Raw genomic sequence first — 121,896 nt, forward strand, 5'->3', positions numbered from 1 at the left:
TTGGCACCTGAGGCACCCCTTCAGCCTAGTAGTGCCACATTAAAGTTATATTCGGGGGAACTGATGGAGTCACTAGGCTTATTTTATACAGAGTGTAACATACGTGGGGTTACTCACAAATTGGAATTTGAAATTGTGGATGTAGATCAAAAGCCGTTACTGTCAGGCTCAACGTGTGAGCGTTTGGGACTGATGCGATTTACCATTCCAAGGGAGTTGCATAATGTTGAAACCTATTCCTCCAAAGCCTTGGGGACACCATTGATAAAGCATTAAGTCCTCCAAGTTTATAGGGAGGTGTTTGAGGGCCCTATTGCATCCGTTCCCGGAGAGGTTTACTTTCAACTTGAGCCTGCTGTCCTTCCAGTACAAAGTGCCCCACGCAATGTCCCTATAGCCATTAAGGCACAGGTTAAAGCACAGTTGGATAAATATGAAGCAGAGGGACATATTGTTTCAGTAGCCGAGCCAACCGACTGGATAAGTAATATGGTGGTGATTAGGAAGTTGGAAAAGATCCGAATTTGCATCGATCCCAAGTTTTTGAATATGGCTTTGAAACTATCGCATTACCCAATGCCAACGTTAGAGGATGTTTTGCACAAGCTGCCTAAGGCACGGGTTTTTACACTTGTTGATGCCAGGGATGCCTTCCTACAGTGTAAACTGGACGAAGAGAGCAGTTATATGACTACGTTTTGGACTCCTTGGGGCAGAAAGAGGTGGCTTAAACTGCCCTTTGGTGTATCCGTAGCACCAGAGACCTATCAAAGGAAGCAGTAGGAATTATTGAGTGGCCTCAGCGGAATTGAGCCTATAGCTGACGATATCCTTATAGTTGGGTGTGGCGACACTGATGATGAAGCGGAGCATGATCATGACAGGAAATTGATGGCACTATTGGAGCGGTGTAAGCAGGTGAAGCTGAGGCTCAGTATAAAGAAGCTGCAGTTTAAGGTGCGAGAAGTCCGCTTTCATGGACATATTTTAACATCACAAGGGTTAAAAGCAGACCCAGACAAGATCAGAGCTATTGTGAACATGCCACCGCCTACTGATGCTAAAGCAGTGCATTGGCTTTGTTACATATCTAGCAAAATTCTTGCCACACTTATCTGAGGTGTGCCAGCCATTGAGACGTCTGTTGGATAAAGATGCAGTTTGGCACTGGCTCCCTAAACATGACCAGGCAGTGCAAGAGATAAAACGCTTGGTTACTACTGCTCCAGTATTAAAATACTATGATGTCACAAAGATGGTTACGATTCAAAGCGATTCAAGTAAGAACAGTCTGGGATGCTGTCTGTTACAAGAAGGTCAGCCAGTTGCATACGCGTCCAGAGCGCTTTCGCCAGCAGAGTTAAACTATGCTCAGATCGAGAAAGAATGTTTAAGTATCGTATTTGCTTGCCAGCATTTCCATTATTACCTTTATGGTAGAGATATAATTACAGTTGAAACTGATCACAAACCATTAATAGCTATATTCAAAAAGCCTCTTCTGTGTGCCCTGAAGCGCTTGCAAAGCATGATGCTCAGTTTACAGCGTTATAATCTTGATGTCGTTTTTAAGCCAGGACGTGAAATGTGTATCAGCGATACTCTGAGTAGAGCCACAGTAGATCAGACAGCTACGGGAGGAGAACATGAATATCAGACGGTTTGTTGGCTGCGACAGGAACAAATATGTTTTGCTGAAATTAACCAAGCAGATTATCTTAATGTTATGAATCAGCGGTTACAGCAGTTGAGGCAACATATGGACGCTGACGTGGCCCTACAGACACTAAAGAATATCATGCTGAGTGGGTGGCCGGATGTGAAAGAGGCAGTTCCCATGATTGTAAGGGAATACTGGTCCTTAAGAGATGAGATCGCTGTACAAGATGGCATTCTGTATAAGGGTCCAAGAGTTATAGTGCCAAAGTTATTGAGACCGGAGATGTTATTGCGCATCCATTCAAGCCATATTGGTGGGGAGGCATGCTATAGACAAGCCCGTGACACATTGTACTGGCCGAATATGCGAGGCGAAATTGAGGATTCTCTCAGTAATTGTACCATCTGTAATGAATATGCATATCAGCAACAGAAAGAAACTATGATGTCACACGAGATACCATCCCGACCCTGGCAGATCATTAGTATGGACTTGTTTAATTATGCAGGGAAAGAGCACTTGATAATAGTGGACCATTATTCAGATTATTGGGAAATTGACCTCCTTCCAGACCTTTCATCTGAGACCACCATCAAGAGATGTAAGTCTCAGTTTGCACGTTACGGGCAACCAAATGTAGTGATTACAGATAATGGTCCTCAATTTGTAAGTCTGCAATTCAAGAAATTTGCTGCTGAGTGGGAGTTTGATCATATTACTTCATCGCCACGTTATTCGCAAGCGAATGGAAAAGCCGAATCAGCTGTAAAGATTGCTAAGAACTTATGTAGGAAAGCACATGGCAAATGTAGCAATCCGTGGAAGGCTATTTTACATTGGAGGAATACTCCAACCGAAGGTATGGACAGTAGCCCAGCACAAAGATTAATGTCACGGAGATTAAAGACGTCCTTACCCGTGGCAAATAAGTTGCTTGAGCCCGTGGTGATACAAGGGGTCCCGGAAAGGCTACGGCAGAGGAGGCAAGTGGCGAAGGCCAAATATGATAGATCTGCAAGAGACTTGCCAGAGTTAAAGGTGGGAGAACGAATTCGGATGAGACCGCTGCCTGGAGATCGGACTGGCCGTTGGGAAAGGGGTACCTGTTTACAACAAGTGGCACCTTGCTCCTATTTGGTGGAGGTTGGAGGAACCCCATATCAGTGGAACCGTGCGGACTTGCATGTGGCTGAGCAACTAGACTCCTCATATCCAGTGGGTGGGTCAGAGCCAGTTGCCAATCCAAACCTACTTAAGGATAATAATGAATGCTCGTCTGACATTGATGACAGTCCTGAGCAAGTTGGTGCGTCTGGTGATAGCCAAACATCCGAGGCTTCAGAAAATGGTGAGCGAAGAGATCCGCCCTGCATGAGAGAGTCAGGTGTGAGAGAGCCGGTCGTTACTCGGAGTGGTAGATGCTCACGCCCCCCTGATAGACTCAATTTGTAGAAAGTGTTGCTGTTATTAGAAAAGGGGAGATGTTATGGGGTTGTGTTGCTTTTAATCTTTATCTCTATGTGCCTCTATGAGGTGTTTCCGGTTCCTGGGTGTTGTCTTTGAAGATGCTTTATAAGCGTTGTTTGTTAGTTTTACTTTGTTAATAAAAGCTTATCCGAAACACAAAGCTGGAAAACCAATTTGGCTAAATAAAGGTACTTAAAAGAAAAGGGATATATATATATATATATAGGAACATTGATCTCCCCCCTCTTTCTGTCTTTTATGCAACCATGTAATATGTTTGTTAAGATTTGTGCCTTCCCGACTTCCGGGTTTGTCTGCCACCGGCGAAGATGGTCGTTTTTGAAGGACCGCCAGCCCCGCCGCCTGTAGAGCCGCTCCGAGTGAGGGGAGCGGCTTGAAAACTCCTAAATCCTGAGGATTCGAGGAGAAGAGTGAAGCAAGAGGCAGGTCGAGCCCCTGTGAACCCCCAGAAGTTTGCTACTGGGGAGGAAACGGGCGCGGCTCCCTTTCAACTTGCGGAGACTCCGGACGGCGTGGGACGACTCTGCTTGTCAGAGCAAGCCGGCTGCAGCAAACATTTAAATTGATGGAAAAATAACTTTGCTATAAAACAACCTCAACCCCCAAACCAAGAAACTGCAAGTAACTCTTTGTTTTTGAACTTTTGATTTGGGAAAAGGCTAGAGTGAGCGGAAACGGCTTGAAAAAAATGGCGCCGTTCCAGCGTTAACGAGCTGAAAGGGAGAGTGATCTTGCAAAGTTATTTCAATAAGCTACATTGTAGCACTGCTTGTAGCAAGTGAACAGAGAAGAGTGGAAGAAAAAATTCCTTTTAAAATAAACCTGAGCTTGCTTCAGCTTACTTAATTTCTAATTTGATTAAATCTGGGGGACTTTTTCAAAGGACTTTGTGGAGGTGCAAAGGAAAAAAGACTTCCTTTTTTCAGAAAAGTTAATTTACGTGGCAGAATGGCTTCAAAGAAACAGGAAGGAAAGGCTGCAGGGGAGGGATCTCCCACTCATAAACCGGAACAGCAGCCCCCTCCCAGCCAGCAGGGTGAGGGAAAGGACTTTGATGTTCAAAGTTTGAAGGACTTTATTACCCAGGCTCTGGATGATAAATTTCAAAAATCACAACAGGAAATGAAGAAAGAAATTAATGAATTTAAAGAGGCAATGAAAGAGAATTATGATAAGGTGTCTGACAAATTGACAAATGTGGTTTCTGATTTGGCAGAAACCATTAGCAAAGTGGATTCCAAACTGGAAGAATTTAAATCAGAAGTTAATGTTAAAATGAAGGATACTGATTCTAAAATTGTTGATGTGGATAATAAAGTGCAGAGAGTTGAAAATGAAATTACAATGATACAGTTTCGATCCATGGAATTCGCTATTAGGCTTCGAGGAATAAAAGAGAATGACAGGCAAGATTTGAGACAGATTTGTTCTGATGCCTTGGCTGTATTGTTAAAAATTGATCCAGCAGACGTGGTCTATAAAATAGATAAAATTTATAGAGTAAATTCATGGGTGGCTAGACAAAGAAAATTACCCAGAGATGTGGTGATATATTTTACAGATAGAAGAATAAGAAATGATATTTTGCAAAGATCCTTTCTTTCCTCTGTGCAAGTGGAGGGAGCTCAAATTGGAGTTTACAAGGAATTACCACCTAAGATGTTAAAAGATCGAAAAGAATATAGGTTTCTAGTGAATGAATTGCAAAAGCAAGAAATACCATTCCGGTGGGATGCCCCAACTGGTATAATTTTGAAATATAATGGAGAAGGACACCGATTGAATACTTTTCAGAAGGCGGAATATTTTTACTACAATATTCTTAAAGAAAGATCATCATCCCCACGTACATCTACAATGTTGGAGATAAAAAGTGATAAGGAAAAGCAATTTCAGCATGAGAGGGAACAACAGTCCAAGCAGATGGAATTAGTGGAAATGCAGGGAGCTGTAGGAGGAGGAGGCCTTATGGAGGAATCCCTGCTAGAATCTTCACCAATTTTGTCAACAAGAGATGCTGCTTTGGATTTAGCTCGGATACCTGAAGTTAAGGACCAGCGTATAACTCGTGCAGTCTCCAAGCAAATAAAAGAAAAACAACAACAAGTAAGTCAACATAAAGGGGGAGCTAAAAGCACCACACAAAGTGAAGCTATGGGGGGAGCAAGGCCGAAGACCTCAGAAGAAGCGAGGCAAGGCAGCTCATCGCTTCAGAAAGGTCAAGATGACAATTAGGCTCTTATCTTGGAATGTTAACGGATTAAACTCACCACAAAAAAGGAACAAGTTATTTACATATCTGAGACAATTTAATAATGACATAATTTGTCTACAAGAAACTCATATTCGAACTCAAGATCACAAATACCTGATAAACCCTAAATTAGGAACACATTTTATAGCTTCAAACTCGGAAAAAAAGAATGGTGTGGTTATTTATGTAAATAAAAGATTGTCTGCTAAAATTATAGAAGCAGATGAAGGTGGTAGGTTTATTGCAATTGAATTGCATACAGCAAATGGCCAAATTCTTCTGATTGGAATTTATGCTCCGAACCAACAACAGGATCATTTTTATAAGACTTTACATAATAAAATATTGCAATGGGATTATAGATCTATTTTAATAATGGGAGATTGGAATGGAGTAATTGATTCTAAACTAGATAAAAAGAGTTTAGCGAAAGTAAGGATCAGACTACCACAGACTTTTTTTGATATGAAAGAAGATCTGGAATTAAAAGATATCTGGAGAATTTATAACCCAAAAGAATTGGACTATACTTTTTTCTCTGATAGACATAGATCTTTTTCCAGGATTGACTTTATCTTGCTATCAGATGATTTACTTGTTAAAACAAAAAGAACAAAGATATTTCCAAGAACTTTAACTGATCATAGTTCTGTATGGATAGAAATTGAGATGGGAAAAACTGAGAGAAGGTCATGGAGATTAAATGAAAATTTGTTTAGATATGAAAAAAATATAACAGAACTTAAAAAACAGATGAAAGAATTTTTTGAGATGAACTTGAATAAGGGCACCCCAATTGAAATTGTATGGGATGCGAGTAAAGCGTATATGAGAGGGGTACTCATTTATATGAACTCTAAACACAAACAGAATCGACAAAAGAAAAGACTCGAATTGGAAGTAGAAATAAAGAATAAGGAACAGCTACTCATTAAAAACCCAACAGATGAAAGAATATCTGGTGCTATAAAACTTTTGAAAGATCAATTTCAAATGCTCTTGGCGGAGCAAGCTGCAACAAACTTACAATATGCGAAGCATAATACGTTTTGTAATGCTAATAAACCGGGAAGATGGTTGGCCTACACCTTAAGGAAGAAGCAGAGTATACGGACTATTGAGAGTATTGATATTGGAGGGAAAGAAATTTCTCAACAAAAATTGATTAAAGAAGTCTTTGTAGACTACTACACTAAATTATATGCTAAAGATGATATACAGAATGGACTTATAGAAAAATATCTAGAAGAGAAAAGAGTCTCAAAAATTACTAGTCAACAAAAAGAAAGAATGAACTACCCTATAACAGTTGAGGAAATAATTGCAGCAATTAAACAATTGAAAACAGCTAAAGCTCCTGGAACAGATGGATTGACTGCAGTGTATTATAAAACTTTACAAGCAGAAATGGTGGAACAACTTAGAGACTTATTTTGCAATATACAACAAGGGGGTAAAATACCCCAATCATGGAAATCAGCATATATTACTTTGATACCAAAAGAACAAGTAGGTCCTAAAAAACCGGAAAATTATAGACCAATATCTCTTTTAAATAATGACTATAAAATTTATGCAAAAGTATTAGCCAACAGATTGATGCCAGTAATTCAAGAGGTGATTCATGATGATCAAGCGGGATTTATCGAGGGCAGATATATGAAGGACAATGTAAGGCAAGTAATAAATTTATTGGAATATCTTGAGAAGAATAAACAGATCCCTGCAGTGCTGGTTTTTTTGGATGCAGAGAAGGCCTTTGATAGAGTGGATTGGAATTTTCTATTAAAGACTTTGAAAAAGATGGACTTTGGGGATCAATTTATACAGGCGATTTCGGCAATTTATCAAGAGCAAAAGGCACAGATTATTATTAATGGAAGTTTGACAACAGAGTTTAAAATTGAAAAAGGAACAAGACAGGGATGCCCGTTGTCCCCACTTTTATTTATTTTAACACTAGAAGTCTTGTTAAATACAATACGGGACTCTAATATCTTGAAAGGTATAAAGATTAGGCAAGAGGATTACAGAATAAAGGCATTTGCAGATGATCTGGTTGTTACCCTATCACAACCAATGGAATCAATAATCTTGATGAAGGACATTATACAAGATTATGGTAAAGTTTCAGGTTTCAGATTGAATCCAAAAAAGACTAAAATGATAGTTAAAAACATGACACAAGATCGCAAACATGAGCTTGAAAGGAGGGCAGGTTTTGAGACTGTACCTAAGGTAAAATATCTAGGAGTTCAGGTTGCAGAATCAAACATGAAATTGTTTCAAAATAACTATGAGGTGTTGTGGCGAGAGGTGCAGAAAGATATGGAGACTTGGAAAAAACTGCAGCTGTCTCTACTTGGAAGAATAGCAGCAGTTAAGATGAATATTTTGCCAAGATTTCTTTTTTTGTTTCAAATGATTCCGGTGCTTAAAAGTGATAAACAATTGAAAGTTTGGCAATCTGGAGTGAATAAGTTTGTCTGGAACGAGAAGAAGCCGAGAGTGAAATTGAAAATTATGCAAGATGTTCCAGAAAGAGGAGGTCTTAAACTTCCAAACCTACAGCTATATTATGATGCAGCAGCTTTAACCTTAACAAGTGATTGGTTTGGAAGTAAAAAGGCTGGAATATTGAATGCAGAAAGTTTTGACCTTGAATTTGGATGGCACGCTTACTTATTTTATGATGACAAAGTTGATAAAGTATTTAAAAGTCATATACTTAGAGACTCTTTGATGAGAGTTTGGAAGAAGCACCGACTCAAATGGGATTATAAAATACCGCTATGGCTGGATCTTGGTCATACTTTGTGGAATACAAATATAATGTCACTCGGGGGGTTTTTATACAAAGAGGTTCTTTTTACAGATACGGGCAGATGGCAGCTGAATACTTTGCAGACACTGTTGGACGAAGGGATTAATTTAACTTGGTTACAATATAATCAATTACAATTGAGATGGAAAGAGGACCAAAAAACTGGTATTATGTTGCATGAGGAAGAATTGGTTAGACATATAAGAGAGAAAGGTCCAATGCATATCAAAAGGCTTTATAATGTTTTGCTAGAAAGGGACTCAGAAACTGAATTAGTTAAAGACTGTATGATTAAGTGGGCACAAAATTTTGAAGAACCAGTGATGTTGGAAACATGGGAAAAAATTTGGGTCCAGAATGTTAAATTTACACAGTCGCAGAATTTGAGGGAAAATTTTTACAAAATGTTTTATAGATGGCATCTAGACCCTAAGAAACTGTCGTGTATGTACCCTAATGTTCAGCCAAAATGTTGGAGGTGTGATTGTACAGATGCTACATATTATCATATTTGGTGGACCTGTAAGAAAGTTAAGGCTTTTTGGATAAAAATTTGGTGGGTCATGCAGAATGTTTTGAAGAAAAAAATTCAATTTTCTCCACAATTGTTTCTATTGGGTATAGCTAAGGGTTTTACAGTGGATGAAACAAAGTTGATTTTGTATATGATTACAGCAGCGAGATTGTTGATAGGTAAATATTGGAAAAATGAAGCTTTGCCTACCGTTCAAGAATGGATTTTGAAGATGGCCAGTTTCGCTGAGATGGCGAAGATTTCAGCATATTTAAAAGACCGCTCACAAGAGACTTATGAATGTGAATGGAAAAAATGGATAGATTATGTGCAGAACAAATATCAAACTAGGAAGTATCAAATAGCTTTTTATTGATAGTATTATATTACATTAAGATAGAAATATTTGAACTATGTGAAGATGAAAAATGATATGGGGGATGGGGGGGTTTAAAGTTCAAGGTTTTTTTATATATAAAGGGGACAATGATGGGGTATACTCTATGGAAGTCCGGGGGGGAGGGGAGGGTTAGGGGGGGTTAGGGAGTTTGGGGAGTTTGGGGTGGGTTAGGGGGGTGAAAATGGGGTGAAAATGTAATTGTAAAACTTTTACAATAAAAAAAAAAAAGATTTGTGCCTTCCCTAATTTAACTGAGATTTATGGTGGGAATGACCAGGGTGTAAACCTGAGAGTTCTGTTTTCTTCTCCTTTTCTCTTTTCCTTGTCTTTGTATATATGTGTCAAAGTCTTTGTGTGCCCTCAAGGTAATTGCAACTGTTAAATGTCTCTGATCACTAGAAAAAAAATAAATTGTTAAAAATAATATTACATTAAGTAATGAAAAGGAAAATACCTGTCAGGGTTCCAAGTAACACCCCCAACAGAAGTAAAACTCCAAGGCAGGCATTTTCCTCAAAGTTCAATTTTATTAGACATATATGCCTGTATATATATATACTGTATATACACACACATACAGACACACACACACATATATACATATACATACCTACATACATACATATACACACACACACACACACACACACACACACATGTAAAAAGTTAAAATCTCGGGTGTTTTCCTGCATCATTAAAAGTCTGTTAGTTGGTAAAACAAATTAGAGATCAAGGTCAATCGCATATATAAAGGTTATATAATGCATTGATAGAAATAGATTCAGAAACTGAATTAGTTAAAGATTGTATGATAAAATGGGCACAGAATATCCAGGAACCAATAATGATGGAAACTTATGTAAAAAGTTAAAATCTCGGGTGTTTTCCTGCATCATTAAAAGTCTGTTAGTTGGTAAAACAAATTAGAGATCAAGGTCAATCGCATATATAAAGGTTATATAATGCATTGATAGAAATAGATTCAGAAACTGAATTAGTTAAAGATTGTATGATAAAATGGGCACAGAATATCCAGGAACCAATAATGATGGAAACTTGGGAAAAATTGGGTTAGAAATGTGAAATTTACACAAGCACAAAACTTGAGAGAAAATTTTTATAAAATGCTTTATAGATGGCATCTAGATCCTAAAAAATTAGCATGTATGTATCCGAACCAACAACCTAAGTGTTGGAGATGTGATTGCGATGATGCAATTTATTATCATATATGGTGGACGTGTAAAAAAGTTAAAGCTTTCTGGATAAAAATATGGTGGATTATTCAGAAGATTTTTAAGAAAAAGATAAGTTTCACCCCACAGTTATTTTTGCTGGGTATTATCTCAGACTGTACTGTTATTGAAACTAATCTGATGTTAAATTTAATAATGGCAGCAAGACTGTTAGTGGCGCAATATTGGAAGAAAGAAGATCTACCTACTATAGAAGAATGGACATTAAAAGTATCGAACTTAGCAGAAATGGCAAAAATCTCAGCATATTTGAAAGACCAATCACAAGAAAGATATATTGTAGATTGGAGAAGATGGATTGATTATATTCAAAACAAATATGGGACTAAAAAGTTTCAAATAGTATATGAATGAATATTTGGATTTAAGAAGATATGTTATTACTTAGCTACGTAAATAGTTAAAGTGAAAAAGGGATGAAAAGAGTTTATAGATAGTTAGCATATGTTAGATTAAGATTGCTAAATGAAATACCCTGTATCTTGCTCTGGGAAGTCGGGGGGGGGGGGAGAAGGGGGAGGGGAGGGAGGGGTAATGGGGAGGGAGGTGGGGCTCAAAACTTGGTTAAAATGTTTGTAAAAACTTTTCAATAAAAAAAAAGTCTGTTAGTTGAAATGCTTTAAATCCTGGCTAAAATCCCAGTTTAAGATCCTCCAAAATCCCAACAAAACACTTTGTAAGGTCTTTTGAAACTCTGGTTAAAATCCTAGCCAACACTTTAAAAGTTTTCTTTTTGGCAATGTTTCGACAAGCTCTCTAACTTGTCATCATCGGGTCCCTACTTTCAGTTTAGAAGCGGTGGGTATGCTGCAAGATCGGAGTTGTCGCTTTTCTATGTTCGCTGCTGCTGACGTATGCTGGTTAGCCTGCAGCTCTGTGTCCTGATTGGAGGGCAGCAGTTTTTTCTTCTGCTTCATTATCCTAGCTGCAGTCTGCGTGTTAAAGGCCCAGCTTTCTCTGGTTCCCTATTACTAATTGTCAACTGCAAAGAAGGAAGTTTCAAAAGGGAGTTTCAAAAGACCTTACAAAGTGTTTTGTTGGGATTTTGGAGGATCTTAAACTGGGATTTTAGCCAGGATTTTAAGCATTTCAACTAACAGACTTTTAATGACATGGGAAAACACCCGAGATTTTAACTTTTTACATACACACACCCGCGAAAACTTGAGAAGACATACACACATATATATATGCACCTCTGGAAAAACCCGAAAACCAGGGAAAGCCCCTTGGTTTTCCGTACCCAAAGGAAAGTCAAAGTCCTTTCCCCTGTAACCACATGTCCATCACATGTCAAATCAGGTCACTGTCCCAACTGGAGTTGTTTCCCAGTCACGCCTCTCCAGGTGCAGGCTGAACGTCCTTGACTCCCAGGGAAAAGAACGTTGTTATAGCTATACATCTCACCCTGTCTCCATCCACCACCCCCTCCTGTTTCCCACAGCATGCCCATCCACAGAGTGTGGCAGCCCTGAAGATCCAAAGTTAAAGATGGCCTCCAGGGCCGACAGTACCTTCACCCTAGGTTGCCTGGCCAGTAAAACAGGGTGAAGAGAACTGTATTCCTTTTTCCCCTTCCGTCTCTGTACCTTTAAGAACAGCCCAAGGTTATGAAGGAATGTTTTAAGTTCATTTACAGGAAAAGTTTCATTCTTGCATTTACTATATGCATTTAAGTAGTTTTAGCTATCTATTTAACATCTGTAATGTTAACATTAATGTGTTTTTTTTTATTGCAAAAGTTTTACAATTACATTTTCTCCCCATTTCCACCCCCCCAACCCTCCCTAACCTCCCTAACCACCCTAACCCTCCCTAACCCTCCCCATCCCCCCCCTAACCCACCCCTCCCCCCCGGACTTCCACAGAATATAATCCAATCAAAATCCCCTTTTTATAAAACTTGAACCCCTCCATCCCCAATATAGTTTTTCATCTTCACAAAAATCAAATCTTTCTATCTTTATATAACATTTTCAGTTAAAAGCTATTTGATACTTCCTAGTTTGATATTTATTCTGCACATAGTCTATCCACTTTTTCCACTCCCATTCGTAGGTCTCTTGTGAGTGATCTTTTAGATATGCTGAGATCTTCGCCATCTCTGCAAAACTGGCCATCTTCAAAGTCCATTCCTCAATGGTGGGCACAGCTTCATTTTTCCAATAATGACCTATCAGTAATCTTGCTGCTGTTATCATATACAATATCAACTTTGTTTCACCCATTGTAAAACCCTTAACTATACCCAATAAGAACAATTGTGGAGAAAACTGAATTTTTTTCTTTAAAACATTCTGCATAACCCACCAAATTTTTATCCAAAAAGCCTTCGCTTTCTTACAAGTCCACCAAATATGATAATATGTAGCATCTAAGCAATCACATCTCCAACACTTTGGTTGAACGTTAGGGTACATGCGTGACAATTTCTTAGGGTCTAAATGCCATCTATAAAACATTTTATAAAAATTTTCCCTCAGATTCTGCGACTGTGTGAATTTAACATTCTGAATCCAAATTTTTTCCCATGTTTCCAACATCACTGGTTCTGCAAAATTTTGTGCCCACTTAATCATGCAATCTTTAACCAGTTCAGTTTCAGAATCCTTTCTAACAAAACATTATAAAGCCTTTTAATATGCACTGGACCTTTCTCTTTTATATGTCTAACCAATTCTTCCTCATGCAACATAATACCAATTTTTTGGTCCTCTTTCCAACTCAGTTGAAGTTGATTATACTGTAACCAAGTTAGATTAATCCCTTCGTCCAACAATGTCTCTAATGTCTTCAATTTCCATCTGCCCGCATCTGTAAAAAGAACTTCTTTATATAAAAACCCCCCGAGTGACATTATATTTATATTCCACATGATATGACCAACATCCAGCCATAGCGGTATTTTGTAATCCCATTTGAATCGGTGCTTCCTCCAAACTCTCATCAAAGAACCTCTAAGTGTATGGCATTTAAATACTTTATCCACTTCGTCTTCATAAAATAAGTAAGCATGCCAACCAAATTCAAGATCAAAACTTTCTATATTCAATATTCCAGTCTTTTTCCTTCCAAACCAATCACTTACTTGAGTCAGAGCTGCTGCTTCATAATATAATTGTAGGTTTGGAAGTTTAAGACCTCCCCTTTCTGCAACATCTTGCATAATTTTCAATTTCACTCTCGGTTTTTTCTCGTTCCAGACAAACTTATTCAATCCAGTTTGCCATTCTTTCAAAGTGTTTATCACTTTTAAGCACCGGAATCATTTGAAACAAAAAAAGAAATCTTGGCAAAATGTTCATCTTAACTGCTGCTATTCTTCCAAGTAAAGACAGCTGCAGCTTTTTCCAAGTCTCCATATCTTTCTGTATATTTCGCCATAGCACCTCATAGTTATTTTGAAACAATTTCATTTTTTTTTTGTTTTTTTTAATTTGATTTATATGCCGCCCTTCTCCGGAGACTCAGGGCGGCTTACAATGTTTGATTCTGCAACCTGAACTCCTAGATATTTAACCTTTGGTACAATCTCAAAACCTGCCCTCCTTTCAAGTTCGTGTTTTTGATCTTGTGTCATATTTTTAACTATCATCTTAGTTTTTTCCTGGTTCAGTCTAAATCCTGATACTGTACCATAGTCTTTTATAATGTCTTTCATCTGGATTATTGATTCCATCGGCTGTGTTAGGGTAACAACCAGATCATCTGCAAATGCCCTTATTCTGTAATCCTCTTGCCTTATCACTATACCTTTCAAGATATTCGAGTCCCGTATTGTGTTCAACAAAACTTCTAGTGTTAAGATAAATAACAATGGGGATAACGGACAACCTTGTCTTGTTCCTTTTTCAATATTAAAGTCTGTTGTCAAACTTCCATTAATAATAATTTGTGCCTTTTGCTCTTGATAAATCGCTGAAACCGCCTGTATAAATTGATCCCCAATGTCCATCTTATTTAAAATCTTTAATAGAAAATTCCAGTCCACTCTATCAAAGGCCTTCTCTGCATCCAAAAAAACCAGCACTGCAGGGATCTGTTTATTCTTCTCAAGATATTCCAATAAATCTATAACTTGCCTTACATTGTCCTTCATGTATCTGCCCTCTATAAATCCTGCTTGATCATCATGAATCACCTCTTGAATAACTGGCATCAACCTGTTGGCTAATACTTTTGCATATATTTTATAATCATTATTCAGAAGAGATATTGGTCTGTAATTCTCAGGTTTTTTAGGACCTGCTTGCTCTTTTGGTATCAAAGAAATGTAAGCTGTTTTCCATGATGGGGGTATTTTACCCCCTTGTTGTATATTACAAAATAAGTCTCTAAGATGCTCAACCATTTCTGTTTGCAAAGTTTTATAATACACCGCAGTTAAACCATCCGTTCCAGGAGCTTTAGCTGTTTTCAGTTGTTTAATTGCTGCAATAATCTCCTCAACTGTTATAGGATAGTTCATTCTTTCCTTTTGTTGGTTGGTAATTTTTATGACTCTTTTATTTTCTAAATATTTTTCTATAAGTCCATTCTGTATATCATCTTTAGCATATAATTTAATGTAATAATCTACGAAGACTTCTTTAATTAATTTTTGTTGAAAGATTTCTTTCCCTCCAATATCGATGCTATCATTAGTCCGCATACTCTGCTTCTTCCTTAAAGTATAAGCCAACCATCTGCCCGGTTTATTAGTGTTATAAAATGTATTATGCTTCGCATATTGTAAATTTGTTGCAGTTTGTTCCGCCATAAGCATTTGAAATTGATCTTTCAGAAGTTTTATAGCACCACGTATTCTTTCATCTGTTGGATTTTTAATAAGTAACTGTTCTTTATTCTTCATTTCTACTTCCATTTTAGATCTTTTCTTTTGTCGATTCATTTTGTGTTTAGAATTCATATGAATGAGTACCCCTCTCATATACGCTTTACTAGCATCCCACACTATTTCAATTGGGGTACCCTTATTCAAATTCATTTCAAAAAATTCTTTCAGCTGCTTTTTAAGTTCTGTTAAATTTTTTTCATATCTAAACAAATTTTCATTTAATCTCCATGATCTTCTCTCAATCTTTCCAATCCCAATTTCTAGCCATACTGGGCTATGGTCGGTTAGAGTTCTTGGAAAAATCTTTGTTCTTTTTGTCTTAACAAGTAGATCATCTGATAATAAAATAAAGTCAATCCTGGAGAAAGATCTATGTCTATCAGAGAAAAAAGTAAAGTCCAATTCTTTTGGATTATGTATCCTCCAAATGTCTTTTAATTCCAAATCTTCTTTCATATCAAAAAAAGTCTGTGGTAGTCTGATCCTTGATTTCGCCAAACTCTTTTTATCTACTTTGGAATCTATTACTCCATTCCAATCTCCCATAATTAAAATAGATCTATAATCCCATTGCAATATTTTGGTGTGCAAAGTTTTGTAGAAGTAATCCTGTTGTTGATTAGGAGCGTAAATTCCAATCACTAGAATTTGGCCATTTACTGTGTACAGTTCAATTGCTATAAACCTGCCACCTTCATCTGCTTCTATAATTTTAGCTGACAGTCTTTTATTTATGTAAATAACCACACCATTCTTTTTTTCCAAATTTGAAGCTATAAAATGTGTTCCTAGTTTTGAGTTTATCAAGTATTTTTGATCTTGTGTTCTGACATGAGTTTCTTGTAAACAAATTATATCATTATTAAATTGTCTCAGATATGTAAATAATTTCTTCCTTTTCTGTGGTGAATTCAATCCATTCACATTCCAGGATAGAAACTTAATCGTCATGTAGACTTTTTTGAAGCAACGAGCAGAATTGCCGAATATCTTCCGAAGTCTTCGGCTTTGCTCCCCCCATGGCTTCACTTTCTTGTGTAGTACTCTTAACTCCCTTCTTGTATTGTTGTAGCTTGAGTCTTTCCTGTTGTTGCTTTTCTTTAAGTTGCTTGAAAATTGCTCGGGTCACACGTTGGTCTTTAGCTTCAGCCATCCGGGCTAGGTCCAAAGCCACATCTCTTGTAGTCAAAATTGGAGAAGATTCTAACAGGGGCTCCTCCAGAAAACCTCCTGTAGCACCCTGCATTTCCACTATCTCTGGTTCCACCTGCTTGAGCTGCTCTTCCATCTCTTGCTGAGGTTGCTTCTCTTTGTCGCTCTCCTTTATCTCCAACACAGTAGATGTACGTGGGGATGGTGATCTCTCCTTAGGAACAGTAGAGTAGAAGTGTTCCGCCTTCTCAACAGTGTTTAAACGATGTCTTTCTCCATTATACCTCAAAATTATTCCAGTTGCGGCATCCCACTGGAATGGAATTTGTTTTTTTTTTAATTCATTCACTAAGAAACCAAAATCTTTTCTGTCTTTTAACATCTTGGGTGGTAATTCTTTATAGACTTCAATCTGAGCTCCCTCCACTTGCACAGCAGAGAGAAAAGACTTTTGCAAAATATCATTTCTCATTCTTCTGTCTGTAAAATATATCACCACGTCTCTAGGTAATTCTCTTTGTCTGGCCACCCACGAATTCACTCTGTAAATTTTGTCTATTTTGTAAAAAATCTCTTCAGGATTAATTTTTAACAACACAGCCAGAGCATCAGCACAAATCTGTCTCAGGTCTTGTCGATCATTCTCTTTAATACCTCTAAGCCTTATGGCAAACTCCATGGATCTGAACTGCATCATCGTAATTTCGTTTTCAACTCTCTGCATTTTATCATCAACATCAGAAATTTTGTAATCAGTATCCTTCATTTTAACATTCATTTCTGATTTAAATTCTTCCAACTTGGAATCCGTTCTAATAATAACTTCTGACATTTGTTAATTTATTAGTCATCTTGTCATAATTCTCTTGCACCACCTCTTTAATTTCATTAATTTCCTGCTTAATTTCCTGTTGTGATTTTTGAAATTTATCATCCAGAGCCTGAGTAATAAAATCTTTTAAACTTTCAACATCAAAATCTTTTTTCTGACTCTGCTGACTGGGAGGAAGCTACTGCTCAGGTTTATGTGTGGGGGATTCCCCCCCCTGCTGCCTTTCCTTCCTGTTTCTTAGAAGCCATTCTGCCACGTAGACTAGCTTTTCTGAAAAAGGAGATCCTTTTTCCTTTTCCACCACCACAAAGTCCTCTAAAAAAATCCCTCAGGTTTAATCAAGTTGGGGATGGAATTAAACTGAAGCAAGCTCAGGCTTATTTTTTAAAAAAATTTCCTCTTCTCTTTTTCCTCCTTGTTACAAACAGCGCAACTTTGTAGCTCGTTAAAATAACATTACAAATCCACTCTCACTCTCAGCTTGTTAACGCTGAAGCCGGGTGCCATTTTTCAAGCCGCTTTCACTCGCTCGCACTTTTACTTGAATCAAAAAGTCACAAAAGCAATAATACTTGCAGTTTCAAGGTTTGAAGGTTCAAGTTGTTGTTTCCGCTAGTTATTGAAGTTAATTTCATTTAATTTGAGAGGTTGCTGCAGCCGACTTGCTCTGCGCAAAGCAGAGTCGTCCCACGCTGTCCGGAGTCTCAGCAAGTTGAAAGGGAGACGCGCCTGTTTCCTCCCCAGTAGCGATTTTCTGGGGGTTCACAGGGGCTCAACCTGCTCCTTGCTCACTCTCCTCCACCAATCCTGCAGATTTGGGAGTTTTCAAGCCGCTTCTTTGGGTCGAAGTGGCTCTACAGGTGGCGGGGCTGGCGGTCCAAAAAGAGGGACCGTCTTTCGTCGGTAGCAGACAAACCGGAAGTCCAGTTTAATGTTTTTCAATCTCTGCCTGAAAGCTATCTATCTGATCTGTCCCCGTACCCACACACACACACACAGCCAGTCGAGGGTTAAGGAAACACTTTGGAACGCACCCAGTTCTTATCTCCGACTTGGCAGCGATAGACACACCGTCTGCCAAGGGACTTTATTTGCACAAACAGACAGATAAAATATGAACGTTCAAGAAAGTCCAAACAGAAATAATATTCCTCCCAGCAGTTCCGGACGAGGCTTTAGTGACTCCAAGGTTTTGCTTTGTTCGTCACAAAAGATCCTTGACCACCACTCTCTATTATATAGTCTCTGGGGTGTGGTCTCTGGGGTGTGGTCCAGTGACTCAGTGCTAATCCCTAGCACGCCTCCTAAACTGCTGCAAACGTTTATCACGCCTTCGGAGGCGTGCGTCCAGGAATGATGTCTCATTATCACTTTGACTGGAATCAGCTGTCTCCTCTCCCTCGACCGGCACTTGAGACAATGCCAGAGGGGAGGGGCCTGGAGAGGGAGGCCTGGCTGACTCCTCTTCCTCATGCTCGGAGCTTTCTTCCTCCGATGGGACACGCTCAGAGGGCGGGGCCACAACACTATCCCCCACCGCAGGGCCCTTCCCCCGGGTCTGACGGTCGGGATGGGGTCGGGACGGGAACTGTTCGTGGAAAGCCCGCACCAGGTCAGGGGCCTGAACGGCAGACGCGTCCACCCAGGTGAAATCCTCGGGCCCGTACCCCTTCCAGGCGATGAGGTATTGGAAGCGCCCCTTCAGCCAACGGGAGTCCCGGATACTGTCCACCTCGTACGTCGAGGCGTCGTCCTCATCGGCTGCGGCTGGGGGGGCAGGCGTCGGCGGGCGGCGGAGATGGCTCGCGGGGGCCTCAGGGACCAGGAGGGACCGATGAAAAACAGGGTGGAGCCGCATGGAGCGGGGTAGAGTCAACCGGTAGGCCACCGGATTGATGACCGCCTCGATAGGGAAGGAACCGATAAAGCGTTGGGCTAGTTTCCGTACCGGCCGGTCCGTGGGGAGGTGTTTCGTGGACAACCACACCCGATCTCCTACTTCCAGCGGTGGTGTCGCCCGGCGGGCGCGATCGGCGAACCGTTTATAATCCTCTTTCGCCCGGATCAGCTGCCGCCGCACCAGTTGCTGCACCGCCTGCAGCTCTGAGAGGAAGTCCCGGGTCTCGGGAACAGGGGAATCCATGATGGTCAACGGGAAAAGCCGTGGATGGTATCCGACATTGGCATGGAACGGGGTCATCTGGGTGGAGGTGTGTTGGGAGTTATTAAAAGCGAACTCCGCCAGGGGAAGGTACTCGGCCCAGTTGTCCTGCTGCTGGTTGACAAAACAGCGGAGGTACTGCTCCAGTATGCCGATGACCTTCTCCGTGCCCCCGTCAGTCTCCGGATGATGTGACGACGACAGGCACACCTGCACCTCCAGCGCAGCCATCAGGCTTTTCCAGAAGCGGGCCGTGAACTGGGCCCCGCGGTCCGAAACCACCCGGTCCGGCAGGCCGTGGAGGCGGAAGATATGTTGCAGGAACAAGCGAGCCGTGGTGCGGGCCGAGGGCAGGCCGCGGCACGGGATGAAATGTGCCATCTTCGTGAGCGCATCCACCACCACGAGGACGGTCGTGTACGTAGCGGACAGGGGCAGGTCTGTCAGGAAGTCCATGGAGATGGCTCCCCACGGTCTCTCCGGTGTCGGCAGCGGCTGGAGGAGTCCGGGAGGGGGACCGGACGCGGCTTTGGCCTGTCGGCACGTCACACAGGACGTCACGTAGGCGTGCACGTCGTGCCGTACCCGAGGCCACCAAAAAGTCCGCGTCACCAAGTTCAAAGTCTTAAAGAAGCCGAAGTGCCCCGCCGCGGGGTTGTCATGGCACTGGTTCATGACGAGGGCTCGGAGCGGACTCGTGGGCACGTACAGCCGACCCCGGTGTCTGAGCAAGCCCTCCTCCACGGTCCATGGGGACGCGGGACCGACGTCCGCTCTCCGCTGCTGCGACCAGTCATCCTGTCGCTGCGCTTCCAGCACCTGAGCCCGCAGGTCCACCGGTTCCTGGACCGCGGCCAAGGAGTCTGCTGGCAGCACCGTCCGGGGGGGAAGGGAGTCCTTGGGGCAAAAGTATTCCGGCTTACGGGATAGCGCGTCCGCCCTCTGGTTGAGGTTGCTCGGAATGTATGTGACGTGGAAGTTGAACCGGGCGAAAAACAACGACCACCGGATCTGCCGCTGGTTCAACTTCCTGGCCGTGGTGAGGTGCTCCAGGTTCCGATGGTCCGTCCGCACCTCCACCTGGTGTCGGGCCCCCTCGAGGTGATGTCGCCAAGCCTCGAACGCGGCCTTGATGGCCAGCAACTCCTTTTCCCAGATGGTGTAGTTGCGCTCGGAAGGGTTGAGTTTCCGGGAGTAGTATGCGCAGGGAAAAAGAGTGCCGCCATCCACCGGAGCCTGTAGTAGCACCGCCCCAATCGCCACGTTGGACGCGTCCGTCTCCACCACGAACGGACGGTGTGGATTGGGGTGCCTCAGGACTGGCTCCGTGAGGAAGGCCTGCTTGAGGACCTCGAAGGCCTGCTGCTGTGGGGGCCCCCACTGGAACGGGACCTTCTTCCGAAGGAGCTGGGTCAACGGCAAGGTCAGGGTGGCGAAGCCCGGGATGAAGGTCCGATAGTAGTTGGCGAATCCCAACAGACGCTGGACGTCCTTCACCCGACGCGGGGGTTCCCAACTGCGCAAGGCCTCCACCTTGCGCGGGTCCATCGCGATGCCCTCGGGGGTGATGATGTGCCCGAGGAACTCTATGGAAGTCTGGAAGAAGTAGCATTTCTCCAACTTCGCATAGAGCTGGTGCTCCCGCAGGCGTTGCAGGACCTGGCGGACATGCTGGAGGTGACTTTCCGGGGTCCGGGAATAGATCAAAATGTCATCCAAGTAGATCACCACGAACCGATCCAGCATGTCCCGGAACACATCGTTCATCAAGTGCTGGAAGACCGCGGGGGCGTTGGTCAATCCGAACGGCATGACGGTATACTCGAAGTGTCCGTACCGAGTGCCGAACGCCGTCTTCCACTCGTCCCCCTCTCTCACGCGCACCAGGTTGTAGGCCCCTCGGAGATCAAGCTTAGTGAAGATCGAGGCCTCCCGCAACCTCTCCATAAGCTCTGGGATCAGCGGTAGGGGGTAGCGATTTCGCACTGTGATGGCGTACAAGCGCCGGTAGTCGCAACACAGGCGCAAGTCCCCCGTCTTCTTTTTAACGAAGAGGACCGGGGCCGAGAGCGGGGAGGTCGAAGGCCGGATGAACCCACGGGCCAGGTTCTTTTCCAGAAAGTCCCGTAAGGCGGCCAGCTCGGGCTCCGACATGGAGTACAGGCGTCCCGAGGGCAGGGGTGCATTGGGCATTAGGTCCACCGCACAGTCGTAGGGTCGGTGCGGGGGCAAGCGATCCGCCTCCTTCTCGCTGAACACGTCGGCGAAGGGCGTCAGCTCCGGAGGCAAGGAGGCGTTTGGGGCAGAGACGTCCTGGCCGGCGCAGGTGTGGCGAAGGTGGTCGACACACTGCAGGCTCGGGAACGAGATGGCGTTTCTTGACCACGCCACCTGAGGGTCGTGCGCCCGAAGCCAGGCCATCCCCAGGACCAAGGGAAAGTGCAGATCCGCCGTTACGTAAAACTGGATCGCCTCCTCGTGGTTTCCAATGGCGAGGCGCAAGGGCTGGGTAGCGGTTTTGATGGGTCCCGCCACGAGTTCCCGCCCATCTATAGTTTCGACCCTCAACGGAGGGTCCACTGGAACCAAGGGGACTTTGTAATGGGCCACAAAGGCCTGGTCCATAAAGTTCGTGGTGGCCCCCGAGTCCACCAGCGCGTGCGCCTGGAGCCCCTCCGACCGGTTAGCCAACAACACCCGGGTGTTCAAAATCAGGTGCCGAGGGGGCTCACAGTCCACAACCGCCGACTCCGGCGGGGCATGGTCACGTGCCTGACCCAGAGTTTCCCCTAGGCCAGGCCTGGCCCGTTTCCCGGCTGGTCGCGTCGAGACTCCGGAACAGGCTTGAGCGGTCCACTCCGCTTCCGGGGACACGAGGCGGCAAAATGTCCCGCCTCGCCGCAATAGAGGCACAACCCCCCTTGACGTCTCCGCATCCGCTCCTGGGCCGTCAGTTGAGGTCTGGCTGCTCCGAGCTCCATGGGCTCCTCAGCCGTCGCCACAAAACGCTGTGCGGTCCGGAGCGCTGTCGGTGCGAAACGCGGGGGTGCCGACGCTGTCGGTGCTTCCGGAAGAGCCCGACGGGGCCGTCGCCGTTGCAGGCGGGCGTCGATGCGCAGGCATTGGGTCACCAGCGCGTCGAGGGTCGGTGGCGCCTCCACACGAACCAGCTCGTCCTGCATCTCGTCGGAAAGGCCATCCTGGAAAGCGTCCATCAGCGCCACCTCATTCCAAGCCGAATCCTGGCCTAGCAGTCGGAACTCTGCAATATAGTCCTGCAGGGGGCGCTTGCCTTGGCGGAGGTCCTTGATGCGCCTCGCTGCCGTCTGCACCCGGAGGGGGTCCTCAAACATGGTGCGCAGGTGTTGTAAAAAGCCCTGAAAGTCCAGGAGCAAGGGGCTATCTTGCAACAACAGGGGCGTGGCCCATCGGGCGGCAGTGCCAGTGCTGATAACAAATGCCACCCGAGCCCGGTCATCCGGAAAATCCTCCGGCCTCATCGCCATAAACAGTTGGCATTGTCCCAAGAAGGCCGGAAACATCTCCTGCTGCCCAGAAAACCTATCTGGCACGTTCACTGGGCATCTCGGACGGGGAGGGGGAGGAGGTGGAGCTGCAGGAGCATTTCCCAAAGCAAGTTGGGCAGTTAGCTGTGCTACTTGCTGTTGCAGAAGCTGATTGGCCTCCAGCATCTGCTGTATCTGCTGCTGCAGCTGTTGGTCCATCGTGGGTTAACGATGGAGTATGGGGTGACGAACAAGATGATCTGTCCCCGTACCCACACACACACACACAGCCAGTCGAGGGTTAAGGAAACACTTTGGAACGCACCCAGTTCTTATCTCCGACTTGGCAGCGATAGACACACCGTCTGCCAAGGGACTTTATTTGCACAAACAGACAGATAAAATACGAACGTTCAAGAAAGTCCAAACAGAAATAATATTCCTCCCAGCAGTTCCGGACGAGGCTTTAGTGACTCCAAGGTTTTGCTTTGTTCGTCACAAAAGATCCTTGACCACCACTCTCTATTATATAGTCTCTGGGGTGTGGTCTCTGGGGTGTGGTCCAGTGACTCAGTGCTAATCCCTAGCACGCCTCCTAAACTGCTGCAAACGTTTATCACGCCTTCGGAGGCGTGCGTCCAGGAATGATGTCTCATTATCACTTTGACTGGAATCAGCTGTCTCCTCTCCCTCGACCGGCACTTGAGACAATGCCAGAGGGGAGGGGCCTGGAGAGGGAGGCCTGGCTGACTCCTCTTCCTCATGCTCGGAGCTTTCTTCCTCCGATGGGACAGGCTCAGAGGGCGGGGCCACAACACTATCCACCGCCACTCCATTTCTTATCTTCCAACAATGCCTTTCCTGGGAGGATCACGCACAAAGTGGGGAGGGGCCCCTGTTCTCATTTCTTTGAGCCCTGTACAGATGACTCTGCAACCTGTGGAAGCAGAGCACACTGACCGAGACACTGCCTCCAGAAGAGACCCTCCATCCATTTGAACCAGGGAATTGGGTTTGGATCCAGTCATCTACCAAAAAAAGTCATCACAGCAACCAGAATGGAGCAGACCTTCCCAAGCCTGACTTACCACCAAGCCAAGCCTAACACCACCCAGCAGACTTGAAAGAGAGGATCCTGAGATGGACCAGTAAAGACTAAAAGACTCTCTTCATTCCCCAGAAGACAACTGTAAAGACTATGGAAGAAGGGTGGAAATTCATTGTAAGGTTTCCTTTCTTGCTTCATTTACATTGTAACTAGATAGTTAAATGGATTCATAGAGGGATGGCATTTGGGAGTGGTTGGCACAGCAAGTCCTGAACACCTTGGATTTCTGTCTGTTGGGAGGGAAATTTGTCCAAGATGTTTGTATTGTCTGTTTTGTAGAAGTAGCTATACACACACCCACACCATTCAGAATCAGACTGAGGCTATCCCTTTCACCTACGTCCACACAAAGCTTCCGCTAGGCTGGTTCTTATTCTGTGCCACTAAGGCCCAAGCAATCATACCTCCCTGCCAATTCACTGAAAAGGTGGTAGAAAAAAGAACTCCAAACCCCAAGCCCTGATTGTGACTCACAAATGATGGTGCCCAGTTGTCCAGTAAGGCAGAATATGTTGCACTGTATGAGAACACTAATATGTTCTCATTAGTAGGAATCCCAGGGCTCATTGTGCACAATTTCAAAAAATATAAATAGCCTGGACTGCAGACTGGCTAACCTCAATTTGGCCTCAAAAACCCTGGATGCACTAAACTAAGAGCTAAGGCAGGTTCAAGAAGCAACCCTTGGAAATGGGCAGCCAGTAGTTATTTACCAAAACAAAACCATGGCTATGAAGAATTTTGGGGCATGTGCTTTCCTCAAACCTGACTACATGTCTATAAGGTACACAGATACAGTACAGACACAAGCATCTCTCATTTTTCATATTTCTTATCCTTTTTGCTTTATTTACTATCTACTAATGAGGAATTCTTGAGAACTTGAAAACTTGTATACTGTTTTGTATCTGTACTAAAATTGTCTCATTATGCATTTCAGAATCTTCAGGCAGATTCTCAATCACAGTAATTGAAGTGCTTTTATTTCTGTCCTTGGCATGAAGACCAGATGATCCAAAAATCAGCATCCTTACAGCTGTGTTGCAACTTTAGAGTGAGGAATGGGAAATCCAGGATCCACTCCACCATCAACCACAAAAGCTCACTGGATGACTTTGGGTCTATGAGGGTCTACCTCATAGGACTATTCTTGTGGGAGGAAATAGGAAGTGGAAGCATTATATTTGCTTCCCTGAGCTCCTAAATGAAATGTACTTACTAAAGCACAGTAATTAAACAAAATAATCTGAGTCTTATTTTGTCTTTTTCCAGAATTGAGATATCACTCTGCATCAGCTGAGAAAATATATGAGATCAATGCCTGGTATTTTTCATTTCCAGCATCTATCATTATTATAAAGGCTGCATTCCAATAAGTCTCAACAATATCTTCTTTTCAGTTAAATAAACAGAATCTGATTATGATCAGAATTCTGTTTTACTATATACTATTGGAATTCAATGATATTTACAGCCTTTAATTTTTCCAAAGAAAATTAAAGCCCTATAAACAGATTCCTAGAATATATCAATGTTATCAATTTTTGCATGCCTCATATTATCCCCAAATTACAAAAGAAGTCTATATATTAAACATTGTGCTTTAACATGAAGCACAAAAGCAAATACTGCGTCTAACCAAACCTGGTGAATCAACTTAAAGAAGACCATGCAGCATATATAGTCCAAAATCCACTCAGAATGATGCTATAAGCATAGGAATGAAATTTTACTATGTAATTTATAATCACGACCATCCATTGGAAGACAAACTCTACCATTACAGACCTTTTGGAAATTCCAAATTTATCCTGCTTATAATTTTTTACTTTTAAAAGTGAAAGTATATACAAGATAATCAGCTCCCTTTGACTCGATACTAATGAGTAGGCAACATTTATTCTACACCTACAAAGATATAGAAATAGCAGGATCTTGACTGAATAATGATGGTCTTAATTTTAAGAGAAATTAAAACTTAAATATTCATTTTAGATATCAACCATCTCAGGGCAATATTAGGTTAGATTCCTTAGCAGCAAAAACCTCACAGGAAAAGATCCCAACATGGGTACCAGATATTAAAAGCACAATTGCAAACAATTCCTGGGAAGGGAGGGAGTAGAGATCCGAGGAATTATACAAAGTTCTAAAAGAAACCATAATTTATCTGTAAACACCTTAAAAATAATGTTTGAGTTGCAAAGGGTCAACATGAATTGTGAATCACCAGTGTGATATAACTGCAGAAAAGGCAAATGCAATTTTTGGTGTCATCAACAGAAGCATAATTTCCATTTCTGATTATTTCTCTCTTTGATTAGTTTCTATCAATTGATTCTTATCTTGCCTACTGATGCTTTGGAAAATAGATTGAACACCAGGGGTGAAATGGTTCGGACCGGATCTCCCGATGGCGGCGGGTGGTTCGGAGAACCAGTAGCAAAAATCCCTGCCCCCCCCCATGCCCAGCTGAGCCACGCAATCATCAGAGGCTTTTTTTTTTTATTTTTTAAAAGCATTTTTTCTACAACCTCTTCGGCCAAAAAAATGCATTTAAAAGTTTTAAAAAAAGCCTCTGATGATTGCGCGACTCAGCTGGGATCGTCAGAGGTTTTTAAAAGCATTTTTTCTACTACCTCTTCGGCCGAAGAAGTTATAGAAAAATGTTTTTAAAAGAAAAAAAAGCTCTGACGATCAGGCAACTCAGCTGGGATCCCCTAAATATTGGAACACTGCTATCATGTCACCCCTAGTCCTTTTTTTCACTAGACTAGACATATCAATTCCTCTGATTGTTGTGCATGTTTTAGCCTTTAGCCCACTAATATTTTTTGTTGCTCTTCTCTGCACTTTTTCCAGAGTCTTAACATCCTTTTTTTTGTAAAACGTTTTTTATTTTTTAATTACAAGATAAACATTCATCTTTCCTTATGCAGTGTATCGTCTGGGTACAAACATCTCTGTCAGTGGTGGGTTCTACTTACCTTTACTACCAGTTTGCAATGGGGCCGCGCGCGCGCACTTGCTTCACTCACGCACATGCATGCTCTTCTGCGCAGAAGCATTTTCATGATGTCAGGGTCAGTGGGTGGGGCCTCCCGCCGCTTTTACTACCGTTCCACAGAACTGGTGCGAACCGGGGGCAACCCACCACTGATCTCTGTGCTACATCTTTCCTCATTTGTCACATCTTTCACATTCACGTTAACATTAATATTATAATGTATTAAACCTTTAAATATTGTAAAACTCTCCATTTTCTTCTTAGTATCTTTTAATAATACCATATTAACCTCAAATATCATTATTCTCTTCATACACATAACTAACAATTTTCAACAATCTCTATCTTAATATATTTTCTATTTATTCTTTAGTCTTCTTCATTTCTAAACTCCATTTTTATTCTCCAACCATTGATAAAATACTTCCCATATCATATAATATTGTTTGCTCTTTCTCCTTAATTTCTAATGTTAATCTGTTCATTTCTGCACATTCTAATATTTTCCATATCACCTTCTCTTCAATGGAAATCTCTCCACTTTTCCAATATTGTGGAAATACAATTCTAGCTGCAGTTAATACATGAATAATTAAATACTAATTCTCTTTATTATAAGTTTCAGGTAAAAGTCCTAGCAGAAATATTTCTGATTTCAACTCAATACGTTGTTGTATCATCTCTTCCAACCATAACTTAATTTTTGTCCAATACTTCTTTACTTTTCCACATGTCCACCACATGATAGTAAGATCCAGGTGATACTTCCAACATTTAGCTGATTTATCTTTAAACATCTTTGCCAACCTCACCGGTGCAAGATGCCATCTGTAAAACATCTTATACAAATTCTCTTTATATGCAGTTGACATTGTTAATTTATAATTCCTATCCCACAATTTCTGCCATTTATCTAATTCGTCTCAACATCTTTTATAAAGTGCAGTGACCAAAACTGGATGCAGTATTTCAAGTGTGGTCTTACCAAGGCATTATAAAGTGATACTAGCACTTCATGTGATCTTGATTCTATCCCTCTGTTAATGCATCCTAGGATTGCATTGGCCTTTTTTGCAGCTGCAGCACACTGCTAGCTATATTTAAGTGATTGTCCACTAGGACTCCAAGATCCCTCTGCAGTTACTGCTATTGAACCAGGTTTCACATAATCTGTACCTGTACAGTTGGTTTTTCTTACCTAAATGTAAAATGTTACTTTTCTCTCAGTTGAATTTCATTTTGTTAGATAGGATCCAGTGTTCAAGTCTGTTGAGATCCATTTGGATCTTGAGCCTATCTTCTGGGATATTGGCTATTCCTCTCAGCTTGGTATCATCTGCAAATCTGATGAGTTCCCCTTTTATTCCCTCATCTAAATCATTTATGAAAATGTTGAAGAATACTGGGCCTAAAACGGAACCTTGGGGTACCCCACTGCTTACTTCTATCCATAGATGTAGTTCCATTAAGGACTACACATTGAATGTGGTTTGTCAACTAGTTACATATCCATCTGGTGGTGATGCTGTCTATCTCACATTTTTTAGTTTACCAAGGAGTAGGTTGTAGTCTACTGTGTCAAATGCCTTATTGAAATCCAAATATACTATGTTCACTGCATTTTACTGATCCAGTAATTTAGTCACTTTGTCAAAAAATGAAATAAGATTTGTTTGGCATGATCTGTTTTTGATGAATCCATATTGGTTTTGGTTATAAATTTTGATGAATCCATATTGGTTTTGGTTATAAATTTGCTTTCTTCTAGATATTCGCAGATATGTTGCCTGATCATCTTTTTCAGGATTTTCCCAATGTTGATGTCAGGTTGTTTGATCTGTAGTTTCCTGGATCCATTTCTCCCCTTTTTTGAAGATAGGAAGCACATCAGCTCTTTTCCAGTCCTCAGGCAGTTCCCTGGTGCTCCAGGATCTTTGAAAGATATGCTTCAGTGATTCTGAAATCACATTGCCTGCTCCTTCAGAACTCTGGGATGTAATCTGCCAGATCCAGTGATCTGAACTTGTCTAGAGCAAACAGGTGTTCTCTTATCATTTCCTTGCTTATTTTAATTTGTATTCCTAGTCTGTCTTTTACGATTATGTTTTTGGTAGGTTGGTCTCTATTCAGTGGTGGGATTCAGCTGGTTCACACCAGTTTAGCTGAACCGGTAGCTAACTTTTTGTGCAGTTTAGCGAACTGGCTGAAAATAAAGTGCAAAAGAGGTTTTTTTTCCCTTCTCTCTCCCTTAAGTTAATAGCTCCAGGCAGACAACCAAGAACCACTTAACAGGTGAATACTTACTTGCAATAACAAAACTGAAGGAATGCAGCCAGCACACGCCTTAAATAAACAATAGAAACTGACAGGATTAAGGCAGGGAAACACCCAGGAAACCCATCAATGACTCATCTAGGGATGAGATTAACCTCTTTCCTTCAGGAAGAAGGTCAATATTACAAATATTTTTATTATAAAGGCTATTAAGTAACACTTCTGTGATCAGCTGATACTCCCTGGAGTTCCCCAAGAGGGTCTCCTGCTCGAGCAGGGAGCTGGACTAGAAGACTTGTGAGGTCCCTTCTAACTCTATTATTCTATGTTCTCTATGTTCTAAATTGGGTGCTTCACAGAAGAAGCAATACAGCTGGCTGAACCAATATACATTAAATTCAGGGCCTGTATGATCAATCTGTATCATTGTCCCATCCTGTATCTTTTTGCCCCCAGGAAGAAGCAAGAAGTAACCAACAGTGCAGCAGCTATAAATGGTTTTGGGCAGTGATGGAGATAATACATATCTCAGCTTCCTCAGTGGTGTCTATTAGGGTTAGTGGTGTTTCTATAAAAGAATAACGGTGCTCGAATTCAGTATGGAAACATAGCTGCTACCATGTTATAGGGTAACTAGGCAACACAGCCAAAATCCCCATTCCTATCCACACCTGTAGAATAACAAACATTACCACAAAAAACCCCATTATTCCTAGTGAACTAGCTCCCCCAACATCAATCAATCAAGGAGAACTTACATCCACTGGATATCAAAACATAGATTTACACCAATCAATAATATCTTTCCTCAATACAATCAAAAACACAACAAGAATTATTACCACTCCTAGCCAAATACAAATCTCTTCATAAAACTCTTCTTCCATCCATTGGTCATCAATCATCTAAAGGTTTGTCATCAAAAAGTCAATTTAAGAGGGTTTGCTGGTTCCGTAGCAACTGTCCTTCCATAAGGCAAAGCCACCAATCCCTTGACTCTGGAATAGCATACCCAAATTTGTTCCTTAGTCCTTACAGCCGATTCAGTAGTCAGCAAAACTTGGAACGGTCCCTTCCACACTAGCTGCAACTTCTTCTCAGTAATGGCTTTTATCGGACCCAATCTCCATTTTTGTATTCATATGCTTGGAAATCAAGAGGTAGATTCTGTCCTTTTTACCTTAAATGAGAAAAACACTGGGACAGTCTCTGTATATATATTTTCAGAAAAAACATCCTTCCATTCTATCCTAGGCATCTCAACTTTCCCCACATATGGCAATCCAAACATCATTTCATACATAGATATCCCCAGATCTTTCCTAGGACTAGTTCCTATTCTTAATAGAGCTAAAGGCAAACACTTCATTCAAAGTAGTTGAAACTCTAACATTAATTTTTATAACATAGATTTACTTATCTGATTAGCACATTCACAACACCCTATAGAACTTTGCATAAACAATAAATGTAATTGCCAATCAATTCCTAATTGTTCCATAACCTTCATCACCTTGGACAATGAAATGTATACCCCTATCACTATATTTGGGTATTATTCGCTCTAATATGATTTAACAATCTTCTGAGCACCTATCTTTACACAAAGAAAGGCTTCAACCTATCCAGTAAAATAATCCACTATTATTATTACATATATCAATGGTCACACCACCAGCATTTCAATGTAATCTACTTAAGATTCATTGAAAAGGCCAAATGGTCAAATCTCTACATATTTTTTTCATACACAATGTATTCATTTCCGTACCATTTATATAACTATTGTATACACACCCCTAGACACATATATGCATATACATTTAATAAAATCAATAAGTGCTTGCGTTCCCCAATAGGTTCCCTCATGCACTCATTCAATCACATTCCACATCACAACTTTAGTAAAACTTTTCACTCCATTTTAGTAATCCATTTCCCATTCACTTACACACCCCTTCATCCACTATTTATATAATATCAAGTTTAGAAGGATCCTCAGCTGCCTTTAAAACAGCTGTGATAAGTTCCACCTATCGCAATTCCTTTTACTAAATATCAACCCCCTTTCAATCCAGATTATCCCAAAAGTATGTAAGATACCATAAGCATAGTTTAAATCAGCATAAATATTCCCTACCTCATTAATTAATATGTGCAATGCTTACAATAAAGCAAAAACCTCACATATCTGCACTGACCATTCAAACGGTAACTTTCCACCTTCCAATATCTCAATAGTGTCTCCATTCACAACTGCATCTCATCCAGTCTCATCCCATTCTCAATTCATTTATTCATAACCACACAATTTTGTTCCACATCTTCCCATCTCTCTCTCCTATTGGTCAAGAGAACCAAACTCTCTTGAAACAATTTTAAAAAACCTAGCATTTGTGCACCACCTTTTAGTTCCCAGTTCACATGCAAACCAACATTCCTTTGGCTATACCATCTTCCACTACTACAGACAAGTGGAAATTTTTCCTTAAACCAGGCAAACATAACACTGGAGCAACACTATATTATTACTTTCTTCAACTCTTCAACTCTTCAACCTTTCTTCCAAACAACTTAGTTTAAAATTAACTATCAATAAATCAATAGAGTCTCAATAAATACTCAACTCTCCCCACTTCAGAGGAATCACACCACACTTCTATCAAAAATTAGCTAAACTATTTCCACAAGCTTCAAAGAAATGCAAAGCTTAATCTAAATTCACTAGTCTATACAGACTAACTTACAAGTAACTTCCTAGCTAACCAGACCAAAAGTCATCTTTACCTTCTACCAGTAATTCTTCCCTCAAGGAAACATCCTTTACCTAGACAACACTAAGCTAAAATAACATAGTCAACTATTCCGCAGACTATCCAGTATCTAGTATCTAGAAATCTCCTTCTCAGCATTCAAAATCATTTAAAATACACAGACACAAAAACATAAAAGAGGGTAATAAAAAACTTCAAAAAGCAAAAGAAAATCACCTAATAGAGGTATTCCGGATCTCTACTCCCAAAAACTTTTCAAACTTTCAATGTCACTTCTCTAAAGCAGAACAGGAAATACATCTGCACAGCTGCCAATGCAGTCAAAAACAATGCAGGATCAAATCACCCATTCGCCCCTCCTTTCTCTCAGACAAACTCAACAAAGGAAAAAAAAATGTGTAAAAGGGAAAACAAACCGTACCTTCCCTACCCCCTTTCTTACTTCTCTTATTCAGAACAAAAAGACGGGGGAAATATAGAGAAGAAAAATACTACTCCTGTCTCTAATTAACATCGCAAATACCTCTACCTAATCCTACTTCTCCATAGGATCTCTCTCATCTCTCACTTGCTCATTCACACACTTGCTATTACAACATAACAACAACTACAACAACAAACTCTTGCCACTCACTATTTCAATATACAAAAGGAAATTTCTCAGGGGTTCAATGCACAGGCATTCACAAATATCAGGATCACCTTACCACCCCCATTTAAGGGCTTACCACATACACTCATATTTATTCTGCAATCAGACCTTTTAGTGTATTCCAACGCACACATGCCTTTTCCCTACCAATACAAATACTTCAGGGAGCTTTACTATCATTCTCATTATTATTTTTTTCAAGACAATGAGCTCTATTGCCTAAACAACTCTCATTACACACATACCATTTAACAACATTTGCAAACCTGGAATAAAACCTGAAAGGTTCCATCTCTTCAGATACCCATTTCAGTTTTATCCTTGACATCTTGTAGCCCATTCCTCAAGCAGTGGAAAACTTCAGGATGCGGTTTTTAATCAAAAACTTGATTTTGGGCCCTAACCACACCTGTCCTCCACAGCTCCAGACTTAAGCCAAGAAGGTCACTTAATTAGCCGGCACACACATATCACCATCACATCACATTAATCAAAGACAAAATATTCGCATTCAACCTCAGGTAAGAAGAACAATAAACCTTCCTTACCACATTCCTACAGAGTTTTCTGCCTCATCCAAGAACAATAAAGATCTGTATACCAAGCTCACATCCCAGAAGAGACAATGCATCTCTCCCAAGCAGATTAAGACCTACTTCTAGAACAAATATCACATCCAAACGTATAATACACTTTTTGCTTTCCAATCCACCAACACTAGACTTTTTTCCACTGGAGTAATCCTCTCCCAATTCCAGGACACTGTCGCCACATCGCAATCGAAGTTTCACAAAACCTTTTCCTCTTCTACCTAACTCCTTTCCCTCTCCTGTCTGTTGCAACACAGACACCATCATTCATCATTTCTTTCCTTCCTTTTCTCTTCTAGTCTTGGCCTCGTCCCTATTCACATAGACCTTTTTAGCTTCTTTCAACAGAGCAGCAATATCAGTAATAGCTTCTGTATGTCTGGCCATGGTTTCGTCACAAATGTCATTTTCATTAAGGACTCATAAGCCGGCGTTTCAGGAGAAAGACCAGTGTGCTTATTCAAATTGTCCTTAATATTTTCCAGAAACACAGACGGTGTTTCTTCCCACAACTGTTCCACCTCAAAAACTTTTGTTTGAGTTTCTTCCTTGAGGTACAGCTGTCTTAACTCCCTCCATTTGTTCCCGATCAGCTAAATTATTATTATTCCAACCAGGATCAACTAATGGAGACTTAACATCTGCAGCAACGGGCTGAACAGCCCCCACTTGGGTTTTTATCCAAAAAAAACCATAGCTGCCTTTCGAATTTGTGACCTCTCCTCAGGGGAGAACAAACAACCCAATATATGCTGTAACTCTGCAAAAGTATACAGATTGGGTCTCAAGAACAAATCCAATGACTCAGACAACTTAATCAGATCCGCTTAGAAAGACGGCATATTTCTTTTATAATCTTCCAGATCAGAAGATGTCAAAGACTCATTCACAAAAGCCGCAATACCATTCAGCATTCCTCTTAAAGGAAACATTCCTTTAGTTTGTGAACATGTAACATGAGGAGAAGTGGATGGATTCTGTTTCACAGTTACTAACAATTCACCCAACTCCTTTTCCAGCTGCCTATATTACTGCCCTGCTGAAGTCTCTTCCTTTCCCATACAAAACTCTAGAACTTCTCGGGGAAGAGGAGTTAAACTACTGAACATGGAACTGAGGTTCAACATATAACAATTGAACTTTCAACTTCTTTTTTCACCAAAACTTTCTTCAAGGCATTGATCCAATATGGGTCTGACTCCCCAAATTTACTCCACCTATAATTAGGCTGTATCAACACAAACGTCAGCCAAACCTCCTTACAATAATTAATCATAGTCACCTTATCTTAACACCTTTGTACAAGCTTCCAACCAATCCTCTAACCACTAATGGAGATATGGGGGATGGAGGATATTTCAGTCTCAGCAGCACTTTTCCCTAGTAAAGTCCCCATACTTTCCCCAACCTGTATTACACTAATTATACACACAAATCATACAGGCCATACACACACAAACATACACAAATCCAAACCATCAAAAAGAAAACATATACTCACTCCTGGTGCACCGAAGTCTTCAGGAACGTTCCTCTCTGTCCAGGCATTCAGGTCTCTGCCTCAAGGTTCATAGAAAAGCAATTCCGGCTGGAAAGGAAATAACCCCATCTCACTGAAATCAGTGTTATGTGCGCACGCAGGGAAATCCCTTCCAGACAGAATGTTTTCAGTCCCTTCGGGCGCCAATTGTGGTCGACAGGTAAATCCCATTATCGTTTTAAAGAGACAAAGACCAAAATAATCCTGGAACAAAGTTTATTCTTTGCAAAGGGCCTTTCTCTCTAAAGTAGAGAAAGACGAAAATAAAACAATTTACACAAGTTTTTATAGTCTTCAGGACATTCAGAATACACGTCAATAAAGTACCTTGGGAATCAGTTCCAGATCTTACATAACATCTTATATAACATATGCAGTACATAATTCCACCCTGGAAATTCCCCAATTCCCAACAGAAATACCCCTCAAAAACATCAATTGCGTACTTCCTTTAATTAATAAGGGCAAGTTAACCCAGGAACGTATTTCCTGCAAGACAAACATCTTCTCAAAAACAGGAATTACACATTTCCTTTCTCATGTTCTTAAATGTCAGCTAAATTATATAATCAGGTTATACAAGGTAAAACAAAACCTTAACATGATTTCAAAATGGCGTAACTCAGGTTATGCTTTTACAGGAATAATTCCTATTTTTCTCACAAGAGATTAGATAATCATTTCTCTGAAGTGGTGTAGGGTTTCCTGCCTAAGCAGGAAACCTCCATGGTCTTTTCCAACCTTTATTTTATTCTATTCTAAATATTGGAACAGTGCTATTTTATTGTGCTATTTTATTGTGAATTGGACTAAGGAGAAATTTCCTAAGGGTGAGACCAATCAAGTTGGCCAAGCCCACTCAGTCACATAACCCATTTCCCACAGAAATCAGACGCCAGTACCGGTAGTAAAAAAAATTTAATTTCACCACTGGGCCAGCCACCTGATGATCACCACAGCCGCCGGTCTCTTTGGCTGGGGCACTCACTTTCAATCACAGATGGCACAGGGACAGTGGTCACAGGACGATCTGACAAACAATATCAACTAGTTAGAACTCAGGGCAGTCCATCTGGCCCTCATATCATTCCAGGACAAGATCTCGGGCCATCACATTCTCATTCTAATGGAAAATGTAGCTGCCAAGGCCCACATCAATTGCCAAGGGGGCACCCACTCCAGACCCCTCATGCGAGAGGCAGAGAAATTGGGTCTCTGGGCAGAGAAGCATCTTCTCTCCATCAGGGTGGAACACATCTCAGGGACAACAAATAGTCCACCCAGAACCACAATGGCTCCAACTGACCATATGGCATTTGAGCAGAGGGTTCTGAGACAGGGCAAGTTCTCTACCAGTGTGATCTAGACAATCCAGACCTGTAGGAGGCCATCAACCAACACAATCTACAATTCGACTTGGAAGACCTTCTATAGGTGGTATTCCAAGAACAACATTAATCCCATATCTGTATCTGTTGCCCAGATCCTGGAATTCCTTCAGGATGGGCTGGACAGGGGCCTATCCCCCAACACCATATGCAGACAGGTGGCAGCCCTGTCATCAGTGTTGTCATGTGGGGATCTGGAGTACCTCACACATCACCCTATTGTACGCAGCTTCATTAGGGGAGCAACCAGCTTAAAGCCTCTGGTGGTACACAAGTATCCCACCTGGGACTTGCCCAAGGTCCTTCAGGTACTCTCCTTGGCCCCCTTTGAGCCATTAAAAATGGCCAGCCTGCGGTTTTTCACCTGCAAAATAACATTCCTTGTGGCTATTACCTCAGCTAGGTGGATTTCAGAACTGGCGGCTCCCTCTGTAAGGGAGGACCTGTGTGTATTCCTTTCAAACAGGGTGGTTCTGTGGCTAGATCCCTCCTTTCTTCCCAAGGTTAATTCCTTGTTCCACAGGGCACAGGAAATCATTTTGCCAGATTTCTGTCCAAGCCTGACTCATAAACTAGAAAAGAAGTGGCATACCTTGGACGTCAGGAGGGCCCTCTGCATCTACATCAAAAGAACAGCTCCTTTCAGGAAGACAGTCATGTCATTCTTCGGCTGGGACACTCACTTTCAATCACAGATGGCACAGGGACAGTGGTCACAGGATGATCCGACAAACAACATCAACTGGTTAGATGTTGTTGGGTAACAAGGTCACGGCATCAACAGTGGGTCGGTGGATAAGGGCATGCATCACCAAAGCATATGAGCTTCAGGCTCTTCCATTGCCTCAGCGAGTGATGGCCCACTCTACCATGAGCGTGACCACTACAGCAGCACGGGCGACACAGGCTTCCCTCTAGGAAGTCTGTAGGGCAGCGATTTGGTCATCACCATCCCCGTTCATCAGACACTACAAGCTGGACACTTTCGCTTCAGCTGAAGCGGCCTTCGGCAGATGGGTTCTCCAAAAGGTACACTCAGACCTGGAGACTCAGGACCAGACCATAACCAACCCTTAGGACAAGCCAGCTTTGGTATGTCCCAATCTTTGGATTCTCGGCTCAGCACACCAGAAAAGGGGCATAATGTAGCCCCAGTTAGAATGAAGCCAAGGAGGGTCCCCTTTGCTCTCCAGCCCAAAATAGACAGCCAATTAGGTAAACTAATTGCCCAGGGAATTTTGGAGCCGGTTGATCACGCTAAATGGGAGACCCCAATAGTCACCCTAATTGACCAGATGGGTCAATCCGCATCTGCGCAGACTACAAATGTATCCTGAATAAGGCTTTACAACAGAATGCTTATCTAGTTCCGGTTGTTCAGCATCTATTGCACTTATTGGGGCAAGGCAAAATATTCACAAAACTTGACTTGGCACAAACCTACCAGTAACTGCCAGTGGATGACGACACCATAGAAACACTATTGTGACTATTGTGGCAACACCGGGGGGCGGGGACATTTAAATGCTGCCAGCTACAGTTTGGGGTAATAGAACACCTCCTACAGGGCATTCCTGGAGTTTACTTTGATGATGTCCTTGTGTCAACAAAGGGGACAACAAAGAAGAGCTAATCCACTGATTAAAAGAAACATTGAGGCAGTTCCAGGAAGGCGGACTTAAAGTTAAGAAAGAAAAATGCAAAATAGCCGTGCCACAAGTCGAATTCTTGGGATATGTAATTGATGGCTCAGGGATACACCCAGCCCAAAACAAAGTTAAAGTCATTAAAGAAGCCCCCACACCAAAAAACCAAATGGAACTTCAGGCTTTTCTTTGCCTGTTAAACTTTTACAGTATTTTTCTGCCACAGAAGGCGACAATTGCTGAACCATTACACCAGCTGCTAGATAAGAAGGCCAGTTGGACCGGGGGATGGAAGGAAGCCTCTGCCTTCTCTGCAGTCAAGAACCTGTTGTCATCCAAAAGTCTCCTTATCCAATATGAGACGTTACCCCTTATATTAAGTTGTGATGCATCCCGTTTTGGGATCAGTGCGGTCCTCAGTCATTGGTTGCTGGATGGGACTGAGGCTCTAATTGCCTTTTATTCTAAAATGCTGTCTTCCGCAGAAAGGAAGTACAGCAGGACATGGAAGCACTGGCTGCTGTAGCAGGGGTAAGCATTTCCATGAATACCTATATGGAAGGGACTTTGAACTTATCACCGATCATAAACAATTGCAATGATGGGCATCCCCCATCATTGTGGGATGGCCCTACCCCAAACACTTTATCACCCAGAATGATCAGATAGACAATTTTTCTAGCAGCATACAACTATAGACTAAGACACCAGCTGGGCAAGGACATTAGTCACGCAGACGCCTTCAGCCGGTGCCCTCTCCCAGACCTTGTTGAAGACCCCACACCTGTTGCATCTGTCCTGCTAATCAAAGACTTTGCAGCCAGCCCGGTCACTGCAGCTGAGATAGCGTGAAAATCAGCAAAGGACAAAACTTTGTCAAAAGTTCTGAACTGGGTGTGGAGAGAGTGGCCTGAGGGGCAAATGGGGGAGCAATTCAAGCATTCATAACCAAATAATGTGAATTGTCAGCCCAAAAGGGATGTCTGCTGTGGGGGTATAGAGTGGTTGTACCACACAGTTTAAGGAAACAGGTACTAGAAGCATTACATCAGTGGTGGGTTGCTCCCAGTTCGGGCAAGCCGATAGTGGTGATTTTGTGATGTCACCGAACTGGTTCTCTTTGACTGGGAGCTGGGCCCTCCTGCCCGCCCCTGCGTTACACCTACCTTTATTTCTCATTAGCCCAGCTGATAGGCAAGGCAGAGTGGATTGCCGCACCTCAGCTGGGCAGAAACCTAATGCGCTTGTGTGGAGCGATCACGCACAAAGAGATTGTGTAAAGGGAACCGGTGGTTACAACGGTTGGAACCCACCACTGCGTTACATGTGGGGCACCATGGCATTGTCCGAATGAAGGATGGGGATATAACAGAATGGATTGCCACTTGTACACCATGCCAGGAATCCAGGCCAGCACCACCCAGGGCACCCACAAAAGAATGGGAGAAATCAAAGGGGCCATGGTCAAGAGTACACATTGATTTTGCAGGACCGGTTCAGGGTCAAACATTCTTAATCATTGTAGACGCGTACTCAAAATGGCTAGAAGTAATGCTAATGTCCACCACAACAGCCAAAACTGTAATCAAGGTATTGCGAAAAGTATTTGCCACCCATGGGTTGCCAGACATTCTAGTATCCGACAATGGGGCACAATTCATCGCAAGGCAATTCGAATTATTTCTAGCAGAGCAGGGAATACGACATGCCTTGATTGCATCTTTCCATCCAGCTAGCAATGGCCAAATGGAACAAATGGTGTGATCAATCAAAGAAACTTTAGCTAGGATGGGTCTGGGAGACTGGCAGGCCAAGATAGACAAATTCCTGCTAGCCCAGCACATAATGCCCAGTGCTACCACAAATTGGAACCCAGCAGAATTATTAATAGTTGTAAGCTAAGGTCCCAACTAGACAAGCTACGCCCAAACTACAGCGCCGAGGCACCCATAGATTCGAACAGCAAACCCTGGTCTTTTAACATAGGAGACCTAGTCTATGCTCACAATTATGCAGGAGACCCCACATGGGTCCGGGCCAAAGTAATCACCCTTATTGGCCTTTGGTCATACCAAGTGGAGCTAGAAGATGGGAAAATTTGGAGGAGGCATATAGATAAACTTCGGGGTCAAATAGGGAACTCTAGCCTAAGGCGGTTTGAAAATACTCAGCCCCAAACCGCTTCCAAAACACCAGTAGAGCGAGACAGTACTCCACCCCGAACAGACTCCAAAACAACTGCAGATGCTGACCTAAACTATCACACACCAAATACACTACTCTCAAGCCTGGACAGGGAACGCATCAGGCCTCACCGCTCCCCACTATCAAAGTGGATCCTGGGCACTGCACTGCAATGGAGAAATGGGAAATGGAGTGGCCAGCACAAGGGAAAGAGGAGCAGGGAGAAGAAAGAGAGAAAGCAGCCTCCTCCTTCCCTTGCACCAGCAGCTCTGTTGCCCGTTTCTCCATTGCAGTGCAGCGCCTAGGATCCACTTTGATAGCAGGAGAGTAATTTAACAACTGGTTCACCTGAACTGGTGTAAACTCCTTCCCTTTTCTGGCAATTTTCCTTTCTATTAGAGGCACCAAAATAATCCAGATGATATAAAGTCTCCTGCTGGAGCAGGGGGTTGGACTAGATGGCCTCCAAGGTCCCTTCTAACCCTGCTATTCTATAATTCTGTAAGGATCTCCTGCTGGAGCCGGAGGGTGGACTAAAAGATGACCTCCGACATCCCTTCCAGGTTCTAGCCCTAGATTGCTGTGCTGTTTCAAAGGGTCTTCTGAAGCCAGGGTTTGTATCCTTCCTTCCTCTCCTTTTTTCTTTTCTCTCCCTCCCTCCCTCCATGTATCTATCTATCTATCTATCTATCTATCTATCTATCTATCTATCTATTAATTCATGCATCTAACTATATCTCATTTACTCCCTCCCTCCCTCCCTTTCTTTCTTTCTTTCTTTTTCTTTCCCTTCCTTCCATCCCTCCCTCCCTCTTTCTTTGTCTATCCCTTCCTTTCTTTCTTTCCCTTTTCTTTCTTTCTTTCTTATCTCTCCCTTCTGTCTCTCTTTCTCTCCCTTATCTCTCCCTTCTCTCTCTCTCTCCCTTCTCTCTCTTTCTCTCTCTTTCTCTCCCTTTCTTTCTATCCCTTCCCTTCCTCCTTCCCTCTCTCCTTCTAAAGCTAGGAGACCCACCTGAAACAAAAACTCATTTGGATGAAACTGGCCATTCCTCTCTCTCTCTCTCTCTCTCTCTCTCCCTCCCTCCCTCCCTCCCTCCCTCTCTCTCTCTCTCTCCAACGTACTTTCCAAACACCCAGCAGTGTTGCTCGCCTCCCAGGAAATTCCGGGTGATTCACTGACTGGGGTGCATGCACCATGCTGGCAACGCACTTGGATCAATGCCTCTTCTGCACAAGCAAGCGTCTCTCTTCAGAGCAGCTGTGGAGAGGAGGTGGACTTGTGGGGAGTTGGAAGGGGTGGGCGGTGTTTACACCGCACATTGGAATTCTCCGCGGCGGAGAGAAAGGTGATGAGGGTCCTTCCCGGCATTTGGGGCGAGTTTGCTCCTTACTTCTCTTCCTTCCTCCCCATTTCTTGGGTCTATCCTTTGTTTCACACTCCTTCTGCCTGCCCGGGAGACTTCCGCGGGTGGAAAGAAAAGAAAAAAATGAACAGGAGGAACAGCAGGTTGGCGGTATCTTCTCTGATAAGAAAACGATTGGGTTCCTAGTGTTGTTAGCCCAGGGGTTGGCAACCCGTGGCTTCAGAGCCATAAGTGGCTCTTTGGGCCCTCTGCTGTGGCTCCCTGTCCCATCATTGGTTCATCCTGTCCCTCTTATTTCTTTTTTGGACTCCAGCCCGAAGCAGCAGGAAGTGAAGGTAGGTACAGGGCAGCTTCGCTCCTGCACTCTCCTTCCCCCTCCTCCTGTCATAACCCCCTGGCCAGCTGTGGCTGAGCTGGGAGTGTGCGCACGCATGGAGAGACCCTCCATTTTTCCATTCATCAATAGGTAGCACCCTCAGTTTAGGTTTCAGCATTGTTTCAAATGTAACAAATTATTTAATCCAATTTTAATTCAATTTGTAGAAGCAAAGTCAATTATTCAAGTGGATAGTTCCAGCATTTTAAGATGCCTTTCCAAAACAACGCCTACCCAGTTTGGAAGTCCAATTTTCTATGTTTTAAAAAGTCTTTAGTTTTTCTATCCTTAGTTCCTTTCTTTCATGTCTAGGGTTTTTCTCTGTATAATTGTTCACCACTTTAACAAACAATTCTAAGAGCCTTGATAGTACAGTGGTCTAAGCACCCTGTTATTAACACAGCTGCCTGCAATTTCTGCTGGTTCGAATCTCTCCAAGGCTTAAGGTTGACTCAGCCTTCCATCCTTTCTAAGGTAGGTGAAATGAGGACCCAGTTTGTGGGGGCAATAAGCTGACTTTGTGTAAAATATACAAAAGTATGAAGGCTATTGCTTAACGCATTGTAAGCCGCCCTGAGTCTCCGGAGAAGGGCGGCATATAAATCAAATTAAAAAAAAAAAGAGTCTCTTTTCTTGGATTTTCTCTTTTTTTTTCTTTTTAAAGTTAGGGTCTAAATAAAAAGGGATCTTCTCCCCCAGCTCCAGTCACTGTCCATCTATACCGCTCCTGTACATTCTTTGTTGCCTTGGCTGTCCCAGCTTCATGGCAGCCATGATGGCTGCCTCTTCTCCTCATTGTGGATAAGAGGGAAGAAGCCCTGAGTTGAGTGGAAAAGTTGTGGCTCTCCGCAACCTACAGGGCACCCCTCTTTTCTTCACCACCCCTACAGGATGGCTTTAGCTCCTTTCGGAGCCCTCCAATGGGGAGAACTTGGCGCAGGAGTGTGGAGACCTGCTCCACACTCCAATCTCATGGCGATGTCAGCTGGAAGTCCAATCCAGCTGCCTTTTGAAAAAAGCACCTTCAAGACAACCATGACCTGGATGACTGAACATTTCTATAGACAGGGAGAAGCAGACTACAGGGAGAAGCAGACTAGCTGTTTGGGAGAAGCAATGTACTTGTTAGATTCATTGGCAATAAAGGTTAGGAACCTGGCAATATAGGTGAGTAATGAATTAAATACCACAAAAAAAAGTATTTTGGAAATTACTAGTTTAACAATAAAATAAAGAAAAGGGAGATTAGATATAGAACAGGGGTGTCAACTCCTGGATCTGGCCCACGGGGTGCTTAGATCTGGCCTGCAGGGCTGCCCTGGAAACAGCGAAGGACTGGCCCATGGTCAGGGCCGGATTTTCCTATAGGCTAACTAGGCTTCAGCCTAGGGCCTCAAGATCAAGAGGGGCCTACATTCCCTACATTCAAATTGTTAGCAAAATTAAAATTACACTTTCACTATAGGTGAAAGGGCCTCATAAGTGGAATAGCCTAGGGCCTCTTTGCATCTAAATCCGGCCCTGCCCATGGTGCCTCTGCCAGTGAAAACGGAGCTTGGGAGGGCCACAGGTGGCCCCCCTAGGCTCCATTTTTGGTCATGACAGCCTCCTGTAGCCCTCTGCCAGAAAAAAATGGAGCTCAGGAGGCCACATCTGGGCCCCCCAGCTCCATTTTCACTGGTAGAGGGGTGCAGGAGGCCGTTCAGGCCAAAAATGGGGCCTGGGGGGGGCTGTGTGTGGTCCCCTGAGCTCCGTTTTTGCTGGTAGAGGACTGCAGGAGGCCATCCAGGTTGAAAATGGGGCCCCCATGCCCCCTGAGCTCCGTTTTTACTGGCAGAGGGCTAGCAAAACAAACTAAAAGCAAAATAAAACAAATGTTTCTCCTTTTGCATTTGAGCATCCAAGAAGGGACAGGAAAGGAGAAAGGGAAAGAGGAAAGAGAAAAAAAAAGATGGGAAGATGGGAAGAGAGTAAGGAAAGAAAAAGAAGGGAAGAAGGGAAGGAAGAAGAAAGGAGCAGGAAGAGGCAAGGAAGGAAGGAAGGAAGGAAGGAAGGAAGGAAGGAAGGAAGGAAGGAAGGAAGGAAGGAAGGAAGGTCTTACCTTAGCACTTTGCCACCAGCAGCCCTGCTGTCCTTTCACCATCCCCTTTTCTCCTCCTCCTGACCTCTCCTGGTGTCAGATCCCTAAAGTGATACTGTCATTCAATTGGAGGGAGAGGGAGCATGGAGATAAGCTGTATTTTATAACCTTTATCCTGGTGCCTAAGCGCCCTGAGTTATTCTCACCTTTTGTGGAATGTAATAAGGAGGAAGGGCCATGTGGATTGTTTCAGTTTGCTGGAAGCGAAAGAGGACCCTGGGAACAGCTCCTTATCTGTTTCTCAGAACGGCCATTACAATAACATATTCACACCTGTGGGTTGGCTGAATCCCCATTGGACTAAAGTCCTAACTATATAGTTTGGGAGCGAATTTAGAGTCTGCTTTGCTTCTGTCCTGCTATCACTTCTTCCCAATAAAAGGTTCCTTTTGAATCACCACGTTTCAAGAGTCTTTACTTTCTTGGGAAAGGAGGAGAGGCAGGGCGTTACACCTGGTGAACTCCCATCCTATCACTGAGGATGCTTTGGTTACAAAGCTGCATCTCCTTGTGTGGAGAGGGAGCGGGCCTCCCTCTGACCCACACACTTTGCCCTCCTGCACACACCATGAGCAACCTGGCCAAGGAGAGTGAGCACAGCAGCAGCAGCCTTGAGGAGGTAAGCACAGCTGGACACCTCAGGGAAGCAGGGCTGGGCTGGGCTGTGGGGTCCCAGTGCCCTGGGAGCTCAAGGGCTGGGCTGGGTGCTTGCCTTCCGCTGCCTAGGGTTCTGGACAGCCTGTGCCACCATCCAGGGGTCCTCCACGTGGCCTGAGAGGGGGAGCAAAGCTCATCTGAAGAACAAGGGTTTGGTCCTCTCCCTGGTCTCGCCTTTCTCTACTGGAGACAATGGATTTTTGCAAAAATGGGCCCGTTTTTGCCCTCCCCCAGCCCTCAGGAGCACTCTGCAGCAGTGGTGAAATGTAAAATTTGTTACTACTGGTTCTATGGGCATGGCTTGGTGGGGGGTAATGTGACTGGGTAGGTGTGGCCAACTTTTTTTTTAACTTTTAAAAGCATTTTTTCTATAACCTCTTTGGCCAAAGAGTTTGTAAAAAAAATGCTTTTAAAAGGCTCTGACGATCCCAGCTGAGTTGCCAGATCGTCAGAGGCTTTTGTTTTCTTTTAAAAGCATTTTTTTAGCTTTTAAAATGCTTTTAAAAGTAAAAAAAAAAGCCTCACATGACTCAGCTGGGCATAGGGGGTGGGCAGGGATTTTTGCTACTGGTTCTCCGAACCACCCACCATGATTGCTACTGGATCAGGCGATCCGGTCCAAACCGGGAACATTTGACCCCTGCTCTGCAGGCCTCCCAAACCCTCTGCGCATCCCTTTTTTCACAAAAACAGGCCTTTTTTTGGTCCATTTTTTGCAAAAACGGGGGCATTTTTGCCCTCCCCCAGCCCCCAGGAGCACTCTGCAGGCCTCCCAAACCTTCTGAGCACCCTGTTTTTGCAAAAAACAGGCCCATTTTTCACAAAAATGGGACGAGCGCAGCAGGGCTTCGGGAGGCCAAAAATTGCTGTATTCAGTGTATAAAGACGCACCAACATTTCCACCCTCTTTTGGGGGGGGGGGAATGTGTCTTATACCAGGGGTGAAATCTAAAATTTTTCCCTACCGGTTCTGTGGGAATGGCTTGGTGGGGGGGGTGTCCTGTGACTGAGTGGGCGTGGCCAACTCGATGTCACTCACAGCCACGCCCACTCAGTCACAAGACCCCCTCCCACCAAGCCACGCCGACAGAACCCGGTAAGAAAACTTTTCAAATTTCTATTCTGCCACCCACTCACCACCTGCTCTCTCTTCGCTTTGGGTCGGGGGCCAGGGCCCAGAGATGTGCCCTGGAGCCACCACCTGCTCGCCGCCTGCCTCAACCAGGTCAGAGAATGCACCATTCCCTGATACCAGCCTTGCCTCGGAGCCGCTGCCCGCTCTCTTATCGCCAAGTGGCGTGTCCTTACCTTTCTCCTGCGGCTGACTGTCAGGGAAGGCAAGCGCCTGAAAGTTACCAGAGTTGCTCACTCTCCTTCTTGAATGAGCCACCACCATCGCCATCCTGGTCCACGTGCCAGCTGTGCAAGCGCACACCTAACCTGCCGCTGATGAGTGAATTAAATAAACGGTGTGCGCTTGCGCAGCTGGCGCATGGACCAGAGCGGCGATGGTGGCGACTCATTCAAGAAGGAGAGTGAGTGACTCTGATAACTTTTGGGCACTTGCCTTCCCTGACAGCCAGCCGCAGGAGAAAGGTAAGCACTAGGATACACCGCGTGGCGAAGGGTGAGCAGGCAGTGGCTCCGCGGCAAGGCCGGAGTCGGGGAATGGTGCATTCCCTGACTCCATGGAATGGGGCGGGTGGGCGGAGCCTCCAGCTGCCATTGCTACCGGTTCTCTGAACTACCGGCCATCATCGCTACTGGATCGGTTGATCCAGTCCGATCCGGTAGCATTTCACCCGTCTTATACTCTGAAAAATAAGGTACATGGTTAAGCAAGTCTGGCTTTCCCCACTAATTTTGCTTGTCCAAAACTAATCAGGAAATTATAAATGATGATCACATGAACTGATATCAACTGTCATTGATATCTGCCAGTTGGCAAGCATCTGAATTTTGATCATGTGATTGTGGGGATGTTTCTAGTGTTATAAGTATGAGGACTATTGAGGACATTTTGTGGACCATTGTAACTTTGAATGATCAATAAAAATGATTGTAAGTCAAGGACTACCTGTAAAACAAAATGATAATTAATACATCAATTTTAATATTCTATGAAAGCTATTATAAGATAAAATTATCTTCCTTTAATGACACTATGGAGGAAGTGTTGATCATGTTTTCCAGTATAGAGTAAAACCAGCCAATCTCCATAGGACAAATCTTGAGTATAAAGATTGGAGTTCAAACCCCAAATGATTGTTATTTCAGATTATGTAATGAATTATAAGCATGGAACTTGTTTTTAAAAAAATATTATTTATTAAAGTTGTGCAAAAGATAAAATATAAAAAAAATGAATTAAAAATGAAAAAAGAAGAAAGAGGAAAGTGCAAAAAATAAGGATAAAATAGAAAAAAGGTAACTTCTAACTTTTCCCAAAACTTATGAATATAAAATATATTGGCCTTTTGATGTAAAATTCAATATTACATAGTATTTCTATAAACATAAACAATTTTAATCATCAAATCCCCAAATTAATATAGCATGTCTTTCTGATCTAGCAAAACTCCAAGAGATTTCCACATAGATACAAAGTTAGACAAAGTCTTTTCTTTAATCAAGGTGACATCTCACAATTTTGGCCAGTTCTAAGAATTACTGTTCCTAATAACTCTTAACCTAAAATATGGAGCTTGTTATGCAGCTGCTAGCAGAGGGGGTTAAAATGGGGAAATTTTCAAACTTGTTAACTACATTTTTATCTCAGCATGTTGTGCAAACTCTGCCCACATGTTGCCAAAGGAGATGCCAAGAAATGATTGAGTGGGGGAGAAACATCATTTTCTGGCATTTTATAGTCATCTGTTCAGCACATGCCATGACAGCATCTTCCACCATGCATTGGTGATAGCACTGACTGCATGAGGATAATCATTCTGTGGGTGTTTTTCTGTTGCTTATGCACAGTGCCAGGCTTTCTTAGGCCAGGAGGGATGTGTCTGATGGGAGTGAGCATGACCATCTGGAAAGTACAAACTCCTCTGCTTCAGGCAATGCTAGCTATGCTGAGCCTGAGTCTGAGCCACAAAAGGCTTCTTTGAGATCAGAACAGTGGACTTCAGAATCCTGGTGGGAGGAGTGCAAGAAAGGCCCCTTGCCCCACTTCAAGCTGGAAAAATGGATGAAGCCAAGGAACTTGCCTGGCCACCAATCATGTGCTCAGCTGAGTCTTCTGCCATTGGCCCATCAGCAGAACAGACCTACTGGTCAGAATAAAGCTTGTTTCAGCTCAATATCTTGGTCCTATAGATGCACAGCCTGTGATGTCAGATTGTTCCAAGAAAGCCGCAAGTTAGCTGGCCATGAAACCAACAGTTTTTCCTGCTTTCAATAGTTAGTACTCAAAGAACAAAGATTTTATAGCCAAACCAGTTCTATTTAGTTACCTTGTATTCATTTCAAATGCATTAGGTCACATTTCTAATTTTCAAAGCGGCCTAGAAAGTATTTTTAAAAGGCTACAAAATAAAATTGTAGTAGGATGTAATACATTTTTATTACAACAGTTCTAAATTAGCATCAATACATGGATGCAAACCAGTGTCTTTCCCTCAATGGAGTATCATTAAACCACCTGGTGTTACTTTATTCTTGGAATATATTACCAGAGAAATAGTTGAGTTGTGATCATTCATGACACAATGTTTTTGCTCTGTTCAGAATTAGGGTCTGCAGATCAAAGTAGGGGAGGAAAGGCTACTTTTGGACAAAGTGTAAAAACATTGGTTATCCCTCCCTGGAAATTACCTTGTTGGGTAATCTTCTCAGCAGCAACAGCAGCAGCAGCAGCAGCCAAGACGACGGGCGCTGTGTGTTGTTCCTCGCCACGCTGTAAAAAGCAACCCTTGCCCCAAAGAGATAGCGGTCCAACGAAAATAAGAGGTGTATCCGGCATCCAGCACCAGAGATGACTGCTTCGGCATTTGTCGGAGGCTAGAGGCTCTTTTTTTCCATTCGCTCCTTGTTCCTCCTTCATGCAAAAAAAAAAAAAAAGCCTGATCTGATCTGGAGCCAAATGTCATTGGAAGCAATGCTGTCAGCCTGGAGCATTTCATTTCAGTCTTTAACTGGGCGATGAATTGAACCTCCTCCCCTAAAACAAATGCAACGTGGATTGGGTTTTTTTGGGTTTTTTTAGCAACTTGGATTGTTCCCCTAGGTCAGGGGTCTTCAACCTTGGCAACTTTAAGACTTGTGGACTTCAACTCCCAGAGTTCCTCAGCCAGCTTTGCTAGTCTAAAAGTTGCCAAGGTTGGAGACCCCTGCCCTAGATCATTTTAGGAGCAAAGTGGAGGGTTTTGCTGGTGTTTCAGGAGGAAGGTAAGGTAAGAGAGGGAGGGAGGGAGAGAGAGAGAGAGAGAGAGAAAAGAGAGAGAGAGAGAAAGAAAGAGAAAGGAAGAAAGAGAAAAGGAAAGAGGAGGGGAGAGAGAGAGAGAAAAGTAAGAAAGAAAAGAAAGACAAAGAAAGAAAGAAAAAGAGAAAGAAAGAAAGAGGGACAAGAAAGAAAGAGATAAAGAAAGAGGGAGAGAGGGAAGGAAGGGAGGGAGGGAGAGAGAGAAAAGAGAGAGAGAAAGAGAGAAAGAGAAAGAAAGAAAGAAAGAAGAAAGAGGAAGGAAGAGGAAGGAAGGACCAAAAACCCTGGCACTAGATGTGGCTTCAGAAGACGCTTTGAAAGAGGACAGAGAGAGAGCAATCTAGGGCTGGAAGGGACCTTGGAGACCATCTAGTCCAATCCCCTGCTCCAGCAGGAAACCTTATACTGTCTGGATTATTTTGGCACCGCAACCAAAGAGGAAAATTGCCAGAAACAACATTTTGGTTGCTAAGCAAGAGCGTTGTTAAGTGAGTTTCACCACATTTTACTCAATCCATGAGCTCTCCTGGCTCTAACAATCATGTGCAAACTAGGGAAGAACATTTGAAGGTGTGCGTAATGTTCTAAATGTACAGAAGTTATAGTTAAATGTGTGGCAGAAAGTGGACTCTGGGTGTGTTTTTCCAAATGTAGTAAGTGAGGCTGAATGTGTATAATTTTAGAAGAGGGAGGGAGGGTGTGTGTGTGTGTACATACACATACAGTATATATAGTAGATAATGTATCTTTTTGTGTGCCTATATCCACACTATACTATGTAACATGTATGTACACATATGGCATATATACATAGGATTATTTATTTATTTTATTTATTTTGTCGCATTTCTATGCCACCCAACTCCCAAGGGATTAAATAGTATATTTTGGATGTTAAGTAGTAGTAAATAAATAGACAGGGAAATTGTATCTCGTTGAAGCCTTTGAGGCAAGGAAAGGCCAGGCACCCTAACCCTAACCCTTGACCTGAATGACATCAAGTTGGCCTCACCCACCCAGTCACATGACCAACCAGCCATGCCTACCCAGTCACATGATCACCCAGCTACGCCCACCCAATCACATGAACACCAAGCCATGCCCACCCACTCACATGACCATTTAGCCACGCCCACAGAATCGGTAGTAAAAAATTTTGGAACCCACAACTGGTGAGATGATAGCAGTCTTCCAATATTTGAGGGGTTGTCACAGAGTAGAGGGGATCAACCCTGAGGGCAGGACATATATAAAATTTGCAAACATAGTTTGCAAACCATATTTTAGCATAACGGGTAAACTCAGCCAATTGCGAATTAGTCAAAGCAATTCTCCGATTAAATCCCCACCAGCAGTACAAAATCCAGCCCGTTTCCGCAAAAATAAACGCTCCAACTTTAATCGTGCTCCTATCAGACACTTATTTTGAGTAAACCCAGTTCGCTGGCCACCGAGGTTTTGGAATGGAACTGACCAGAAGATTCGAAAAAGAATGAAGAATTCGAGGCTGTCCCGAGACCTCATAAAACAGGGCTATGTCCCGTCCCCCCTCCCCCCCGACACGTAGCCTTTGAAACCTGTTTCTCCTTTGAGAAAGTAACCGCAGTATGTTTGAACAATTGCATGTCTAAGCGGCCGGTCCAAGCGCTGCTGTTCGTTTCCTTTCTGTTGGAGGTTTTCCATCACTCATCTGGCAATGTCTTTCCCTTTAAGACAGCCTAGCTCACCTGAAGGTGTAGCTCGCTCACCTGGCTCAGGTGGTTGCAAAACTCAGTCGAAGAGGAGGAAGTAAGTCGGCGCGATAGTATGTCGGCCTCAGCAATTTTCATCCTTGACTTGAAAGGCAAGGTAAGTCTCACTACCGTTTGCTTCTTCCTCTTTGGGGCTTTGTGGCAGTTTCAGATGTTTGTATGAGGGAGAATAATAATCCCGTTGATACAGTAGTAATGAAGGCCCAAGAATATTGGCCTTCGTGCTTGTTTGCAGATAAAGCTTTCTTTTGGTGGAGGATCGTAGTGGAGGGGCCTTACTTTCTTTTCCTCCTATGCAGAGGGGGGTGGGGTGGTGGGTGGTGGTGGTTGGGATGCAAATTAAACAAAGAGGAGTAAAAGTCCGGATTTAGGGCCTCAATGTCTTGATTGTAGCTCCTGACTTGATCATTCTTTTTCATCAGCACTGCCTGTCAAATCTGCTTCCTCCACCCATTGTCTTTTCCCTGCATTTTTCTTCGGATTAGGAAATTGAAGAAAGACAAGGAGTTCTGTAATTATGTTTTCTGCTTCTGTTTTAGAGCTGAGACCTGGGAGAGTGGTGGTATAGGGATGGGGAGTCACAAAGGAATTATCTTCCAAAGGCTGAAAAATTTAGCCTTTCCTAATAGAAATCTGTGGGCACAATTGTTTCCATCCTGCTAGAGCTTGCCTTGAAAGTTTGTTAAATAAATTGGGTTACTTTAAAATTGCATGGAGGGTCAGGTTTGTAGCAGGAAAACTGGATCTGTATTGTGCAGGAAGACAAAATGGAAGCATTTCAGTATAGTGACAGCACACTTAGCTAAACAGCTTGCATGACTGGTCTGTGGAGTTGCCTCCCACTGCCAGAAAAGAGTTTGAAGTAATACTGTCAATAAAGAATTACCGGTATGCCAATGGAGTGAAATTTTCTGTAATAGAATGGCATTATAAACGAGCACAGAACCTTTATAATCACTGGCATAAAATTATAGTATGTGGTAATTTTTGAGAGAGAAGATGAATCTTTAGAGTAAGTTTGTATGAAATGTTACCATTTAAAGCTGGTAAAGACAACACATTAACAGTATTCATTTAGTTCCTTCCTTTTCCAAGTTCTACATTGTGGCTTCATTTCAACAACATTATTAAAGTAATATATTCATGGCTTGGGACCCGGTTATCTGAGGGACCGTTCTCATGCCTGTCACATCTATCCGACCCATAGGACTGGGGAGGCAGGGAATGTTGCGGGTCCCATCCCTGAGGGAGATACATCTGGTGGGACCCAGAAAAAGGGCCTTCTCTGTGATGGCTCCCTCTCTTTGGAACATCACTCCCCCAGAGATTAGAATGGCCTCTACTCTAATACTCTTCCGGAAGGCGCTGAAGACCTGGTTCTACCAGCAGGCCTGGGGAACCCAGAAGGGAATGGAGCCCATTAAATGGCTCATGTGATCTGCTGTTGCTGGGGCAGGGATGGGTGGGAGGTGATTTTATTATATTGTACTATATTAATTTATTTGATTCTTTTTTGTTTTTATTGTTTTAAATGTCTTTTATTCTGTAAGCCGCCTTGAGTCACCATGGGCAAATAAGCGGCAATATAAATTCAATAAATAAAATAAATAAGTAAGCTGAGAATTGCTCACTACCACTATCATTACTATGATTTTCTGTATGTTAAACAAGCCCCATATTTTGTTTCACATACATGCACCCACTACCCATAGTATCTAGGTAACAAAGTTAATCCACTGTCCCTATATTGTTTTATTACTCAGATAGTGGACCTAAAACACACCAAATCTATATATACTATGTTGATTTTATTAAGCAAAGTAGTTGGAGTTATATCCTGCTGCTGCCAGTACCCTTCAAATTAAATCTGAAGCAGTGCATTCTAATCTTTTTTTTTCTTACAAGTTCACAGTGCAGTTTTTATAGTTTTTATAAGTAATACTCTGGCTCTTGACAGAAGGAGCATGTTGAAGTATGGGGCTCCTACTGTTGAAGCTTCCCCTCAAGATATCTAAGCAATGATTTTATTTTTCACCACAGATACATAGAAGCACATCTGCTCATCCATCAGTGTTGTTACTAATCGAGTACCTCTTTTTTATTTGGCCTGGACCTGCAATGTGTCTTATATATGCAATCCAACATAGCCTGGAGAATATAGTGTTAGAATTTAATTGCAGAAACTGATGTCTAAATCTCTTTGGGAAGCAGCAGGAGAAAAAGATGTGCTTTGCACTGTAGTAAAAGGAGAGACTGCTCTCCCAGTGCTTATTCCAAACCGACACATTCAATGCTTTTGAATTCTACATTGTTTAACCACTTTTCTCTACTGTAGCCACTAATCAGCCGCAACTATAAAGGAGATGTCAGCATGTCGGAGATTGATTACTTCATGCCACTCTTCATGCAAAAGGAGGAAGAGTGCGACCTGACCCCAGTCCTCTCCCATGGAAAGGTTCACTTCCTTTGGATAAAGCATAGCAACATATACTGTATCCTTTCAGAGCCTGAATGAAAAGTTATGGGATTCAGCCACCCTGCAAATTTATGTCTCAAACAAAACAAACATCTTATTTTGCTACAAAGAGCAGATCTGTAGGGGTTGAGGATATATGGCCATACTTGAGAATGGCTCCCTGCTTTGTACTTGGTTGTATGTAAATGCTTTTGTATATGCACTAGAAATTGTAATTAACCAAGGGATAGAAAGAGGTGGTATCTGGTGAAATCCAGCAGGTTCTGACAGGTTCTGGAGAACTGCCAGCAGAAATTTTGAGTAGTTCAGAGAACCGGCAAATACCACCTCTGGCTGGTCCCAGAGTGGGGTGGGAATGGAGATTTTGCAATATCCTTCCCCCAGGAGTGAGGAGGGAATGGGGATTTTGCAGTATCCTTCCCCTGCCACGCCCACCAAGCCACACCACACCATGCCCACCAAGCCACGTCCACAGAACCGGTAGTAAAAAAGTTTGGATTTCACCACTGGGTGGTATGTAAGTTTTGCTTTGCTGGATCACACCCTGTAAGTTAGTGTTTAGACTCAAAGGTACAAGTAGTACTCAAAACTATAATGGAGTCCAAAATTTCCATTGCTAAGTGAGTTAGCAAAATGAGTTGCACCTCATTTTACAACCTTTTTTGCCACTGTTAAGGAAATAATTGCAGTTAAGTGAATCATGTTGTTAAGCAAATCTGGATCCCCCCATTGACTTTGCTTGTTGGAAGCTAGCTGGGAAGGTTACAAATAGTGATCATATGACAGTTGCCAAGTGCCTGAATTTTGATCAACTGGTCATAGGTTGTCAGAGTGTGCACAGCATGACTGCTATTTTGAGACCACCCAGGAGCAAAATACAGGACACAGACAGTGGTTTATCTACAAGTCATATATATACCATATTTTTCGGAGCATAAGACGCACCTACCTTTTTTGGTGAGGAAAACAAGAAAAAGAAATCTGCCTCTGCCTCCCAGCAATTTTGCCTCGTTACAGCAAATAGCCTGCTTTACTTTCATTTTTGTTTTCAGCATAGCTTGATTAGCACAAGAAAAAAAAAATCTGCTCCAGCAATTTACCTCCTTGCAGCAAGCAGCAGAGGCCTGCGCAAAACACATGAGAGCAAAACAGCTGAGAGTCGGGAGGCCGATCCAATCAACTTGTGCTAATTAGGCTGTGCTGAAGCTGAAACGAGCTGTTTCTTCTTGCTGCTTGCTGCAAGGAGGTAACTGCTGGAAGGCAGAGGCCAAAGGGTGGGGGCCAGTGGGTGGGCGGGGCTACATTTGGTGTATAAAACGCGCCTAAATTTTCACCCCCTTTTAGTGGGGAAAAAGTTGCGTCTTATAATCTGAAAAATACGGTATATATATATATGCATACACGTGCTAAGCAAAGCCAGGCAATCAATCAGTCTTCTTCAACTCTACATGGAGAACTACAATGCAGATACATGAGGACAAGGAGACTGATACACAAGGAGAGAGATATGCCTTCTCATGGCCTCCTTTATATAGACAGCTTCTTAAAGGGCAATAAACCTGCTGACTCATCCTCAGTCTTAAAGGGCTGGTCAGCTTTAAATCATCATTACCTTGACATAAGTCAATTTTTTCAATGCTGTTGTACCTTCAAATGGTTACTAAACAAATGGTTGTGAATCAAGAATTACTTGTAGGTGTTTCAGAAAATCTTGCATACAAGATATAAGAGTTTCTGCTTGATAATTAAAGGAATACAATCTCTGAATATAAAACATATAGTAACAGTGCTAGTATGCAATGATAATTGTTTATTTGGCTTTTTGAGTCAATTAGAATATGAATTCCAGTTATGATCTTGTTTATTTATGAATTTATAACTTGAGCCATCAGTTCAAGTTGAATTTGAACAGTATAGGAAAAAACAGTAAAAGTATGGGTCAAATAAAACAAGTAGCCTTATAACAGATTAAGTCAGCAGTAATCCATTTGATAGATAATTGTTTTATTGTGTTTATTGAATTAAAATGTTTAACATTGGCGTTTTAATTTTTTTCTCCTACCTCCTAATAATAATGTGTGTGTCAAGTGGGCCTTCTTGGAGATTATTCTAAATTTTAGTAGCCCTTTTTGAAGAAGTGTATCTCCAATCTATCTCTATTTACCAACTGAAACAAAAGCTGACCTGCTTCGAGTAGGACCTCAAAATAATATGTGGATTAATGTAGTAGTTCTAGTTCATATTTCAGACAAGAACTCAATAAAGCAAGGAGGTTATATTCAGTGATGGGTTGCTACCGGTTGGCCCCGTTCGGGCGAAACGGTAGTGGTGGTGGCAGGAGGTTCCGCCCACCCACCCAGATGTCATCAAATACGCTCTGCGCATGCGCAGATGTGGCGTGTGCGCAAACGAACCGGTAGCAAAGGTAAGTGAAACCCACCCCTGGTTATATTGCTTGGGAATATCTAAAATATTTAATCACATAAAAATTGATTGTGATGAGTATATGTAAAGGAATATAATACTCAGCAGTTATATAGCAAGCCAGGATAAGTAGCCAACTTCGTAGACTTTTGTACTATTAAAATTACATTTGTCAGATTAAGCAGTCCAGATATTCATAATAATAACAAAGATTGATACAGGTCTTTCAGGCACAGATTTACTATTTCTGTGATCCTTTAAAGATGCCTAATCTCATGGCAGTGAATTCTGTAATGATGATGTGTATATCCTCTTGTCTTTCATAAGGCTGTTCTGCTGTATAGGATGACTCCCTTTAATGCAATAAAAAAGAAAAAAAATCCTATACAGGTAATCCTTTACTTATGACCACAACTGAGCCCAACATTTCCATTGCTATGCATGACAGTTTATTTTTATTTTATTTATTTGTCAGGAACATATTAGGTAATATGTAGAAGCATGAATTGAATACATAAAATACATACAAATAGAGGAAACATTAGGACAGGGACAGTAGGCATGCTGGTGCTCTTATGCACTGGTTAAGTGAGTTTTGCCCCATTTTATGACCTTTCTTGCCACAGTTGTTAAGTGAATCAAGTGTTAAATTAGTTGCAGGTTGTTAAGTGAAACTGTCTTCCCCATTGATATTATTTGTCAGCAAGGTCACAAAAGGTGAACACATGATCCCAGGATGACCCATTATGAATACATACCTGTTGCCAAGCATCCAAATTTTGATCACAAGACCGTGGGGGTGCTGTAACACTTGTAAGTCTGAAAACCAGTCATAAGTCACATTTTTCAGTTTAGCTTTGAATGGTTGTAAGTCAAGGACTAGCTGTATCAGTTTGTCCATTTATTTATTTTAAATTTATTTCTATGTATAACACATAGTAACTGCTCTAATGAGCAAATAAAAATTACAAGAATAGAATCTGGAATTTTGCATATGTAAAATGATGTCAGACCTGCCCCAATTTGATCCCTTAGGAAATAAAAACACTTGACTCCATTAATCAATCAGAATAGAGCTGGAAGGGATCTTGGAGGTCTTCTAGTCAAGCAGGAGACCGTACACCATTTCTGATAGGTGGTTGTCCAATCTTTTCTTAAAAACCTCCAGTGATGAAGCACTTACTAGTGATGGCAAACTGTTCCACTGGTTAATTGTCCTCACTGTTAGGAAGTTTCTCCTTAATTCCAAGTTGCTTCTTTCCTTGATTAGTTTCCATCCATTGTTTCTTGTCTTGCCTTCTGGTACTTTGGAAAGTAAAGTGGCATCCCCTCAAATACTGGAATACTATCATGTCACCCCTGGTCCTTCTTTTCTCTAGATTGGTCAAACCCAAATCGTTTTTCATGTTTTTATCTCCAGGCCCTTAATCATCTTAGTTCCTCTTCTTTGCACTTTTTCCAAAGCCTCAACATCTTTTTAGTAATGTGGTGACCAAAACTGGATGCAGTATTCCAGGTGTGGTCTTACTAAGGATTCATAAAGTGGTACTAATACTTCATGAGATGTTGATTCTATGCCTCTGTTTATACAACCAAGGATCCGATTAGCTCTTTTGGCTGCTGCCACACACTGCTAGCTCATGCGATCGTCCACTATAATCGTCCACTCAGTGATCGTCCACTAGGATTCCAAGGTCCCTCTCAAAGTTACACTAAACTGGCAGGAATAGCCAACATCCCAGAAGACAAACTCAGGATTCCAAAAAGATCTTTTTTTTTTGAAAATCTTTTTATTTATTTTTCACATAAAACAACATCTTTTTAGAGCAAAAGTTTGGTCCGGTGTAAAATAAGTATATGATGAAGGTTCAGATTTTTGTCTATAAATGTGTAGCTCCTCTAATTCTCTGGGGGTCATTGAATACAGTTTAGGTTTGGGTAGTTTAGCCCCTGGCAGGATTTTTATGGAGCAATCAGTGGGTTTGTGATGTGGGAGTCATCTGATGTCACTGAAAACACCCCATAGGTCCCAGTATTCTTTGGGATCCAAAGATCACCATGGGGCCATTCTTTGGTTTCAGCCGTGGGCTCCCTCAGTGTTACCCGTAGCAGTTTAGGGGTGGGTTTCTTTCAGTCCTTGTCCTGTCTCCCCTCACAAGTAGCCCACCAGATCTTTAATAGGCCCCTCCTCCACTTCCCATAAGAACACTTCAAAAGCAAAGATAATGCTAATACTAGAGGCCTCCCCATACCCGGGGACACAATAAAGTTTAGAGTCTCTGTATGCATGCCCATCCTCATTACTATTTAGTTGGTGATGAATGTCCGGGGATGCCCCCTGCCACTGAGCCATCCAGTTGGCAAAATGCTATGGGCACTCTATGTTGCCCAAGTCTCATGCCCAAATTCTCAATCATGGCTGATTTGACTAGACACCTGGTACTCCCTGAGTCCAGGAAGGTTATTAAATTCCCTTTGCAACCTGAGGATTAGACCATCATTCTATGGGGATGGTCACTGGGTTGACCAGGCAATTTACCAAGGGATCATCATTGTAGTCTGAATTGGTCTCCACTGGGCTGTCCAGCAGTTTATTTATTTAATATAACTTAAAGTTTGGTCAGTGTTCTCTTGCCATCTACGACCTCCACTCCTTTTAGAGCTATTTCACGGCCTCTCTGTGATGTCTTTCCTTTCTTTTTGGCAGCACCCAGGATTGCCTTTTTGGTTGGGCATGCAGCTCGGCAGTCCCTGTGGCCTTCTTTTCCACACCTGAAGCAGCCTGTGGACCACCAGCCTGGGCTCTGCTCATGTGGCTGTGGTTTTGTTGCCTATTTTTCTCAGGGAGGTATACCCCCTTTGGCTCAGATGATATTTGGATCACACCAGATCAATGTCCACTTCCTCTTCTAGAATGTACCAAACATGGCAGGTATGGGGGGCATCCCTGGATATGCAGGTATTATAGATCTCATCGCTCAACCCATCTCGGAAGCAGCTAATCAAGATGTCTTGGTTAGCTGGTAGGTTGTGGAATTCTCCACCCCTCTCATCCCTGGCTGATGGTTTTTATGTGATCTCTGGCTTTTCGGACGGCCAAGGGGTCCTCGAAGCACTTCCTAAGGGCAGTCATGAAGCAGTCGAAGTTTTTCAGCTCCAGGGCATTGTCATTGTGGAGGGTGACCATCCACTCAGCAGCGGGCCCCTCCAGTGTCATGGTCACACATTACCCCTTTGCCGGCTATTTCTAGACCATACTCTTTTTTTTTTTTTTTATAGTCTTTATTCAACCTTTTTTAGTTTTAAAAGCACATTTCCATTTTTACAGCTTTCAACTATCAGTAACAATTCAAATTTCATAATTCCAATCTATGGCCTATTATTTTATACATTATGTACATCTTTAAATATATAGTATCTTTTACTATATTATATTTTTGTTCTTCATTAATATCGATTTAATCCATTCTTCATATATGTAGTATATCTGTATGTATTTACATATTCCTTTTATCCTTTAATGAGTTTTATCATATTTATAAATATATATAATTTTCAATTTAACCTACTTTCTATATCATCTTTATGCATCAATTTTACATCTCATTTCAAGCCATTGATACCACATATTCCAACTCTTATAAATACTCTGATTCCTCTCTGTCTTTAAGCTCCATGGTTAATTTATCCATTTCTGCACAATTGAGGACTTTTTTTTATTATCATTACATTTGTTGGTATGTTTTCTTGTTTCCAATTCTGGGCAAATAAGATTCTTGCTGCTGTTTCTAGACCATACTCCTACATATTGTTGTGGTCCGTCAGCAGCCTGCGGAGCTGGCAACTGAGTCAGTCAGCGATGAGGCTGAGGAAGAACATGGGCCAGTCCTGGAGGCTAAGGAAGGCCCGGATGAGGGCTCTGCGTCAGAGGCAGAGATGGGGCCAGGGCCATCGGGGAGTGATGTGTGGACTTTGGAGCCTCCAGAGGCTGACAGTAGAGAGGCAGAGGAACAGGAGGAGCCTGTTCCTAGTGCACGTATAAGAAGAGATGCCAAAAGGCAGGAGCAGATAAAGCAGAGAGGACGACTCAGGAGTAGGGCCAAGAGATGATTGGCCCCTCCCATAAGGCTTAAAAGACCATCAATGGCTTTTGGCCTCTTTGCCAGAAAACAATGTTTTTATTTATTTATTTATTTATATATATATATATATATATATATATATATATATATATATATATATATATATATATATATATGCCGCCCTTCTCCGCAGACTCAGGGCGGCTTACAATGTGTTAAGCAATAGCCTTCATACTTTTGTATATTTTATACAAAGTCAGTTTATTGCCCCCACAAACCGGGTCCTCATTTTACCTATCTTAGAAAGGATGGAAGGCTGAGTCAACCTTGAGCCTGGTGAGAATTGAACTTGCAGTAATTGCAGGCAGCTGGAAGCTAAATACTACCTTTAACAGTAGCATTAGTCTGCTGTGCCACTCAGGCTCCTATGTTGAGAGAATTGGTTCTTGTTTCACTGTATTCATTTCTTGTCAGCGTCTTCTGCTTCTGAACTTTTGCCAAGAAAAGTCTTTGGCAGTTTGCCTAATTATCCCAAGGTCAGGTGATAAACTGTGGAATGGTGTTTTGAAGAATTTGCTTTAATTTAATTTGAACTACGCTGAGAATGAGTTAATTCTCAGCTGTTCTAATAAAGCCTGTATGTTTTCGAACTGTTCGTATTTAATTCTAACTACTTGGGCCTGGGTCACAACACATGTAGGTCCAGATGTATGCCAGGAAGGACCCCAGTGCTTGGGCTCTCCATTGAATTTTATGTTATGGGCAGGCATCTTGTGACCTCTCCATCGCACAGGATCTGGTTCCACAGCCGGGGCAGGTTGGGCTGCAAGGCCCAATGCAGAGGTGGTTGTTACAGCCAAGGTGCCCGTTGCTGTTGTGGTTGTGGTGGCAGAAGCGGTTGCTCCATCACTCGTCATGGCTAGAGCCAGCTGGTCAGTAAGTTTCTAAGCCCAGGTTAGTGTCTTTCATGCCTTGAGGTTGTTGAATGCACCTTTCAGGAACTTTATAGTTTGCTCCAGCATCCAGTTCTCTCAATCTGCCTCATCTGCACTCTGCTCCTCTTCCAGTCCCTCCATCTCCATGCACGCTTCTCACTGACGGCTGCCATGGCTCCCGTGGGTGAACATCACCTCCATGGACTTCTCTTCCCATTCCTCCTTTTTCCCGACCCTGAGGGATCATCGGGGTTTTGGTGGGTCATCTTCTCCCAGCCTTTTTGATAGTTCCAGCCCTCCAGCAGTGGGGTTCAAGGATGCTTCCCCCCCAGGCTTTGATCTCTTCCTGGTCATTTCCTTGAGCTGACATCATTTGCACACTCCCCACAGTAGAGGAAATTTTCTCTCCAGATTGATCCCAATTGCAGAGCTAGCCTAATGTTAGACTTGCCCTGATCTGATCTCTTAGGAAAGAAAGACCCTTGACTCCATTAGGTTGAAGCAAAAGATTCTTTTACTAAAGGAGTTGGTTGCAATAAAGTCAGGCTAGCTCTAAGGTTTTCCCATGCGAAAAAAATACAGAAAAAGTTTTCTTCTCTCCTCCCTTCTGTGACTAGTCCATGTTTTGACAATTGGTGCTTGCCAAGCTGTTATGAGAATGCTGAGATGTTGTGGGCAATTCACATTCCTTGGTGTCTCTGGTGCAAACCAGTTCCAAACTTCTCTCATCTTCATCACATTCCTATTTCCCATCACATACACACAATCATATTGCTCATTTGTCCACACCCTCCCTCCCTCCAGCCTTTGATGGTAGGAACTAGCAGGACCTGACAGATGAAGTATTATGATTATAATAAAAATATATAAATGAGGCAAACATGATTTACATATTTCACAAGAAGGGAGTAAAACTAAGCTGTGAAATAATGCAATTCGCTAGCTAGAATGTGTATTATACAACTATTTATTTCTAGAGAAAAAAAATTAGTCAAAGTGGCTAAATTATCTCCAGAAATCTTATTATTGGCATACTTTGAAACAAAAAATGTCTAAGCATAAAACACATAATAGAATGTGCTTAGTCTTCTAGCACAAATGGAGCTAAATTGTACAAGAGTTGGCTTTGGAGAAGAAGAATGCAACATCAGACATAAGCATAGATTAATTTTTGCAAAACACTATTTTAATTCTTTTGTAAGTATGGCTGGGTAAACACATTGTAGTCAACTATGGTTCACTGAATAAGATGTAATTGGCTATGCTCACATAGCATACTAACCAAGTAACCCCCTTTTTTTATTTGGAGTGTTATACGAACCTTGTATTCTTTGTTACATGATAAGAAACTAGAAGTGAATTCTAGTGCTACCCTCACACTAACCCACCTCGAAAAGAAAAAAAGGATAAAAATGATTTTAACATAAGGAATGAAGAACTTGCTCTATATCTGTGATGGCACGCGTACCAGAGGTGGCACATAGCGCCCTCTCTGATGGCACGCAAGCCGTTTGCCCCAGTTCAGCTCCGCTGTGCATGTGCATGCCTCCTGCTGGCCAGCTGGTCTTCAGGTCTCTGCTGTGCATGCGCGGGAGCGGGGTGTGTGCAGGGGGGCCATGTGCGCATGTGTGGGAGGCGTGCATGTATGCATGCGCAGGGGGGCATGTGCAGGGGGCGTGCGCACATGTGTGGGGTGCATTTGTGGGACCGCACACACATTGCATTTTGGGGGTTTGGGCGCATGTGAGCACATTTGCGCATGCACCCAGGCTTTGGGCACTCAGTCCGGAAAAGGTTAGCTATCACTGCTCTATATAATCCATGCCATTTTAAAACAAAACTTCCCTGGTTTTTCTACAAGTTTTAAAATGCCTCCACACATTGAACGTATCCGCATCACAGTAAGGGAAACATTTGAAGGGTACATAAGTGGAATTATTGATCATACTATTTGCAATAAGCATGTTTATGCACTTGATAAACAAACTCTGATTAAAACAGAAATGCATTTTTTCCACAGAAACACATCTATGCATGATGGCTATCAACTAACCACTATGTAGTATATGCAGTTTTGTCCTTTGTGTTAATATTCTTTCTAGAGTACAGGTGTCTAGTGTAATTGTTCATATATGTCTCTTATCTTTGTCCTTAATCTTTCATAAAGTGGTGGCCATCACCATGAAGAATGCCAATGCCTCACTGGTATATTCCTTTCTCTATAAAGTGGTTGAGGTACGTAGCCTTTCTCAAACATTCAGGAAACCAAGGAAAAAATATTCTCTCACACTTCAGAAGGAAAAAGGAAGTTGCCATTGCTTAACCTAAAGGTGCTTTTTCAGGAGGCAACTGGACTTTCTGGTTTTTCTTTGAAGACGTTTCACTTCTCATCCAAGAAGCTTCTTCAGCTATGACTGGATGTTAGGGAATGGAAGGATTTATACTCCTTGCAGACAGATGGTCATTTGCATTCTTTTAGCCAGTCAGAGAAGATCACTGGTTTGAAAGAAGGGTCAAAGAGGCCATCTATGTCAAAATTGAACAGCCCTCTGTCAACAGAGTGGGAGGGATAGAACATCATCTATCTCCAGTCTACAACACAGTCCTTTCAACAGCTCCAAAAAGGCTCCCATCCATTTGTACCATTCAGATAAACCTCCAGGTTTATTTGAACCTCCAGGTTTAATGACTGGCTAAAAGTATGCAAATGACCATATGTTTGCAAGGAGTATAAATCCTTCCATTCCCCAACATCCAGTCACAGCTGAAGAAGCTTCTTGGATGAGAAATGAAAAACCAGAAAGTCCAGTTGCCTTTTGAAAAAATACCTTTGGGACAACCATGACCTGGATGACTGTGAATCTCCATAGATATTTGCCATTCCTTAACTTTTTTGTTGCATTTTTCTGTTTATTCCACTTCTGAATTCTATCCAAATCTGGGAAAATAGGTTATTTACATGCACATTCAATTATTGTTTGCCTATACTCACACAAGATGATCTTATAGGAAGGTTCCTGTGTGGAGAAAGTGATCCTTCATTGATTGGGAACTGCCCACAGTTGGTTATAAAACAAACAGCTATAAATAACTAACACAGTATAAATAACAGTATAAATAACAGTATTAAATAACTAAGTAAATAAATATGTGTCAGCTATCCAACTTGATCAGTTAGAAAAGAAAGACTCAAGAATCTATTTTTATCAAAAATATAGCCAAGTGGTTACAGTGTAGCAAAGCCAGATGTAAATTTTCACACCCATGGCATCTGGTTAACTTTTCCCTTCTTCTCCCCCCCCCCCGCCCGCTCCCCCTTATCTGCGCAATTACATTCAAACAAATTATTTTGGTAACAGTCCCTGGCTTAACAGGCTGGAAGGTGTTTCATTCCATGATGTGACCTTGAATCAGCCACTGGCTCTTACAGGATCTCAAGATCTTAAGATCTTAAGGGATATCAAGATCTCAAGATGAGTAGTTTTGATTCCCCTTATGCTAGCCCGCCATCTTATCCCACCCCACAATTCCCTCCCCTGATGGCAGACTGGCATCTGATGAAGCATGGCTGGCACAGCAGCATGGCAGTCCTGACAATATTATAGAATCCATTTCAAAGATTGGCACCAAGGATCTGAATAAACTTAGATTAGCAGTCGAGCCTATAGCAAAATTTATTTATTGTTTATTTATTGGTTTGATTTATATGCCGCCCTTCTCCGGAGACTCAGGGCGGCTTACAATGCGTTAAGCAATAGCCTTCATACTTTTGTATATACCTGCTTAGTAGGGCTTTCGGGGGCCCCTAAGCGGTGTTCTTTTGTTATACAAAGTCAGCTTATTGCCCCCACAATCTGGGTCCTCATGAATGAATGAAAAGACTTTTTTTTTTTAATGAAATTTTATTGAATTAAAAGTATATTACAATTCAAACTATACGGTTCGGCAACGTGTAGTCATATTGTATATTTACAAGTGCGGTGTCTAATCAATTATCTTATTAATTATACAGTTTGTACAAAAATTCTTATATATAAAATTGATTACTGTTTAGTTAAGGTACAATAATATATAGGATTAACTAATAGTTGTGCATTATTCCTCATGAGTATTAACTTTTGCATTTAATTTCCAACCACCTATACCACAGATCCCAGATCATATAAAATTCTGAATCTTCCTTTCCGTTTAACACATACATTAATCTGCACATTTCTGCGCAGTCAAGTATCTTATTGACTATCTGTTCCTCGGTTGGACCTCTTTTCTCTTTCCAATATCTGGCATAGGAGAGTCTAGCGGCTGTGACAATATGAATGATCAAATATTTCTTGTCCTTATCGAATGTTCATTTTAGCACTCCCAGGAGATAGATTTCCGGCAAGAAATTAATATCCTCCTTTAATATTTCTTGGATCCATTTTTGTATTTTTTTCCAAAACTTCCTCGCTTCCGGACATGTCCACCACATATGATAGAAGGTACCTTGGTGGTGGCCGCATTTCCAACACTTGGGGCTTGCATTTGGGTAGATCTTAGCAATTCTAGATGGTGCTAAGTACCATCTATATAGCATCTTATACTGATTCTCCTTATAGCTTGTTGCTCTCGTCAGTTTAAGATTGCTATTCCATATTTCTTCCCAATCATCTAGATTTATCTTTGATTCGATGTTTTTCCCCCAAGCGATCATTTGGTCTTTTAATATTTCTCCTTCTCTCTTTTTTTTTTTAATTGAAAAAGTTTTTAAAATACAGATTTCCCCCCTTTCCCCCCCCTCCTCCCTAACCCCCCTCCCCCTCCCCTCCCCCTGTGACTTCTTCATAATAAAACCCAAATTCATAACAGATTATATAATACTTTACCATCCCCTTACTCCATCCCCATATGCTGACCCTTTCTTTCTAATAATACTATCATATCCCCCTTATACTATACATTTCAAAGTGACATTCTATTATAGCATTATATAATAACTCCTGATTTAGCATAATAATATTATTATATCTCCCAGTTTAGCGATTTCTGCTCATAATCTACCCTTTTTCTAACCCCCCATACATATATCTCTTAAATCAAATCTTTTATGTATATTAATATAACATTTCAAAGCCTTCCGCTATAAAACTATATAATAAATTCTAATTTAGCATTTATTCAATTAACTCAAATCTTTACATATATTCATATCTAAACATAATATCCCTTTTCTTAAACTAAATAATCAATAAATCAATAAACTAACCCGTCTCAACCCACTTTCCTACAAGACTACCATACTTAGTAATTCTTAGTATCTTTATTCTTCTGCCCACACCACTAAAAAATATTCCCTTATGTAAATAAAATCCTCTTAAAAAGATTTTTAATTTATATTTAGATTTATCCATATAATATCTTCTGTAATGTCTTTCCGCTGGATAGTAAACTCCATCACCCATGTTAGGGTAACATCACATCCTAATTCCAACAGTATGTTCGGTATCTTCCATTACCATCTGCCCCCATCAATAGCAAATATCTTCAAAAACAAAAACAAAAACAAAAACAAACAACCACCCGAGTGACTTTATATTTGTATTCCATATAGTATCTGTAGAGGTGTCTTTTATCCAAATTATTAATTCCAACCACCGTAATAGGGTAACAGCCAGATCATCTGCGTGCCCCAATTCCATAACACTCTTGCCTTGTAGCTCAAGATAAACGTAATATATTTATCAAAGAATCCAAAAAAAGATAGTTTCAATCCATTCAGTTTAAGGCCCTTTTCACTTTCCAAAAGTACAGCACTGCAGAGGTCTGTCATTCTCCTCAGGATAATATAAACCAATACTTTGCCGATTATCTTTTCATATATTCAATCATCTCATAAATAACTGGCATTACACTGTTGTTTAGTTTAAAAGTTTTTGCTTTTGTGAGACCTACTTCTTCTTTTCTTGACTTTTTGTGGGTTGGATCTCAATCCTGATTTCCTTTCTGTAAATTGTATATCAACTATTTGGTTTTCATGCTGATCTATAACTTGATCTTGTTGGTTTTGCTTTTGTGGCATAAATCTCCATTCTGGTTCTATAAATTGTATATCAACTGATTGATTTCCATGCTGGTTTGTAACTTGATAAGTCATTACATTAGAATCCAAAGCCGCCTCTCTTGTATTAAATAGTCCAGCTGAGACCTCTGAAGGAGAATCCAGAAGCGGCTCACCTATAGAGACCTCTGTAACTTGTTGTTTCTTCATTCTTCATTCTTCATTCTTCCACCTCCTTCTGCTTATCTTGAATTTCTATCTCTTGTTGATTTTGCTTTTGAGAACCTTGTAGTAAAATTCTTCCGCTTTTTCAACAGTATCTAGCTGATATCTTTCTCCTTGATATCTCAGTATTATACCAACTGGAACGTCCCACCTGAATGAGATATTTTGTTTTTTTAGCTCAGTCACCAAAAGTCCAAATTTCTTTCTATCTTTTAACATCTTAGGTGGCAATTCTTTATATATCCAGATCTTTCTTCCATACAGTTGTGGAGTAGAATTAAAGGATTTTTGCACAATATCATTTCTTATTTCTTTATCTGTGAAGTAAATCACCACATCTCTAGGCAGTTGCCTTTGCTTTGCAATCCAAGAATTTACTCTGTAGGCCTTGTCAATTTTACAAGATACCTCCTCAGGATAAACCTTTAAAATCCCAGCCAGAACTTGAGCAGATATTTTTCTTAGATCATCTCTATTATTTTCCTGTAACCCTCTCATTCTGATCGCAAATTCTGTGAGCCTGTATTGCATCATTACAACTTCTCTTTCAATCCCTTGCTTTATATCTTCTGCATTGTAGGTCTCGTGACCAGCTTCCTTTTTAGACTTTACTTCTAAACTATTGTCTTGAATATTTATCAAATCATTTTCAATTCTTTGTATTTTATTGTCCAAATTATAAATCTTATCATCAACTTCCTCCATTTTAGACTCTAATAATTTGATATTTGTATCCATCTTTATAACAACTTCCGAAAAAGCATTAGTCACTGTTACAATCTTTTGTTGCAGATTATCATATTTTAATTGTATCATTTCTTTAATTTCCTGCCTTAATTTTTCAAATTTCTGATTCACAGTCTCGTGATATTTTGCCATTTCCTCCTGAAGAAATTCTTTTAAATTAAAACCATTCTGCTTCTGTAAGCTCCAAGCTTGTTCACATAATTGCAAATGGGGGAGCACCCCCCCCCACTGCTTGTTTGTCAGGCGCTAGTTTTAATGCCATCCTGCCACACAAAAGAGCTCTTTTTTTTTTTAAGAAAACTTTTCCCCAAACAAGATCAAGTAGAAATCTCCAAGAAAAAAGAAACTTAATATGAATATTTTCCTTCTAGATTCTAGCCGGCACTGAGTATTTCGCTACTTTGTAGCTTATTACGGAAGGACTTTCACTTTCAGCTTTCTTCTCAAGCCTCAGCAGTCGCCATTTTAAACTTATTTTTTCCCGTTCAATTAGAAACACTTGTAAAATCATTAAAAATACTTGCGATTTAGGGTCCCAGGTACAAGTCTTGCTCTCTTTAACTAAACCATCTGTTATTTTATTAGTTGGTCCGGTCCCGGCGCCTAGCTCTGCGAAAAGGCAGAGTCCTCCCGAAGCCTGGAGCAGCGGCAAGGGAAAATAGGGAGCCCCGCTCTGCTCGTCCCCAAGAGTAAAAAAAAACTCTGGGGACGTCGCAGAGGGCTCTACCTGCCCTCGCCTGCTCTGGCTCACATTTCCATCAGGAAATGGAGTTTTTCGAGCCGCCTTTCAGGTGTAAAGGCGGCTCTTTACAGGCAACGGGGCTGGCGGTCACAGAGGACCATCTGGTGGCGACGGAAGCCAGACCGGAAGTCAATATTTCTCCTTCTCTGTCGTATTCGAGCAGGTAGGAGTATAATTTGGCTAATAGTTTGTTCTCACTACCTAGCCATACCTTATCCAAACTATTTGTCCCCTTCTCTATTCCCTTTTCTTGTTTATCTTTACTATATCGGGATTTAATTTGTAAATAAGGCCACCAATCTATATGGATCCCTTGCTCTTTTAATATCTCATTGGGTATAAGGTTACCACTGTTATCTAAAATATCTTGATAGGTGACCATTTTCTCCCTACTTATTGTATTTGGATGGATCAGTGCCTCCATTGTAGATATCCATTTTGGGTATTTTAAGTAATGTTTATGCCTGATTTCTTTCCATGTCTTCATTAATGTATCTCTAATTTTATGTTGGTGGAAACATATCCCTGTCCCTTTTCCTTTATCCAGAGGTAGGCATGCCAACCTCTCAATAGGTTGTGCCCTTCCAGTTGTAAAATTCTCTTGCCTCTTAATAAGGCCCACTCTCATAGCCATACTAAGTTGGCTGCTTTGTGGTATAGTTCCCAAACTGGGAGTCCGAATCCGCCCCTATTCCTTTTTTCCTGCAAGGACCGTAATGCAATTCTCGGTTTTTTCCCTCCCCAGATAAACTTCCTTACTATCCCATTTAAGTCCGAAAAATATTTTCTGTCAATACTAACAAGAGTGGTTTGAAATAAATATAGTAATTTGGGGAGAACACTCATCTTAACAGTGGCTATCCTACCAAGGAACGATATTTGCAGCTTCCCCCACCTATCCAAATCTTGCTTTATCTTTGTCAGTAAGGGTGTATAGTTATCCTCCTTTAAAGTTGAGCATCTAGCAGTAATCCAAATCCCTAAATATTTTATCATCTTAACTATTTGGATACCCAAATTATTTGCTAGTGTTTCCTGTTCTCTTATTGGAATATTTTTTGTTAACATTTTAGTTCTTGTCATATTTAATTTAAATCCTGATAGCTTCCCGTATTCATCTAATTCTTTCAATACTTTTGGCCCTGTTGTTGACGGGTCCTCCATTATCAACACTACATCGTTGGCAAAAGCTTGAATCTTAAAGGTTTCATTCCTAATTTCCAATCCCCGTATCTCATTATTTTACCCAATTTTCCTTAACAGTACCTCCAGGGCTAATATAAATAAGAGTGGAGAAAGTGGACAGCCTTGTCTCATCCCTTTACCAATCCGGAAGGTTTTAGTTACATCCCCATTCAGTATGATATTTGCGCTCTGTTTATCGTAAATTGCTTTTATCGCATTCTCGAAATACCCCCCGAAATTCATTCTTTGGATTTGCTGGATCATAAATCCCCAATTTAAATTGTCGAAAGCCTTCTGAGCATCGAGGAAGGCCATGGCCAGCTGTTTCTCGGAGTGTATTTCGTAATACTCCAGCACATCCATCACCACTCTCATATTAGACCTAATCTGTCTACCGGGGAGGAACCCGTTTTGGTCGGGGTGGATCCAGTTATTTAGTATTGTCTTCAACCTACCCGCTAAAATTCCCATAAATATTTTATAATCCGTGTTGAGCAAGGAGATCGGCCTGTACTTCCTTATTTGCTTAGGATCGGTACCTTCTTTTCCTACCAGTGTGATGAACACCTCCTTCCATGATTCTGGGATCCTAGAGCCTCTCAGGGCCTCATTACATATTATCAGAAGTTTTGGTACAAGTATTTCTGCCAGGTCCTGGTTTTTATACAGTTCTCCTGGGAGGCCGTCAGGGCCAGGAGTTTTGTTACTCTTTAATTTGGATATTACCCCCTTCAGTTCCTCTGTTGTAATTTCTCTATTTAACATTTCCCTTTCCTCCTCCTTTATCTGTGGGAGTTTCTCTTTGGCAAGGTATTGATTTATATTATCGATTGAAGTTTCCTCCTCACTATATAACGTCTCGTAATACTGTCTGACAAACTCAAGTTTCTCCTCCTCCTCCTCTAATATTCTGCCTTCCAAATTCTCCAGGCCATCTATAACACCCTTCTCTTTCTCTTTTTTTAATTCATACGATAGCCATCTCCCGGGTTTGTTTGCATTGTCAAAATAATATTGTTTGGATTGTTTGATTTTTTTCACCAATTCTTCCTGTTCCAGTAAATTTAATTTATGCCTTGCTATCATCCATTGCTCTTTTTTTTTTTAATATCATTCGGATCTTGTTGTAGTCTCTTTTCTGTTTCTTCCAGTTGGGCCAGCAGATCCTTCTGAACCTTTCTTTTCTCTTTATTATTATATATATTATGCGATATTACTAACCCTCTTAAGTAGGCTTTCATTGTATCCCAAACACATGTTAGAGGAGTTTCCTGATTCTCATTCTCCGCAAAGAAACATTGTAGGTCTCTCTGGAGTCTCTTAGTGAACTTTACTTCCCTAAGAATATGAGTATTTAATCTCCATCTCCTTCGTTTAATCCTATTTGGGCTCTTCCACTTAATCTCTAAAGGGTTGTGATCAGCCCAAACATTCGGGGTAATTTCAACCGAATGAATATCTAACCCTAAACTTCTACTGACCCAGACCATGTCAATCCTTGACCAGGACATCTGGGGGTTTGAGTAGTATGTAAATTGCTTATCGTTCGGATGTAATGTTCACCAGAGATCTACTAGATTGTGCTCATCAACCAAATCAAAAAAGGTTTGGGGGAGTTTTTCCCTTTTAGTCTTTTTCTTTATTCCACTCTTGTGGTCAACCTCTGGGTTTACTACCCTGTTGAAGTCCCCAATAATACAAATATTTGTATGTTCCAATTCATCTACTTTATTGCTTAATTTCCTGTAGAATTCTCCTAGGTTTCTGTTTGGAGCATAAATGGCTACTACTAAAATTGGGATACTACCCCTCTTAATTTCAATTGCAAGAAATCTCCCTTTATCATCTGAATATTTAAATTCAGCAGCAATTCCTTTTTTTACATATAACGCTACCCCCCCTTTTTTTTCTCTGCTAGAGAGGTAAAGCATTTGCCAAATTTCTCAAATTCCAAATATTTCCTCTCCTCTTTCTTTATATGGACTTCTTGAAGGCAAATTATTTCCGGGTTAAGTTTGATCAATTTTGAAAAGATATGTTTTCTCTTCCCTCCATTGTTTAGACCGTTTACATTAACAGACAACAATTTCCAACCCTCCATTATCTAACTAACTACATAGTTTTTGTTTGTATTTACGGCTCTTTGTGGTCTTTGCTTCTTTCCTGTAGTTTCTTTGGCTTCCTTCTCTTCTAACTCCTTATCCTCTAGTGTTCCTTCCTTGGACTTTTTTAACTGTGCGTTGATCTCATCCTGGGAGGCTATATCCAGTTCCTCCTTGCTACTTTGGTCTTCCTCCTCACCTCTCAGTTGGTCCAAAAGTTCTTGTGCGGAGACTAGACTGTCAATCTTGATCCGTTTCCCTTGCCAGGTAATGAGCATTCCCTCTGGAATCTAAAGGGAATGCTTCTCTTGTTTAGTTGTATCGCCAAGAACCTGTAGTCCCTTCTCAGATCTCGAACCCTCTTAGGAACTTGTTTCAGTACTATTACTTCTTTGCCTTTAAAATTTACTGGTTCATCTCTTACTATATTGTATAGCACGTCTTTCACTTTCTATAAATGGTGTTTTATGAAATTCATTACTCTTATTTAGTTGACTACTACCACAATCAAGGGAGTTCTTCTACCTAAAGAAATATCTCAGTTAATTAAGGGAAAGTCAAGTAGATAGAACAAGCAGCAAGTCTTAATAAGCAGGAACACAATTGAAAGAAAAGATCGCAGCTCAGAATGTTACAAAGTTCTTCCTGTTGTCAAACTTCAAGTACCCGTTATAGCTTATGGCTGCACTTCCGGTTTCTTCCTTCGGGGAAAGCCAATTAGCTGGAAGATGACAGCAAGAAGTTATTATTGCAATAGGTCCTCACGGTATTATCCACCAAATCTAGGTCTGAGCCTCTTCATCCACAATCGATACAGGTTTGAAAAAAAAAGGTGCCTACAGCTGATTTCGCCTTCCCTTGCCTCAGCAAATTCTCCTTCCTCCTCGCAGCCTCGCCGGCAGTTCACACTCGATCAGACTGCTCTGTTACTGATATTCGCCGCCTTCCCACCGCCATGAGCACTTTTAGCTGGCTCGGCTCGCAATTCCTCGAGATCTGCTCCTACGATCACCAGGGATTTGTGGTCGGGTCTCCTTCTCACGTTAACCGCCCTGAACTCCTCGCTTCCTCGTTGTTGCTGGTAATCGCGGCTTCGGGTCCACCATTAAATGGACGCGCCCATGCCGGTTTGACAGAGGAACCTGTCCAAGCGAGAGGCGTTTGCACGCCGCTCTCTCGCTTTCCAGATCCCCTCTCTAGTCCGAGACGCTCTCCGGGCGATCTCGCCCCTCAGGGTCCCCAAGACACGGCGAAAAAGATAGTGCCATGGAGCAGAGCTCGCTCACACAGCACCCTGCTGCCACGATCCCCAACCGGAAGAATGAAAAGACATTTTCATTCACTTATTCCATTTAATACTTGTCAACAATTTACAAGATATAATTTTAAAGTAATTTTTAGGTAATTTTTAAGACATCTTCAGCAAAAGATGTATCAGAACATGAATAACAGCTGATTAGCTAGAATAGTGAACAGTGAGGAGCCTATAACTAAAGCGATTTATCATTCAAAACAATTCTGTTTTTCTTTCAGCAACCTTCATTCTAATAAGAATTTTCAGTTTTCTTTCACATCTCCATGTAATTTATTTACTTCTAGTACAAAAGCATAGCAGAATATGCTATACATAGAGAAGCAGGCATAGTGGAGTTGGAACACTCAATTTGGTGGACGTTCTGAATAAGAAGATATCTTAACAGAAGTTTGGAGAATATTTATTTATTTATTTATTTATTTATTTAATTCGGCTTATATGCTGCCCTGTCTCCCAATGGACTCAGGGCTGCTCACAATAATAAAAACACAAGCCACAATACAAAATAAAATCTAAAATCTAAAAAAATTAAAATTTAACCCTTAAAACCCCCCCCATCAGACCAGGTCAAGTGATTTAAAAAGCCAATTTTGCAGGACCTAAGGCTAGGTTGAAGGGAGGTTACTTCATCCAACTTTATACGTAGCCTCTTTTATAGTCTCCTCCCTGCCTCTGTGAATAGTTTAACCTGAATCCCTTACCTGTTGTCTTTTCCGAGTTCCATATGTGTACAAAACTGGATATTCCAAAAGAGACACTTGACCCAGGGTAATAATGTCTTCAATTCTTTAGTATGAAATCCATTCTCTCCTTGTTAGGTTTTTTCTGAATACTTCAAGGAGCTGGAGGAAGAGAGCGTCCGTGACAATTTTGTCATTGTGTATGAGCTACTGGATGAGCTGATGGACTTTGGGTTTCCTCAGACGACAGATAGTAAAATTTTGCAGGAGTAAGTAATCTGTTTACTTGTTCTTCCAGGATCTGTATCTGTTTTTCTGCTGCTGTTCAGGATTTTAAAAACAAAATGTTGCAGTGAAACAAAATTCCAAGATGCATAAAATGTTAGGTTTTTAGTTTAGATATTCATACTTACATTTTTCAAAGATCACAGAAAGGGACTCTTACATGACATCTGCCAGACTTTCAAATTTAAAATTAGTTTTATCCTGGAGGCAAACTTTTTCTCATCACTATCTTTTTTGGGTTTCTGCACTCTAGCTTTGCCAATTGTTCCACTTAGGTCAGTGTTTCTCAACCTTGGGAACTTTAAGATGTGTGGACTTCAACTCCTAGAATTCCCCAGCCACCATAATAAAAAAACACATCGTTATTGCTTTTAACTTTCCTTATGGTCCTAAATGCATGTTGTGCGCTAAGCTTTCTAATTGTCTTTCTGCAGATATTAATGACTTATTGGTATCCTGGGCGATTATGCCCTATTTCATTTCCTGTAACTCTGAGTTCAGTCAAAACTCCCTATGCATCCACAATAATGTCTGCTTTGTTTTGTTATCGTTGGGGTGGAACATTATGAAATTGAACTTCTGGTATCTTATTTTCAATAAGTTTCCAATCTTTCTATTCTTCTTTTGATTTAATTCATTCCCATTTCTGTCCATGGGGTCCCATCTTCTGTTAAATTTGCCTTTCTTGAAAACTTAACGTGCATGTATAACTAGATTCTGTTTTTGAATGTGAACCTTTAAATTTTTTGTCAAATATACAGGTATATCTCAGCATTATAAATAGGAAGGATTCAGAGAGAGATCATTCTTAGTCCTACTAATAAGAAGCACTTCTTGCATTGGAAAATACATGTGCCAGCACACCCTTCCCCTCCCTGCCCTGAAATGCTGTTGATATTTTAATGCTACTCTAGACAGCAGAATGTATCTGAGACAAGCTATACTGTAGTAGGATGTTTGATCAGGAAGAATTATTTCACTGCATCATAGGTACATCACTCAGCAGGGCAACAAACTGGAGATAGCTAAATCCCAGGTTCCAGCCACTGTCACCAATGCAGTCTCTTGGAGATCGGAGGGGCTTAAATACAAGAAGAATGAGGTCTTCATTGATGTCATTGAATCTGTTAACCTGTTGGTGAGTCAGACTTCAATTATTTGTGGTAGAAGATTATATAAATGAGTTTTTTAGACGCTTCAACATGATTGTAACAGGTTTAGGAAGCTATTTTAATGTGTGTAAGATACAAAAATAGTGAACGTTGAGTTTATGCCCTGAACATGGTGGCATATTTAAACACTGAGGATATATTCATTACACTTTTTCAAGTACCTCAACTATCTTTAGTAAATAATGTAAAATTTTATATGTGTGTGTATATATATCTTATGTTATTTCATTATAGCTTAATGAAAAGTAAAGCCAACACAATTGAAAAAAACGTAGTTGGCATAGAATTTTATAAGGATGTCGTACCTTAAGCAATGGTTTTTAACTGAGCAACTGAAAAACATGGAAAATTAGTTCAAAGAATGACCCTATGAAGCAGATGAAGACTATCATTTTGGCAATGGACAGAAAAATGGAGATTGCATCTGCATCTGTGCATCTGCCTGGTTATTTATGTAATTTATGTAATTTTATAATTATATAAATATATATAACTTTATTAATTTTTAGAAAGATAAAACTAATAATAAACTAATATAAAGTAGAAAAGAAAAAAGAAAAAAGAAAGGAAGTAGAGAAAACAAAACAATGCAAGAAAAGAAAAAAGTTAAAGAAAAATAGAAAAGGAAAAATAATACAAAGAAATGGTTTCCGATATTCTTTTTTTTAAAAAATAGTCTTTATTCAACCTTTTTTAGTTTTAAAAACACATTCCATTTTTACAGCTTTCAATTATTGGTATCAATTCAAATTTCATAATTCCAATTTATGGCCTATTATTCTATACATTATGTACACCTTTAAATACATAATATCTTTTACTATATTCTACATTTGTTCTTCTTTAACATCAATTTAGTTATATATATATATATATATATTGTTAGATATATATATATGTGTGTGTATAGTTAATATTTCGGGTTTCTTCCCGTGTAATTGTGGATATATCCCTAAAAGGGTAGAAGCATACATACATACATACATACACACATACATACATATATGCATACATTTCTAGATCTATATAGGTCTCCCACCTAGCAGGAAGAGCTTGCTGGCTGCTAGAAAGGAAATAAGCTCAGAATTGAGTGGATGTGATTCTACTGAGCTGGGGCTGCAGAAAAACGTTGGTTACGTAGGGAAAATATATATACTACATATTCCTTTTACCCTTTAACATGTTTTATCATATTCATAAATATATACAATTTTCAATTTAACATACTTTCTATATAGTCTTTATGCATTAATTTTACATCTAGTTTCTAGCCAGTGATACCACATATTCCAACTTTCGTAATACTCTGTTTCCTCTCTATCTTTTAACTCCATAGTTAATTTATCCATTTCTGCACAATCGAGCACTTTTTTTATTATCATTGCATTTGATGGCATGTTTTCCTGTTTCCAATTCTGGGTAAATGTAATTCTTGCTACTGTTGTAATATGAAGTATAATATATTGAATCTTTTTACTTATATTTCCTTTTATAATACCCAATAAAAACAACTCTGGCTTCATCTCAATTTTTTGTTCTGTAATTTCTTCTAACCATTTTTTGATTTTCATCCAATAGTTCTGGGTTTTTGGGCAAGTCCTCCACATGTGATAGAATATCCCTTGCTCGTGGTTGCATCTCCAACAATTTGGCACTCTTTTGGGGTACATTTTGGCCAGCCTTGCCGGTGGTAAATGCCAAGGATAAAACATTTTATAGATGTTTTCCTTATATGATGCCAACATCGTTAATTTATAGTTTTTCTCCCATATTTTTTCCCAGTGTTCCAAATCATATCCGAAATTTTTGGCCCATGTTATCATCATCTCTTTTACTGTTTTCTTCTCCATTTTAAATTTTAAAAGACAATTGTAAGTTTTAGATATCATTTTTTCCTCTGTCCCTAATATTTTGTCCAGTTCTTGTTGTTCTCTTTGGAAGCCGTAATTTTGTAAATCTTTTTTATATCTTGTTTGAATTTGTAAATATGGCCACCAATCTATTTCTAGTCCTTGAGATTTTAAGTCTTGATTAGATTTTAATATTCCTTGTCCATCCAATAGCTCATTATATGTCACCACCTTATTCCAGTCTAAGACTTTGGGGTATATGATGGTTACCATGGTTGATAACCATCTCAGGATTTTTGTATATTGATTTCTCTTTATTTTCCCCCAAACGTCTAGTAGTGCGTCTCTTACCTGATGTCTCTGAAAATATGTTTGAGATTTATTTTTCCCCTCCTAGATGAACGCATACAAGCCAAGCTGTAGATCGTGGCCTTCTATTGTTAGTATCCTCTTATTTTTAAGAGTTATCCACTCCTTAAACCATGTTACAACTACCACTTGATGGTAAAGTTCCCAATCTGAGAGTCCAAAACCTCCGTTGCTCCTACTATCTTGTAAGAGTTTAAGTTTTTAAGTTTTATTTGAGCTTTCCATCCTTTCTAAGGTAGGTAAATTGAGGACCCAGTTTGTGGGGGCAATAAGCTGACTTTGTATAAAATATATACAAAAGTATGAAGGCTATTGCTTAACGCACTGTAAGCCGCCCTGAGTCTCCGGAAAAGGGCGGCATATAAATCAAATTAAAAAAAAAAATCTACAAAAAAAATTTCCCAGGTTTTATTGGTACTATTTTTTTTTTATTTGATTTATATGCCGCCCTTCTCCGGAGACTTAGGGTGGCTTACAATGTGCTAAGCAATAGCCTTCATCCTTTTGTATATTTATACAAAGTCAGCTTATTGCCCCCACAACTGGGTCCTCAATTTACCTACCTTAGAAAGGATGGAAGGCTGAGTCAACCTTGAGCCTGGCGAGATTCGAACCTGCAGTAATCGCAGGCAACTGGTCTTAATGACAGGGTGCTTTAGACCACTGTACTACCAAGGCTCCTATTTGAAATAAAGATAAGATTTTTGGTAAAATAGTCATCTTTATTGTTGCAATTCTTCCAATTAATGATAACTCTAGTTTTGCCGAATTTTCCAAATCCTTTTGTATTTGTTGTAACAATTTTGTGTAATTGTCTTCTTTTATCGAAGAGCATTTTGCTGTCAACCAAATTCCGAGATATTTTACTTTCTTTACTATTTGAATTCCCAATTTCCCTTCCAATTTCTCATTTTGATTATGTGTAAGATTTTTTGTTAATATCTTTGTTTTCTCTTTGTTTATTTTTAATCCTGCTACTTTACCAAAATCCTCTATTTCCTGTTTCTAACGGTTCTTCTATGAAAAAGACCAGGTCATCTGCAAACACCTGCATTTTATATTCTTCTTCTTTAATTCTTAGTCCTTTTATTTCCTGTTTCTGTCTAATCTGTGTTAGCAACACTTCTAATGATAAGATAAAAAGTAGGGGACATCCTTGTCTAACCCTTTTATTTATATTAATTTTCTCTATTAGGTCCCCATTTACTATTATTTTAGCAGTTTGATCGGAGTATATCGCCTTAATCATTCCTACAAATTTTTCTCCAAAGTTCATGCTAATTAATTGGGTAATGAGGAACATCCAAGTTAGATTGTCAAAAGTTTTTTGTGCATCCACAAAAATTAATGCTATCTGTTTTTCAGGGTGAGCTTCATAATATTCTAATATGTTCATGACCATTCTTGTGTTATTTCTTGTCTTTTTGGGAGGAACCCGTTTTGGTCGGGGATCATTTCATTCAATATTTTTTTAAGTCTTTCTGCTATGATTGTAGCAAATATTTTATAGTCGGCATTTAACAATGAAGTTGGTCTATAATTTTTAAACTGTTTGGTATTGGTATCTTCTTTGGGTATTAGTGTTATAAATGCCTCAGTCCATGAATTTGGTAATTTAGTTCGTTCTAACACTTCATTATACAATTCTAGCATTATTCCCTCCAATGGCTCCTGAAGTTTTTTGTATAGCTCTGCCAGAATCCCATCTGGCAGAGCTTTATTAATTAATTAATTAATTTATATACCACCCTACTCCCGAAGGACTCAGGGCGGTGAACAGCCAAAAGATAAAATACACATAGTACGAACGTTAAAAAACGATTGAAAAATACATTAAATACTTTGGCCCAGAACAAATTTAAAACACCCCAATTTATAAAACAAATTTAAAAGCAATAAAAAGGGAGGTTAGGCCAGACCGGCCTGCTGGAATAAGAATGTTTTGAGGGCACGGCGGAAAGTGCGCAAATCCGGGATCCTCCGTATCTCCGGGAGGAGCTCATTCCAGATGGCAGGTGCCCCCACAGAGATGTCTCTCCCCCTGGGGGCTGCCAGCTGACATTGTTTGACCGACAGCACCCTGAGAAGACTCTCTCTATGGGAGCGTACTGGTCGGTGAGAGGCTACTGGTGGCAAAAGGCGGTCTCGTAGGTACCCCGGTCCTAAGCCATGGAGCGCTCTAAAGGTGGTAACCAAAACCTTGAAGCGCACCCGGAAGACCACCGGGAGCCAGTGCAGCTCGCGCAGGAGGGGAGTCACATGGGAGCGCCACGTCGCTTCCGTAACCACCCGCGCGGCTGCATTCTGGACCAGCTGGAGCCTCCAGCTGCTCCTCAAGGGGAGCCCCATGTAGAGAGCATTGGAGTAGTCCAGGCGGGAAGTGACAAGGGCATGAGTGACTGTATGTAACGAGTCCCGATCCAGAAAGGGACGCAACTGGAGGATCAGGCAAACCTGATAAAAAGTCCTCCCGGCCACAGCCATCAAATGCTCTTCTAAAGACAGCCGTGAGTCCAGGAAGACACCCAAGTTGCGAACCTTCTCCATGGGGGCCAACGACTCGCCCCCAATAGTCAGTGATGGCACCAACTGACTATATCGGGACGTCGGAAACCACAGCCACTCGGTCTTAGATGGGTTGAGCCTGAGTCTGTTTCTCCCCATCCAGATCCATACAGCCTCCAGGCACTGGGACATCACTTCAAGGGCATCATTGGGTGATCCGGGGTGGAGATGTACAGCTGAGTGTCATCAGCGTACTGATGGTACTTCACCCCGAAACCACAGATGATCTCACCCAGCGGCTTCACATAAATGTTGTATAGAAGGGGCGAGAGGACTGACCCCTGTGGCACCCCACATACAAGGGGCCTCGGGGTCAACCTCTGCCCCCCTGTCAACACAGACTGTGACCTGTCGGAGAGAAAGGAGGAGAACCACCGCAACACGGTGCCTCCCACCCCTAACTCTTCCAACCAGTGCAGCATGATACCATGGTCGATGGTATCAAAAGCCACTGAGAGGTCTAATAGGACCAGGACAGAGGAGCAACCCCTGTCCCAAGCCCTCCAGAGATCATCAACCAATGCGACCAATGCCATTTCCGTGCTGTATCCAGGCCTGAAGCCCGACTGGAACGGATCTAGATAAGCCGATTCATCCAGGTACTGAGGAAGCTGTCGCGCTACCACACTCTCAACAACCTTCACAACAAAGTGAAGGTTGGAGACTGGATGATAATTAGCCAACACTGCCGGGTCCAGGGAAGGCTTCTTGAGGAGAGGCCTCACCGCCGCCTCCTTCAAGGTGGCGGGGAAGACACCCTCACTCAAGGAAGCATTAATAATCCCCTGGAGCCAGCCTTGTGTAACCTCCCGGGAGGCCAGCACCAACCAGGAGGGACACGGGTCCAATAAACATGTGGCCGTGCTCAGTCTGCCCAGTATCCTGTCCACGTCTTCGGGAGTCACAGGATCAAACTCTTCCCAGATAATATTCTCAAGACCTGCCTCCATCATCCCTCCTGAATCTACCTAGTCAGAGTCCAGGTGTTCCCGAATCTGATTATATTGAATAATATGAATATTATTTTTTTGTTTCTTGATTGCCTCTTTCATCTCCATTAGAGTTATCATTTAGCATTTTCCTAGTTTCCTCCGGTATTTTCGGCAGGTCCCTCATTTCTACATATTGCTCAATGCTTTCTTCTGGAATATCCTCCTGACTATATAATTTATTAAAGAAATTCTGAATAATACTTCCCCCCACCCTCTGATTGATAATCGAGATTCCTGTCATCATCCTGTAATTGTTCTATTAATTTTTTTGTTCTTTCTTTCTTAAGTTTATATGACAACTATCTTCCTGGTTTGTTTGCGTATTCAAAAAAGTTTTATTTTATTGTTTTAAGGTTGTGCATCATTTCTTCTTGTAATGCTAAATTAAGTTTTGCTTCACTAAATCTCTTTCTTCTTTGATTTTATTATTTTGTGGTTCTTTTTGCAATGCACATTCCAATTCTTTAACTTTTTCCTGAAGCGTCTTTTGTTGTTTTTTCTTTTTCTTTTTTCTTCTCACCATATAGGCCAGTGATGGCTAACCCTTTTGACATCACGTGCCAGGAGTGGGGGGCGGAGGAGGTTTGTGTGTGTGTCCACACCCATAATTCTATCTGCCCCGCCCTGCACATGTGCATGCAATCCCCCTCCCCCTAGCTCCTGACACGTGATGGCCTGGTAGGCCTGTTTTTCTTTCTCACCTGGCTCCAGATCCTCTCTATGCATCTGGGGAGGGCGAAAACAGCCTTCCCCACCCCCTCGGATGCCCTCCGGAGGCCTGAAATGGCCCATTTCCCAACTCCGGTTGGACAGGAAGTGACTTTTTCGCTGTCCCCAGCCTCCACCACCACATTGAAATCACCTATTATGCATAAATTATCCCATTCTAACTGTATTATTTTCTGATGTAGTTTGTGATAAAATTTCTTCTGGTTTGTGTTTGGCGTGTATATTACCATTAAGAGCATTTGTTTTTGAGTTGTTGTCTCTACTATCTTGTTCTTGTTCTCCAATTATATAGTGGTCGTAGAACTCTTGTGCCTTGTCCAAGGTATCTATTCAGAATTTATTGTCTTGCCACATAATTAACATACCCCCAGGTATGAGCCATCTGAATAGTACTTTGTATTAGTTGTGAAGATAGAAAGTGATAGTTCCTTCTTTGTTCCCTTACTCTTCTTCGTGCTTGCTTCAAGGTTAGAATTTCTTTCCCCTTATAGATTAATGGTTCATCTCTTGTCTTACTGTAAACCTCGTCTCTAACACTTGCTCCGGGAGAGGAAAGCTATGGCAAATCTAGACAGCGTAATAAAAAGCAGAGACATCACCCTTCCAACCAAAGTGCGTATAGTCAAGGCTATGGTTTTCCCAGTGGCAAAGAATTGAGGCCTTTGAACTATGGTGCTGGAGAAGACTCCTGCGAGTCCCTTGGACTGCAAGGCGATCAAACAAGTCAGTCCTAGAGGAGATCAACCCTGACTTCTCCTTAGAAGGTCAGATCCTGAAGATGAAACTGAAATAATTTGGCCACTTAATGAGAAGGAAGGACTCACTGGAGAAGAGCCTAATGCTGGGAAAGATTGAGGGCAAAAGAAGAAGGGGACGACAGAGAATGAGGTGGCTGGATGGAGTCACTGAAGCAGTAGGCGTGAGATTAAATGGACTCCAGAGGATGGTAGAGGACAGGAAGGTCAGGAGGAACGTTGTCCATGGGGTCGCGATGGGTCGGACATGACTTTGCAACTAACAGCAACAACAAAGGCAGTTTGTGGCAACATGCGTAATTGGTATGAATCCTGTATGCTTCATCTATATTGTTTTGAATTTTTTGCACACTTATCTACAATGGATAGGCTAGTAGTTCTGCCATCAGTTTTGGGAGATCTTCCTCTTTGCTTTCTACTATATTTTGAAATCTTAGGAAAAATGCTGATTTCTCCAATTCCAAGTGTATTATTGCCTCCTCCAGATTTCTATTTACCGCCATCAATTTAGCTTCTGTCTCCTCCAATTTCTTCTCCATTTGTTATGTTCTAGCTTCTGCTGTCTTTATCTTCTGTTCATTTCTAGCTATCATCTCCTGTATTGTACCAATTTTATAGTCTAAATTGCGGATGTCTTCTTTCACTTCACCCATTTTGTTCTTCATGGTTTCTTGTGATTGTCTCTTGCATCTTCATCCTTGTTTCTTGAATCATCATCAGCGTCGACTGGACACTTTGTAGATTCAATGAAAAACCTGATGTCACGATGGCACGGAGCAAGCAAATGGGGCTTCGTTTAGTTTGCCCAAATTTTCACATTTTTGAGGCCCATAGGGCGATGTTGGCTCTCGGAGGGAACAATGGTACAGAGGGGATACCTTGGAGTTGGTGGTGAGAGGTGTGATCTCCCGAAATAACAAGAGGAAGCCCTCAGATCAGGCGCAAAAGAAATTGGCCTTCATGGCAGATCCAGAGGCGTGATGACCTGACTATTCGAATGGAGTAGGAAGAAAAAAGAGGTAAAGCAGCCTGAAATATGGGTGAGGAGGGACAAAAAAGTTACTGAGATTGGAAAGACTCTCAGTGACTTTGAGTAAATGTATCACATCAGCTGCTGAGTGACTCTCTGAGAAGGTGGAAAAGCAGCGATTTAATGGTGGGAGCGGAGACAAGGCAGTGAACGATATCCAAAAAGACTGATTGCATGGAAGGTGTGAAGGAAAAGCTTTGAAGGGGCATCTTTTGAAGAGTTTTAATGATAAATGACAAGCTTGGACCAGGATTGGGATAAAATACGAGGATTGGAAAAAGAAAGCTGGCTGGAGAAATAACAGTGACTGGGCTAAATAGAAGGGAGACATCTTGGATTAAAGAGACAGTTACCAAATTTGGCATTAACAGAGATGGACTTTTTCGGTGGTGACTGTACATCCAGGAACTCTAGAAGAGACTTTCTTATAAATAAGACATAAACTGAAAATGGACTATATTTATTAACAGTAAACCTAGAAGGAAGATAAGTGAATAGTGGTTATATATACTTGATATTTATGCTTACATTTATATCTAACTATTTATATCCATCCATATATTAAACTGATACGAATTTTATATTATTGGAGCTATTTTTACTCTATTGTACTGTTATATTTATGTATATTCAATAGTATATACAGGATTAGATGAAGATCTTGATATATTTATAGTTTTATATATGTAATATAGAGAATCAATTTAAGGAAATTCTAAATATATTTGATGAATATCCATAACAGATTGTATAGAAATATATGAACCTAGTTACGAACTATTAATTAATTAAATGTTTAGAGACTAACAACACAATCATAGAACTATAGATATCTTCCAGATAAATCTTTGATTCTTTATGTCATTTAAAATCCTATAATTTATAAGATTCAAAATAGAATGAATCTTATAATGAATCTGTTTGTAGAATACCTCTACATTTAAATTATCGCTATTTACTCCTTTAGAATGAATAGATTTAGAACGAGAAAGTAGATCAGTGATGGAGATAAAAGGAGTGGAAACAAATTAAATAAGTGTAATTACTATATTATGGTATTGTGGAAACATTTTTAAAAAATGTTAAAAATGATGAGTATGACGGCAACGGTCATGAAAATAGGGAAAAAAACCAACTTTGATGACAGGCTCTCCATTGGGACAGCACTCAGTGGAAAGTATGCTGGGCAGTGAGAAATCAGGCTTCCAATATTCTTTACAGCAATTATAAGTACAATTTAATCTCTCTAAATTTACAGTACATAATGATACTCTTCTTTCTATAATTTCTATGTCTAATCTTCAAAGCCATAAATCACAAGTTCATTTTTTTCATTGGTTGACTGACAAATCACATTAAACATGTAGTCCTCAATATCTACATGGAAGGAAGGAAGCAGTGGAGTATCCCAAGGTTCTATTTTAGGCCCAATACTCTTCAAAATCTTCATAAATGATTTAAATGAGGGAATAAAAGGGGAACTCATCAAATTTGCAAATGACACTAAGCTGGAAGGAATAGGCTCAAGATCCAAATGGACAGAGTTGAACATTGGACCCTGTCCAACAAAATGAAATTCAGTGTAGAGAAAAGTAAGGTCTTACACTTAGGCAAGAAAAACCAAACATACAGGTTGTAAGGATTGCCTCTCCTCCTAACTTAAGAAAGTGTAAACTCTTGAAATGAAGTATTTCAGAGGGAACCTTTTATTAAGCAGAAGTGACAGCAATGGATTCAAAGCAGTGTCTGAATACTTAGGCAAGACAAGTAGAGTTAAAGCAGTAGAGACCCCTCCCTTTAGCCAGATGCAAATTTAGCCAATCCACAGGTGTGAAGATGTTATTTTACCAGCTGCCCTGAGAACCGGATAAGCATACATTCCCATGGCTATCTTCCATTGGCTATCAAATGAAACATTGCACATGGCCATCCCTCCTATACTTCCCCAAGAGGTGAGAAGATCTCAGGGTGCTTTGGCACCAGGATGCAAGTTACAAAATACCAGGCAATATTAATGAATTAAATCCAAAGCCCCCCTTTCTCCCAATTGAATGGCAGTATCACTTTTAGGGATCTGACACAGGTATAGATTAGGTAAAACTTGGCTCAATAGCATTAGATGAGAGAGGGATCTTGGAGTCCTAGTGGACAATCAAATATGAGCTAGCAGTGTGCAGCCGCTGCCAAAAAAGCCAATTAACAGAGGGATAGAATCAAGATCATGTGAAGTACTAATATACCTTAATAAAGCTTTACTAAGAAAACATCTGGAAAACTGCATCCAGTTTTGGTCACCAGATTATAAAAAAGATGTTGAGACTTTGGAAAGAGAGGGGCAACAAACATTATTAGAAGCCTGGAGGCTAAAACATAAAAAGAATAGTTGCAGGAATTCTGTATGTCTGATCTAGTGAAAAGAAAGACTAGGGTGACATGATAGCAGTGTTCCAATATTTGAAGGGCTGCCATAAAGAAGAAGAGAATCTATTTTCCAAAACACCAGAAAGCAAGACAAGAAACAATGGTTGGAAACTAATCAAGGAGAGAAGCAACCCAGAACTAAGAAGAAATTTACTAATATTGAGAACAATTAATCAGACTTGCCTTCAGACATGGGTTCTCCATCACTGGATAGAATTGGACAATCAGCCACAGTCATGTGGGACAATTCACCATGGCCAACTTGTCACAGGACAACTAATCACATGACAATTTAACAATTCAGTTTAATTTTTTAAAATAAATATAAAATTATTTTACTTGATATCATTCATATTTCATTTTATCATTATTACTCCACCTTTTGAGTCTCCTAGCATTACCCACTCTGATTTAATGGTGGTGAAGTTTTTGTTTCCATGTTTTGTTGGGAACTTCAGCATGACAATGTTCAAGAGGAGGAGCCATATTTCCTCATGGAGAAGAGTGTGGAGAGTGAATGGAGGACCTCAGACCCTACTTTGTCTTTCAGGTTAATGCCAATGGGAGTGTCCTGCTGAGTGAGATAGTGGGTTCCATTAAACTGAAGGTGTTCCTTTCTGGTATGCCAGAGCTACGCCTGGGCCTCAATGACAGGGTCCTTTTTGAGCTCACAGGACGTAAGTAAATCATAGTGTAATGACATGTGCATTTGGGGAGAAATGGGCATAATAGGTGAGTCTCAAATTTGAGTCTCATATCAATAATGTCTTTGCACTTCCATATCCATCTATGGAATGTGTCAGATTGGTTATAAAGTTAGGAGAAAGAGCAAGTCTGCAATTTTGTTTTGAGAATGTCTATAAAAGTCCATACATTTTGGTTTAATTTCAATAGACTATCCTATAATTTTTAATTGGAATTTTGTATTGTTAAATTTTATTTAGTTTTTAGTTTTCCCCTCTGCAAAGTTGTTCATAACTTTATATGTTTCTTTTGCAGCATATTCATAGGATTTGATTATCAGAAAGTAGGGCTCATTATTTTTCTTTTCTTTTGTGAAACTTCGTTTTTATTGAAGACCTAAAGTTTTGTGAAGCTTCCAACCAAAAACAGGCAATTGTTTCTTAATACATCTAGTGCTGAAAGTGTGCCAGAGATTATATATATTCTATATTTCTGACTTTCAGGTGGAAAAAATAAATCTGTAGAACTCGAGGATGTCAAGTTCCACCAGTGTGTGCGACTATCACGTTTTGACAATGATCGTACTATTTCCTTCATTCCACCTGATGGAGATTTTGAGCTTATGTCATATCGCCTGAGTACACAGGTAGATCTTTGAAGTGTTCCTGGAAATGGAACAGAGAAAAAAAATATCCTGGGATTTTACTCAGAAGCATGATCTCATGTACCACCTTCCCTCTGCTGAGATAGGTATCCCTCCCTTGCTTGTGGATTCACCAAGATAACACCTAAACTTTGCTAATGATTGATGTCCAAGTGTGGCAGTTGCCTATTTATAAAATAGTAGAAATTGCTGTGGAAGGGAGGTTTTATTTTGGTAAGGAGAGAACAACAAAAAATATGTCCAGATAATTAATGGTTTCCTTTTTCTTTGCCAATCAGAAACCTATCTATTGAGATATCTAAAAAAATTTACAAGCATGATAAATGCCTAGTAATGGCTGTATATAGTGTCAGGGCTCTTTGCACCAACAAGCCAGCCATGCATATAACTCATGCAGCCAGTCCAAAAAGAGTCATATGGTTTAATGCAAAGTATGAAGTCAGTGTTACACAAGATAATTAGATATGCTCTAGGATAGAATCCCAGCACTTTTTTCTTCTTCTGAGCATTTCCCCAGCAAAATAAAATTAAATAAAATATGTTGTCTGGTGCTGCAGTAATTAGAATGCAGCATTGTGGGCACAGCCCACAGCCTGGTGTTTGATCCTGATGGGGCTCAAGGTTGACTCAGCCTTTCATCCTTCTGAGATTGGTAACATGAGGACCTAGATTGTTGGGGGCAATATGCTTATATTGTAAGCTGCTCAGAGAGTGCTGTAAAGCACTGTGGGGAGGTACTGTATATACAGTAAATCTAAGAGCTATTGCTAAATAGAATACAATACTTTTCAGCTAAAGATAGCCGTGCAGTTTTGCCGCCCAGGACTATCTCTCCTTATCAGTTCTTAAAATAGTATTGATGACATTTTTGCAGCTGACAAGTAAATTAGCCATTCTTTTATGATTTTACTTAAACATATTTCTATGCTGCTGCATTCAAAAATGATTTAGCAGCTCTATAAATGATTGTTGATGGATGAGCCACAGTGGCACCGTGGTTAGAGTGCAGTACTGCAGGCTATTTCTGCTGCCTGCCGGCTGCCTGCAGTTTGGCAGTTCAAATCTCACCAGGCTCATGGTTGACTCAGCCTTCCATCCTTCCGAAGTGGGTAAAATGAGGACCCAAATTGCTGGGGGCAATATGCTGACACTGTAAACTGCTTAGAGAAGGCTGTAAAGCACTGTGAAGTGATATATATATCTAAGTGCTATTGCTGCTATTGTTAGACTATGTCTCATAGAGTATTACCTCTGTGGTTGTTACATTAAATAAGGCTGCTCAACTGTGCAGGTTTAATTAAAACTAATGGAGTTCTAATTATAACAGAACTCCAAGGAGATGATCAGTTTCATCATATTTAATGCAATAATCTTTGGACTATTCTACATCCTCTATTATATTGGAAGATTTGAAATTCATGCATGTCTTTCATTGTTTCTCTCCCCCTCCCCATCCCAACAAGGTGAAACCTCTCATCTGGATTGAATCTGTCATTGAGAAGTTCTCTCACAGTCGAGTGGAGATTATGGTTAAGGTGAATTATTTTGACCAATGTCATCATTCCTCTGTAAAAAAATTAAAAAAGACTAGATCCTAATAAAATGCACATTCTTTATGTTTTATTCCTGTAAATGTTATTGATTGATTCAAATTGGCAAGCATAAAGAGAGATCCAAGAATAGCTTGCCTCCCAAATTGTGGATTTTCAGAAATAGACTGGACAACCATTTGACTGGGATGGTGTAAGGCTCCTGCTTGAGCAGGGGGTTGAACTAGAAGACTTCTGAGACCCCATCCAGCTTTATGATTCTACACTCTGCAGTATGTTCTATGTTCTAAAGGTATGGAATTTGCAGAAAAGAGCATATCTGTCTTCATTAGATAAAAAGAAATGAGTCCAAGCCATCTTGAATTTTGGATCTTTCTCTTGTGTCAGAGACTTAATTCTTCAGGGAAATCTGTCTTTTTCCAAATGTCATTTTTTATTCTTTTTTTTCTCTAAAAGGCAAAGGGCCAGTTCAAAAAACAATCAGTGGCCAATGGTGTGGAGATAAGTGTGCCTGTCCCAAGTGATGCTGACTCACCCAAATTCAAAACCAACATTGGCAATGCAAAATATCTGCCTGAAAAGAATACTGTTGTCTGGAATATAAAGTCCTTCCCAGTAAGAAAAATTCCTTTTGTTTTTCTCTGATCAGTGTCCTGCATCTTTCATATCAGTAGTATATTCCAATCAGTTAGACTTTTATCAGGAACATTCAGTAAGTTATATAGTTCTTTTGTTGAATTTGGACTGGGGCACTATTTTTTTAAGACAAGTTTTATTAAATTTTTCTTTTACATACATACAGTATTTTATGAACAGAGTATTGACCAGGTCACATCTTTTACAACTTATAACATAATTATATATTGATTTTTATAATCTATTCCAATCTTCTTTTTTGTTTTTTCCAGATACAATTTACATATTTCGTTTTCTGCCATATTATTTTTTTTCCTCTACTTTTTTCTCTTATCTTAATATCATCTTAATACTTAATATATAAACAGTATCACTATGTTTATGTTGTTTATATTTATTAAACTTCTATACCGCCCTTCTCCCGAAGGACTCAGGGCCGTGTACAGCCATATTAAAACAAACATATACTCACAAAATTTAAAAGCAATTTAAAATAAATATATAAATTTGGCCCTTATGTTAAAAGCTACAAACACCCAATTTAAAATACATTTTTTTAAGCCAGCCCAGCCTGTTGGAACAAAAGAGTCTTAAGGGCATGGCGAAAGGTATGTAGGTCGGGGATCATGCGAACCTCCAGGGGCAGTTCATTCCAGAGGGCAGGTGCCCCCACAGAAAAGGCTCTCCCCCTGGGTGTCGCCAGTCGACATTGTTTGGTCGACGGCACCCTGAGGAGTCCCTCTCTGTGGGAGCATATTGGCTGGTAGGAGGCTATCGGTGACAGAAGGTGATCTCATACATACCCAGGTCCTAAGCCATGGAGTGCTTTAAAGGTGGTGACCAGCACCTTGAATCGCACCCGGAAGACCACCGGGAGCCAGTGCAGCTCGCGCAGGAGAGGTGTTACATGGGTGCGCCATGTCGCCCCCATAATTACCCGCACGGCCGCATTCTGGACCAGTTGGAGCCTCCGAGTGCTCTTCAAGGGGAGCCCCATATAGAGAGCATTACAGTAGTCAGACGGGACGTGATGAGGGCGTGAGTGACCGTGCGCAAGTTGTCCCGGTCCAGAAAGGGATGCAACTGGTGAATCAGGTGAACCTGATAGAAAGCTCCCCTGGCCACAGCCGTCATATGGTCTTCTAAAGACAGCTGTGCATCCAGGAGAACACCCAAGTTGCGAGCCCTCTCTGAGGGGGTCAAGATCTCGCCCCCAATAGTCAGCAATGGAGCTAGCTGGCTATATCGGGATGCCGGAAACCACAGCCACTCGGTCGTGGAAGGGTTGAGTCTGAGCTTGTTTCTCCCCATCCAGATCTGCACGGCCTCCAGGCACCGGAGGCATCATTGGGGTGGTCCAGGGTGGAGATGTACAGCTGAGTATCATCAGCGTACTGATGGCACTTCACCCCAAAACCACGGATGATCTCACCCAGCGGCTTCACATAAATGTTGAACAGAAGGGGTGAGAAGACCGACCCTTGCAGCACCCCACAAACAAGGTTCCTCGAGGTTGACCTCTGTCCACCTGCCAACACAAACTGCGTATGGTCAGAGAGGAAGGAGGAGAACCACCTCAACACGGTGCCCTCCACTCCCAACCCCTCCAATCGGCACAGCATGATACCATGGTCGATGGTATCAAAAGCCGCTGAGAGGTCTAATAGGACTAGGACAGAGGAACAGCCCCTGTCCCGAGCCCTCCAGAGATCATCAACCAATGCGACCAATGCCGTTTCTGTGCTGTACCCCGGCCTGAAACCCGACTGGTACGGATCTAGATAGACAGCTTCATCCAGGTACTGGGGAAGTTGTCGTGCCACCACACTCTCAACAACTTTCGCCACAAAGCGAACGTTGGAGACTGGACGATAGTTCACTAGTACAGCCGGGTCCAAGGAAGGCTTCTTGAGGAGGCGCCTCACCACCGCCTCTTTCAGGGAGGGAGGGAAGAAACCCTCACTCAAAGAAGCATTAATAATCCCTTGGACCCAGCCTCGTGTAACCACCCGGACGCCAGCAGCAACCAGGAGGGACACGGGTCCAATAAACATGTGGCAGTGCTAAGCCTCCCCAGAATCCTGTCCACGTCCTCAGGAGTCACAAGGTCAAATCCCTCCCAGATAACACTCTCAAGACCCACCTCCGTCACCCCATCTGAATCTACCCAGTCAGAGTCCAGGCCTGAGTGACTTTATCATGCAGGAATTGCACAAAATCCTCAGCCCTACCCTGCAAGGGGTCTTCCCTTGCTCCCAAATGGAGAAGGGAGCGGGTCACCCTAAACAGGGCTGCTGGGCGGTTCTCTGCAGACGCAATAAGAGTGGAAAAATAGTTTGATTTTGCTGCCCTTATCACCACTAGGTAGATCTTAATATGAGTGTTCGGTCAGATTCGGAGCGGCTGGCCCTCCAGTCGCTCTCCAGGTGTCTTTCCTGGCACTTCATCTCCCTTAGCTCCTCAGAAAACCAGGGAGCCACCTGGGATCGGCACCGGGTCAGAGGCCGCAAAGGCACAACGTGGTCCAAAGCTCCAGCGGCCGCCCTATCCCAGGCAGCCACCAGTTCTTCAGTCGAGTCGTGAGCCAGAACCTCAGGGAATGGCCCAAGCTCCATCAGGAACCTATCCGGATCCATCAGGTGCCTGGGGGGTGGGGGGAACCACTTTGTCGGTTCCGCCTCCCTGCGGCGAGGTGTGGCAGTACGAAAGTCTAGTCGAAGGAGTGAGTGATCTGACCATGACAAGGGTTCAATAACTATATCCCCTATTTCTAGATCATTCAACCACTGACCTGAGACAAAACACAAGTCCAGAGTGTGTCCCCCCGGGTGGGTAGGGCCATGAACTAACTAGCCGTCATGGAAGCCATGAACTCCCGAGCTGCCCCAGATGTTTAACCGACAGATGGCAGATGGTTCCCCATGACCATAAATCTGGGGGTATCAACCGCCACCCCAGCTATCATGTTGAGCAGCTCGGGCAGGGCCGCTGCCACGTGGCAGGGAGCCAGGTACGCAATCAGCAGGCCCATCTGCACCCCACGACCGCACTTCACAAGAAGGAACTCACATCTGGCTATCTGAGGTACAGTGGCCTCCCTCGGACAAAGACCTTCCTTAATAACAACCGCCACCCCCCCGCCCCTTCCCTGAGCCCTCAGCCGATGGAATGCACGGAAACCTGGTGGGCACAGTTCAACGAGGGGAACCCCCCCCTTGACCCAACCAGGTCTCTGTAATACCCACCAGGTCCGCACCCCCCTCCTGCATCAGATCACAGATGAGGGGAGCTTTATTTACAACGGACCTGGCGTTGTACAACATCAACCAAAGGCCCGGGCCCTGAGGGTCTGAGCAACCCAGGGAACGAGAAGAGCATTGGGGACCAGAGCGTGCAATCGCTCAAAGATAGCGAGTGCGCACTCCCACAACACGATATGGCTCCCTGCTCCCACCATATCTGCCCCTCCCACCCACAGTACCGATGGAACAGCCCTCACCAGTATGGAATCTAGCCCCCTCCCTGACCCCTATCCACCTTTCTATCCACCTTTCAAATCCTAATTTCTTAACATTGCTTCAATTAATGATCTTATTTTTCCATTTATAAAAAATATTTCTTATAATCCTGGACTGGGGCACTATTTTATTGGAGAGCTTTTAACTGTATCTTGAAGTCTCTGACAAATATTGTAAGAGCCACTGCTAGGGTGTTATAATAGGTAATGAATTCCTTCCAACTAGATTACAATGGAGCTCGGGCTATGATAAAAGCTGGCAATAGTGGTGGTAAGGGTTTGTCTTCTAGTTGTTAGAGCCAGACGGTGGAAACAATTAGCCAGGAAATCTGGATTCAGATCACCAGGAAAGACTCTTTTGTATTTGCAGGGTGGTAAAGAATATTTGATGCGAGCCCATTTTGGGCTGCCCAGTGTTGAGAACGAGGAGCTGGAAGGTCGGCCACCCATCTCGGTCCGATTTGAAATCCCCTACTTCACAGTCTCTGGGATTCAGGTAAGCCAGATTTGATGGAGAAGTGGGAATAGGGACATTTTTTACCTCAGGACTGTTTATTATTATGTTACATTTATTATATTTGTATACCGCCCTTCTCCCGAAGGACTCGGGGCGGTGAACAGCCAGCAGATAAAATACAGAAAATACAAAAATTAAAACAATATTAAAAACCAATTAAATTAATTTGGCCCTCAGTTAAAACACCCCCATATTAAAACCCATAATTTAGCAATTTAAAATTAAAGCAATTTAAAAAGTATGGTCAGGTCAGCCTGGCTTGATGAAACAAAAACGTCTTTAAGGCACGGTGGAAAGTGCGCAGATCCGGGATCCGCCGTATCTCCGGGGGCAACTCGTTCCAGAGGGTAGGTGCCCCCACAGAGAAGGCTCTCCCCCTGGGGGCCGCCAACCGACATTGTTTGGCCGACGGCACCCTGAGGAGCCCCCCTCTGTGGGAGCATACTGGTCGGTGGGAGGCTACTGGCGGCAGAAGACGGTCTTGTAAATACCCGGGTCCTAAGCCATGGAGCGCTCTAAAGGTGGTAACCAATACCTTGAAGCGCACCCGAAAGACCACTGGGAGCTAGTGCAGCTCGCGCAGGAGAGGTGTTACATAGGAGCGCTGAGTCGCCCCATCACCATCGGTGCGGCCACATTCTGGACCAGCTGGAGCCTCCGGGTGCTCCTCAAGGGGAGACCCATGTAGAGAGCATTACAGTAGTCCAAGCGGGACATGATGAGGGCATGAGTGACTGTGCGTAAGGCATCCCGATCCAGAAAGGGACGCAACTGGTGGATCAGGCGAACCTGATAAAAAGCCCCCCTGGCCACAGCCGTCATATGCTTTTCCAAAGACAGCCGTGTATCCAGGAGGACACCCAAGTTGCGAGCCCTTTCTGTGGGGGCCAATGACTCACCCCCAAAAGTCAGCGATGGTATCAACTGACTATATCGAGATGCCGGAAGCCACAGCCACTCAGTCTTGGACGGGTTGAGCCTGAGCCTGTTTCTCCCCATCCAGATCCGCACGGCCTCCAGGCACCGGGACATCACATCAAGGGCATCGTTGGGGTGGTCCAGGGTGGAAATGTACAGCTGAGTATCATCAGCATACAGATGACACTTCACCCCGAAACCACGGATATAAAATCAGGCGGTATTGAGGAAGAGAAAAGAAAGCTAGGATGACTGAAGGTTGTATAACCTTCAGATGTATAACCTGCGGATGGTTGCAGTTAAGAACAGGTCACTATTATTAGTTGCTGCAATTTTTTTCACAATTATTCAAATTACTATATATGCCAAATACATGGGATTATTATCATTCTAAACTGGAGAGGGAAAGATGCTTTGATCACATTATAGTATGAAGTTAAAATTCAGTGGAAGCCTTGGGATGCCATCAAATCTGAATGAATTAAAGATAGTTAATGCACATTCTTTCTTCTCTTTTCTCATCTATTATCTCACTCTGACCAGGTACGGTACATGAAGATCATTGAAAAGAGTGGGTACCAGGCTCTGCCATGGGTCCGCTATATCACCCAGAGTGGAGGTAAACTTTAAAGCCCATGAGGAGCCTGGATTTATATTTAGATACTGATCACATTAACCCAGCATACTAAATTTAGTATTGAGCACAGTTATAGCATTAACTTTCAAATATGCTCCAGAAACCAAGAAAACCACCATTTGCATGACTTATTAATCTTCTTTCTGGTAGCTATCTGAACTATCTTTGCCAACCAATGCTTTCTGGTTTGGTTTTGTGCAAAAATCAATATTTAAAAAATGTCCAGTCACGCATGTGGGAGTTACAGTTAATCTGCATGCCATGAAAGAGAATTAATATTTTCCCTAACCCTTTTGTTTATGAAATAATCCTCTGTACTCATAGGAGTTGAAATACAAAGCCAGAACAGATGAAGTGGTGTGATTTATAGAAATTCCTACACTCAGTATCATTTTCCTGGAGGAGGAATGACAAATTTTAACTACCAAGTAGCCATTAATCTAGATTTAGATATATTATCAGTTCAATAAATATGTGTTATTTCCTCCCACCACATCCTTTTGTTTTTCTAGAATATGGATGATTATTCTGCAGAACTCTGGATTGGAATTGTAAATGTATGGGATCCTATTTTATGGTAGACTCTTGAAATGAGAAAATATGAAGCCAGCAAAAATGGTTGCATCTATGCTATCCCGCTTTGTAGGCCAAATTTGCAGTGTTTAAGAACTATCAATACCTATTAGTTCTGATGCCTATGTAGTTCTCCTGGCATCAGAATTGGCATTCAGTCCTGGAGGGTATGAACTGGGGCTGCTATACTGTTTTGCTTGTAGGTTTCCCAGGAATATCTAATTGATTCTTATTTATTTATTTATTTATTTATTTATTTATTTATTTATTTATTTATTTATTTATTTATTTATTTAGTCAAGCATGTATTAGATAACATATATAAGTATAATCATGATTTGAATACATGAAATGGATACGAATAAAAGGGAACATTAGAACAGGGACTGTAGGCATGTATGTTCCTTCTAATATTAACTTCTCCTTGATGAGAAGTTAATACTTGCAGCAAGCATATGATCAAAGCCCTTAGAGGAGGGGTGCCAAACTCTTGGTGTCATGTTATGTGATGTATTGCGACTAAAATGCGGGCGTGGCCAGCCCGTGATGCATCCAGCCCACAAGTTTGACATCCCTGCCTTAAGAGTAAAAATTTCTGGAAAACTTGCCCTGTCTTGTTATAAGAACTTGCTGTTTACAGCCTAATTTTGTCCAAATGTTTTTTCATTTGGACAAAAAGGGTTTTACATAATTCCATAGTGTGTATGCAGTAGTACTTTCACATCCAAGGTAATGTCCATCATGTTGATCATGCTAGCCTTGATCTAGAGGAAATTTTCCAGATGTTGACTTTTAATAAAATTGTATATTTTCCTGGGGTAATTGTGAGGTTGCAAGATACTTAGATAATAATAGTCTACTCCACAGGAAAACTTTGGGACTTCATAAGTCTCAATATGTGAAAATTTTCATTTTTCAGCAAACGTTGCAAGTTCACCTCTGAAAGAGATAGAACTATTTGCAGTCAAGGAGATTCCTTGCTACATGGGAGTTTAGGTTTAACTTATTTGATACTTTTTTCCCCCAGATTATCAACTTCGGGCACATTAATTGTATGATTTCACAGATTCTGATACTCTCAAGAATGAAGAAGTCTGAATGACTTTTAATCCAGGCTCTATCTGGATCTGATCTTGTATATTTGTATATTTCCTGGCAAAGTGCTGCTCTGGTCCTTATTCCATCTAACCACAGCTTGGGTTGATAGTTGTTGGACAATTTCATCTAAGGTTGGTCTGGGAGAGAATCATAGCCTATTCTTATTCTTTTTGTTGCCTACAATGGCATGTATACTTCTTCTTGGCTTGAATGGAAGCGACACTGTTTGTATATTATGCCTTGCAAGGCTTTTTGGTGAAAAATCTTTGATGAGTGAAAGAGCCGCTGTGGCGCAGTGGTTAGAACGCAGTACTGCAAGGTACTTCTGCTGACTGCCGGCTGACTGCAATTTGCCAGACTGAATCTCACCAGGCTCAAGGTTGACTCAGCCTTCCATCCTTCCAAAGTGGGTAAAATGAGAACTCAGATTGATGGGGGCAATATGCTGACTCTGTAAACCATTTAGAGAGGGTTGTAAAAGTACTGTGAAGTGGTATATAAGTCTAAGTCCTAGTGTTATTGCTTCATTCAGAATTTCTCTTTAGAGTGGGTGAGTCTCTTTATTTTGAAAACTTTATCCAGGGGATTTGATGTTGCCTCTTACTAGTGCCTAAATAGAATTCAGTTCATCCTGAAATGTAACCAAGTTTCTTCAGAGGGAGAGTTGTGTGCAGGAAGAATGCAGTGACAGAAAGAAGAATCTACAATGTTATGGAATCAAGAACTGCAGATCTGGGTTGAAATATCAACTTGTACATGAATTTTCTGAGAAATTGTGGGAAATTCTTAATCTCTTTTCTTTTTTTGTAAAATGAGAATAGTAGCTGCCTATCTTTTGTTATAAAGATGATGAAATTACTTAATAGTTTTCTTGTTCTTAAAGTATGACAAACTCTAAATGGACAGAAATAAATCTTTTTCAGTGAAATCAGTATTATATTGTGGTATGATATTCATCCTTATTTCAGGGGTGAAATGCTCCCGGTTCAGATCGGCTCAGACAATAGGTAGCGATGGCGGTGGGCAGTTCGGAGAACCGGTAGCAAAAATCCCTGCCCCCGCCCCCCCATGCCCAGCTAAGCCGCACGATCATCAGAGCCTTTTTTTTCTTTTAAATGGCTCCCATTTAACCCATTTAAAAGGGACTCATTTAAAAGAAAATTTTTTTTTCTTTTAAATGGTTCTGATGAGCCAAGCTCTGATGATCCCAGCTGAGTTGCCTGCTAACCGGTAGCAAAAATCCCTCCCCCCCCAGCCTCCAGCTTGCTTACCTTAGCTGCTGGTCGCAACGGCTGCCTTGCTTCGCTTGCTGTAATACCTGCAATCCATTGCATCAGCAAGCAACTGAATCTCCCTGCCTGCAATCAAGCTCATCGGTGAGCAGCTCTATCTGCCTGCCTGCCTTCCTGCCTAGACTTGTGGACTTCAACTCCCACCAAAGCTGGCTGAGGAATTCTGGGAGTTGAAGTCCACAAGTCTTAAAGTTGGAGTTAAGGTTTAAGGTTAGAGACCCTTGTTCTGTTGGGTGAGTTTTTTCCCCTTTGGGAGCTTTAAAAAAAATAGTTAATTGGGGTATTTTTTAGTTGTTCTTTTTTTAGACCTAGCCATTTAAAGTTTAGGAAGTTTTAAATTTAGCTGCTTTTATATAAAAATAAATTAAAACAAAATAATATTTGTGCAGGTTTCTGAGATTTAGTGTGTTTCTGTAGTGTTTCACTCTAACTACACAAACACACAAAATCTCACAAAGCTGTTTGTGGAATTTTGTGTGTGTGAAGTGTGAAAGTTGGTTTTTTGGGCTTTTTGTGGCTGTGTGAGGTTCCTGCTTGTTGCAGGGGCCATTTTGGGTCTAGCACAGCTGCTTTTACATTGTGGGTGAGCCAGTTGTGTTGTGTTTTGTAGGTTAAAATAGGGCAAAGAAGTGACATTGACTTGGCCATGCCCACCCAGTCACCTTACCACCAAGCCCCGCCCACCAATTAAGCCACGCCCACAGAACCGGTAGCAAAAAATTTTAGATTTCACCCCTGCCTTATTTCCTTTTTGTTCCCAACAGATCAGTCTTGCATTTTACCTTTACTCCAGTGTTTGAACCCTTGGATTGAGGTTAGAGTTACAGATATGAAATATTTGGGGGAACATGGAAAAGGGCATCTAACAATGCTCTCCGGAGTCCTGCTGGATAGGAGTTCCATCTAAATACTAGCAAACTAGTCAACAAACAATTATTTGCATGACCTTATCAAGGCAAAATGTGTCAGTTCTGGAAATAGCTTCCTGGGCAATGTTTTGTTTATCCTATTCTCCTTCAAAGAATGATAAACAAAAACTAGGAACATTGTATGCAATGTTCTGTATTGTATGCATTGTATGCAGTTCTGTATGCAAGCAAAAAGAGATAGAAATATTTTGTATACTGTACATTGGCATTTGTCAATTATTTTCATTTCTCTTCTTCCAACAGCCGCCTTCTAACTTCTTCCTTCCTTGATTTGGATTTTGTAATTTCAAATGCAATAGTTGGAACTGCAGGATAAGCAGATAATGATATGATCCTCATCCTTTTATTATTTCCTTTGTCATTTGACTAGCCTACAAATGAATGTGTATATATGCAGATGTATATAGTATGTAATTTCTCTTTTACAGAATGATAGCATTAGAAGGCATTTAAGCAGCTCAGTACAAGATTCATTAAACCATCCCTGAAAGATGATACAAGTACAAGATTCATTAAACAATCCCTGAAAACCTCCAGTGAAGGGGAAGAAATTACTCCAGGCAGTAATTTATTCTACCAATTGGCAGTTCTTATTGTGAAGTTCTTCCTAATATCTGATCAGTATCTACCTCCTTACATTAGTTCTAATCTTACCCTTTGAAGCAAGTGAGAATTTAAACCCTCTACAGTGTGACAGCCTCCAGATATTTGAAGGCTCCCTTTCAACCTTCTTCTAACTGTTACTCATAGGATTTGCTTTCCAGTCCTTTCATCATCCTTTCATATAGTTTATGAATATATTACAAGTTACAAGCTTAACATTTATTTAATGTTAAAATAAAGCCTACAGTAAAAGATTTTCCAAAAAAAGGATTTGTTACTCTGCAATTTAAGATATAACTGCAGTTGTTTTATAATGCAAAACAGCAAAACAGAATACCTGCTTTGCGGATATACCTTTTTATTAAGCTATTGAGATATTAATTACAGGCTAATAATTACTACTGCGACTGAAAAAATTTGTTTTGAGCATTAACATTAAATGGAGGTCCTAATTCTTTTATTCAAATACCAGATCATTCCAGGTATTTTTAATTTAAGTACGATTTGCTGTTGTTATTCTTGAACAAGTACTGTTGAATATTTTTATCAATCAAATAGTAAAATTGGATTTACCTTATGTACTGTCCAGATATCAATCTATTCTTCAGTTTGGAAATGATATTGACTAGGTACTCTCTCTATACCTTAAATTAGTGGATCCATCTGATCCTTTATCTCTCATTTGTGCTGGAAAAGGAGTCACCAGTTATTTCCTTTCCATGAATCAGCCTGATGTTTCCACTGATAGACCTTTTTGTACAAAACCCTTCTCTTGATTTTTTGTATTTGACACCTTCCCTAAGGTGTGCCCTCTGATGGACCAGTATGGGAACCATAACTTTTTCTTGCTTCCTATTGTTGGAAGGAAAATTCATCTGGTTCAGTTCCAAGGTGGGAGAAAGATCCTGGAAATATAACGGAGGCTGCAAGCTGAGTGGAAAGAAGGTCCATTTATTGAAGAACAGAACCACCAGGGTTTGTGGTTCTGAGTCAGCTGAACAATTAGCTAGATGAATACCAGGATTTTATACAAGTCCGGAAATGCTACTGGGCAGGGGTGAAATCCAGCAGGTTCTGACAGGTTCTGGAGAACCGGTAGCAGAAATTTTGAGTAGTTCGGAGAACCAGCAAATACCACCTCTGGCTGGCCCGAGTGGGGTGGAAATGGAGATTTTGCAATATCCTTCTCCCAGGAGTGGGGAGGCAACAGGGATTTTGCAGTATCCTTCCCTTGTCACACCCACCAAGCCACACCCATCAAGCCACACCATGCCCACAGAACCGGTAGTAAAAAAAATTGGATTTCACCACTGCTATTGGGGTGTGTGTGTGTGTGTGTGTGCAATGAAGGGGCTTGTGTTCTGAAAGGGTGTTGGGCAATTCCTTTTGTGGCTAATGGCTTTCATCCTGTGCTGGATCTTGGGTGAGGGGCTGCTGTACTAATCCTACCATTCTGCTTTTCTTAGCTATCAAACTTTGCTGCAAGTAGTTTCGAAATATCCTGTCTTGAATGGATTTCTGCCTGCAGTATTTGCTTTGCTTATGCATAGAGCCATCTAGATCAGGGTGTCAAACTCAAGCATCTGGCCCGCAGGGTACTTAGATCTGGCCCATGGGGCCATCCTGGAAATAGCAAAGGACCGGCTCGTGGTGCCTTTCTCAGCAAAAACGGAGCTGGGGAGGGGCAAGTGTGGCTCTCCTGAGCTTCATTTTCATCTGCAAAGGGTTGCAGGAGGCCGTTGCATCTGAAAATGGAGCTCAGGAGCCCGTTTTTGCTGGCAGAGTGCTCAGGCCACCACAGGTGCCCCTGACACGAGTGACGTTGAGCTGGCCATGCCCACCCTGGCCTCCTGAAGTCAAACACAACTCTGATGTGGCCTTCAATGAAATCGAGTTTGACACCCCTGATCTAGATAGTTGGGTTCCTCTTTCAATAAGCTCTTTATCTCCTTAAATGCTGGCATCTGTGTGGGCTATTAAGAAAGACTGGGGGTTGCTTTCTGCCCCTAAAAACATGTTTCTCCATTTCTTCTTTAGGGAAATATTATAATCTACCTTTTTTTAATATTTCCCAAAATATTTCATTCTTCTGGGTGTGTATGTGTGTGCTTCCAACATTGGGTTAAAAGAGAAAATTAGTAGTTTTGCTAATTTCTCTTTTAAAGAAGTGTCCACTATTCTAATGACCCAACAGCGAACTTGAAATATTTTTTTAAAATGGAAATCTAGCCTTTACCAGTCCACTAGTGAATTTGTAAAAATTTAAACAAAACAAAAGTGGATTTCAGCAGTCTGCCATGTGAAGATCTCTTTATAAGTGGCAAGAATGGGGGGCTTCCAGCGCCTTTGGAAGAGAGATCCGTGACCTCTGCGGGTTCATTCTGATCTCTCCCTGTCGGATTCATTTGAAGCCATAGCCACCCTGGAGGGGTGGTGAAGCAAAGGGGGACCACCTTGCAGGTTGAGGGGAGCGGCATCTCCCCTCCGTGACTTGGAAAACCCCCTCATCTGAAGACTAGGAGCAGTGGCAGTTAAAATGGCTGCCATGAAGAGAGAAACGGTGAATGGCGTGTTGTCTGTGTAAGAAAAGATTTACAGTTGAAACCAGATCTCCCCAAAATTTAAGGGGAATACCTTTTAGAACAATTTATTATAGCGGCATGTAACTATTGTGAAAAAGCATATTGGAAATTTAAAGAAGTAAATATTTGTTTAAAAAGAAAATTAAGTTGGAAATGGAAACCCCAGAACAAAAGGCGTGATATTAAGAAGGCATATTAAGATGCTGGAACTATAAAACTACCTTTTCTTCAAATAATTTGCCATAAGTAACGGAGTTATAAGTTAAACTAAGCAAGGGAAATAAATTGGACTTGTCAAAATAAAAGCAGAGTGGCAGCAGAGTCAATGTCAGTATCTCCCATACCACCCATCTGTGCTCAGTGTCCGTTAACTTCCTCGATACGTAAGCACATGGCATTAGATTGTTTTGGGTGTTCCTTTGCAGAATAGCAGCCACCGCTACATCACTTGCATCTGCCTGAACCACAAATGGCCTATTTGGATCAGGGTGCTGTAGGATCAGTTCCACAGCAAATAGGTGTTTTAACTATTCAAAGGATTTTTGACAGCCCATTGTCCAAGCTAGGGGTTGGCTAGGTTTTGGCTTGGTGGGAGACGGACCGGTTTTTAGCAATTCTGTCAAAGGGAGAGCAATCTCAGCGAAGGCAGGGATGAATTGTTTGTAAAAGTTTGCAAACCCCAGAAAGCTTTGAAGCTGCTTATGGGTTCGAGGGGGTTGCCAGTCCAACACTGCCTTCACCTTCCCTGGGTCCATTTCGATTCCTTGATTCGACACCCTTTATCCCAGGTAGTCCTTATGGAACTCGCATTTGGACAACTTCACATAAAGCTTGGCCGCTAGGAGCTTTTTCAGCACTTGTCTGACCAATTTGACATGCTCTTCCATACTTTTGCTGAATATAAGAATGTCATTAAGGTAAACAAGGACCCCCTTATACAAGTGCTCATGCAAAACTTCGTTGATCAGTTGCATGAAGACTGCGGGGGCCCCGGAGTCCAAAAGGCATGACCCGGAATTGGAAGCTGCCCAGGGGGCAGTTAAAAGCAGTCTTCCATTCGTCTCCCTCCTTTATGTGAAAGGAGTAGGTTTGGAGTAGGAAGGAGTAGTAGGAGTAGGAAATGGTAGTAGGTTTCCTTTAGATTCAGCTTGGTGAAAATCTTGCCTTTTGACAAGTGGTTCAGCAAGTCTTTCATTAGTGGTAGGGGGTAAGTATTTTGTATGCAAATGCAATTCACGCCCCTAAAATCGACACACAATCTCAGCGTACCATCTTTTTTTTCTTTAAACAATACTGGGGTGGCCACCCTGGATTTTGCAGGCTCAATGAATCCTCTAGCTAGGTTGGTGTCAATGTACTTCCTCAACTCGGTCATTTCAGCAGGTGTCATTGGGTACATCCTGCGTTTTGGCAATTTGGCTCCCGGTTCTAATCCATGGGCTGATGAGAGGGGGAGGAGGTTACATTCCTCCTCACTGAAAGCTTCGGCTAAGTCTCTATATACCTTAGGAATCTGGTGTTCACCTGGAGGCCTGTCTGAACAAGCCGGTGCTGTTTCTGGCAGCTGGCCGTTATAGATAGGTTGCTCTTTGGGAGGAGGGCCAGGGGGTAATGGGCCAATCCCTATTCTGATTTTTCAGTATCCATCTTCCCATTTGATGGTGGGGGCCATTTGTCCAGCCAAGCCAAGCCCAGTATGACAGATTCTGACATTTTTGGGGTTACTATAAATCGTATAAGTTCATGATGCCTTCCAATTTCTAATTTAACCAGTTCTGTAATATGGGTGGGGGGACCCCCCTAATCAACGTTCCATCCACCTGGTGAAATTTAATTGGGTGCTTTAAGACTGCTGTTCTGATCCCCAATTGTTCAACAATTGGAAGTCTAATTAGACATCTGGTGCAGCCGGTATCTTTTATTGCTGGCAGTTCTGCTTGCCTCCCTGTCTCTGGCACCACCAGTTTCACTTTAATTGAAAAGGCGGGGATTGGTGCACTCACCATCTGGTCTTCATCTTCACTAGTCTTGCTGGGAGGGGCTTCTTTAGGATCCTTGCTCTCTTTAGTGGGGAGGGGAACCTCTACAGCTTGTCTGGTGAATCGGCTGGTGTCTCAGGCTTTTCTTGGAGCCTTCCTGCCTCGTGCAGCTGTGGCAGGATGTTGTTGTGGAACTGGGGCAGGGGCCAGGCACTCAGAAGTTTGATGTCCCGGTTGTCCACACCGATAGCATTTAATCACCCCTTGCCGGTTGAGGGGGGTGATTTCAGTAGCCTTTGAAATGGGCTGTCTAGATAACGCTCTCCAAGGTGGCTTCTCTGCTGGGGTTTTGCTGTGGGGGTGGATTTCTCTGTCTAGAGCTATGGACATGGTATACCAGTCATGCAGATGCTCAGGCATCCCCCGGATCCCACAGGCTTTTCTGACTTCCTGGTCAATAGCTTCTTTAAATTAGTGTAGCAGTATGTGGTCTGGCCAATGTCCCAGGTTCCCTGCAACTCGTCTAAAGTCCCATACAAAGTCTTTTATGGGTCGATTACCTTGCTTCATCACCTTTAGCTTCACTTTCATTTATTTGGTCTGGGTCTTCCAATCGGGCACGGAGCAGCTCAATAAACCCCTCGGTATCATTCAGTTCCGCAGTGCCCTCATTGTGCAGCTGGGCTATCCATTCAGAAGCCTGCCCCTCATTCATCCCATCGGAAATTGCCAACACTAAGTCCTGGTCTAACTCGTATTGGTCTCCATACTGATCCACATGGGCCCAGACCCTGCTGAGGAAATAAGCCAGTTTGGCAGGCATCATTGTGGAACTGGGGCAGGGGCCAGGCACTCAGAAGTTTGATGTCCCGGTTGTCCACACTGATAGCATTTAATCACCCCTTGCCGGTTGAGGGGGGTGATTTCAGTAGCATTTGAAAGGCATACCATCAAAGGTTGCTCTGAAGCGGGGTGGCGTTGGCCTCGTGGGTGGAGGGGCCCTGGCAGAGGCTGGGTGAGCTGGAACCTGTTGCAGAGCTGCTCCTGGTTGCTGTACTCCAGCCGGCTGCTGGGGGAGGGGCCCCAGCCGCTGAGCTGCTTGCTGGGCTGGAGAGAGGGGGGGTACTCCAGCCGGCTGCTGGATTAGTCCCCCCTGTGGTGCCAGGATTGTTGGGCCATATTGGGGCCATGGGGATCCCTGGAAGCTGGGAACAGACAGCGGTGGATACCATTGGCACTGGACCCACCCCTGGCCAGGATAAAATCCCCAGCCTGGCAGCATACTCTCAGCAGGAGTAGCACAAAGGCAGGCTGGTGAGGGGCCCCAAAAAGGGGGGTTTGCATTCTTATGCTGGCTGCGTTTGGTGTCTCACAGCTGCAGGATGGCTGATCCACTTGTTTCGCCCCTGGCCGGGTAGAGGGGCATCTGCGCCCTACTAATTCCCCCTCCAGGTCCCGGGTCAGGGAAGGTGAATGTAGGTTGCGCTAATCTCCATCTCACATCAAGAGGTTGGGAGGTGGGTGCGTAACCTCCCACTTCCATCTGTTCAAAACGCTCCGTGAGCCCAGTTAAGGATTGGCTTCGCATTGGGCGCAACAGGTCCCGGGAGTCTCCGGATCCCACAGCTGTTCCCATTCTCCACTCTGGCTCACGGGGTGATTTCATTTCCCCTCCTGGAGCTGGGTCAGACTGGCAACTCTTCCTCTGCAGCCTCAATGGCTCGTAACATTTCCTCAGAAGGAGAAAGCAAGGAATCCGTAAATCCTTGACCATCCGCCCCCCCCCGGCCTCTCTCCGATTTCTCCTTTCTCCTCCATCTTCACTGAGTCTTCGCACCACCCGAGGTTTAGGTAGATGCTGGGGCTCAGCACCCCCAACAGCCCCCTTACGGGGTGCCGTTAGGCTTTAAGAGAGATTTGGGTTAATCTCAGCGTTCCAGAAAACCCCAACTACAAGTAAAGACATGGAAGCAAGCATTTTCCAAAGTTCTCTTTACTAGAATAGATAAACAGGCACATCTGGGAAAACCTGAATCTGAAAGATCCAGGCTTTCTCTCAGTAAATCAAAACCCACAAAACCATCCCCTCACTCCTCAGTCGATCACATGCTCCAATCAACATCCGTCCCATCTCGATTCAGCACTCCGACCACTCTCTCCAGATGCCGGATCGCCCTGACCTTGACCGACAGGAAGAATGCTTTTATGTCTACCAACAACCCCTCTACTAAATCCCCGTCCTACTTTCCCACACATGAGAAGGTGGTAGCATGGAAGCTTCCGGCCTAATATGGCTTCCAAAGCTGACAGTCAAAATAAAAGCAGAGAGTCAGCAGGGTGAAATAAAAAGTGCCATATGCTGATGACAGTGAAGGGAAATAACTGTTGAACTACACATATTTACCTTCTAAGCTGGGTGTCCGCAAACCACGGCTCCGGAGCCACTTGCGGATCTTTGGGCCCTCTGCTGAGGCTCCCTGTCCCATCACTTGTTGGCCCCGCCCCTTGCCCCTTTTATTTTATTTTATTTTATTTTTTTGATATTTTTGGAAATCTGGGCTGGCTGAGGAACGATTGCCAGCCGTGGCCAAGGTTTCCCTTTGGGCGACCCTCCTCCTCCTCCTCCTATGACCCTCTGCCAGCTGTGGCTGAGCCATGAACATGCACACGAGTGGGGAGACTCTCCTCAAGTGAGCGCCAAAGCGCAGGAAAAGCGCGCAGAGGGTGGGCAGCCGTTTGCTTAAGGAGGATCTTAACAGAACACAACAGGACACGGCTTCTCTCCTGCACTACAGCTCCAGCCATTGCCTTGCCATGTCGACCCCCACCCCCAGCAGCTCTTCAGCCAAGCGTGGAGGGTGCAAACTCCAGCCTGAAGAGGCAGGAAGTGAAGGCTGCTTTACACACAAATGTGGTGCTTTCCTGTGCTTTGGCGCTTGCTTGAGGAGGGTCTCCCCACAGGTGCGCACACTCCTGCTCAGCCACAGCCAGCCAGAGGGCCATGAGAGGAGGAGGAGGAGGATGGTCACCCGAAGGGAAGCCTCCGCCGCTGCTGGCGATCTTTCCTCAGTGAGCCCAGATTTCCAAAAAGAAGAAATAAAAGGAGTAGTGAAGTGCCCCAAGAAGAGCTTGCTGGCTTGACCCAGCCGCGGTTTTCCGGTTTTCCGAGAGAGTGAGTGAGTGAGTGAGAGAGAGAGGGCAGGAGGGAGAGGGACACACACACACACACGGGGGGGGGGGGAGAGAGACATAGATATATACAGAGTTATACACAGAGAGGGGGTGAGAGAGACAGACACAGAGTGATACACAGGGTGAGAGAGAGACAGAGGCACACACAGTGATTCACAGAGAGAGGGCAAGATAGGGAGGGGGAGAGAGATACAGAGGGAGAGTGGGAGAGACGGGGAGAGATAGGGACAGAGACATACAGAGAGGGGGGAGAGGGGGGAGGGGATGATAGAGGGGGAGAGAGACATAGAGAATGGTTTTGTGGCTGAGTAGGCATGGCTGGGGGGTGTCATGTGATTGGGTGGGAGTGAGTGACATCAAGTTGGCCATGCCCACCCAGGTTTGTGGCTCCCGGGGTGTTTTTTTTCTGTGGGAAACTGGTCCAAATGGCCCTTTGAGTGCTTAAGGTTGCAGACCCCTGTTCTAACCACTGGAGACTGGAATATTAAAAAAGAATTTGTGTCTGAGGACACCTAAATACTATTGGATATACAAAAACGACTTGAGGAATGGAGGATCCCTGAAGTAACTAACTGATTTGATTGAACATTGATGAGACATTTGACTTGGAGGTTTGGTTTCTGAACTGACAATTGTGGAGACTCAAACGAAATGAAGTTAATGATTACATTAACATTAAGGACATTAAGGACCTTATCCTGGAACTACACAAGGACATGGTGGAAATATTTGATCGTATAGATAGAAGACAGGAAAATTGTATACAAGAGAGAAGGAGCAAAGGCCAGGACAAGAAGGAAAGAATGGAATCATCAGCTGGAACAAAAGGGAATTAGAACTGAGAAACCAGCAAAAAGAAGATAACGAGATACTATTAAAATTAATAAGAATTGAGGAATTAAAACAGGGAAAACATTTTAAAAGATTTTAAAAAGGTTTGGAGGGAAACGATAGGATTTAGAGCAGAAAGCTTTCAAATTAAACAGTGGGAAAAGACAGGGCAAGGAGAAAAAAATATGGATTCAGAATATAAACTTCGAAGTAGATGGAATAAAAGACTTAAGAGGAAAACGGGAGAAAAGTAAAAAAAAAAGGTAGGACTAAAAGAGGGGAAGTGGATAAGATAATGGTTAAGGGGAGAAAAAGAGTTATAGATATGTCATGATTATATGTTAATAATTGTATTAATATTAGAATGATATAGTCTGGACAATTAGTTGGTATTTAATATAAATAAATATTAGGATAAACATTACCACAAATAGATATGAAACTGGAAAGAGAGTTTGAATGATGGTATTATTAAAAGTGTATAAAATATGACTATTGTGTAGGTAATGTGAAAGTAGATATATTTATGTGTATTAACAAACTTTAAAATATACAGAGAGGAAGAGTTAAATAATGGGAATCTGAATCAAAAAGGGCCTGGTGGCTCAGCAGACTAAAAGCACTGTGATTAACACCAGCTGCCTGCAATTACTGTAAATTCGAATCTCACCAGGCTCAAGGTTGACTCAGCCTTCCATCCTTTCTAAGGTAGGTTAAATGAGGACCCAGTTTGTGGGGGCAATAAGCTGACTTTGTATAAATATACAAAAGTATGAAGGCTATTGCTTAACACATTGTAAGCTGCCCTGAGTCTCTGGAGAAGGGCGGCATATAAATCAAATTAAAAAATAAATAACAAAACTGAGTATTATGTCCTTGAATATAATAATGTGGAGGGGGAAAAATATTACTTGAAGTTTAGAATGGAAGGGTGTAAAAGCAATGTATCACAAAGTCAAATAAGTTAGGAAAAGAAACATTGAAAAATAGACACACAATTAAAATAGTGGTAAGCTTGAAATGTTAGGATGTAAGAAAGTGGTATTCAGACGGTATGCTGTTTGATCAATGAATATATAATAATAATAATAATAATAATAATAATAATAATAATAATAATAATAATAATATATGTTTAAGTGATTAAGTCTGTTTTATTTTTGAATATAACTTTAAGAAGTTGTATAGTTATAGTTGGAAGAGCTATCCATTGGAAAATACACCGTATCCTGTAAGTATTGGTAATATTATATACAACAACGAAAAGAGAGAGTGAAATGGAGTGACGGGACTAGGAGAGGAGGGGAGAAAGAGTAAGGAGAGAGAGGGGAAAGGAGAGAGGGAAGTGGAGGGGAGGAGAAGAATAGAAAGGGAAGGAGAGGGAAGCGGAGAAGAAGAGGGGAAATAGAGGGGAGAGGAGAAGGAGAGGAGAGGGAAGTAGAAGGAAAAAGGGAAGGAGGGAAGTAGAGAGAAAGAGGGGAGAAGGTAAGAGTGATGAGAAAGAAGAGGAAAGGAGATGGATTGTTGTTGTAAAATTGGGAAATATGGTGTACAGGAGAAAAGAAAACGGACAATTTCATATTTTTTCTACTTGTGGGTTATATTATTGAAATTAAGGAAGATAATATGGTGGATGTTAAAGCATATCGGTTTAGATGTTATTGCATACGTTAATATTTATATGAAAATAAAAAAATTGTGTAAAAGATAGGGGTAAATAATATGGAATAAGGAAAATGGAATGTAATAATTATGAATGTTTATCTATATTGAAATGTATGATACTCAAACACCATGCCATCCACATAATGATATGTATAATTTTTTTTAAAAAAATAAAAACTTGATGGAAAAAAAAGTGGCAAGGACGAAATGATGCAGAGGGCAGGGACCAGCAATAGGAGAGGAAGGTATTAGAGTTTGCAGCAATCCAACCAGCACACAAGTAAAAAATTCATCAGGATTCATTTATATAAGAAACTTCTTTATATACAATACCATACAGCAGAAGCCAGAACCAGAACTCAGAATCCAGAAGTACAGAATCAATAATCACAGAAGCTATAGAATCACAGCACACATATACATACAAATCAGTGAACCTAAGCCACACGCAAGCTTGGAGCCATCTGGGTCACCAAACAGTCCCCATTGGCTGACCTATTACCATGTCTATTCCAGTTCATGAACTGGAATATACTGACAGAAGGGACATTCTGATCTCAATTGACATTCACCAATTAGAGTAGAAGTTTTTTGCCTACAATGAAATGAAGAGCTTTGCCAGAAGTGACAGTATTGCCTGGGCTGGTGGAAATCAGATAAACATTTTTTACAACAGCTCAAGAAAAAAAACAGGCAAAGGCTGCCTTTACAGTGTGGGGTGGGGGAGGTGAAGGACACATGAAAAATCAGGGATATGTGAAAATTCTGAGGTATTAAGAGTTGTGGCAAACTCATCAAAACTGAGTATAATAATTGAAGATTGAAAGCAGGGTTTGTTATAGCTCTTCCAAATCTTTTCTATGGAAGGACAGATAAACCATGTGATGGAGTATATATAGAAAACCTGACTTGGCTTTCTTAAAAAAAACTAGCTAAATCTGGCGCTTGCAGTTGAGAAGCCACCTGTGAAGTTAATCCTGACTAGATAAAATTCACGCAGTTTCGTTTGCTCAAAAGCAATTATTCCTGTTGTGTACAAGACCCAGCAAGGCGGATTTTACAAGGAAAACTTGGAGGATAATCAAAAGCGCTGATTTCCAAACTCAACAGGAATGGGATTGGCTGCTCGCTTATACGGGTAGGGCGAGAATCATTTTGGACAGCCGTCTCGCGTTCCTCCCGCCCCCTCCCAGGTCGCGACCTCTGGCTTGCCTTGCCTGCCTGGGACCTAGAGGGGAGAGCAAGAGATAGCTTCTTCCCGCCCGAAATACTATTTGAATCGAAGAGACCCGCCTAGCAGTCCGCCACTAGTGAACCAATCCAAAAACGAGGCTCTCCAGCTCCCTGCCCGGAGCTGGCTCATGATTGGTCGGATCAGGCGAGGGCAGTGAAATGGAGAATCGGACAGGTTACAATGTATCCAAATTAATAGCGCGGAATGAAATTAAAAAAGCCACAAACAGCGTCCGTCATGAGAGGGCGGGGCCAAGGTAGGGGAGGTTGCCCTGGCGAGGCTGCAACTCAAATAGTTGGGGCGGGCTTGCCACGATCTGTGCCAGCTCTTAGCTTGGACGGGCAGGCGAAGGAGCGGGCGGCGCTGCCTGCTACAGCAGTCCTCGGCGGCTTTCCTTCACAGTACAGGCGGAGGGAGGGAGCCGAGCCCCCAGAAACACCTCCCTGAGTCGGCATTCTAGCAGCTTCTGCATCGATCTGTCTTGTCACGACCCGACGGCTGCCTTGAACCGGGCCAGGCCCTCCTTAGGGACAGCAGCGAGGCCAGTCCTGTAGCCGGGTCGGCAACGCAGAGCAAAGCGCTGATTTCTGCTGTGCTTGACAAGTACTTGGAGAAGAGCCTACCTCCCGGGAGTGGAGGTAAGCCGCGAAGAGCCAGCAGGATTCCCGCCCGAGGGAAGGCCAAGGCCGCCGCCGCCGGCGGGGAGATAGGAAAAAATTAGCTAATCCCTGCCGGCCTGTTGTCAAACATCAAGGATGAAATGCGATGCGGAGCATCTACGCCTGTACAGAATGCTTTTATCGCATCTTGAAAAAAGTGGCCGCTTCCAAGCAGGACGGGCAAGCAGGCCGGCCAGTGTGGAGTAGATCTTCTGCGGGAGCTTCGGTGCCAACACCTCTCGTTGCAAAAGAAAACTGCTTGTGGCAGCGCAACAATTCTGTTCGGCTGGTCGTCGGTTCATTCATTTTCGCCTGTCCTTTTTCTCTGCAGGTGCCTGTGCGGGCATGCAGCCGGGAAATGCCGAGATCCGGGCTGGAGACCGGCTAACCGGAGCTGCTGCCCGGGGGGATATAACTGAAGTCCGACACCTTCTGCATCTGGAACTGGTGCATCCCGACTCCCATAATCGCTTTGGCAAGACCGCGCTGCAAGTAAGAGAGGCATCACATGTTTCCTAGAGAGAAAACAGTATCACCTGGAGACACCGGAGGCTTGGGTGAAGGGGCTCAGATCCTGCAGTTTTCCCCAGTGTCTGTTCACTCCCATTGGTCTGGCACTTCTGGGAAAAGTGGCTGTTGCCAGATGGGGGGCCATTTCAAGGACATCTCCCTCAACCAAAAATTGATTCTAGATTGCAGCCCAATAATTAAGGCCGTAGGACCTGCCCTACATTTTTATAGTTTATAGTCAAGTCTATCTTTTCTACCTTTGCATGAAATCTCACGCAGCATTTAAACAATTGTTGTGTTTTAATAAATAGTACACAGACATAGGCCAAACAGGCTAGCCCTATTTCCTGTTGGGTTCAAGCCAAATAGGATCATTTAAAGGGCATGAGGTAACTTGTTTACAGCTATTTTGGAAAAAAGAGGTACACCCTGTCTGTATAATTACAGAAAGATCTGCCTAGGCCCGTGATGGCGAACCTATGGCACGCGTGCCACAGGTGGCACGCAGAGCCATATCGGTGGGCGCGCGAGCGTTGCCCTAGTTCAGCTCTGGCACGCAGGTATGTGCCGGTCAGCTGATTTTTGGGCCTTCCGGGCCCACCGGAAGTCGGCAAACAGGCTATTTCCAGCCTCTGAGAGCCTCTGGAGGGGGGTGGGGAAGGCTGTTTTTGCCCTCCCCAGGCTCCAAGAAAGCTTCTGGAGCCTGGGGAGGGCAAAAAACGGGCCTGCTGGGCCCACCGTGCCATCGCATGCCAAAAGCGGGGAAAGTGCAGGGGTGTCACGCGCGCATGCGCGTGGGGGCAAGGCCTACTGAATTATGGGTGTGGGCACACGTGGGTGTGACCCCCCCCCCCCGTGCTCCTCCCACTTTTGGCACACGAAGGCAAAAAGGTTAGCCATCACTGGCCTAGGCTCTTCAACCAACTCCACTATTCTACAGTTGTTTGTTTATGTCTCAATATGTTGTACAAACACAGCCTTCAAAAGAAGGTAGCCTTCCCTGTTACTTCCCATAATCAGCAAATGGGGTTAAGGCTTGCCTGCTCACCTACTGAGAGGAGGTGAGGCTGTAAATATCCCGCTTCATCCTCTTTTATCCATCTTCCAACAGGTAATGATGTTTGGCAATATCTTTGTGGCTGAAGAACTGCTAAAGCAAGGTGCCAACCCTAACATCCAAGATGGGTCTGGCACAACACCTGCCCATGATGCTGCCCGCACTGGCTTTCTTGACACCTTGAAAATCTTGGTGGAACATGGTGCAGATGTCAATGTCCCAGATGCTTCTGGCTCACTGCCCATCCATGTTGCTATTCGAGAAGGTTACACAGATGTGGTTTGCTTCCTGGCACCTCAATCCCAATTGCAGCAGAAGGACTCCAAGGGGCGAACGCCATTGGAGCTAGCAGAGGATCTCGGGCTTTCACACATCCAGTGCATCCTTGAGCAGCACCTCTCTGTCCCAGCTTAATTTCAGAAAGAGCCCTCTGGTCTGGACCAAGCTAACTTTCCCCTGCCTGTTAGGCCTCTACTCCCCAAGACTGTCCTTTTTCCCCCAGAGCTCTGGAACAAAGATAGTTCTTCTGCCCTACCTCAAAATATGTGTTGAATTATTTGTTTCTATTTATACATATTATATGAGTTCTCCTCTGTACTTCTGATTTACAGCTTTTTCCAAATGTGCCAGTCCCTTGGGAATCACATTGCACTGCAGCATTTCTGCTTGATCTTCTCTAGTTACCTCTTACATTTCTTCCCTTGAAATGGTCCCCAAAATTAGAAGAAGCATTTTGGATACCATTCAGGTTCAACAGATTAGGGTCTTTTTGAGATAAAGCCTGCATTTGCTACTACACTGGAACCTCCTCCTATTACCACCTACCCCAGAATTTCAGCAGTCTTGTGATGCTTGGTGTTTTCCTTTCAGGGATATAATTCTGCCTCCTTCTATTCAATGTATATGTAAGGATCTAGCAATTCTCTGATGCATTGCACTAGGTTCCTAACAAGAGTTATAGTAATTATCATACTACACCAACAGTAACTATATTAAATGGTGGTCGGCAGAAAACTAGCCTTGAATGGAAAATATGACTAGGATTTTTTTCTTCTTGGTGGACAAGATATTTGCTCCCATTTCTCTGCCAAATATGATCTAATTGTATAGGAGTCTAACTCTTATTTTTTAAAAAGGTTATCATCTGTTTTGTGATCTTCCTAGTTTCTATCTCAGATCTTATGATTCCTGAGCCATTAGTAGCTGTTTCTCTCTTGGCATTTTGGTGGTTGGCCCTGCCTTTTACACACTTATAAAGTGTGTTGAATCTTTTATCTTTGGCTAAAGTTTAAGGCTTGTTTTGAAAGCTTGTTCCCTGTAATGAATTTGTGGATTCAAGCAATGTATATAATAGGTTTTAAAGGAGGCAAAATGTATTCTATTTATTGTGATTAGCAAGGGTGCATTTTATGGAATGACTAATTTAATTATTAAAAACATTAAATCTATTTGTAATTTACTGACATTTGATCTTGAGAAACACTCTAAGGTGAAATTTTTCTTTTTGCTTTCAAGGGGCTCATTCCTGACCATTATGGGTGTCTTTCTGAGAACCCCTTAATAAAAGTTGAATCCCAAAAGTCTGTAGGGGAAAAAGTGGGAATCCCTGCTCTTGCCCAACATTCTGTACTGTAAATAGAAGGGGGCTGCTTCATATTACAGTCCTGGAAGCTTACCAACTTTGAAGATTTGTATGCTCTGATGCTTCTTACTATCAGCACCATTAAGAATGCTATGGAATCAGAATCCTTTCTACATGATTCTCAAGAACAGACATGTCAAACTCAAGGCCCACGGACCAGATCCAGCCCACGATGTGGATTTGGTCCATGGGGCCACTGTAGAGACGCCCCAGCCCAGCTGGGTGCTCCCCCTGTGTGTGCGCACAGAATGTGGAGAGTGTGTGGAGGCTGGTGTCCCTGATGAAAATGAAGTGCTCACAGGCTGCAGGGCCAGTGGGTGAGGCCGGGCTGACGAGTGGGCCGCAGAGACGCTAATGGCAGGTGCAGCACTGCTGCTGGGGCTCTATGCACTGATCTTCAACAATTTCGTGGCGGCCATCCAGCCATGCCCTTCTAGTCGCAGTGACCTGGCTGTGACCACTCAGCCATGTCTACCCAACATACCCACCTGGTCGCTGTGAATCATTGAGGGCAACCATAATGCTGATGTGGCCTTCAATAAAATTGAGTTTTACACCCCTGCTCAAGAACATACTTCTAAAGGTTGGAATCCTCTTCTATAATTAAGTCCCTTCTAATGGTATTTCCTATTGCAATATTAGAAACATTTCTCCTATGAGCAAAATTTAGTGACCATGAGTTGTAGCATCAAGAACTTTGGGAACCTTAATAGATTTTTGAACCTACCCAGGATCCTGGGCTTACATTTATGGGATTTTAAAAACTTAATAGCTTTCTGAGGAGGATTCGGCCTTGCCAAATGGGATTTACAGCTAAAGAGAGACTTGAAGCAAGTCAGCTCTTAAGTAGTAATCCATATTTTTATTCCCATAGGGACAGATAAATTAGAATAGCTTCAAGTGAGGTCAAATGGAACAAATAAGTTTCTCCCTTTTAGGCTGAAACTTGAAGGATATTAGAAATATAAAATCACTCAATGAGAACCATTTTGTTGAAATGGTTAAAGGCACCAGATTAGAAGCTAGAAGACCTGTGAGTTCTTATCCTGTCTTAGGTATGGAACCGGCGGGTGACTGAGTCAGTCACTTTCAGCCCTGAGAAGAAAAGGGTAAATCACTTCTGCAAATGTTGCCAAGATCACTGCAGGGACTTGTCCATGTAGACACCAGGAGTCAAGACTGACTCAAAGATACTTTTTAAAAAGGGTTATTGAAAATACTTGCTCAAAGGGAAAAAAGGGTAAACATATTTTTGTTATTCCTTAAAAATACATGAATTTTTCCAGCCAGCTCTGTTAATACTTCATTAAGTAATTTAAACTTAATAATTTAAGTTTGTTTCCCTCAATTCTCTTGACTCATTTCAATTTGAACACAGAAAAGAAAACCTTTCATTCATCAAATGAAGCTAGGTTAACCATAGTGGCCAGGCTTTTGAGAACTGTAGTTCAGCAGTATTTAGATGGCCATAGGATGCCCCATCCCTAGCTTGGAACATCTGGTAAGTAATCTTATAACTTTAGAGGTCAGGCAATTTTGTCAAAATACATTGTCCCAGCCCTGAAAAAATAATTTAAGTTTGTTATTGTACTTTATATTCCTTGAATATGTGCAGCAATACAAAATCAAGTTGGTGCTAGAATTTACTGTTTTGGATAACTAATATCTAAATAGGTCCTCACAGTAGGGTCATTACAGACAGACATAGTAGAAGTAAAATTAATACTGTTGAAATTACTTTGACAAGATAAACTGGATTCAGACTATGCAAAATATACCTGATAAAATCAAGATTTTTGTATCTTGTTTCTAGGATGAAAAAGGTGAAAGTTGCACTGGGTATCACCCAATTCAAAAACTGCTTTCTCTAGTAAGGGTATTCTAGTTCAGGGGTCCCCAATCCCCCGTCCATGGACGAGCACCGGTCCGCTGTATGCCAGAAACCGGTCCACACGAACAAGGGAAGCCTGATCCATGGGATGCAGAGAGCATATGAAACCACGCCCCCTCTAAATCTTTGCAAGAATTAGAAGTACAAGGTATAAAGATGAATTGGTTTTCTTATTTACAAATACAGTCTAGACATGATAAAGACTATAAGACAAGGTTTTTATAATAATTTGACTAGATAAAAACTTAACAGGTACTGATGAAAACAATTAAAAAATTGTATGGATATCTATTAGAAGTTAAATTGGAGGATGAACAAGTTAAAGAAACAATGATTGCTTGGGGGAAAAATTTTGGACATGGAATTGACTTAGAGAGATGGCAAAAATTGTGGTCGCAAAATTATAAAATGACAATGTCAATTGCATATAAAGAAAATTTATATAAGATGTTTTACAGGTGGCACTTACCCCCGACGAGAATTGCTAGAATGTTCAAGAATAAATCAGAAAAATGTTGGAAATGTCATCAGATACCGGGCTCATATTACCATATGTGGTGGATGTGTACAGAAGCTAAAAGATACTGGACTAAAATCCACACATGGATGGAAAAAATGACACAAAAACACATAGACTTTAAACCAAAGATTTTTTTATTGGGGATTGTACCTGAAATATACAATAGAGAATTGAGATATTTGATTGTGAATGTATTAATAGCGGCTAGAATTGTGTTTGCTAATAATTGGAAAAATGAGAAAATGCCAACGCAAGACGAAGTTATTAAGAAAATAATGGAATGTGCAGAAATTAGTAAATTGACATTTGAAAATAGAGAACAAGAAGATAAACAATATTATAAGATGGGATTTATTTTACCAACGGTTAGATAAAAAGACATGGAAATGAAATATGGTAGAGATTTTTCCAATGCAAGAAATGTAGAACTATATAAAATACAATATAAAGATGTACTGTTATTGGAATGATTTAGAAGAATGAAGAGCATAATACAAATTAACTTAAATCTTAGATTATTCTGCATGAAATGAGGGAAGAAATAACCATAGTTAAACATATGATTAATGAGGATAATAGTATATGGATATATATGAATAGAGTGAAGATGCACAAAAGATTTGTAACCAACCGACACACTGTATTTACATTGAAGATGGTTTTTTATTTGTTTTTTATATATTTGTTTAAAAAAAAATTGTCAAAAAAAAAAACACCACGCCCCCTCCAGTCCGCAGAAAAACCTCTCCACAGAACTGGTCCCAGGTGGCCAAAAGGTTGGGCGCTGCTGTTCTAGTTGACAGAACTCTCTGCCCAATACATACATTATAGGCCTTGGTGAATCCCTAGCAAATTAGAGGGAGCTGTTCCCATAGTCTTAATACTACTTTTTAAAGATTGCTACTGTATAAGTTATGAAAATCATAACTCAGATTTCCTGCTTGTTAATGTTTCATTGGAAAGAGGAGACTTTTCAGTCTGTTGAGATTGTACTGGGTTTGTGTTTCTAATGCAGCCCTCATAGTCCTGAGACACCAAAATAGCATAGCAGGACTACTTGATGCTGGACAGAAAACTATGGAAGGAACCTGTGGCTTAGAGAGTTGAACTTTATCACCTAGAATAATGTCCCAGCTGCTAGGTGTGGCCTTCAGGGATACAGAAAAGGAAGGAAGCTAAACATTTTGTAATACCAGCTTTCTGCCTGCTTGTCAAGAATTGTAAGGAATAGGGGAGGGCTTGGTGCATCTATAGATGTACGCACAGAAGAGATAGAAATTTTTAAAAATGAAACCTTAAACAGCTGAGCTTGTTTTGCAACTTGTTCTGAAACCTTGCCAAATGCCTAGCATCTACCAGGAAACCACGAACAGCTGAGAGTTGAGAACATCAAAAAATTTCAATTGTAAGAAACAAGTCACTTGTTTCCTAATGGATGTACAGTACGTTTTGTTTCTTAAAGAAAAGCAATTTTCATAAAACATGTTTACTACATGTAAATTACTTGTGGTTTATTTAATTCAATATTATGGGTTCACACAATACACTAAACTTTAAACAAAACCATGGATGGGCTTTGCATAACCTGGTAAGATAAAATATATATCTATATCTATCTATCTGTCTGTCTGTCTGTCTATCTATCTATCTATCTATCTATCTATCTATCTATCTATCTATCTATCTATCTTATCTATCTATCTATCTATATTAATTTTTAAAACAAAACTATTCTTAAAAAACATTTAAAACAAATATAAAAAACATACAAGTTTCTCTTAATCAAAAACAAATTTGCATATACAGTACACAACTTCATCTATTGACTACTTTCTATTATATATACATACACACAGTGACTAATTTCCTTTTCTATCCATCTGACAGTGCTGTTTTTAATTGTGTTGATTTCTTCTAAATTTCATCTTTAACCATTCCCCCTCCTCTGGTTTATCCACTGGTACCATCTATTCCATATTGTAAAATATTTTGAGTCTTCCTTGTCCTGTAACTCTAAAGTTAATTTGTCCATTTCTGCGCATATATAGATTTTTTGTATTAGCTCCTGGTCAGTTGGCAAACAATCTATTTTCCAGAGTTGTGCTAAAGCTAGTCTAGCTGCCGTAATTATGTGAAGTATTAAATATTAATATTCTTTTTAATCATGCCTAATAAGAAGACTTCAGGTTTTAATTCAATTTCATAATCTGTTATTTCTAATATCCATATTTTTATTTTGTTCCAATATTTCTTAATTTCTGGGCAAAGCCACCAAGCATGGTAAAAAGTTCCCTGTGTTTTTTTACATTTCCAACAGGCCGGATTTACATTCGGGTACATTTTTGCTAACCTTGCGGGGGCCAGATACCATTGGTACCACATCTTATAGTGATTTTCTTTATAAGCTACCGATTTTGTCATGCTGTAATTGTTTTCCCATGCTCTTTCCCAGTCTTCTAACTGTATACTGTGCCCAATGTTCCTCGCCCACGCTATCATCTGCCCTTTAACCAATTCTGCCAAATCATATTCAAGTAAATATTTATAAATTTTCAAAATTAATTTCCCTTCTTTAGATTCTAGTAATTTGTCCAATCGATTTTGTTTTAAGTTTATTCCTCCCTCCTCTTGGTCCTTTCTATATCTTATCTTTATTTGGTTTTTTTTGTTTTTTTTTTTATTGAAAAAGTTTTCAAATACAAATTTTTCCCCCTTTATTTTTCCCCTCTCCCTCCCCCTCCCTAACCCCCCCTCCCCACCCATCCCCCCCTGTGACTTCTTCATAACAAAAAAAAAACCTAATTCATAACAGATTACTTACTCCCTCCTCTAGATATTGACCTTTACTTACTAAAAATATTATTAATATTATAACATTCCCCTTTATCCATACATTTCAGAAAAGAGAAAAGAAAGGGGAAAAAAAAAAGACATTATACTATGACATTATAGAGTAACTTCTCCACTTTAAAACTATACGATAAGTCCTACTTTAACATTTAATCTTCTATATATATTACTATAACAAGCGGCCTTCCCCATAAAATCTAATTTAACATTTATTCCACTCTATCCATTTCCTCCACTCCGCTAAATATATCACTTAAAAATCCCTTTTCTTAGACTAATCAATCTACTAACTAGCTTATTCACCCACTATCATGCAAAATTACCATACACAACATTTCTTAATATCTTTGATTCACTGCCCACACTACTTAAAAATATATGTCTATATTTTCCATTATATCTAAATAAAAAAAAAAGAAAAGACAATGACTTTAAATTTATAATCCATATAGTATCTTCTTTGAGGTCTTTCCACTGGATTGGTAGAACCAACATCCATAATCGGGTAACATAGCTTGCTGGTGCAACAGTTTATTCAGGATCTTCAATCATATCTGCCCCCATCAGTAGTAAATATCTTCTTATATATATAAAAGTAAAAACAACCACCCGAGTGACATTATAATTATATTCCATATAGTAATAATTATGGGTTTCATCAGGATTATTAATTCCCATCATCGTAGTGGGTAACAACCCGATCTTCTGCATGCCCCAGCATAATTCTCTTGCCTTGTGATTCAAGATAATATAATATGTTTATCAACACAAAAAGAAATTCCAAAATAGATAATTCAAATCAATCAGTTTAAGGCTCGTTTCACATCCCCAGATTACGGCCATGCAGAGATCTGCCACAATCCTCACGATGATATTAACCAATACGTCGCCTCTTCTGTGTTTACACATAATCATTCATATTTTAAAGTCACTGGCTTCACTGTTGCCTGATTTAGAAATTTCTATTTTTATGCCACCTATTTCTTTTTTTCTTTTCTTTTTGTGGGTTTGGTTTCCATCCTGGTTTCCTTTCTACAAATTGTATATCATCTGGTCGGTTTTTATTCTGCTTTGTAGATTGGTCTTGTTGGTTTTGTTTTTGTATCTCATGTTTCTTTTTTATCCCTTGTATATCCCCTAATTGGTTTCCATGCTTATCCTTGCCTTGATAAGTCATCACATTAAGGTTAGATGCCACTTCTCTCAGATTTGTAGATAGTCCAGCTGGGGTATCCAATAAATCCAAAGGCAATTCATCTGGTACAGTCTCTGTAATTCGATATTTTACCTTTATTTCCGGCTCCTTCTGCTTATCCTGTATTATACCTGAAGATGTTAAATTCATTTTCAACCTATTTTGATAAAATTCTTCCGCTCTTTCAACAGTATTTAGCTGATATCTTTCTCCTTGGTATCTAAATATAATACCAACTGGGGCGTCCCACCTGAATGGGATATTTCTCTTTTTTAACTCATTCACCAGAAAACCAAATTTCTTCCTTTCCATCAATATCTTAGGTGGGAGTTCCTTGTAAATCCAAATCTTTCTTCCATACAATTGCAAATTAGAATTAAAGGAATTTTGCATGATATTATTCCTAATTTCTTTATCTGTAAAATAAATCACCACATCTCTAGGCAATTGCCTTTGCTTGGCAATCCAGGAGTTGATTCGATAAACTCTGTCAATCCTACAAAACACTTCGTCAGGTTGAACCTTTAGAATCCCAGCTAGAAATTCAGAAGATATTTTCCTTAAATCATCTCTATTATTTTCCTGCAATCCT

General features: G+C 41.7%; 2 protein-coding genes and 1 pseudogene across 5 annotated transcripts; 2 read left to right on the forward strand and 1 right to left on the reverse strand.

Annotated features, from left to right (window-relative positions):
- The first annotated feature begins 49,480 nt into the window (after positions 1 to 49,480).
- Positions 49,481 to 100,074, forward strand: AP1M2 (adaptor related protein complex 1 subunit mu 2). Of its 3 annotated transcripts, XM_034437849.3 has the most exons (13): positions 49,481 to 49,498; positions 50,724 to 50,858; positions 53,097 to 53,253; positions 62,846 to 62,913; positions 73,850 to 73,980; positions 74,987 to 75,134; positions 86,430 to 86,556; positions 87,067 to 87,209; positions 88,691 to 88,762; positions 89,234 to 89,392; positions 93,301 to 93,426; positions 94,909 to 94,984; positions 96,603 to 97,601. In XM_034437849.3, exons 2-13 carry the CDS (start codon positions 50,817 to 50,819, stop codon positions 96,623 to 96,625), a joined length of 1,272 nt encoding a protein of 423 aa, XP_034293740.1. In that variant the 5' UTR covers positions 49,481 to 49,498; positions 50,724 to 50,816; the 3' UTR covers positions 96,626 to 97,601. The 3 variants fall into 3 exon arrangements, with proteins under 3 accessions (XP_034293740.1, XP_087744622.1, XP_034293741.1); XM_087888496.1 differs by lacking the exons at positions 49,481 to 49,498; positions 96,603 to 97,601 and adding an exon at positions 99,138 to 100,074 and having other exon boundaries at positions 50,404 to 50,858; XM_034437850.3 differs by lacking the exons at positions 49,481 to 49,498; positions 96,603 to 97,601 and adding an exon at positions 99,323 to 100,074 and having other exon boundaries at positions 50,404 to 50,858.
- Positions 100,075 to 102,858: 2,784 nt separating this feature from the next.
- On the reverse strand, positions 102,859 to 104,773 carry LOC148115252 (uncharacterized; annotated as a pseudogene).
- A 6,336-nt stretch (positions 104,774 to 111,109) lies between these two features.
- CDKN2D (cyclin dependent kinase inhibitor 2D) lies at positions 111,110 to 114,654 on the forward strand. 2 transcript variants are annotated; one of them, XM_034437851.3, is made up of 3 exons: positions 111,110 to 111,236; positions 111,971 to 112,131; positions 113,261 to 114,654. In XM_034437851.3, exons 1-3 carry the CDS (start codon positions 111,185 to 111,187, stop codon positions 113,618 to 113,620), a joined length of 573 nt encoding a protein of 190 aa, XP_034293742.1. In that variant the 5' UTR covers positions 111,110 to 111,184; the 3' UTR covers positions 113,621 to 114,654. The 2 variants fall into 2 exon arrangements, with proteins under 2 accessions (XP_034293742.1, XP_034293743.1); XM_034437852.2 differs by having other exon boundaries at positions 111,129 to 111,618.
- The last annotated feature ends 7,242 nt before the right edge of the window (positions 114,655 to 121,896 follow it).

Source organism: Pantherophis guttatus, chromosome 2 (genome assembly GCF_059756535.1).
Source record: "Pantherophis guttatus breed Tessera chromosome 2, ASM5975653v1, whole genome shotgun sequence".
Lineage (NCBI taxonomy): Eukaryota > Metazoa > Chordata > Lepidosauria > Squamata > Colubridae > Pantherophis > Pantherophis guttatus.

What these genes read in the sequence shown, in the direction of transcription:
- AP1M2 (XM_034437849.3), top strand. Translation starts at nt 50,817, where the DNA reads ATGTCGGCCTCAGCAATTTTCATCCTTGACTTGAAAGGCAAG. An exon ending in TTGAATCTGTTAACCTGTTG is followed by an intron (nt 75,135 to 86,429) that starts GTGAGTCAGACT and finishes TTTGTCTTTCAG; the next exon opens with GTTAATGCCAATGGGAGTGT. An exon ending in TCACAGTCTCTGGGATTCAG is followed by an intron (nt 93,427 to 94,908) that starts GTAAGCCAGATT and finishes CACTCTGACCAG; the next exon opens with GTACGGTACATGAAGATCAT.
- CDKN2D (XM_034437851.3), top strand. Translation starts at nt 111,185, where the DNA reads ATGAAATTAAAAAAGCCACAAACAGCGTCCGTCATGAGAGGGCGGGGC. An exon ending in CATGAGAGGGCGGGGCCAAG is followed by an intron (nt 111,237 to 111,970) that starts GTAGGGGAGGTT and finishes TTTTCTCTGCAG; the next exon opens with GTGCCTGTGCGGGCATGCAG. An exon ending in TTGGCAAGACCGCGCTGCAA is followed by an intron (nt 112,132 to 113,260) that starts GTAAGAGAGGCA and finishes ATCTTCCAACAG; the next exon opens with GTAATGATGTTTGGCAATAT.